General features: G+C 42.3%; 1 protein-coding gene and 1 long non-coding RNA gene across 2 annotated transcripts; one reads left to right on the forward strand and one right to left on the reverse strand.

Annotated features, from left to right (window-relative positions):
* The first annotated feature begins 20563 nt into the window (after positions 1 to 20563).
* LOC125923258 (uncharacterized) lies at positions 20564 to 91188 on the forward strand. The gene is made up of 3 exons (XR_007457974.1): positions 20564 to 20668; positions 74673 to 74826; positions 90955 to 91188. It is a non-coding gene; the product is annotated as an uncharacterized LOC125923258 (long non-coding RNA).
* Positions 79840 to 80177, reverse strand: LOC125923256 (ATP synthase membrane subunit K, mitochondrial-like). The gene has a single exon (XM_049631404.1). The coding sequence runs from the start codon at positions 80138 to 80140 to the stop codon at positions 79955 to 79957; it is 186 nt and encodes a 61-aa protein (XP_049487361.1). The 5' UTR covers positions 80141 to 80177; the 3' UTR covers positions 79840 to 79954.
* Positions 91189 to 144179: the final 52991 nt, after the last annotated feature.

Below are 144179 nucleotides of genomic sequence, written 5' to 3' on the forward strand. Positions count from 1 at the left end.
AAGTCAACATGAACTTTGATTTTAAGAGTCTGATTAGTGCCACCTTAGAGATTATTAATGGGTCCTATGGTATCTTGAAGGATAGGTAGTAAACTCAGTCTTGGAGTGTGGAAGAGGTTTTCATGAGGAAGAGACTTCTGAGCTAAGACCTCAAAGATTAGTAGACATTAGTCAGAAGAACATCAGGGTGGGTGGTAGTGACAAGGGCAGAGGGTCCAGGCAGAAAAAGCACCATTTATAGAGGACTGCAGAAGAGAGATAACTTGGAACTTCAGGAAACAGACAGAAGGTAGTTCTGTGTGGCTGAAGAACGGAGTTCTGGGTAGAGGTTAGTGAGAAGAACCAGAGGCATAGCAGATGCCAGACTGGGAAGGACTTCACTAAGTTGATGTAAAATTTAAGTGAGATAATGTGTGGAAAGTATATCACTAGCATCTTGTTCCAGAGTTTATCTTGTGTGATGAGGGGACGATATTCTGTAGTTTGGGGGCTCTGATTTTCACTGAAGGATGCTTGTACAAAGACAGTTGCCAGCTCATTGAGGAATAAGGACCAGGTGGTATTCATCTTTTTTATATGTCGAACTAAGTCTCGGGCTTTGTTGGATTGAAGCCTGAGTCCAGGATGTTTTCAGAGTGCCTTCCTTTAGATAGTCTCTCTGCTGGTGCCATTTACTTCTTATCCTTCTTAGGATTTGTTAGTGTGTGGATGTCTTGAGGAGCTGATAACAGCTGAGGTTACAGTAAATGAAACAGATGAAAAGCAATTGTTCGTAGAGAAAAATACTTGGCAAACGCACTCTGCTGTCAGATTGGAGACAGCTGGGACAGTGGGCATGGCCAACATTCCCCACAACCATTGCAGATGGGTGGGAGAGCAGGGGGGTGACAGGAGGGAGAAGGCAGGGGTGAAGAAGGGCTCCTGCCTTTTAGGTCCTCGTGATATGCTAAAGGAGACGCGTGCAAATATAACCCTTACATTAGAGCAGATTGTGGAAATGTCTCAAAGAGGCCTGAAAATATCAGATATAGAGAAATTACTTCCGACTGAGGGATCTGGGGAAATGCAGAGGTAGAATTTGGGCTGCAAGGAGGGATGTAAAATGCTTGGCACACAGAGCACTCATTCACTGGATGTTACACTTTTCGCTTCACTGTGTCTTCTGCTCTTATCCTCTCTGCTTAAGATCAAGCGATAGTCTATACCTAGAAGCTGCTCTGGAAGGATACTGTGTAGGGACAGCAGGTTTTTTGGCTGTGGTTCCCGGGTGCCTTGCAGGATTGTTGGGAGGATGAAGCGGGCCAGAAGAAACTCGACACACATGAGCTGAATACAAATGTGATTTGAATGAGTTACGTGCCAGGCTTTGGGATTTTTTTTTTTTTTTAATGGAGAAGGGAATTTAATCACCAAATATAGTCACCGAGAAAAATGCCATCCCCAAAGCTGTTCTTGATTTTGAATGCTAAATTGGTCTCGATCCGCCTATTACTATTTTGTATTTCCTTATTTTGGCAAAATATACATAGCATGAAATTTACCATTTTAACTATTTTTTTAAGTGTAAAATTCAGTGGCAATACTTGCATTCACTATGTTGTGCAACCATCACTGGTATCTATTTCCAAATCTCATTTGTTACCCCAAACAGAAACTCTGTAACCATGAAAGGAAGCAATAACTTAAAAAAAATTTATTTAATGTTTATTTATTTCTGAGACAGAGAGAGACAGAGCATGAGCGGGGGAGGGGCAGAAAGAGAGGGAGACACAGAATCCCAAGCAGGCTCCAGGCTCTGAGCTGTCAGCACAGAGCCCAATGCGGGGCTCAAACTCACAGATCGCAAGATCATGACCTGAGCCGAAGTCGAACGCTCGACCGACTGAGCCACCCAGTCATCCTAAGCCAGTTGTAATTTCTAACCTACTTTTTGTCTCTATGAATTTGCCTATTCTCTGTACCTCATGAAATGGAATAATACAGTATCTGTCCTTTTTGTGTTGGTTCATTTCATGTAGCATAATGTTTGCAAGGTTCATTTATGTTGTGATGTGTCAGTACTTCATATTTCTTTATGGCTGAATAATAATTCATTGCATGGACATACCACATTTTGCTTACTCATTCATCTGTTGACAGACCCTAGGGCTGTATCCATCTTTTGGTTATCGTGAATAATGCCGCTGTGAACATTCGTGTACAAGTACCCGTTTGAATTCTTGCTTTCAATCCCTTTGAGTATATACCAAGGAGTGGAGTGCCGGCTCACCTGCAAATTCTATATTTAGCTTTTTGAGGAGCTGCCAAAGTGTTCTGCACCACAGCTGCAGGATTTTAGGTTTCCACAGGCAATGCATAAAGGTTCCGATGTCTCCATATCCTCACCGACATTTGTTATTTTTTTTTAATCAAAAAATGTTTAAAGCATTTGAGAGTGAGAGAAGGAGAGGGAGAGCATTTTAAGCAGGCTCCACACTCCGTGCAGAGCCTGAGCCCATGACTCTGGGATCATGACCTGAGCCATAATCAAGAATCAGACGCTCGACCGACTGAGCCACCCAGGTGCCCCAACATTTGTTAGGTTTTTAAATTTTTTTTAAAATTTGAATTAAATTTTTTAAAAAAATAATAGCTATCCTAATTGGTATCGAGTAATACCTTGTTGTGATTTTGATTTGTATTTTCCTAACAGCTAGTGATATTGGGCATTTCAGGCCTTAAGATTTCACGCACGTTTTATCTCTTGCTTTCCAAACCATTACTACCATTCTGTGGATGTTGAAACCGAGGGCTCTTATGAATTGTGACTTGGCCAGTTTCACAGGTTTAAAAGGTGGAGCCAGAATGGAAATTCAGAACTTTTGACTTTGTCCCTTCTTATTTGGTAGATTGTTAAGCACTTTACAGCACAAGGTAATCTTTATGCTATTCTTTTTTTTTTTCTTAATTTTTTTTTTAATGTTTATTTATTTTTGAGACAGAGAGAGACAGTGCATGAACGGGGGAGGGTCAGAGAGAGAGGGAGACACAGAATCTGAAACAGGCTCCAGGCTCTGAGCTGTCAGCACAGAGCCCAACACGGGGCTCGAACTCACGGACCGCGAGATCATGACCTGAGCTGAAGTCGGCCGCTTAACCGACTGAGCCACCCAGGCACCCCTCTTTATGCTATTCTTACATGGCAAGGTGTAAGTCAAGGTTTTGGGCGAGCCTTTCTGGTTTTAAGCATGAATATTTGGGGCTCACTAAAAAGCAGTTAACCTTTTACCTGTTAAGAGTGGACAATAGCTCCTTCCACCCACACTTAGGGCCTGAAGAACACAGGTGACTGATCACTGAAAAGCTGAACCATTTATTAATCAGGAAGGTTCAGGGAGAATCTCTGCCTTGCATTCAGTGGTGATAGTTCCAGAGAGAAAATAGAAGGCAGAAGTGTGGTGGGAAAAGCAACAACAACAAAAAACAACAACAAGAAAAACCAGACTCCCATAATATTGGACCTGAATTCAGTTTCCTTTTTTCTGGGCTTAACCTCCCATTCCTAGAAAGCAAAATTCCTATTTGTACTCGGAAGGAAATAGGAGTCACGCAAAATGTTTGATTTTGATTTTGATTTTTGCAAAGGCTCAGCACACACCACCTAGTGGAGAGAATCTGAAAGCACAAGGCTGCATGTTTCCTCCCTTTGCTGGAAGTCCTCTTGACTTCCGTCTTCCTGAAAATGGGTTATGCCAAGGTGGCAGGAGTCAGTGCTAGCTTTCTGGTGACTTTCACTTATTTTTTTTTCTTCCAATTTTTATGTTTATGCCATCGGCTTCGCAGAAAGGACGAAGTCTCGAGTATGTGGAACTGCGATGTCTGTTTGTCTTTTCGATGGGATGGAAATCAAGGTTCCAATTGTTTTGAAGTCGTGGATCTGTCTGGCTCAGAGGCAGCAGAGTCCCATCACTCCTCTGCAGTGTGTGTGTGTGTGTGTGTGTGTGTGTGTGCTGGGAGAAACCCAGAAAAAGGGCAGGGAGAGGACCGTGCAGGGCTCAGGGTACAGAGCACCCAGGACAGATCCTGAGTCCTCACCGTAGATCACTTATAGGAGACAGCAGAGCCTTTACATGGCTCGGCCATGATCAAAGTTCAAAGTCCAGGGCAGAGCAGGAGTCCGGCCACAGCATTGTTGGCAACAGTCCAGGCCCTGCAGCCACAGAACACACACCCCATGATGCTGCCCGTCTCGTCCCAGCTTTGGGGAGCTCAGGACAATGCAGTTGCTTCTGAAGTCTGCATCCCAGAATCCAGATATGCCACAGGCAACTTGTGTTCTCATGATCATGTGTTCTCCAGTTGGCAGTCAGGCTTGGGTCCACATTAGCCTACTTTCAGGCAGTATTCACACAGCTGTCTGCTGATGGCTCTGTGCTTTTGAAATAGGGTGTGGATATAGCAGCATTTCTGATGATGAAGGTGTCTGGAGAGATTCCGCTCGTCTATTTTCTTCACGAGGCTCTCTCTCAACTTCCTTCATTTTCTGATTCAGTTCGCCCAGTGTTGGCTTAATCAGCTCCCAGCTATCAGGAGAATATTCTGGATTCTTGACCTTTTTCACATGCAGGCTGCTTGCATTGAACAGAGTGTGGAAACTCCTGGTCTGAGTCCTTCTCCCTCAGCCACCAGCAGCTTCTGACCCTGCATCAGTGGCCGTGGGCTTTGTAAAGGGCTTCCATTTGATGGCGTCACACCCAACCAACACCTTATCTCTCTTGATTAACCCAAGGATTTGAAACTCAGTTGACATCAGCTGAACCCCTTCACAGCTGCATCTCAACTAGGGTTTGGTCGGATAACAGGGAGATGGTGTGCTAGGGACAAGAGTCACGACAAAGCCCAGATCATCACAAAGCTGTGACTGAAACAACTCACAGATCTAAAATCTAGATAACATGCTTATGAATTTAAATAAATAACTGACCATGTTTGCACACGTCTGGCTTTTGCTAGGTTAATCACCTCTTTAGATGGCAGGAATGATGCCGTATTTTCTGTAGTATGGATGGAAAATGAAGGTGGTCCTAGTGAGTTCTCCATGGCTGATTTTAACCCCCTCTTCATAATTTTATTCTGTGCAGACACAAATAAACACAAGTTTTGGATTTAAGGATTTCAGGTTTGCCCCCACATGAGAACACTCTCTATGTGGGCAATCTTGTTTTGCTTTCCACGGTTGATGGTTTAGAAAAGCTCTTTTGAGCTCTGAAGCCCCCGCTGGCAGGGCCCCTTCTGGCCCAGCAAGTGCCATGTGCCCAGGGAGCCTCTGGCAACCCTCTCTCCCAGGTGTGAAGAAGAAGCTGTGTATTTGAGGGCCCTTGTGGTAGGGCTGAAAATGGTCCCCCAAAAGATTTCATATCTAATCCCTGGAACCTGTGCATGTTACCTTATGTGGATAAAAGGTCTTTGCAGATGTGGTTAAGGATCTCAAGATGGGGACATTAACCTGGATTGTCTGGATGGGCCCTAAATGCCATCACATGCCTCTTCATAAGAGGGAGGCAGAGAGACAGAAGACGCAGGCAGAAGGAGCTAAGGTGATGGGATCATGGAGACAGAGACCGGAGTGCCAGGCCCACAAGTCAAAAAATGCTGGGAGTCACCAGAAACCGGGAAGGACAAGGAATGCATGTCCCCTAGAGCTTCTAGGAGTGTGGCCCAGCTGACACTTTGACTTGGGCCTACTCATACTGATTTCAGACTGTCGCTTCTAACACGGTGAGAGAGTAAAAGTATCTAAGTGTTGTTTTAAGCTACCAAGTTTGTGGTAGTTGGTTACAGCGGCTTAGGAAAATAGTACAACACTGAAGCTTAGGTTTTATGAGCTTTGCACCCAACCTAACTGCTTTTATGTTTTAGTCTTTTGGGTTGGTGATAGGTGGAGTGAGATTGAAGAGGGTGGCAGAGTCCATGTTCAGAAAGGTATTCGGTCCTTCTGCGTGTCTGCTGAGAAAGCAGTCAGGTTATGGGGCCTCTGGGGACACTGAACCCCATCGGTCTCCCACTGGTGGCCATTTTGTCACAGCTCTGTTTCCTTTCATGCTTAGCGAGGAGAGCAGAAAGGCTTTGTGTTGTTTTGGTACAAGCTGCAAAGAAGGGTCTAGAAAGGAACAGTGAATTCTTCTGCACATTGGGTCTTGGGAGAAGTGGGGAATAGAATCCTACGAACTAAAACTAAACTGGCAGTTTTGAAGAGGGACTGGGAAAATCAGATCCTAAGTCCTTGGGGCCCAACATTAGAGAATGGAAAATCTAGAGCTACTGCTTACTCAGAGGTGGGGGCCGATGCCTCACCTGCATGGCACAACCATACACGGATTTCATTTCTACTAGTGAAGATGGAGGAGGAAAGCTATTAGCCAATAGCAGATTGCATTGTTGTTCTGGATTACTGTTTCTTGTCCTGTAAGACAAGTACACATCTCTGCCTATTGTCATAAGAGTTACTGTACCTGTCTTGGGAGGGTTATACTTCCCCACCTTACCAATACCAGGCTTAGCCATGCGGTTTGATTTGGCCAGTGTGATTGGAAAGGGCTGTGTCTACTGCCAGTTCCCATTAGAATCTTCAGGAACCATCAGAATGATTCTCCAGCTCTCCTGCTTCTCTCCTTCTGCTAAGGCGTAAGTACATCCCAGATGGGGACTGTTCCTTTCACTTAGAAGATGAGTGAACCCACAGCTGACCCTCCACTGACAGGTAGTGAGAACAATCTCTGTGATTCTTAGCCTTTGAGATTCTGGAGTTGGCTTGTTCCCACCTAACTCTACAATGAAGTTGATAAAGGAGGCATCTCTTAATGCTTCTCAGTTACCTTAAATGTTAAACAAAAATTTTTTTTTACATTTATTTATTGATTTTTGAGAGACAGAGACAGAGCACAAACGGGGGAGGGGCAGAGAGAGGGAGACACAGAATCCGAAGCAGGCTCCAGGCTCTGAGCTGTCAGCACAGAGCCCGACGCGGGGCCCGAACTCACAGACCTCGAGATCATGACCTGAGCCGAACTCGGACGCTCAACCGACAGAGCCACCCAGGCGCCCCTCAGTTACCTTAAATGTTAAGGCAAGAATTATAGTGGTGTCGTGAATGGTTTCAGAGCAAGGGGCATGTGTGGGGGCAGAGGGGCGGGATGGAGGAAGAAAGACAGGGATTTCGGTCAAGGGAGGTTCCTGGTAAAAGTGAACTTTTAGAGGGCTATGAAGGTGTTAGCTAAGTGGGGAAACTTCCTAGCAAAGAGTAGGAGACACAGCCCACAAAAGTAGAGGCGCGCACAATAGGGTGAGGTCTACAAAAGCGTGGATAGGATGGCTCCACTTGCCTGTGTCTCTTGGTGCGTATTTCTTGTGAAGGGATTTGGAGTTCATCCCCACGTCTCTGGGGAGCTAATAAAAGGTTTTAAACAGAAGCACTGGTATCATATTTAGATTGTAGGGCGGATAGAAGGGGTACTTTCTCAGGCAGCAGGATGCGTTCAAACCTGAAAGGCAACAGTGAGATCTACCCTCTGCTAGGTGCTCCCAGGTGTGTGGTTTGCAAAGGTGTGCGAGGGTGGCCACATCACTGCAGATGGGGGATTCCAATGTCCACGAACAAGCAGGTACAACAATACTCGTGTGGATTTTAGAAACAGAACAACATGAGATCTCGGTGTGTTTGAAGTGAGAGCCTTGTGATCCCCCCCTCCCGTGGCAGATGGGTTACACTCAGCTGAGTACCAGTAGCTGCTCCGGTGATCTTTATATGCTTGTGATTTTTACTCTCAGCTCTTGTTTAATATGCTCCTATAACGTGCCACTGGTTGGAGAAGGAAGTGTAAAGAGCTTACACTTTAAGATATAGCAAGTTAGGAGTGGAAACTGAAAACATTTCTGCCAGTTTCCTTCAAGTAGATCATGATCATCGGTTTGAGTTCTCTTCTGCCGATCAGATGTTTCAGTGGCTCATTGAATGTCTTTAGCCTAAAGTATAGGTTAAAAGGAGGAAATATAGTGATGCTTGTATTCTAGTTTTCTTCTTCATTAAATGGGAGCAAATGCTACTCATACCCAATGTACTATCGCAAAGAGGTGATCTCTTCTCTCATCTTGCCATTTAGAAATAAAACATGAAAACTTAAAACCCCTTTGTATATTAATGCAAAATGAATGAATTCAGAAGTTTAGAGGTGGTGATGGCAGTTTTTGACTAATTTTGATGACTTAACATAAGATTGATTTGAATACATATTTTGATATAAATTCAGTCTTCAAATCATGTGATATGGCACCAGTTAGCAATTTATTTTTGTCAAGAAAAATATATTTTATACATAATTTAAAATAAACAACATATCACTGATGAAATAAATTCACACGTGTCTTTGAATTAGAATACCTGGCACATATTATAACCTCAATCCATAGTTGTTAAATAAATGAGTATATATTGTTAAGACTGTATTTAAATAAACTGTATAATACATTCTTTGAAGACATACAGAGCTAAAATAATATTCTTTGTATATAAAACCACTTAAATATTGTAGATTAAGTAAAATGGTGAAATAGTTTTAATTTTAATCAAGTTTGAGTTTCCATTTTTAAAAAAAATTTTGTTTTAAGTTTATCTATTTTTGAGAGAGAGGGCACGAGGAAGAGAGGAGAGTGGGGGAAGGGCAGAGAGAGAGGGAGAAGAGAAAATCCCAAACAGGCTCACACTGCCAGCACAGAGCCTGATGCAGGGCTCAAATGAAGAACCATGAGATCATGATCTGAGCTCAAACCAAGAGTCAGACGCTTAAAGCACCCAGGTGCCCCAAGTTTCCATTTTATTTAAGGTACAGGGACACAGGCTGGCTGTCCCCCTGGGGGCACTACTTGCCTGGAGGATAATGTCACGGGCACTGGAACTGAATTCAGAAGTCAAGGAGATTGACAAACATTTCTCTACCGAGATTGCCTCATGAAATCCTATCTTAAATGTGAGAACACAAAAGCTAACAAGTTCATTGCCTTGTTCCCAACCACTGGGCTGGTTCGTGGAAGGGGGTCGGATCTGAACACAGGTGTCCCTAATTCACTTGCCTGCCCCACTGCCTCACGATCGGTTCTAAGTGGGCAACACGGAGAGACTGAAAAAGTGGTGAGTGGAGGAGGGACACAGTTTAGAGTGTTTGGGGGGATCCAGTGGGCAGGAGTTTGTGGCTGGGCCGGTGGAAGCTGCCGTGTGGGTTGTGGGGGATGGGAGCCAGTTAGGCTTGGACACCGGGTGCTTGTGATTCCGTGGGACGCTGATGTGGACGGGCCCAGCTGGCAGTTTTTCATGTCTGCCTGGAGTTTACGGGCGTTGGTCGGGCTCCTAAGAGGATTTTGAGCAAAAGGTGCGGGGGAAATACGGAAGACAGTGCTGACCTCCTTCTGAGATGTCAGGGACAGATAGCCCTGACAGAGGAACCTTGATGGCCTGGCTCAGGTTCACCGGGAAGAAGAGTCAGATGAGGGCCCTAGAGGTGCACGTGGGCCCATCGTAGTCTCCCCTCCCCACCAGCCCCCTGTATTACATTTAACGTGCGTTTCAGGCCAGCGTGGGAGGCACTATCTATACAACCCAGCACAGTCTTTTGAGGTTTTGTTAGAGGTGTTTTTTCCTAAGTCTATTTATTTTGAAAGAGAAAGAGTGTGTGCACGTGCTGGTGTTGGGGAGGGGCAGAGAGAGAATCCCAAGCAGGCTCCATGCTGTCAGCACAGAGCCCGATGCGGGGCTCGAACTTGCAAAACGGTGAGATCACGGCCTGAGCTGAAACTGAAACGGACTGAACCACCCAGGCACCCTGGTAGAGGTGCTATGTTAATACTGCACTAGGTCGTGGATCCTGAGGAACATCACAGTGCTGGAGCTTAGCTTTGCCGCCAGGAACTTGAAGAGAAACTGCAGTCCTTCCCTAGTTAACTCCTTCTGTGCTGAGCCAGCCTGGGATTCTGGCCGAGGCTGAGTCCTGGGGCCATGTGATGTTGAGGAATGTGACAGAAGACGGTGTCCGTACTCCAGGTCTACTTTGAGCCCGGGCTGGGAATATTACAGTGACGTCTATCACAACCAGCTTATGGCTTTGACTGGGGACACAGGAACGCATTCAGCAGTCACCTCTCCTTTCCTGAGCTGCCGAGTTGAACCTTGATAGGTAAGAGAGTGGTAAACGTGGGTGTGGGAAACATGGGCGGTGTGGGGGGTGGGTTTGGCATGGGTAACATCGTTTTTGAAAGGAGTAACCTTTCTAGAGAGTGCAGGGAAGAGGAAGAGGCATTGTTCTTTGCAGTGCCGGATAGAATGTGGCCTTGACTAAAGTAAGAAAGGTTGAAGGGAGACAGGTGTTGGGAGGAGGCCTTGTCCTGGTGAGGTCATGCGTGGTGCCCGGAAGCATAGGCCTTACCTGTTGGGTGCTGACTCCTGTAACTGCCGAGAGTGGGAACAGACCGCACAGCCCGGCCGCCAGCTGGCCTCCTCTACCTAGCCTCTTCATGATGGATAACCAGCCGAGTACATGTTTAGTCAGAGGCAGCACAGAATCTGTTTGGCCTTGGTGTGAAGGAGTTTGGGTAAATGGCAAGTATTCAGCTTACACAGTGAATGTGACTTGACCAAGAATTCTCAGAGATATTCGAGTCTCTCTAGGATTTGTCTCTTCGACGAGTGTCCTGTGCACCAGTCTTACCAGTGGGTAAGGCATGTCAGTTCCCAGTTTGGCATGTCGGGGGACCCAGTTCGTGGCTCTATTTTGTAAGAGTTTAAAACTCACTACTCGGTGTTCGTTTCTCAAGAAGAGAGGCTGGAATAGAGTAGCAATCCAATTTCTTGCCTGTAAACAAGGAAGGTCTCAATCTTAAAGGTTTGAATGTTGCCTCTTATGGGTTGACCTATGTGCCTCCAAATTCACATATTGAAGCCCAACCCCCAGGACTTCAGAATGTAACCTTTTTTGGAAATGGGACTGTGCAGCTATAATTAGTTGAGATGCAGGCATACTGAAGTAAGGTGGTCCCTTAATGAAAGGTGACCTTTTTCTTAAGTCCTTAATAGAAAGGAAATGTGGACACAGTCATGCACACAGGGAAGATGCCGTCTGAAAATGAAGATGGCCGTCTCCAAGCCAAAGAGTGAAGCCTAGAACAGATCCTTCCCTCAGCCCTCAGGAGGAATTAACCCTGCTGATAGGATGTCTAGTCTCCACAATTGTAGGGACTGACTTTTTGTTAAAGCCACCCAGTTTATGGGATTGTGTTAAGGGAGTCCTAGGAAACTAATACACCAACCATGTGGTCAGAAATAACGAACATGCATGTTGCAAAAGTAATTAACTTTCTAGAATCTGAAAAAGCCTTTCTCATCTTGATGAGGGTCAGGTTGCCTTTTGAGCGTCCCCTGGCCTTTGCCTTTAATTAGAGCTTCATCCCAAACAATCCGGGCTAACACCTCTGGTATGACTCAGAGTTATTATAATAGATAATAGAATATATTCAAATTATTTTTTCTTTTTCCACCCTTGCCATGTTTTCCTTTCCATGTTCACATGCTCACTTGACTGGCTTTAGCCTTGACCTTATGACCTGAGTTGGCCAGTGGAGTGTGGGTGGCTTTAAATGCCACTGCTTTGCTTGGGTTCACATTTTTGCACCCTGCTCTCTGTCACGAGCATCTAGAATGTCTACGGAGCTTCTCCATTGAGTTGGGTCCTGAAATGAGAAGGTGTGTGGAGTCCAGCCTGGCTGGAGGAAACTGAGCAGAGGGTAACAGAATTAGGAAACATGATATAGGGTTCATCTATTAATACGACAGAATCTGACGAATATCCCAATGAATTAGTAATAGCTCTCACCTGTGTGTCAGTTTCTGTGCTAAGAATTTCCATGTGCTCTATTTCACGTGGGTGGGATTTCCACACCTCTGTTGTATTTCTGTTCCCCTGCTGAGGAAATAGGCTCAGAGAGATTAAGTCAATTTCTTGAACTCCCAGGCTGGTAGTGGCAGAGTGCAATCCAGATTATGTTGACTCTAAAAGCAGTGCTCTTTCCTCCAGCCAAGATGTGTCCCTGTCATCAGTTATTTCCATTGTCCGTATATATTGCCAATAATTCCTATTCCTATAAGTAATAATTCTATTACCCTCTTTTTTTGGTCAAAAACCTACTAGATCTCACACTCCATCCTTATACACCCAGGACTGGAATTTGGTTCCTGGAGTCTGGCAGGATTATGGTCTCCATATGTTCTCAGTCTTCTCCCTTTTTCTTCCCACAGCTCTAACCTTCACATTCGCTTTAGGACTTCCACGGCACCCTTTCCCCCACAGTCTTAGGCATGACTCTGTCTTTTACCGTAAGAATGATTCTCAAACTTGGGCTGTATCCTAATCACCTGGAGGGCTCGTTAAACACAGATTTCTGGGCCCCAATCCTAGAGTTTTTGATTAAGTAGGTCTGGGGTAGGACCTTAGAATTTATTTTATGTGAGTTCTCTGGTGATGTTGATGTTATGGGTCCAGGGACAACACTTTGAGAATTGCCTGGGAGAAAATACTGGTGGTGAACAGAACTTGCTTAATGACTTTCTAAACTGCAAATTTCTACAGCTTCTTGACACATAAACTTCCTACCCTCCTTTCTGCCTGTAACATCCAGCAGGGGCTAGTTGCTTCCACCTGTGATCTGGGTCCCAATTCTGTCTACCTCCTCAGGGGCGATTCAGTTTTTCACTTTTTTCTCTTTTATTTTCAAAATGTGCTTCTCTGTTGTCTTTCCCTTCTGAATATGCATGTGTCTGAGTCTTTCTAATTTTATACGACTGCTTCTCCTCGACACACCTCCTCTCAAAAATATTTATAGCCTGATTTCTTAAAAGTGTTGATATGCTCATTATTACCACTTGTGGTGGCCAGAATTCTAACAATGTTTCCCCCAAGACTCCTGTCCCTTGGCTTCCTCATCAAACACCAATCTAGAGACTTTACAGATAGAATTAGGTTACTAGTCCGCTGAATTTAACATAGATTAACCTCGATTATCTTCGTGGACCCAGTGTGATCACTGGAGCCATGAAAAGCAGGAAAGGAAGGCAGGAGGGATGAACCAGGAGGAGAGGTCAGGGAGATTCAAAACGTGACCAGGAGTCGACCAGCTGTCCTTGGCTTTGAAGTTGGAGCGGAGGAATGGAGGCAGCCCCTGGAAGCCGAGGACAATCCCTGGCTGGCCGCCAGGAAGGAAATGGGAAACTCAGCCCAACAACCACATGGAACCCAATTCTGCCAACAACTTGAAAGAACAGATTTTCCCCGGAGCCTCCAGATAAGAGCCCGGCCAGCTCACACTTAGATTTAGCCTGGTGAGACCTGAAGCGTCCTCTTGGCTTTTGATTTACAAGCTATGGGATAAGAAGCTTATGTTGGTTCCAGTCACTAAATTTGTGGTAATTTGTTACAACAGCAGTAGGGCGCAATCTATCCCTTCCCTATCTTCCATTCATTTGTCTGCAGCTTGTTTTCAGCTTTCCCTCATCACCATTGAAACAATTATGATGAGGTTTGCAGTTATATTTTGTTGTTAAATCCTCTGGATGCTTTTCAGGCCCATCTAACTGGAAACCTCTGTAGCATCTGATGCTGCTTTACTATAACTCTCACCTCCTTTAAATTCTATGACCCCATCCTCCACATTTTTCTTTTGCTGCCCCTCATCATTTTCCTTCAACAGCTTCTTTTCCTTTGCTGTCATGGAAATAGTGAATTCCCAGGAGTTTTGTTTTTTTCTTATTTTAAGACCTTTCCTTGATTACTCCTCCTTTTTTCATGATTTCTACTATATAATGTTGAAAGAAGTCAGGGAGGAAGCACATTTCCCTATACCCTGGGATTTAGGGTCAAGGAGCCTGTGAATTAAACTACCAAAAGACAGATAAACTGGAGAAAAGGCACATAGTTTTTATTAGTGGGAGGTTAGACCATTGGTAGGGAAATGTCAAGGGATGACAGTACAAAAATAAAAAATGTTGAAAAATCACCTCACCACAATGAGATATCACCTCACATCTAGCCTGGGTGGCTCAGTTGGTTAAGCGTCCAACTCTTGGTTTCAGCTCGGGTCATGATCTCATGGCTCATTGGTTTGAGCCCTGCATCAGGCTCTGCACTGACAGTGTGGATCCTGCTTGGGATTCTCTGTCTCCCTCTCTCTCTGCCCCTCCCCTGCTCACGCTGTCTGTCTCAAAATAAACTTAAAAAAAAAAGACAAGAAGTAACAAGTGTTGGCGAAGAAAATTGTGGCCAAAAGGGAACTCTGTGCACTGTTGGTGGGAATGTAAATTGGTGCATCCACTATGGAAAACAGTATAGAGGTTCCTCGAAAAGTTAAAAATAGAGCTACCTGATGATCCAGCAAGTCTAGGTCTGGGTATTTATCTGCAGAAAACGAAAACACTAACTTGAAAAGATATGGGCGTTCTCACGTTCATTACAGCATTACTTACAACAGTCGAGGTATGGAAATGACCTACGTGTCCATCAATGGATTCATAAAGAGAACGTGGCATGTATACACACACACAAAACACACCCCACCGCACACTCCATCCCACACTGGAATATTATTCAGCCATAAGAAGAATGAAATCTAGCCAGTTGTGAAAACATGGATGAACCCGAGGGCATGATGCTAAGTGAAGGAAGTCAGACAGTCAAGACAAAGGCAGTATGATCTCACTTACATGTGGAGTGTTTACCGGACCAAAGCAACACCCCCAAGTTCATAGATACAGAGAACAAATTAGTGGTGGCCAGAAGCAAGGGATGTGAGGTGGGTGAAACGGGTGAAGGGAGTCAAAAGTACAAACTTGCAGTTATAAAAGAAGTCGTGGAGATGTAATGTACAGCATGGTGACTAGAATTAATGATCCCTTGTTGCATATTTGAAAGTGACTAAAAGCATAGATCTTAAAGTTCGTTTTTAAAAAAAATTTTTTTAATGTTTATTTACTTTTTTTTTTTTTTTTTTTGAGAGAGACAGAGACAGGATGTGAGTGGGTTGGAGCAGAGAGAGAGGGATACACAGAATCTCAAGCAGGCTCCGGGCTCCAAGCTGTCAGCACAGAGCCCGATGCGCGGCTCGAACTTACGAGCTGTGAGATCATGACCTGAGCCGAAGTTGGACGCTCACCCGACTGAGCCACTCAGGTGCCCCTTAAAAGTTCTTATCGCAAGAAAAATTCTATAACTATGTATGGGGACAGATGTTAACTAGACTTATGTAGGTGATCATTTTGTAACATATACAAACATCAAATCATCATATTGCACACCAGATACTAATATGATGTTGTATGTCCATTATACCTCAATAAAATAGAAGTAAGTGATAAAGTTGTTAATGACTAGTACGGTATTATGTTTGTGAGCTTTCGGTGTTGAATAAGAGAAATTACTTTCAAAAGAATAAATATCTAATGGTAGAATTTAATGGAAGGTAGTTTGAGACTACCAGCCCTATTTGCTAAATTAAATTATATCAATAAGGCAACTATCTTTCCATTTCCCCTTAAAATTGATGTTATTCTTGTTGCTCTTTTTCTTTCACTTCTTACAGGTATTCTCCTTTTCATCCTTCTTGTGGTTCCTCCAGGGCCTCAATAATCAGTAAGCTTCATCTCATAAATGAGCTCTGTTCTATTGAGAGTAACTGTTTGGAGGAAGGTGTTCTATATACTGCTTCCCAGATAAGTCAGAAATAAAGCCAAGATCAGTCAGTCATAACTACCATGGGCAGGCATAGTTGCTCGTGTATAATAAATTCACTCCTCCAAACTTAACCAAATATTTGTGATACCATTAATATTATTTGACTAGACTGTATATCTACGGTCGTTAAGTGACCAGAATTCAAAATTAAAGCAGGGATTAGAGATTTAAAAATCTTCGGTTGAGTTTTTTTCATTCAAAAAGTGAAACCTCAAAATAGTTCCTTTAAAAACCTTTTAATACCATCACAGTGAAAATATCCTTTTCTTGGAGGTGGCAAGTGTGGGATGCCCTGGACTTAAATCTGAATTCCAGCTAATTATAAGTTTAATTAACTGGATATAGTTAGAATTAGTTAGAAAAAGGCTGATTGTTTCATGTCTTGTGGCAAACGAAATGTATATTCATTAATTAACCTCAGACCATATTAGCAACTGGAGCTGCTAAGGCTTAACTGATTTATGTCAGCAATGGTTTTCCATATTTTAATGTACTGTTACTAGATACAGAAATGTCATGTGTAAAAAAATTTAAAAAAATTTTTTGCATGGAGGGTCATAGAAAAAAACTCAACCGAATGGGTAGACTTGGGGGCTTATGTACCTTTTAAAAAATGCTTATTTATTTATTTTGAGAGAGAAAGGAGGGGGGAGAGGGGAGAGATAGAGAGAGAGAAAATGAATATGAGTGGGGGAGGGGCAGAGAGCGAGGGGGAGAGAGAGAATCCCAAGCAGGCTCTGCATTGTCAGCGCAGAGCCCGATGTGGGCCTTGAACTCACAAACTGTGAGATCACGACCTGGGGCGAAATCAAGAGTCAGACCCTTAACCAGCTGAGCCACCCAGGTGCCCCACTTATGGGAAAGGAAAGGGGGTTTGGGCTTTGAAGGATGAAAAATCTAGGGGAAGTGGCAAGGAAATAAATGGAGGGAGACTGCTGAAGGTAAGGATCATTTTAGTAAGGTTCATGTGTGCAAACTCCTCTCCATCTCCAGTGATAAGAGCTGCTCTCCTCTTCTTGGTATGGAAGAGAGGTCCGCCTTCACAAGGGAAATTTATGCCCTGCTTTCAGACAGATAAGGAAGGACAGAGAACTCTGCCTGTATCTGTTGGTTCTCAGTGGCCTTCAGCTCAAAATGATCCTGATGCCAAAGTGGCATATTCTAGGGTGGCATATTCTGGTCCCCATTCAAAGTCCTTATAGTTCCAAGACTGTTAGTTCTCAATGAACTCTTGTCCTCCTCTTGGAAACACAGACACCTTAAGAAGAACTTGTCCTAAACTGAAGTCATCTTTCCTTTTACCTTTCCCAAATGAAATCTCCTTTTATAGTGTCTGTTATTTGTAAACAGCACCACTGTCTACCCCATATTAGCATCCACCCTATATTAGATTAAGATTGAATAACAGAAAACCCGAAATAACAGTGGATTAAAATAGATATTGGGCTCTCATGCAAAAGAAATGCAGAGCTAGGCCAATCAAGGGTGGTAGGCTAGCTTCTTAATTACCACACACCCAGGCAACTTCTATCTTTCTGTCTCCACATTACAGAACAGTTTCTGTCCTCAGGGTCACCTCATGGTCCAAGACTGCTGCCCGAGAACCTGCCATTGCATGGGAGCCTAGGCAGCAGGAAGGAGGAAATGAGGAATGTTAGCTAAATCTGTATGGGGGACTGAAACATATGAATATTAATGGCATATATTGTCACCCTGGATAAAACTGAAGTTCCATTACCACACAAGAATGGGAGAATGGATAATATGTAGCCAATGAGCAACCTCTGCAATTACCATTCTTCCACAGCCCAGACTGCCAAAGCCAGGACCTGGAGTTGTCTTTAGTTCCTCTTTCTTATTCACATGCAATCTGTCTTTGGCTTCTGCAGATTCATCTTTCTTCATTCTCACTTCCTTTATTCATAATTTCCTCATTCTAAGCTGCTGATGATATTGATATTAGTAATATTTATCGAACTCCTACCATATATCGGTATGCAAAGTGATTAAGGTGTGCTTTCTAATTTTATCCTCACGACAACTTGATTTGGTGCGTACTATTATTATATCAGTATGCCAGATTATAAAACAGAGGTTTAAGAGGTTAAGAAAGCCAGAGGGTCATAAGCATGCAGTTTTATAATTGTCTATTTCTCCACTTTCCCCGGTGGTCTCCAAGCTCCTTGAGGGAATGGCCCAGGTCTTAATTCGTCTTTGCTTCTCTAGGACCTGACAGAGTGCCCGGCTCTTAGTAAATGCTTGTTGAATTATTGAATGCATATCCAGAATAAAGTAGATTCTAAATAAATATGTATTTTGGGGCACCTGGGTGGCTCAGTCGGTTAAGCGTCGACTTCAGCTCAGGTCATGATCTCACAGTTGGTGAGTTCGAGCCCCGCATTGGGCTCTGTGCTGACAGCTTGGAGCCTGGAACCTGCTTTGGATTCTGTGTCTCCCTCTCTCTCTCCCCTCCCCTGCTCACACTCTGTCTCTCTCTCTCTCTCTCAAAAATAAATAAAAAACATTAATTAAAATTTAAATAAATATCTATTTCTCTATGATTAAATCATACTGACCTCAACATTTCTAAAATAAAAAAAATGTAGAAGAGAATGGGCACAAAGTCAGGTCTTTATCAAACAATATATATAACACTTAGGTCTCTGGTGCACTTGAGTGGGAAGAGATAGCTTAGCCTGACATTAAAGGTGTGTAGGTTTTAGGGGCACCTGGGTGGCTCAGTTGGTTAAGTGCCTGACATCCGCTCAGGTCATGATCTCGCCATTGGTGGGTTTGAGCCCTGCGCCGGGATCTGTGCTGACAGCTCAAAGCCTGGAGCCTGCTTCAGAATCTGTGTCTCCCTCCCTCTCTGTTCCTCCCTGACTTAGGCTCTGTCTCTGTCTCTTTCTCTCTCTCTCTCTCTCTATCAAAAATAAATAAACATTAAAAACATTTTTTAAAATGTGTATGGGTTTTGAAATTGGTTGGTATTATAGTTTTTAAAAATATTAAAAAAAAAGTTTATTTACTTTTGAGAAAGAGAGGCAGAGGGAGAGAGAGAATCCCAAACAGTCTCCTCACTGTTAGTACACAGCCTGACACGGGGCTTGATCTTATGAACCATGAGATCATGACCTGAGCAGAAATTAAGAGTCAGTTGCTTAACCGACTGAGACACCCAGGCGCCCCTGGATGGGATTGTGTTTTAATTACAGCTGTGACACTGATGTGTTTTATAACCTTTGGACTATTTTTTATTTAGCCTTTTTGAATTTTAGAATCTTGTCAGAAGTAGAACTAATAATGGCTGCCTTTCTGATTGGAAGGATTAAGTGAGATAAAATATAACACCAGTAGCCAGGGCGGGGTGCGCCTGGGTGGCTCCGTCAGTTAAGTGTCTGACTCTTGATCTTGCGGTTCGTGAGTTCGAGCTCTGAGTCGGGTTCTGCACTGACAGTGCAGATCCTACTTGGGATTTTCTCTCTACCACTCTTTCTGTGCCTCCTTCACACTCTCTTTGTCTTTCTCTCTCTCTCAAAATAAATAAATACGTTAAAAAATATATAACATGGATGCTCTGGTGTCATGCTTACCACCTGGAAGGAAACCAACCCACGTGATCCTATGTTTAATTGTATCTCCCCGTGCTCTCTTTATTTCTCTCTTTGCTAGATTCCTCTTCTCTTGTCCCTTTTCCATCCCAGACAGACATCATGTGGAATCTGGGTCTAAAAATGGGAGTTTGAATCTCAGCCCTGCTACTGACTGTGTTTGTTATTTTGTAAAACTGTATAAGCTGTTTTCATTTTCTTCTTCGAGTTATATTTTCTTGTTTCACCCCCAGCTTGTACCATAGCTCTATGGACAGAGTTTAGTCGGTAACGTTGATCTGTTCAGGAAATATCCTCTGGGCTCCTATGGCTGCTAGTCAAAAAGCCAGTTGCTAGAGGGAGGATTTCCATGATGGGGAGGGTAGGCGCATTCTGGGGTGAGCCAGCAGCTGCTGACCTGGCCCGTCAGGACCAGCTCAGAGCCATCTGCGTGGCCTGCTCTTGATTGGTTGGACACGGAAAGGAATGAAAACCAATCAAGAAAGATGACCTTTTGTGGAATTAAGCAATTTGCAAGCAGCTGCAGGGGTACTGGGACCCCAGTAAGAGCAAGCAGATTTGCCTGGCTTTTATGTTGGACTCACATCAAACTCGTTAATGTCAATAAGAAAGAAATTGAGCTTGTCTTTGTTGTGAGCCTAATGAAGCCATTGCTGGTTGAGCAAAATCTCTCCCTTTGACTTCCCTCTCTGCCTTTTTTCTGCTTCCTTTTATTTAATGTTCTTCTTGGCAGTGGCTCTTTCACTCGTTTCAAAAAGGAAGAGGAGATAGGGAAGAGGAAGAGAAGTTTAAAAACCAAGAGAAAGTTTCAAGTGAGGGTTTAGCCCTTTTCCATGGCGATATGCTTAGAGCCTCCCAAATCCGACTCTGGGAAAACTCTGCCCCAGACTGGTGGTGGTGAGGTGAAGGTGGGGCACGGTTATGTTGTGGGTTAGAATTCACACCACTGGACGGTGGGGTCCCCCCGCCCCTCTGTGGAACCCCTTCTCAATGGGATGTGTCTCATCTGGGAACACTGGTCAGTTAGACCTCTAATTGACTCCTAGGTGGTAAGTTAGGTTGTAGACAACACAAAGCCCATCTCAAACTGACCTAAGCAAAAGGGAGCCTTTGTTTGCTCATCTGTCTGAAACCTGCCAGGGTGAAGTTCATGTCCTTGGAAACATGTTCCTCTCCCTCTCTCACCTCTGCAGTCGGCTTCCTTGTCTGGCTTCATGTAACAGTTTCTGGCAACTGCAGAGTAATATCTACCCAAGTGTAAGTTCACCAGCTGGTACCATATTACTCCCATACTCTATCATAACCAATCATTCTTTATATTCAGTTTTCCTGCTCAAATTATTATGTGCTTTCTCTCTCGCGATTGGACCCTGATTGGTAAACAGTGCAAAAAATGTCCTCATACGTATCCCTTTATGGACCTGAAATTTTATTTGGGCATATATACCCCCAAACAGCCTTGCTAGAACACGGGGTAAGTGTTTGACTTACCTACATAGTTCCTGACTGCTCTTTTGAGTAGCTATACTGTCTGTACCTTCACTATATGGGTGTACTTGTACTTGTGTCCCACCTGACCATCAAGATTTGAAAACAGCTTTCAAGTTTTTGCTTGTCTAACAATGATGAGGCAGTACATTATTTTTCTAAATTGCGTGTCTCTGCTTATTAACATCTCTTTATATTCTTGTTGGCCTTTAGTTTCATCCTCTGTGAACTGCCTTTCCGTATGCTTTGCCCATTTCTTTCATCAGTGTTTATGACGTTTTCTTGTTGAATTGTAGACATTCTTTGTATATTCTGGCAAACATTCCCTTGTCAGTTTTTGACATTGCAGATATCTTCTCTCAATCCTTCCTCTGTCTGCAAACTTTGCCTGTGGTATACTTTATTGAAAAGAAATCCTCTTTTTGAGGTAATAAAAAAGTTGTTTAAGTGTTCTTTTTACCCCCAAAATATTCTGTCACGTATCCTCAGATGTATAGTTTTACTTTCACATTTAGGTTTTCTTTTTTCTTTTTTTTTTTTCTTTTTTTCTTTTTTTTTTTTTTTTTTTTTTTTTTAACATTTATTTATTTTTGAGACAGAGAGAGACAGAGCATGAACAGGGGAGGGTCAGAGAGAGGGAGACACAGAATCTGAAACAGGCTCCAGGCTCTGAGCTGTCAGCACAGAGCCCGACACGGGGCTCGAACTCACAGCCCTCACGGACCGCGAGATCATGACCTGAGCTGAAGTCGGCCGCTTAACCGACTGAGCCACCCAGGGGCCCCTCACATTTAGGTTTTAAATATGCTAAGTGTACTTTTGATTGTGGTGTTAGAAGTGACCCGTGTATTTTTTTCTAATTATTGAGCCAAAAAAATAATATTTTAAAGGAGAAGAGAATATGAATGTCAGCCTTTGTGAGTGACCAAAAAGTAGTTACGACAAAGTTTAAAGGAAAAATGAATTGTCAAGACTAATATACATAAAATAAGATAATGTATCATAAAATAATCTATTCCATATCATTATGGTAATTACAGAAATGCTGATTATGATAATTTTTGAGTGTTAGATTAAAGCATTAAACCCAGAGACCTCATGGTGATTGTCTAACTGTGGCTTTGAATGACATTATTCCACTTATGAGAAATTTCATCTTTCTATCCACTACCCAGTTTTTGTGAATAATTGTCTGGCTTGGTTGCCTTGAATCCATTTTTTTAATGCAATAGTATATCACTTTTACTTCTCCATTCTCAGGAACACAAACCTTCTCTATTCTCAGGACACATCATTTGAGTGGGATCTACCCTAGATCAGGAGTAGATTATGTAGCCCAGGATCAGTGGTCATGGCCCCCAAATTCCCTAGTTTAGTGACTGGTCACTGAGAACATATGACCTGTGTCTGGCCAATTGAGAAACTCTATTTCCATGTGACAGTGATTGCCTTGGTAATTTCATATTGATCCAATCATAGTTAATCCCAAGATACTAAATCATCACTTTAAAAGTTTTTCTTGGTCTTTAAACCAAGTACTATATAGTGTTTAGAAGGAAAAGGCCAGATGTGTGTGTGTGTATGTGTGTGTGTATGTGTGTGTGTGTGTGTGTGAAGCATGTGTATGTGCGTGTGAAGCAATATGGATATAAAGCAATATGGATAGAATTTAAAACTAGGTGCTGAGTGAAGAAAGACCTAGAACACAGTACTGTCTTTGTAAATACACGCACACAAAACAACAGTGTATTTTTGACTAGATTTCATTTAGATAGCAGATATATACCAAGTACAAGTAAAACCTTGGACTGCAAGTAACTTGTTCTGCAAGATGAGCAAACATTTCTAATACATTTTAACTTAATAAACGAGTGATGTCTTGCAATACGGGTAGTACGTGATGCTGAATGTCACATGATCACAACTGAGCCAATGGTTCTTCTCTTTCTCTTTCTCTCTCTCTCTCTCTCTCTCTCTCTCACTGAGGATTGTGGGTGATCATCAATGCAATGTCACATTTCATTGAAATCCTTTAAAGGAGGCAAAAGCAAGTGTTACTGGATAGGTTCCTTGTTAAAGTTGCATGAAAAGAGAAAGATTCCATTGAGCCAATAGATGGCAGTGACTCCGTTAGTGATAGTGAAAGTCATCCTACACAATAACCTTCCTCTCTCTTGCCTCCCTCACACCAGCCACGAAGGTTTTCAAAGGAAAGTGCAGGTTAACTTGTTTATTTTCTTTATATTTTGTATTTTCTTTATTGTTTTGTATTCTGTTACAGTATTGTAATCATTTTTATATGAGTATTTTTGGGTTGTGGAATGAACCATCTGAGTTCCCATTATTTCTTATGGGGAAATTCGTTTTGATATACAAGTGCTTTGGATTCCAAGCAAGTTCCTGGAATGAATTATGCTCGCAAACCAAGGTTTTACTGTACTTGAGAATGTTTGGTATGTGGGAGATGTCAATAAAAGTAAATATAAACTAAAAAGGGAAGGCTTTATAGACAATTTACAGTAGTGTGCCACGAACTGAAGAGTGTGGTTAAATTAACTTTTGGCACATAAATCAAAAATTTTGAAAAATTTTATTTTTATCATTGCAAATGTTTAGACAGTATATTCTCAGTGTTCAACAAGTAGTTTTTGATTTACCTAGTCTTTTGGGATGAGTGATATCTTTTTCTAAAAAATTTTTTAAGTGTTTATTTTTGAAAGAGAGAGAGAGAGAGAGAGAGAGAGAGAGAGATGGAGGGGGCAGGAGGGAGGGGACGAGAGAGAGGGAGATGCAGAATCTGAAGCAGGCTCCAGGCTCTGAGCTGTTAGCACAGAGCCCAAGGCGGGGCTTGAACTCACAGACTTGGGGCTCGAACTCTTGAACCGTAAGATCACAATCTGAGCAGAAGTCAGATGCTTAACTGAGCCACCTAGGCGCCCCATGGGATAAGTGGTATCTTTTCATTAGTTAAAGGACTAAAGGGAAAAATACCAAAACAGTAATATAGGTCATGATGAAAACAATAATAAATAAAAATTAAAATATAATTTAAATTTCATTTTAGAGGTGAAACTTTACGAAGATTTGCTCAAGAAGGACTGTAAGTAAAAAGTCTAAAAGAGAAGAAGGCAATGCTTTTTTTTTTTTAATGTTTTATTTTATTTTTGAGAAAGCTCACGCATGAGCATGAGTGTGGGAGGGGCAGAGAGAGAGGGAGACAGAGGACCTAAAGCGGGCTCTTCTTTGGTAGCACAGAACTGGGCTCAAACTCATGAACCTTGAGATCACGACCTGTGCTGAAGTCAGACCCTTAACCGTGGAGCCACCCAGCACCCTTGGCAATGCTTTTTGAGTAACAAGCCATGCTGTTTCATTTACTTAGAAATTAAGTAACATGACAGCGAGGTCAGGGAAATGTGTGCAGTGTCATAAGGTAGGTGGTTAAGATGAACCCTCTGTGACAAAAATAGTTTATAACCTTGATGATCTAACAGTTTACTATAGCAAACATTTTAACAAATACTCCTGTAACAAATATGTGTAGTACCAGAATTGTAAATCGGCAGTCCTTGGGATTGTTAAAGCTTTCAATATTGCAAGGAAGTTCTTTGCCATTCTTAGTAAACTTTCTTGGACAGAACTCAACGTTATGCTGACAAGATACACTCGAAGTCCATAGTTAACTTAAATTTTATGTGTTGGATGTGAATGTTCACTCCGCTTTTCCTCCAATCCAACAAGATGGAATGTCTGGTTAGATACTTTGTCTTCTCAAAGCTCCCATTCAGTCTTCCAGTTCTCTTCAAGGGCTCTCATTATACTGCTAATTAGGTTTTGTAGCCTTTGGCTTCAGTGACATTTTCTACTCAAGACTGAATTTAAAAATATAGGGCACCCCTGGAGGAGAAATGTTATCAGAGGTCTGTGATTTCCCTGGCGGGCACTAGGAGTGAAACTTTACCATGGCTGGAGGTATGAATCTGGAATTTTATATTTTAACCTGATGGGAACTAGGGAAATATGTTACCACACCAAGCCTAAGTGTTTTGAAGTCAAGGATTCTGTTCCCTTTTCTTTGTGTTTCCCCACATGAAATGCAGATTATAATAAATGCCATATACGTACTGAAATTGATTCTCCTGCTATCATTGAACTCAGCAGCAAAACCAGAGAATGTGAATAGTGAGTAAATAATGTTACAGATTATTGCCTAGATCCACACCTTGGATTTTCCATTTTCCTTGTTCATGCTGTTGTTGTCAGAAGTATTTCTGTATGCAGAGTGATGCTTTCTTAGGGGAGACTCCATGGTTAAAGCTCAGAGCATACGATTTTATTTTATTTTTTATTTTTATTTTTTCAACGTTTTTTATTTATTTTTGGGACAGAGAGAGACAGAGCATGAACGGGGGAGGGGCAGAGAGAGAGGGAGACACAGAATCGGAAACAGGCTCCAGGCTCCGAGCCATCAGCCCAGAGCCTGACGCGGGGCTCGAACTCACGGACCGCGAGATCGTGACCTGGCTGAAGTCGGATGCTTAACCGACTGCGCCACCCAGGCGCCCCGCATACGATTTATTTTAACAGCATAACCAACCTTCTAGGAATCCTATCCTTATATATTCCAAGTTGGTAGGCAAATGGTTACTTACCAGGGGAAAATATGAAACATTAATATGCCAATACCATCCATCTCTGAGTTTAGGAAAGCAAAATCTAAAATTACATACTATAATATGATTTTGATAAGAGATACCATTTAATTGACTTCTGTCATAGCTGTAAGAAAAAAATCATCTGGCAAGGGGCCCTGCTACACAGTTTTTTTGTTAAAGTTTGGATTTCTTTTCTTATGGGGGTTGCTTCAACTAGATGAGATGATTCTTTCACAAGAGGCATGTTGACATATAGGGACGACCTCCTGCTTTCAGCGTGGAAATTTGGAGAAAAAGTTATAGAACATTAACCCAAGATGAGGAAGGCCGTCACTTGATGTTTCATGCCAAGAATGGTTAATGGTTTCCTAAAGTCTACCCTCTCTGCTACCTGAGCCACTGTGTGGATGTAAGGTGACTCTGGTGTCATGGAAAGAACACGTGAACTCTGGACCAGGTACCGCTTCTCTTCTCTTGTATGAACGGTGTCTGGAGACACATAGGACGTTTGTGTTTACAGGTAGATGGCATATTCTCTCCTTGGGGGAGTCTTCGCATGTGCAGAGTGTGGGTATGTATATATATATGAGGATACAGCATAAAGAGATATGTGTGTGTGTATGTGTGTGTAGAGTAGTGGAGTGCTATCTATATACTATGACTCAAAGCGTGTCACTGGAAGTTTCACTCATCTGATCCACCTACATATTCCCCCTATCCCCCACTGACTCTGTCACTTTTCATGGTGCCCCAAATCCTGCCGGTTATTCATGGCTTTGAATTAATTAAGCGACAGAGGCCTCTGTCAGCACCCAAACATTTGGCGGTAATTAATATATTAAATAATTATCCATAGTAACTGGACTCTCAGTTTAGGTGGTTTGGCAGAAACAACCAGATCACCGAGGAGGGAAAACCAGAATAGGAAGTTTTGATGGTTAATGGTTGAGGGGGGAATCAGGGAAGGTCCCGAGTGTGTGTGTGTGGGGGTCCAGGTTTGGCAACGTGCCTCACTAAATATCTCAAAGGAGAATTTGGACAACTAAGGCTCATCAAAAGGTTTTGGGCCTGGAAAGCAGGGAAAAAAGGGAAAATACATCTCCAAAAGGTAAACAGAACCCTGAAGATCAGCTTTGCTTATAAGTTTTCTGAAGTCTGGCTCTCCCTTTCTTTCCCTTAATTGCACTTAAGGTCAAGTGCAAACATTTCAGGTGCCATAGAGAACCCACATGGGTCTCTGTTTAGCTGAATATGTTTTATGTCTACATATTCTTTTTTGTTATTAAAATTTTTTTGAGTTTATTTGTTTTTGCGAGAGAGACAGAGCACAAGTTGGGGAGGAGCAGAGAGAGAGGGAATGAGAGAATCCCAAGCAGACTCCGCACTGCCAGCATGGAGCCCGATGTGGGGCTCGAACTCACAACTGTGAGATCATGACCTGAACCGAAACCAAGAGCCAGACGCTCAACCGACTGAGCCACCCAGGCGCCCCTATGTCCACATATTCTTAAAAAATAGTCTCCTAGTCAGTATGGCTAGGAAGGTACATACATAAGACTCGAGAAGAGCTATGTGATGTGTGCTTATTTATTCCTAGAAGAAAGGGAGATGTGCTATCCTGAGACACAGGGCTCGTCATTAAAAAGTCTGACACTACAGTGTTTCAACAGTAAGTAATTCATCTTGAGTGAATGAAAGGAAACAGGAGACGAATTGCTGTATAATGGGGCGAGTCAGTTAAATAACATAAGTAAGGGGGTAAGTTCGCTAAAGAACCAGGTGAGTTTAGATAGGCAGAAGGGTGACCTACCTCAGAAATGTGCTGAGCTACTGGAATAATAGAACTATTTACCTAAACCGAGGAGCACAGATTGGCCATGGCATCGATCTTGAAATTCTTTTTGTCTGAGGAAAACAATCTCACTTCTGTACAGCAGGTGGCAGCATTGCTGGCCGCAATCCCTGCTCGGCTACGGTTGGCTGAGTTTGTGTGATGAATCTGCCAAGGCAGAAATGCTTGTTTGCATTACAGGAGACTGTAGCTCTTTAGAATTTCATTAAGAAGAGAAAGACTACTCTTATTGCTATTACAATCATTTTCCATTTTCCATGCGTCTCTAGAGCGGACAAATAAGGTAGCCGTGTTATAAGTTACTGCATGGTTAATTCAAAACCAGAGGTAAGAATTTGTTGAATTCTTGCCCACAGTGAAAATAGATGCATTGCTTTTAATTGTATTTGCAAATAATATTAGTGGCTACATCTTGGCAAGATCACAGTCTGAAAATACTCATTGTGTTGGCTAAAGCCTCACGTTCTTAATTTCCAGCTAGAGAAATTATTCTTGTTACCTGTTTTATTTTCTTGAGTCTATCTAGTGAACAATGCCTTATTAAATGGTAATAATTGACAAATTTCTACCATGCTCTGAGTTTCCGCAGAACATGTACATTCTTAGATTGTGAGCTCCTCGAGAGTAGTCATTGCATCTTAATTATGGTGTATTCCCAATATTGACAGAATACATAATCATGATATTAAATATTTACTGAGTGCTTACTCTATGCCAACCAATGTTCCAAATACTTATGTATTAATACAACTCCTTCTCATCAGGATGCTATGAGGAAGATGCTATTATCTCTATTGTATAGATGAGGAAACTGAGGCACAGAGAGATTAAAGTAACCTCTGGAAAATTTTCAGGATATGCTAGTCTTGGTTACTTTTTTTTTTTTTTAATTTTTTTTTTTTAACATTTATTTATTTTGGAGACAGAGAGAGAGAGAGAGAGAGGGAGAGAGAGACAGACAGAGCATGAGCAGGGGAGGGGCAGAGAGAGAGAGGGAGACACAGAAACCGAAGCAGACCCCAGGGTCTGAGCTGTCAGCACAGAGCCCAACGTGGGGCTCAAACCCATGAACCATGAGATCATGGCCTGAGCCGAAGTCGAATGCTCAAACAACTGAGCCACTCAGGCACCCCGGTTACTTTTTGGTTTCTCAATGGTGTTTTGGTGTGGTATTCCTCAGAATGCTAATTGTGTGAGGTCATTAAAAGTTAATGCAAGGCAGGGCAGCTGGGTGGCTCAGCCTGTTAAGCGTCTGACTTCAGCTCAGGTCATGATCTCAGTTTGTGGGTTCGAGCCCTGCTTTGGGTTCTTGCTCACAGCTCAGAGCCTGGAACCTGCTTCTGATTCTGTCTCTCCCTCTCTCTCTGCCCCTCCCCTGCTCATGCTCTGTCTCTCTCTCTCTGTCAAAAATAGATAAACATTAAAAAAAAAAAAAGGTTGATGCAAGGCAGCATTTCACATATTTAAAAAAGTGTATTGTGTCATTTATGCAAATACTGTCTGATTCGACTTATGTGAGGTATCTAGAGCCGTCAAATCCACAGGAATGGAAATAGAATAGTGGTTGCCAGAGGCTGAGGGAAGGAAGAGATGGGGAGTTGTTGAATAGATACAGAATTTTAGTTTTATAAGATGAAAAATTTCTGGATAATTGTTGTACATCAGTGTGAATATACTTAACACCACTAAACTGGTTAAGATGCTAAATTTTGTGTTACTTTTTTTACCACAATTAAAATTGGTTAAGATGCTAAATTTTGTGTTACTCTTTTTACCACAATTAAAAATTTAAAAAGAAACTTGTTAATGGTTAAGATGCTAAATTTTGTGTTACTCTTTTTACCACAATTAAAAATTAAAAAAGAAACTTGTCCAAAGAAACAAACAAACAAACAAACAAAAACACATTTTGCTATTATGTAGTGAGTTCAGTTTGTAGTTAATTAAAATTTTATTTGAGGGTCTTAAAAATTGAAATTATATTTGTTGGACCAGGAAGCAACATAGCACGCTTGATTGTATCTTTTTATGTTTCTAACAATGAATTAAAAAATTCCATCTGAAATGCCAAAAGCCCTTGATTAAGAGAGTTAATGATATGCAAACGTTTTTTTATTGTGGCAGAAACCGCGTAAAATCTGCCCATTGTAACCATTTTTATGTATACGTTCAGTAAAGTGTACTCACATCTTAGTGCAACAAATATCTACAACTATTTCCTCTAATGACTCTGCAACTCTACACCCATTCAACACTAATTCTGTCCCCTACCCTGCCCCAGCCTTAGGCAACTACTTTTCTATGTTCTGTTTCTATGATTCTGAGTATTATATGGTTCATATGAGCGGAATCAGACAGTGTTTGTACTACGGTGACTGGCTTATCTTGTAAAATGCAACAGGATTCCCTACTTTTTAGAAGCTGTGTAATATTCTGTCATCCGTATATACTACATTTCCTTTATCCGTTCATCTGGATGGGTTGCCTTCATCTCTTGCCTACTGTGAATAATGCTGAGATGTACATGGATGCGTAGATCTCTCTTTGAGATCCTACTCTGAGTATTTTTGGCTCTATACCGTGGAGTGAGATTGCTGGATCATCTGCTAATTTAGTTTTATCTTTTTGAGGAACCTCCATACTATTTTCCCTAATGGCTGCACCAACTTACATTCCCACCAACGGTGCACAAGGTTTTCAATTTTTCTGCATCCTTGTGAGCACCTGTTATTTTCTGTTCTTTTGATTTGTATTTCTCTTGTGGTTAGTGATGTTGAATGTTTTTGCATATGTATGCTGACCATTCTTACATCTTCTCTGGAGAATTGTCTGTTAAGTCCTTTGCCCGGTTTTTTAATTGGGTTAGTTTTTTGTTTTGTTTTATTTTGTAGTTGAGTGGTAAAAGTTCCTTATATATTCTGGATATTAGCCCCATCAGATATATGATTTGCAATTATTTTCTTTCATTCTTAGATTGCCTTCTTGCTCTGTTGATTGTTTCCTTTGCTCTGTAGAAGTTTAAGTTTCACGTAATCCCATTTTTCTCTTTTAGCTTTTGTTGCCTGTGCTTTTGGTATCGTGTCCAAGAAACCATTGCCAAATTTAGTGTCTTGAAGCTTCTCCCTAATGCTTTCATTTTGTTTTATCGTTTTAGGTCTTGTGTTTATACCTTTAATCCATTTTGAATTAAGGTAAGGGTCCAGACTTCATTCATTTGCATGTGCGTCTCTAGTTTTCTGAGTGCTATTTGTTGAAGAGACTGTCCTTTTCCCATCATCTAGTCTTGGCACCCTTGTTGCAAACCATTTGGCCATACACGCAAGGGTTTATTTTTGGGTTCTCTGTTCTATTCCACTGGTATATGGGTCTGTCTTTATGTCTGTGCCATTTTATCTTCATTACCATAGCTTTGTAGTATGTTTTGAAATCAGGAAGTGTGAGGCTTCCAATTTAATTCTTTTTGAGGACTGTTTTGGCTATTCAGGGCCCCTGAGATTTCTTATGGATTTTAGGATCGTCCTATTTCTGGAAAAAAAAATGTCCTATTGGGATTTTGATAGAGATTGCATTGAATCTGTAGTTTGCTTTGGGTAGTATGGGCATTTAGTAAACAGTTTCTAAATTATTAAGTATACCTCATTTGTAAAATTTTACCATAAATATGGTATAGTAGGAAGAATCTTAGACTTTGAGACTGAAAACTTGGATTTAAATAATTATTTTGCTTTGTGACCTCATGCAAATTACTGTAGATCTCTGAGCCATAGTTTTATCACCCTTGTAAAAATAATAATCCTTTGTGCCCTGTAGAATTATTAAATAGATTGAATTTGTTAATGACAAGAGAGAACTCAGGAGTATTGATAATCCTTTTTAAAAAAGTCTTTTTCATGTTTATTTATTTATTTATTTTGAGAGAGAAAGAGCGAGAGAGCATACCAGCGGGAGAGGGGCAGACAGGGAGGGAGAAAGAGAATCCCAGGCAGGCTCCATGCTGTCAGCATAGAGCCCGGTGAGGGGCTTGATCCCACAGACTGTGAGGTCATGACCTGAGGTGAAATCAAGAGTCGATGCCCAACTGACTGGGCCATCCAGGAGCCCCAGTGATGATAGTTGTGAAATTATGATCAATACTAGTAATGCCTTACATTTACATGGCAAATTATGTAGAAAAATCTATGCTTTATGTTAGAATAGACTATCCTAGCTTGTAAAGTCCTAGAAGGCAAGGAGTAGTTCTTCTTCAGTGTTTGTATGTGTGATGTAGAAACACAAGCAACAGATTTATGGTGCTGACAGCTGACAGTGATAGTTGAGATGGTCAGGGACAATATTCTCAAACAGCAAAGAACAGTTTTTCACTTGGGAATTAGATACACCTACAGTCTGACTCTCTTAAGTAACCCAACCTAAACTGGTATCAGGGGTAACCCCTTATTATAGGTATGGACTTTTACAAAGTAGAATTTCTTTCTCTTTTTCTTTCATTACTGTTTTGTTTATCCCACCACCTAGAGATCTAGCTCCTATCACTGTTAACATTCTAGAACACATTCTTTCCTGTTTTTTGGTTTTTTTTTTTTAAGAAAAAAATTTTGAGAGAGAGAGTATGTGAGTGTGAGTGGGGAGGGAGGCAGAGAGAGAGGGAGAGAGAGAACCCCAAGCAGGCTCCACACTGGCAGCATGGAGCCTGTTGAGGGGCTTGAATCCACAAACCATGAGATCATGACCTGAACCGAAATTAATAGTTGGACATTTAACTGATTGAGCTACCTAGGTGCCCCTCCTCCTCCTTATTTAAAAAAAAATTTTTTTTTAATGTTTATTTAATTTTGAGAGAGAGTGACAGAGCAGAGAGAGAGAGAGAGAGAGAGAGAGAATCTGAAGCAGGGTCTAGGCTCTGAGCTGTCAGCACAGAGCCTGATGCATGGCTTGAACCCAGGAAGGGTGAGATCTTGACCTGAGCCGAAGTCAGATGCCTAACCAACTGAGCCACCCAGGCGCCCCTCCTTCCTGTTTTTTTTAATGCATATTGCTTACAAAGCTGAACCTAAACTGTACATATAATTTTGCATCTTACCTTTTATAGTTAAAACCGTATTACAGTCATTTCCCCTTGTCTAAGTTTCCGTAAAATCGTATTAATGGCTGCATAATATTTTATCATTGGATTTATACTAATTGATTTAACCAATATCCTTTTTTAAAAAAAGTTTATTTTGAGAGAGAGAGAGAGAGAGAGGGAGAAGGAGAGGAAGGGGCAGAGAGAGATGGAGAGAGAGAGAGAGGGAGGGAGGGAGGGAGGGAGGGAGAAGGAGAGGAAGGGGCAGAGAGAGAAGGAGAGGGAGAATCCCAAGCAGGCTCTGTGCTGTTAGCACTGAGTCTGACATGGGGCTTGAACTCACAAATAGTGAGATCATGACCTGAGCTGAATCCAGGAGTTGGACGCTTAACCAACTGAGGCACCTAGGTGCTCCTAACCAATTTCCTAAATGTGGGACTTTTAACATTATTCAATTTTTCATATTAATACTAAGATTTTGTTGTCACCCCTGTGGAACCATTGATCCAGACCCAACTTTGTTTCTTCGTTAGGAGAATGAGCTCAACTCCCTGGATCTAAGGGTTATGGTTCCTATGGAAATTTTTAGTCAACGTGGACATGCCAAGGAGGCTGTGGCGGTCTCTCTGAGATTCAGTGGGGTCTTCAAGGAACCTCCAAAATGCTTACAGTTGTGTCGGTCCCTCAAGTTTCTTTTGTAAAGCTGGGAACAGCCTGATGTTGCCGCAACAACTTAACAAATGAGAATCCGCCTCAGAGTCAATAGTAATTATAGGAATTTATCACAATTGCCAATCAAGGTGTTCTGAAGAGACTCCTCTTTCTTGTTAAATTAGCTTTCACTGCACGCAAACAGTGAGTTATCTTTAGGAAATCAATTGCAGGGAAATTACAGCTTTCATGGAGTGATATAACCTTGCCAACTGTCTTGTTATACATAATTCCTCTACCAAGAAATTCAGCTGGGCTCATATGACTTATTTGGGAAGATCATATTTCAATGCAGGAAATGTGGAGAAGTCAGCTTCTAAAGGCCTGAAAAGAAGGTGGAGGCAAGGACCTTTGGAACATCCCCAAACCATTGTAGCCAATTGAACCATCACCACAGAAGAGATCAGTAGCCTGGGGCTTGCCCTCTCAAAAGATCTTGATCTGGAGGATTTAGGGGGAGCAGTTGGTCACTGGTGGTAGATGTTACTGGGTATGCTTTATGTACGTACGGTAGAGGAAACTTTAGTTGGAGGCTACTTTGGATTATTACTGAGCTCTTTAAAGAAGCAGTAATCTAGAAGGTTTTTCTGAAAATCCCTGGTAATACAGAATGATCAGGGATCATTTCCTGCAGCAGAGGAAGTCCATTTTAGCCTTTCAGGTCTGCTGCAGGTTTCCACATCAAATGTATGGCTCATTGATGCTATAACAAGATGGTAATTAATATGCAATTAACCCAGAATTACCAGGGAATTACCATGTGGTTTTAAAATGAACTTGACTAGGCAATTTTTATATTGATTGGCTGTACCCAGTGTATGTTTTCCTCCCAGAGCATTTGTGAATGTGTTACATGATACCGGCAGTCATGAAAATCAGACAAAATCTAGACTCTCACCTTAGCATGACCCACCTGGGCATGGCATGTGTATAAAATACATAGGTCTTGGGAGGTTATTAGTTGAAGGCAGAAGGGCCTCATTAAAAAAATTAAAAAAATTTTTAAATTTATTTTAGAGAGAGTATGTGTATAAGCAGGGGAAGGACAGAGGGAGGGAGGGAGGGAGGGAGAGAGAGAGAGAGAGAGAGAGAGAATGAATCCCAAGCAGGTTCCATGCTCAGCATGGAGCCCAACACAGGGCTAAATCCAACAACTCTGGGATCATGACTTGGACTGAAATCAGGAGTTGGATGCTCAACTGAATGAGCCACCCAGGCGCCCCCAGAAGGACTTCTTTTAAGTTATGTGTAAGTACTGTGTTAAACACTTCTTCCATAGGCTTTCTCATTTAGTCCTTGCCTCAACGTGGTGAAGTCAGACTGGATTGTTTCCATTTTACAGATCAGGAAACTGAAGCATTTACTCAATGTCACAAAGCTCGAAAATGGCAGAGGAGGAATTTGAATCCAGCCAGTGAACTCTTAGGTCCATCTTCAATGCCTCTGTCCTTGCTGTGTTTTCTAGCGAGGGCCCCTGAGGACCCTACACAACCAGTCGTGCATGAAAGCACACCTTCATTATCAGTCTGTTGGATATTGCCTGTCTTGAGAATATCAGAGACAATTTCTCTCTCCAGAAGCATGGTCTGTCTTTGGTAGATGGATAAATGATAAATGCAGGTTCCGGGGAGGGGCAGATTGCCAGGACTGTACTCCTATTTCTACAACAAAACATTTGTGTGATTTTGGTTAAGTCACTTAATATTTCTAGCCTCAGTGGCCTCATTTTCTCTCAAAAGAAAAAAATGCATCAATGAAGGCTATGACTTCTTCCAGAAACTGGGTTTTTACTTCTGTGGAATTAATCATTTTGGGTACACTCCTGCATTATCATAGAGTTTCAGGGCTCTCTAACATCATCCTGAAATTGGGAATTCAGACCGAGAGCCTGGTTAGAACCCATAATGACATTATTCGCAAAGGGTCACTAGGGATGGAGGAAGGTGCAAGGCAAGAGAAATGAAGCTTTGAGAGAAGGTGGCCAAGGAAGAAGGATCAGAAAGGGATAGTCAGGGAGAAAGAAGTAGGCACTACCATTTGTCAGGCTTCAGTCACAGTGGAAACTAAGGGAAAACTACTGAATGTCTTGCAAAGGGAAGATCCATTGAGGGGCACCTGGGTGGCTCTTGATTTCCCTTCAGGTCATGATCTCACAGTTCGTGAGTTCTAGCCCCCAGTTGGGCTCTGCACTGATAGCACAGAGCCTCCTTGGGATTGTTTCTCTCTTTCTCTCTCTGCCCCTCCCCCAATGACTCACTCTTTCTCAAAAATAAATAAATAATCATTCGAACGAAATCCATTGACTGTGGGACCTTAAAGGAAAATCTGGCTAAATGAAACCTAGGGTAGTTTTGTCGGCTTCTAACCAACTTTTGCAAGAGAATAACAATGAAATGCTAGGCTTTTCTACCTGGACAGGGGATATACAGGTTTTAGGCAGATTTCTGTGCTTTTCAGAGACAGGACACACAGGCACGTGCAGGATGGCTCTCTCTTTTTGCTCAGGTGGGACCACTGCTAGCACATCTGGTGCTTTGTGTGAGTTAAGAAAAAAAAAAAAAGACAAAACCACCCCTCCCACTGCTCCTGGGGAGTGTGGCCTGGGAGCAGAGCGTGTGTTTGTGAGAAAGGCATGCCTTCGTCTCTCCAGCTGTCCCCCTGCCAGGGGCATGACTGGGTGAGTGTGCCACATGCTGAAGGTCAGCTCCCCTCTCCTGCTTAGCCGGGCACCCGCCTTACCACTTTGGGAACCGAGGCCACGATACTGGAAGAATCTAACCCTTCAGCTAAATAAAGGGAGCAGTCCGTGTAGCTACAGGGTTAATTTCCCTCTCTCTGCGAGAGGGGCCTTCTACCTGCAGAGTGAAATTGAGATGTCTCTCCGATTCCGTGTCTCCTGTTTATAGGCTACGGCTTCTGATGTATGTCAGAGGTGCTGATACTTGTTGGTTCTACAGGTTGATAGACTGGAGAGATAGTGCAAGGGCATAAAATCAACCTGCCATTCCCAGTTTCTCTGCTTGATCTAGTTATGAGCTTAGCAGCCGAAATAGTTGATGGCCCGCTCCTGGTTGGAGAGGCTGTTGAAGGTGCCCTGTCCTGAGAAATAAGGCCCTTGCACGAATTCAGCCTGCAAATCAGAAGCAGGGCTGCAAACATCTGGAGTCAGTACCTTTCCTTTCAGAATGGGAAGGGTGAGAGCCTGGAGCTGCGGTCTTTGAATCGGAGCCCAAGGCTAAACACAATTTGATGGCTCTTCCCTTACCCTTGGTGTCCCCTGGCGCCCTGAGTCACAAATCTATAGAAGGCAGCAGCTCTTTACCCTGAAGGGGCCTCGGAGCATCTTCCAGTTGTTCTCTGCAAGCTTCTGTCATTGCTAGAAGCAAATGCTACCCTCTAGGCCCCCAGGGCTTAAAGGGACAGGGCCTCCAAGCATCTTGGAAACTGGTGGGGGCAAGGATGGGGGGCGCCTAGTCTGCAAAGAAACCAGGCAATAAGCATTTAAAAAGGGAATGTAATACCTTTTCTCTTGTTCTTATTTGTTATCCCACAAAAGATAAAACAACATAAAATAAAATGAAAAGAACAGGCAGATGTGACCCATAGCCCACCCCACCCCACCCCCATCTCTGCACAGCGACTGTTTTCCGTTTGCATATTGACTTCCAGCTCGTTCTTGTATCTGTATATTCACACTGTTGTAAATCAGAGTTGCAACTTATATTAGGTGAAGGAAGCCGAATTCTAAAAGCTTTCTCGTATTTCTTCTTTCTGTCTTCCCGTTTCTCAATTTTAATGGCTGGGTAATATTCATATATTAAAATGCCATACTTTCAAAGCCTTGCCCTTTAACCTTTGGTTCTTTTCTGTCTTTGCATCTTTCTTAACTTCATCCTGCACTGGACAAGGAATGTTTCTCATGTTTAGACTTTAGAAAACAGGCCAGGCAGGCCCATACTGATATATTGTAAACATAAGGGTCCTGCCCTCATGATTATACTTGCTATCACTTGTTATCGGTGGATTTATAGCAGAGAATTCTCTGTGGTTTAGAAGACCATTTCAGACATGTTCTCTCATGAGACCCTCACCACAGGCATACAGTAGATCTTTTTTTACTTTTATCAGTGAGGAAAGAACACCACATAAAAGTTAGTGGCAGCTCCAAGTGCTGAAAGTCAAACTTCTGACTCCTAGCGTGGTGAACTCCCATTCACCCTTCAGCACCCAGTTCACACATCATGGCTTCTCAGCAACTTTTGTCATCAGTGCCTTCCTAAATCTTATTCTCGTAGAATGAAAATTTTCCTCCACTGCTTTTTTTTTTTATTGTAGTAAAATGCATATGACATAAAATCGACCATCTTAACCATTTTTAAGGAAGTTCAGTGGCATTAAGTACATTCACACTGTGGTGCAACTGTTACGGCTATCCCTCTTCAGAACTTTTTCATCATCTCCTACAGAACTTCCGTGTCTAGTAAATACTGAACTCCCTTTACCGCTGCTCCCTGAAGCCCCTGGTAACCTCCATTATTCTTTCCATCTTTATGAATTTGCCTATCCTGGGTACCTCATGTGAGTGGAATCATATGATTTTGGTCCTTTTGTGTCTGGCTTGTTTTGCTCAGCATTATGTCATGGTTCATCGATGTTGTAGCATATACCAGAATTTCCTTCCTTTATAAGGCTGAATAATATTCCTGTGTGTGTGTGTGTGTGTGTGTGTGTGCGCGCGCGCGCGCGCGCATCATGTTGTGTTTATCCATTCATCTGTTGATGGAGACTTGGTTTGTTTCTGTCTCTCGGCTCTTATGAATAATGTTGCTGTGAGTATTGGTGTACAATATTTGAGTCTTCACTTTCATATGTGATAAATTTATGCTAAACTTTCTTAAGGGCCATTGAACAGCTTTCCATAGTGGCTGTACCTCTTACATTCCTACCGGCAGTGCATGAGAATTCTGACTTCTCACCAACAGTTGTTTTTGAGAGGAGCCATCCTAATGGGTGTGGAGTGGTACCTTCGTTGCCTTTTAAACATCTACTAAACATAGCTCTATTGTCCACTCCATCCCCTGGACCATCTCGTGTGCTTTGTGTGCCTGAGTCTTGCGGTGGACTGTGAGGTGCTTGAAGTTAGGGACCGTATATACACACCCAGTCCACAGTACAGTGCCTGGCAGGGTACAGGTACTCAGGGAATGCTTGTCGAGTTGAATTCTACCAGCTCACTGTTTTGGCATATTCTATTCTATTCTATTCTATTCTATTCTATATTATAACTATTCCCCTTCTAGAGTTGAAAATTACTTAGGTAATTTGCCAAAGTCATTATACTGGGCCGAATAATGACTCTCTAAAGATGTGCATGGCCTAATCTTTGGAAGTTGTGAACAGGTCACTTTACATGGCACAAGGGAATTTGCAGATGTGTCCAAAAGGAGGATGATTCTGGATTCTTTGAGTGGGCCCAATCTCACCACATGAATCCTTAAAGTGGAAGAGGGAAGCAGAAGGGGGGTCAGGTATGAATGAGGACTTGACTGCATCTTGCGGGCTTTGAAGATGGGGAAAGGAAACCAGGAGTTAAGAAATGTAGTGGCTTCTAGAAACTGTAAACAGTCCTTAGCCACAGCCAACAAGAAAACAGGGATCTGCATCCCACAAGCACAAAGAACTGAAATCTGCCAACACCTTGAATGAGCAAGGAAATGGATCCTCCCCTACAACTTCCGGGGAGGAACACAGCCTTGCCAATGCCTTCGTTTTAACCTGGTGAGTCTATAGGTATGACCTACAGAACCGTAAGATAATAAACTTGTGTTGTTTACACTGCTAAATTTGTGGTAATTTGTTTTGACAGCAATAGAAAGCTAATACAGTCACAAAGCTAGTAAAAGCCGAGATTGCACCTGAGGTCATATTAGAAAGCCCACATTCTCTCCATTACGTTTCATCATCTTAAAATGTTCCCTGGTCCACAGTTACCCTACACAAAGTTAAATTAGAAACTAGGAGATGCGGATTTTTTTTTCTTTTGGAGATAATCTTATTGTGTAAAAACAATAGATCTTATTCACAGAGAGTCAAATAATACATACAAATACACAGAAGAAAGTAAAAGCTCCCATAAATTCCATAACCTAAAAATCAGCACTAACATCATTTCCACAAACATCCTTCCAGAAAATCTGCTTTGCATGTATATATGATAAATATTTATATCTTTTTGTATGTTTCTGTAATTGCTTTTTTGACTGGACAATTTTTCATAGACATCTTTGTGTCAGTAAATATAGATCAACACTATCATTTTAGGTTGACTGAGTAATATTCTGTTGTATGGATGTTTCATAATTTACTTAAGCAATTCTTATAAATGGACACTTACGTTGTTTACGATATTTTAGCTCTTCAAAATGATACAGTGATTAATGCCTTTTTATCTTATCTTACTCATTTAAATATCCCATAAAGGTAATTCCTAGGAGTAGGGATTTTCAAAGAGTATACATGAATTACATTTTTATGTATTTTGAGAAAACTGCCCTCCAGGATGGTTTTATAACTTAAATTCTCGATAATACTGCATAAGCAACTCAGTGTTCCCATAAGCTCGTTAACAGGCTTTGTTAATCTTCTCAATCTTTGTCCACCCGATAAGCCAAAAATTAAATAGGTCATTATTCTTTTGGTTTTGACTTTTTGGTTACTATCACAATCGAATATATATATTTTAATGTTTATTGGTCACTTGTGTTTCTCCCTCTGTGGGCTGCCTGTGAGAAATTGATACGCCATGGTGTAAAAGTGTAGACGTTCAACAAACAGACCCGGGTCTGAATCAGTCTTTCACCATCTGCTAACGTTGCGATCTCGAGCAAGTTAATTAAATACTCTGAGCCTCAGTTTTTCCACCTGTCGAATGGGCATAACCTTATTTACCTGTTAAAGTTTCTGAGAGAGTTGAAGGAGATAATTTAGATAAATCTCTTAGTTTGTGACTGGTGTGTCGTAAAGTGTTCCATAACTATCACCAATTATCGGTGAGACCTCTTGCTTATTCTGTTTGATTTGCAAGAACTTACAAGCTTTGTAAATATTAAGGCTATTTATCCTTTTACAGGTATGTTGCAAAATGGCTTACGTGGGTATATATTAAACTGAGAAATGGGGGAAGAAAACACACCTATCAGTGATGTGCCTGGCTGGGGTGAGGGGTGGGTACACCATCATCACTTAAACCCTTAAACCGTCTCCAAACAACTGGTTATTGTTGCTCAACCCGGCCTCACAGACCCTTTCATTAGCATATTAGCTGCTTTAAATTCTTGTTTTTTAGGGGAGAGGAGCCCTGCTCCTGATGTCCCTTTCTTTCTGGTTGGCATTTCTGTCTCTAACAGGTGCATATCCGCCTCTGGGGCCCCTTTGCTATCTGGAGCTCTACTGAGCTTACAGGGGCCGGCCCAGGGTGGGAGAGGAGACATGCCCTGCCCCACCCCTGCAGAGACTTTTCCTGAGTTCCTCAGTTTTCTTCCTCATCAGTGACTGACTCTGGGGCCCAGTCACAGCCGCTGACAAAGGAGTGATTCGGTGATTCATGTTAACAACTATTAATAGGGCTCATTATTTCCCGGGAAACCGACAGGATGACGCTCCTCCTTGTCTTCTGTTTTCAGGGCTCAATTGATTCCTCCTCACCACATTAAGTGGCAGCCGTTTAAATCATATTGATGTCTGCAGTTCAAAGTGATGCCTCTGATGTCTTGCGTGTTAACAAATTAAATACGGAAGCTGGAATCCAGAACATGCCATTTGCCTCTTGTCAGGCACGTGGTGGGGCTCACTGCATGGAGTGGGTTTTTTGTTTTGAGGCATAAATGTGTGCATATAGCCCATTTGTGTGGAGTTTCCATAGATCTGTGTCTTTGTGTGACTTCTGTCTGGCTATGCATTTTTTTTATCAGTTACTGAAATTCTAAATTTCCTTCTTTTTCTTTATCATTAATTTTTTAAAAATTGTCTTTTTTTTTTAAAGTTTATTTATTTTGAGAGAGAGAAAGAGAGTGTGTGAGCAGGGGAGGGGCAGGGAGAGAAGGAGAGACAGAGAATCCCAAGCAGGCTTCATCATGGAGCCAGGCACGGGGCTCGAACTCAGGAACCGTGAGGTTATGACCTGAGCCAAAAATCAAGAGTCGATCGCTCAACTGACTGAGCCACCCAGGTGCCCTGTATCATGCATTTTTATTACATACCCTCAGTGCCTCAATGGAATGAATCGAGAGGATTTTACAAGGTCTGGCAGTCTGGTCTCTTCCAGAAGGATGTTGAACTTGTTTTAAGTATAGATGTATTAGGTTGGTGGAATGGACAGTCGGGTGAGTGAGAATGGGAAATTAAGATGGGGTTGGAAGGAGAAAACATAAGACCGAAGAAGACATAGAAAAAGATGGTGGCTAAAATGAAAGTCACCCAGTAGATAGAGCAGCGTGAAAAAGTGGCATACAGGACCATTGTGTTTTGCTGTTTTTTTTCTTTTCTTTTCTTTTCTTTTCTTTTCTTTTCTTTTCTTTTCTTTTCTTTTCTTTTCCTTTTCTCTTTTTGTCTTTACTTTTTTCTTTCTTTCTTTCTTTCTTTCTTTCTTTCTTTCTTTCTTTCTTTCTTTCTTTCTCAAAACCCAATAAAATCGTTGTCCTTTTATTTATTGTGGGCAGCATGCTTGCAAAAGGGGGCATTGGTGATCCATCCATTTTTTTTTTTTTTTTTCTCTTCTGACATGGTATTTCCTCACATTTCCCTTTGGGTCTAAGCCCTGTGACCTGGGCCGGAAGGTGGCGTGGATGCCCATGGTCCAGCACCTGGGTGTGTGTGGCTTTCTGTGTGTCTGCTGGAGGACACCCCCTTCCCGGGCAGTGTATTTCTGCGTGCATGCGTTTCTGAATATTTGCGGCTTGTCTAGGAGTAACCGATTTGCCAAGTGTAGCATAAAGCCGCAGAAGGAAGGAGAACTCTCCTAAGGACTGATGCATAATGGCTTCACCAGGTGGACTGGACTCAAAACCGCAAGGAGACGGAGCTTATGTGGTGATTGCTTCCCTTTGCATCCCTTAAGTGAGTTGGCAGCCCCAGCTGCTGTGAGTGGCACCCCCGATTGATTGATTTAACATTACAGCCTCCAAAAAATGTGGAGCAGCTGTAATTGTTGCTGGAGGTGGCTGTCAGCTTCATGCCAAGTGAGTGACTGGTACCTGAGAGACCCCTAGCGGGGCTCCTGCCAGCTCAGCACGAGAGGGCTCCCTTCTTGCTCCACCCACACTTCTGTTGCTGAGCAGAACCCCCAGGGACCAGTTTAAGCTCTCTGGAAGCTAATGTGCAGGCAACGCACACATGCACACACACACACGTGCAGGCATGCATCCACAAAGACATCATACCTTGGGGTCTCGTGGGGAAGGGCAGGGAGATTGAGACTTGGTTGCTCTGTATTTATTTGCTCAGAGTCACAGAACAGAGGGAAGGATATTCCACACAAAAGGAATAACACGTGGCCAAACATGAGTGTGTTTACCCCCAGATGACCGTATTTCCTCCTTTTGGGATGAATGGGACTGGAAGAGTCAAGGAAGGCAGGTACTTTGAGTCATGGCTGTGACCCTACTGTTGTCTCAGGAGGTAGCTACAGAGTAATATGAGTCCAAGGCCACTGACCCTTAAATTCCCTTAATCTGATTTCTGATATTTCATAACTTTGTCCCTTGGTATATAGGGTGTTGTGTACTTAAAAAAAAAGTTTTTATTTACTTTTGAGAGAGAGCATGAGCAGGGGAGGGGTGGGGGGGGCAGAGGATCTGAAGCAGGCTCTGTGCTGACAGTAGTGAGCCCCATGTGGGGTTGAAACTCACCAACCATGAGATCATGACCTGAGCCAAAGTCGGATGCTCAACCGCCCGAGCCACCCAGGTGTCCCCAGTTTCTTTTTAAAGAAATCATTTGCTTCTGACTGCAAATTGGTTTATCCGATAGGTCTTCTTCTGTGAACGTGCTTTGAGGGGGCGAGCAAGTGGGGGTGGTGGGCACAAGACTCTTTAGGAGATAACTAGCTTTGCTCTCTAGGGATATTGATGAAATAATTCATAATCTCATGGAAAGTGACTGCTGGGGACTTGGCTGTTCTCTTGGTGTGGTGGCTGAGGTGGTTGGGGTGGGCAGGGGATGGGAGAATGCTCATGGCGGGTGACCAAACACTAATGTTTCCTTCAGTCTGTTTCTTTAGATTTGTTTCTTCCATTGCATTGAAGAAACTGAGGGCTTAGGAAATGCTTCTGAAACGGTTCCTGCTGAACATGGCCACATGGCCCGAAGGGCAATGGCATTGATGAATGCCGTGTTCCCTCTCATACCCAGGCCAAACTCCAGGGAAATGGAGGCTACAGCTATTCCTCCTCTTCCCACTTTCCTCCAAACTCCTGATCTCCTCTCAAACCTTCTCCAGGGCAGGCTTCCCTATCTCAGTTGGTAGAAACTCTCTATTCTTCCAGGAGCTCAGGGCCAAAGCCTTTCACCCACTTCTTCAGGCGAACCTGGTGGTTCTGCCCTCAGCATATAGTCAGCATCGAAGATTTATCTTGCCTCCACTGCTGTGACCCTGGTTCAACTACTGTCGATGCCTGCCTGGCAAGTTCAACTGCAAGGGCTTCCCGGAAGCTCACTTGCTTTGTCCCCGTAGACTCGAGTCTGTTCTTAGCACAGTAGCTGGCGTGATCCATCTACGGCATAATCCTGATCATGCAACTCCTTTGACTCATAACCTGGCAATAGTTCCCTATTTCGAGGGAGAAACCAATGTCCTTAAAGAAGCCCCAGGGCCCTATATCATTTGACCCCTTAAATTCTCTCACCTCCTTTCCTCTGTTCTTTTTGCTCACGCTGCTCCAGCAATCCCGGTCTTATTATTCCTGGAACAGCCCTGAATGCTGCTACCCTGGGCCTTTGCTTGAGATGTCCCCTTTGCCTAGAAAACTCCTCTCTGTTGAGACCTGCTGGGCTAACTTCCTCAGCTCCTCAACTCTTCACTCAACTGTCATCTTCTCCATGAGCATTTTCCTGGCCATCTTATTTAAAATGGGATCTCCTGCTCTTTACTTCCCCTCCATGCTTTGTCTTTTCTTCTTTCTACAGAATATATTACCTTTTAATACACAGTATAAACTTAATTATTATGTTTATTTGTTTGTGTTTTTGTCTGTCCCTTTCACCAGAACACAAGTTCTTGAATCCCTGTTTTGGTCAGTGATGTATTTTCGGAATACTTAGCACAATGGCTGACACAGTGTAGCTGCTCAGTGTCGTTGTTGTTTATTTTTTGATTGATTTCCTCTCTTAGTTTGGTGCCTTGCCTTAAAAACTCTCCTCTGACTGCTTATTCTGACCTTCTAAACTAAATCTACCTTCCCAGGTAGTGCCTCAAGCTTCTTGATATTTTCAGGTTTTTCATCAATCCCTTTTATCAAAACTTACATATTCTGTATTCTGTTCTCTTAGGACTTCGCTTTTAAGTAGATAATGTAACTCATTAATCAATGCTAAGACGTTATTCATTTTTTTCCCTTTGAAGTGTTTACGGTACAATATAATTTAGTCCTAAAAACCAAATGTGCTACTCCCAGGAGTCACAACTCAGGTTTCTAGCACACTGGAGGGGCAGACATTTTTCATTGGTAGAGGAAAACATTTATATCTCAAATCAGGTAATAATAGAGGTAGTGCTGTTGAGGCTTGCCCTGTCTGCTTCGGAACAGCAGTCTAGAATCCTAGCCCCAGTCCATTCCCCAGATTCTACGTAGTAATTTCCTATCGTTACCGAAAAAACAAACATTGGCTGTGTGTCTATACACGTTATTTCATTTTAACCTTTGCAACATTTCTGTCTAGAGGATATCATCATTTTCATTTTATAGGTGGTGTCACTGAGGTCCAGAGCAGTCATGTAACTTGCCGAAGTTTGCACAGCCAGCGTGTGACCAAGACCACAACAAAGTTAGAGCCCATATCTTTTGAGGCCAAGTTTAATGCCTTTATAATAATAATAATAATAATAATAATAATAATAATAAAGTTTACTATTACTATTGTTTTTTTGAGAAGTTTTAGGTTTGCAGCAGAGTTGAGCAGAAGATACAGGGCTCCCAGAGTGGCTGGGTGGCTCAGTTGGTTAAGCGTCCGGCTTCAGCTCAGGTGATCATCTCATGGTTTGTTTGTTCAAGCCCCACATCCGGCTCTCTGCTGTCAGTGCAGAGCCTGCTTCCGATCCTCTGTCCCCCTCTCTCTGCCCCTCCCCTGCTCATGCTTGTTCTCTCAAAGAAACAAGTATAGAAAATACAAAAATATAGGGCTCCCTGACCCCATGCATGTGTGACCACCTCCACCCACAGTGGTACTTTTGTTACAATTGATGAACTTACCACCTGAAGTCCATAGTTTAGAGTCTACTCTTGGTGGTGTACCTTTCATGGGTTTGGACAAATGTATTAATGGCATATATTCATCATTACAATATCCTATAGAATAGTTTCACTGCCCTAAATATCCGCCGAGCTCTGCCTGTTCATCCCTCCTTTCCCCTCTCCACTGAAAGCCACTGATCTTTTTTATCTCCATTGTTTTGCCTTTTCCAGAAAAGAGAGTCCTGGAGTTGGAATCGTCAGTATGTAGCCTTTTCAGATTGGCTTCTTTCACTTAGTAACATGCATCGAGTGCTCTTTTTAACATAGCAGACTCCTCTTGGGTCCAAAAAAAATCACCCTCTGTTGCTCAGAGTATAAATGCATTTAAACATGCCTAATTTCGTCACTGTAATGCATTTGTATAATAGGTATTTATAAGATGCCTAATTATGGCTGATTGTGCACATGCAGTATGATTTCACTTATTCTGACTTCCCGCCTCCCAGCCCTCAACCTCTTGTGAAAATGGACCCCCTCCTAAGTGCATAGCAACAGGACTTGGAGCTCGTGGCCTCCTTGTAACTAATGAGGTATAAATGGTAAGACAAACAAGATGGGGAAGGAGAAGCCAGAAAGGAGGAGGAGAACGGAGACACGGTGACCTCTGATTATCCAAAGCTGTTTATTGAACACATTTTTTGTGCTCAGACCGCCCGCTGTCTCCAGTCGGCACGCCGCTTTACTCCTCCTAATTAAAGCCAGCGGGCTAGGATGCAGGAAAACAATTTTGAGGCAAGAGGGGCGGGGGGTAGGGAGCAAGTAATAGCTTTCTTTTCTCTTTTTAGGGAGACTCTGAGCTTTACTAAGTGAAGCTGGCCTGAAGGACATGCCTGGAAAATTAAAATCCAGGGTAGTCCAAGGCATCTTTGGAATTTTTCTGCATTCCACTTCTCCACGGCCCCTGGACCGTGGCTCAGTGTGGTATAAGACAGGGAGCCTTAAAGAAGGAAAAGTTAGCCTTTGTCAGGCTGGTGTTCTCAATCTGCATGAACCTCTCCTTGCCTTAATTATTACGGGAGGGCATAGCTGTTAACAAATGATGGCATTTGCCGTTTCTCTCCTTTCTTCAGTCTTACCACAAAAGTGATTCTCAAATTTCGGTGAACATCAGAATCACCCAGAGGGCTTATTAAAACACAGATGGCTGGGCCCCGCCTTAAAGTTTCTGATTCAGTAGAACCAGGGCGGGTCCCAAGAATACACATTTCTGGCAAGTTCCCTCTGGATGTCGAGGCTGCTGGTCTGAGGACCACACTTTTTGAAAAACACAGCTCTCAACCAGCTGTTCCCAAACTTTCTCATGTACTGACCTTCACACTCATGATCGCTGTATTTTTCTGATTTGCATTATCCCACAATATATGGAGCTGGACCATGCCAGCATGAGAGGTCATGTTTCCAGCTCAGGATGTCCTGAGTGAACATGATCCCACTGTCAGTGGGCAGTGACCCTTCCATCCATAAGGCCCTGGCAGAGGGGGTTAAGCTCCTTTTCAAGAAAGTTGGGCAAAGAAGAGGTTGGAGCTGAATTTCCCATCTTTTTAGGGAGGCCACATGGTATCATGGAAAAAGCATGCATGGCTTTAGAGTTTATCAAGCCTGGGTCTATTCAATTCTTAGCCCTTCCCTTGTAGTTGATAGACTTTGACTATGTTATTGAACTTGACTGAACTTCAGTCTCCTACCTGTAAAATGTACTTATTCAACAAATATTTATTAAGCACAGACCTTCTTTCTCGCTTCTGGGAATACAGTGGGGGAGGGCACCCCGCCCATGTCTCATGGAATTTATATTCTAGTGGGCGGGGGGCAGACTAGACACAAGTAAACCGGTAAATACGCATTATAACTTCAGCTAATGATATGAACAATAAAAAAAATGAAGTGGGGGAAACATAGCTTTTTGAGTGAACTGCTTTGTGGGTGAAATAAGATAACTGATATAAAGGGCCAGGCATGCCGATGGGACGCACTCAGCATGATGGGCTTTGGCCTTTGCTCTGAAAAGCTGGAGCAGTTAGTGGCCAGGTAGTGGCCAGTTCTCAGGATAGGCCTTTGCGGTGTCTATCAGACTCATGGGGGGGGGGGGGGGGGTGCTCCTTCCGGTGGGAGGAGCTTCCACATTAGTGGAAGGACATCACCTCTCTGTGCTTAGCTTAATACTCACCTAGGGGGGCGCCTGGGTGGCTCAGTCGGTTGAGCGTCCGACTTCGGCTCAGGTCATGATCTCGCGGTCTGTGAGTTCGAGCCCCGTGTGGGGCTCTGTGCTGACTGCTCAGAGCCTGGAGCCTGTTTCGGATTCTGTGTCTCCCTCTCTCTCTGACCCTCCCCTGTTCATGCCCTGTCTCTCTCTGTCTCAAAAATAAATAAACGTTAAAATTAAAAAAAAAAAATACTCACCTAGGGACAGCGAGCTCCACACACCAAAAGTACACATGAATTCGGGGACTTTTCTATCCTGCTTCTACTTCTACAAGGCCACCCCCTTCATCCCAAACATGGACCAAGATGGAGTACTTGGAGCCCCACACTCTGTCTTCCTCAGAGGGTGGGGTTCTTGAAAGATGCCAGAGGGAGGGACTAGCATCTTAGGACAAATAGGGCAAATCAGATTTGGGAGGGGGGAAGAGGCATGTTTCATATAGGATGACAATTTCTGTCTGGAAGACAAAGCTGTATCTATCATTTGGATTCCACTAAAACTTCTTGGCCCCTGGGAATACTCAATAGCGAGATCCTGTTTCCTCTCATTGGGGGCTGTGAGACTGTGTGTTTATCAGGAAGGGTAGCAGGGGAAAGGGTTCAGAACACACGACCCCAAAATGTGGAACCTTGGCACACTGGGATATCTCACCACGAGGGAATTTTTAGAAATGGCAGGTGCGGGAAGGAATTCCTGACTTTCCCCTGAAGCAGCTCATGAGACCCTTGTGTAAGAGGTGCCCACCCTGTACCAGGAGGAAAGGAGCATCCTTATCTCTGAAGATGGAGGGATGCTGACAGGACTCTGAAGGAATAGCTCTTCCCAAGTTTCTCCCAGTTTACTACTCTTGGCTTGTACCCTTTGTCTGATCACATTTTCTCCATGGCTCTCCACTCTTCATCTAACCTAGCAAAAAACCCCCCAAAATCTCAGGTTTACCCACTTTGTTGGGCCTTCATTTCCTTATGCAGGCTCTCATGTCCTGGAAAGCTTATATTAAATACATTGGGATGCTTTTCTCTTGTTAATCTTTTTGTAAATTTTTTTTAAACATTTATTTATTTTTGAGAGAGAGAGTGCAAGCTGGGGAGGGGCGGGGTTGGGGGGGACACAGAATCCGAAGCAGGATCCAGGCTCTGAGCTGTCAGCACAGGGCCAGACGTGGGACTCGATCTCACGAACGGCAAGATCATGATCTGAGCCGAAGTTGGCCGTTTAACCGACTGAGCCACCCAGGTGCCCCATTAATCTGTCCTTTGTTCCGGGGGGCCGGGTCAAAACTTAGAAGAGTAGAAGAAAAAGATATTTTCCTCTCTTACATGAAGATAAGAAGATCAAGAAAGATTACCGGATGCCTCTTAGAGACCTTTTATCGCTAATTCTGAGGATTCAAATACTCTGCCACCGAGGCATTCTCAGGCTGGCCACTGAGGCAGGGGTAATTCTGGGGGTCCTGGAAACCCTTTCTGCCCTGGGTCCCACCCTTCTCACCTGTTCTTCAGCGTGCTGCAGGCATACATAGGACCTTAAACTTCCATCCTTCTCCAGTGTCTAACACTCTTTTGGAAGAGACTTAAAAATATCTTACCATAATTCATATAATTTTAGGTTAATGGGTTTGTCTTTTCTCCCTGGGCTGTCTGTATCCCTTCTTGTTTCTAAGGTATAAATGACCCATAATTAGACTCTTATCTGAGAGCAAGTTTGTTTTAAACGTTTATTTATTTTGAGAGAGAGAGAGAACGAGTGAGCACGAGCAGGGGAGGAAGAGAGAGAATCCCAAGCAGGCTCCACAGTCAGCACGGAGCCTGACGCAGGGCTTGATCTCATGACCGCAAGATCATGACCTGAGCCAAAATCAAGAGTCGGATGCTTAACCAGTTGAGCCACCCAAGCACCCCAAGAGCAAGTTTTGATGGAGAGAAAGGCAAAAGCATAAGGGCCAGCTGAGGCCCTTTAGTAGGATGGGGTGGGGGGGGGGGGAAGGTAGGGAAAGTACTTCTGTACTTTGTATCCTGGTGTAGGGAAAGGGCATGGATTTTGCTTCAGATGGGCCCAAGGTTGAATTCTAGCACCTTCACTTACACTTTGGGCAAATTACTTAACCTTTCTTTGTCATCCATGAAGTGAAAATTAATAATAATAATAATAATAATAATAATAATAATACCTGTTTCCAAGGCTGGAGTAGGAGGATGGATAGTCCCTGGTCTCAAGTCTCTGCTCCATTAAGTACTTGCTACTTAGCATATCATTTAGAGGCTCCTTTGTACCAGTTCCCTTGCTGTTGACCAGCTCTGTACCTGCTTAGGGGAGACAGGTTTTTTGTTGCCTGGGCTTCCCGCTTTAGGGAAGAAAGACATAAGATACGGTAATTTACATTGAGGTTTGGGGCGCAATACGTCAAAATGCTACCTATGCCACGGGCATTGCATTTTCAAAGGGAGCATCCTGTGGAGAAGGTGAAGCTTGACTACCCGCTTCTCTGGTTCTCATCCCCGGATCCCAGAAAGTGGGTACATGCACCATCTTTGCGATTGCCATGCTCATTGAGGGGAGGGACTTCTCTACCAGTGAGGGCAGACAAACAAGACCCTTTCAGGCCTCAGCGTGGTTCTGTTAGTTTCTGCCCACAACCTGGGGCGGTGGTGGTAGTGTGTGTATATATATAATTGTGTATATTGTATATTTTTTATATTTGTATACATGTGTGTAATATTTGGTGGTGTTATTTGTCTCCAAGACAGGCTGTGAGAAACGCCACACTAGTGGTAGAAATGAGGAAGTAGGGCCACAGGGGGTGTGGTTGGCAATGGAAGGAAGGAAAGGCTCCCGAAAAAGAATGGGCTGTACCTGGAGGAAGCAGGCAGGAAGGGCATTTGGGGCAGAGGGAGGAGCCTGAGCATGCCCCCGTGTGATGGAGGGTGCACTGGGGCCTGCAAGGAGCTGCTGGCCTCTCGCCCTGGGGTCCCATCCCCACCCCATTCAGTTCAGGGCCTTCCAGACCACTGAGCCGAGAGCAATTCATTTGTCTTGAAGGACAAACTCAGTGCCCTTCCTTTACTCTGATGCTGTGTTCTTTAGGTGTCGGTTCCCAAACAGCCAGGGGATGGGGACGCTGTCTGTCCACACTTGCCTTTTTGAGAGGCAGATGTAACCTTTTTGGTCCCTGGGCGGCTAACCTCTGTGATGGTTTTGCCCATTTGCTATAAATGACGATCTCTACCGCTTGGTTAATTATGTGATTACAGCACCCAGTGACAAGGAGAAAATTAAAAATCCATGCTGCATTTTCTATAACACTTTACAGCTCTATGCAAAAGAGGGCAAATGCAATTTAGCTGAGCTGTGGTGAACAAGAGCTGTTTCCTCTCCTTTCAGTCCCTCCCTCGTCTTCCCCGGAGAGAAGCTGTGTTAGCAGTTGACTAATGCAGGGAAGAGAGCAGGTGTGGAAGAAAACATAAATTACCATTATCCCTGACAATTCTGGACGGCGCCACCCGCAGAGAGGGCGCTCAGCCAGACTTTCCCCCCTAATTTCAATAAAGGCCAGGAAGTTGTGGTCTTTCAGTGAGTGCATTAGTGTAGAGCACAGATCCAGCCCGGGTTCCACGTTTGATCTTTATTTCTTTATGTTCACCTGTTGTGATCATGCCTCTTTGGAAACATCCAAGGCACTCAGATGGGAACTCAGTGCTCCAGCCCTTGGAGCCAAGAGTTTGCCGGAGTCTTCCTCCTGGTTCTGGTGTCTGAACGTGGGGGCAGGGCTCACTCTCTCGGCTTTAGGTTCCTCACTTATAAAATGGAGAGTTTTAAGATACATTTTTTTTTTTTCTCGCATTATCTTACGTCTCAGAAATCAGGATGCCCTTATGATGGACAGTGTTTGAGCATGTGTCCCAGTTAACTGATTTTTTTTTTTTTTTTTTTTTTGGTGTTCCATAAAATAGTAGTGGGTCTTAGAATTGGCATTTTAGGCCTGATAACAGAGGATACCATGCAGGTTTGTTGTAGGGATTTAAAGAGGAAATATCTGTCATCTGTGTGGCTCTGTATAATATTGTTAGACTCCGGAGACATGGATTCTAATTCTGGCATTCTGTGTCACTGACACAAGTTATTCAAACTTGACACTCTCACCTGGAAAATGGGATTATCCCCCAGATCTCCTTAAGAGCTATCATAAGACAGGGTGCCTGGGTGGCTCAGTCGGTTAAGCATCCAACTCTTGATTTTTGGTCAGGCCATGATCTCATGGTTCGTGAGATCGAACCCCGTGTCTGGCTTTGCGCTGAGGGTGGTACCTACTTGGGATTCTCTCTCTCCCTCTCCGTCTGCCCCTCCCCTGCCTGCGTGTGTGCTCTCTTAAAACAAAAAGGAAGAAAGAAGAAAAGAAAAAAGAAGAACAAAAAAAGAATGATCCTAAGGCAGTCTTGGACTGAGGAGCTAAATGAGGAAGAGAGGTCAATATTATCTACACCGTCTCTGCTTCTTCAACACATGTTTGTGGATGCAAAGATTCACAGAGGATACAAAGGTGAAGAAAAGTGGGTCACAGAGATGGTTTATGATACACGGTCACAATAATATTAATATAATTAATATACACACATATGTATAATGCACAGTTATACATTAATTATAAATAGTAATACATACTATTATCACAATATTAATATTACTACAAGATGAAGGGGATAGATGTGGTAATTGAGGTATAAAAAGCACTGTGGATAGAAGAAGAGACGATTTCAGCAGACAAGTTCAGGAAACATAACATTGGTTTGGAGTCGAATTATGCTTTCAAAAATGCAGAAATGAAGGAAATGGTCAATGGAACATGTTAACAAGCAGTAAGTTGTGCTCACGAGAGGACATGGTATCCAGTCTGACTCCAGGGTGTTTGGGGCGTTGAGGGGCCAAGCAGGGGATGGGCGGGGGGTACTGCTCACACAGCACCACTTCCTTCCTCCCAGCACTTTGAAGTCAGCTCTGACGTCTTTCCTTCTGTTTCCTCTGCCTCCCTCATGTGACCCAAGAATACCTTTTGTCAGTGTATGTCCCCACGTATCAGGACTCGATTCACCTCTCTCCGTCTCTTTTGCTCCTGCTCGGGTCCAAGCCACCATCGCCTCTCACTTCAATTTCGCGAGAACTTCCAATGGGCATCTCCCTGCTTCGTCTCTTGCCCCAGATCAATCCCTTGTCCTCCGAGTAGCCAAATGGACCCACTTTGCCTACAAGACCGATGTGGTCCAGGCACTCTGCCCCCTCCTACCCTCACCTCATACCCCTCTCTCCCCCATGTACCTGAAGCTCTACCATTCCTGGTCTTATGGTTCCACCAGGACTTTGTCTTGGTTAGTTCCTATGTTTGACACATTCGTCCCCTGGAGGGTCACGTGGCTTGCTGCCTCTGATTCAGATCTCAGCTTAAATGTCACTTGCTCAGATGCCCTTCCTAACCACCCACCCTGAAACATCTCCCCTGCCATTCTCTGTGATTCAGATGCCTTTTCCTTCAAAGCACTCATCGCCGTTTGAAATTTTGGTTTGTTTCCTTAATTTGTTTCCTTTTTACTGGTCTATAGAATTGGGAGTCTTGACTGGTATTATTTTTCCAGTATCTCCCATACCCTGAGCAGTGCCTGACACGTAAAAGCTATTTATTGACTATGTGAGCAAGACTGCAACAACAGGGCGAGGCTAGGTTTTGCTGTGCTTGGGTGCCATGCTCCAGAGTCTGCGCTTTACTCAGTAATCCAGGGGAGAGGTATTGAACGTGCATAGGAGTGGGAGAGGGGCAGACGGAGAGGGAGAAAGAGAATCTTAAGCAGGTTCCATGAGCCTGGCTCATGACCTGAGCCAGACTCAAGTGTCGGATGCTCAGCCGACCAAGCCACCCAGGCAGCCTTTGGCTTCTTTCTTTAGCTTTGTGCATAAGAAATAGCACTTGGAGGCTCATATCAGCGTGCTGTGTTGGTCATGAAACCATTAGAGCATTTATCGCTTTCCAGTGTCCTTGCTCCCTCCCTGTGTCACTACCCTGTGAACTCTTGGAGGCTGGGGATGCATTCTTATTTCTCTCTTGGTCTCAGAGTCCGGCACAATGTAGGGCACAGAGCAAGCACTTTGTGTGCATTTGCAGAGTAAATAGATGTAAGAAGCAAACACTTTCAAGTATTTTCAGAAGGCATTATACTGAGTCGTTTCAGGTTGGCCTGTCGGCAAAAGCCCTTCTCTTGCAGAAACCTTGGAATAAAGCCTTTGATAATCTGGGGAGGCTGAGGTAGAGACAAAGGGGTGATGAGTGAAAAGTTGGTGAGTTTTTCTTCTGGTTTCTTCTCTAGACTTTGACCTACTATTACAGAGCTTTTCGGGTCGTAAATGAAGAGACGTTTAGATCATTTCCCGGAGTGCTGAGAAGATATCTATGGTCATAATTCAGTATGTTTTATTTGGGGGAATGAGAAATTCTGTTTTCCTTTCATTTGTAGTTGCTAAGCTCTAAAGATTGCCAATTAGCCCTTGCCCTCCCTGGATGCCTTGGTGCATTTTTAAAATTCGTGGTTCTTGAAAAAACAAAGCAAACAACCCTATTATTTTCCTGCACCTTTCTATCTTTATTATAGCACTCTTCTAGTCTGCCTTATATTACAGTCATTTGCTGGTGTGTCTTTCTTCTGTGCTAGATTGGAAACTATGTCAGGCAGGCACATGTACATTCATCTCTTGGCATGGTGCCAGGTACACAGAAGGAGCTTAATTGATGCAGGTTGTGTTGTATTGGTTGTAATTGCGCATTAAGACCCCGAGAAGGGACTGTTTCGTTTTTTTCTGTTTCCTCGGGAACTTGGAGTTAATACCAGATTCTCCCCTCTTTCTGATTGAGTTGAAAACATTTGTACACTGCCTTCAGTTGATTCCCAAAGATTATCTATCTATCTATCTATCTATCAATCATCTATCTATCATTTATCTATCTATCTGTTCTGAAAATAGAGCCGTCTGTCCTGCAATAGACTGCTTTTTAGAAGCTGGGCAGTATCCTTGGGATAAGGCCTCCACTGGTATCTTCTGAGATGTTTGCCTTACTTTGCGACTTCAGGGATGTGGGGCAGGAGGTGTTTTCCGAGTCACTGTCAGTGAGGACTTCCGTGGAGTTTTCCTGAGAGGAGACTATGTGTGGAGTAGAGGGTAGAATCAGACCTTAACGTGATTCTTCTTTGAAGAATAAGTAGTGACAGAGGCTATCTGTAGCCTTGGGTTAAACTCAAGTCATATGGATGGATGTACAACCTAGCCCTGGCATAGGTACTCAGAACCCCCAGGAGATGGTGATTCAAATGGGATTTCTGGAGCCACTACCACTAGCACACTTATCCCCAAAGGTCTGATCATCTGGACTCCGTCAGGGCTTGGTCAGGCGGTGTCCTTTTTGTTTCCCTTCACTCGAGAGGAAAGTAGCAAACTGAGAGTAGAAAGACCACCTTCCAAACAGTAGCTTAGAGGGACCTGTGGAAGCCTGGGAAGATGCTGGTGGCAAAAGGTGGTCTTGGCTGCCTTTCTTGCGATCAGGCTGGAACTCGGGATTTAGTCTATACCTCCAGAAAAACCCTCAGGTTCCTTTACTCCACGAGTCCCAGTTTCTTTTTGGGATTTGGTTTTAAGTTTATGTTTCACAGAGCTAATTAAAGAATCATAGTGTTGATGTGTGGTTGGTGCCAGGGGCGGGGGGTGGGGGGTGGAAGAGAAAGCTGGAGCCTCAGGGAAATGCATCAGAGTGACAGGAGGAAACAGACGGTGCACTTAAAAGAGTCACAAAGGTGGTCCTGGCAGTTAAAAGAAACCCCTGTGAGCCAGCCGCAAGCCAGAGATCTTCAATGATAGCTCAGGAGGGAGATTTTCAAATAGCAGTCCATCGGGTGGCTGATAGTTATGGATATCCAGAGAAAGCCACGGCACTAGATATAACCGGCCACAGCATGGAGTATCCTACAGAATGGCACCTTTAAGAACGAACAAGTTTCTGATTCTGTCGAGATAAAGTAACATAAAAGAATTTTTAAGTAAGTGGTCATATCAATGATAGAGAAAGAGATTACAGTCACATGAATTAAATCAATTCTGGAGACAGAAGGGAGATTACTTCCATCAGATTATTTAGTCTGGGTTGAACAGGCTCAATACTCAGAAGACGTACCAGGTAGTGATTTCTTGGTTTCTAGATGGTTTGCTAACCTGGATTGCCAAAGGTGAGGGCATTGGCCACAAAGCTCCCATTACAGTGATGAAACCCGTCTTATTCTTCTTGCCAATGAAGCCTCTCTTAGAGCCTGGGAAAGGTTAGGGACAGCTTGGCACAGAGGCAACAGAATGGCTATCACACCCTATGGCTATAGTTCCCTGGAAGAGGTTGGAGAGCCCTTGGGGCAGACTAACAGGCAGCTATGAGAATTGCCCAGGGAGATGGTTGTGGGATTGTGGCTGTGGATTAAGGGGGTGGACAGTCTCAGCGTGAGCCAGCACTGGAACTCATTAGCTGTGTGGGGACACGCGATCCATGTTTATGCCTTGGATTCTGCACCTGTCAAGTAGGGATGATAAAGTTACCTCCTGCATGGGCTTTTTTCTGGAGGAAAAAAAAATAACATTAAGTATAATAATAGAGTAGGTGGCCACAAACTATAGCTTGTGGGCCAAAACCAGCCTGCCACCTGTTTTTGTAAATAAAGTTTTATTGGAACTCAGCCATACCCATTCATTTCATATTGTCTGTGGCTGCTTTCATACCACAATGGCAGAGCTGAGGAATTGTGACAGACACCATAGATCCCACAAAACCTAACATATTTATGGCCCTTCCCAAGAAAGTTTTCCTGACCTCTGTTAGGGGCTTCCAAAGGCAAGCATACAAATCAGGAGGAATGAGGCCACTAAACAAATGAGAAAGAGAATTTGCAAAGTGTCTTAAAGTTGGCAGATAAGAAGACTGGGGGACATATGTGGGGTGGTGAGGTTTGACTCCTAGCCCTCATTTTTTCATAAACACATGTGTCAGTTGTATTAAGAACACGGCCCTGCTGTGTTTTCCCCACCGCAGCACATATCTGGTGCCCAGAGTTACACTGCCTGTCTGTCTGAGCTCCCAGTTTTATCCTCCACTGGGCAAGTGTGTCCACTGTTGGAGGCCTTCCTTGCTGTCCTCAGGCTTCTTACCCGTCTTTCCCTGATCATGGAATACAGTTGTATGTTGGGATCTTCCCAAGGATGGTAGGGAAGGAGATGCCAGAACAGCAGAGAGGGAATTGCCATTTTGTTTAATGCGAAGGAATTTTTGTTTATTGGGTTCAAATTAGCATGTTTCTGTGAACATCTCTCAGGCAGAAGGGACCCTGCTGCCTCCTAAAAAATCAGGGTACTTTCTGTGATCACGGATTTGGGCTCACTCTTGGGAATGCTCAGAAAATGCTTCAAATCTGAAGCCTTGGGGACAGGACAGGCTTTTGTGGTATAATTGGAAGAATTCATATAAACCAACTTTACCCAAGACATCCTGTTCCCTGTCAGGGGCTGAATGAAGCCCGAGGGTTGATACTTCACAGGTTTTGAAGTGTCCTTAGGAAGGAGAGCGGTGTTTTGCTGGTGTTTATAATACCCTGTTCCCCGGGGGAGCTGTCTCCTAAACCAGCAAACACATTTGAAAGATTAGGGTCTTAAGATCACAAAAGGACAGGGCCAGTAACGTTGTAGAAATCATCCAACCACCTCCTCTTTGTGAGACGGAAAGAGAGGGCCAGAAATGAGAGGACGCCTACCCAAAGCCTTACTGTCAGTCACAAATCAATGTTCTGACATTAAAGAAGGTTAAGACAAAAGGTCTGGTTCAGTGGGACTCCAGACCTTTAGGGGGCCTTGAAGGTTTTATTAGGAGATTTATGACTGATTTTCTATATTTACCTATGCTAACGTCAAATAGGTTAACTAAAATGCTGGGTTTCATTATTTTAGTTAGAAATAGATTGACCTGGTTTGTTAATGCTGGTTTTTGCATGTAACTGGAAAGCTCTGATTGACATTTCCTATGTATTATATGTAAAATCAGAGCTTATTATTGCATAGATATGTAATATATAGTATATGATATATTTATCATAAAGCTGGAGAACTGTATCTATCCATAAACATTTTCTAAGTATGGCATCTATAAGGGGATGACTACTAAAAGGAGTTTCTGGTGGAGAAATAATTTGGAACTGCTGATCTAGACAAGTGGTCAAGAAACAATAGTGGGCAGGCCAAACTAGTCTTTGTAAATAAAAATTTATTAGCACTCGGACACACTCATTGTATTGTCCTGTGAGGAAACTAACCTGGGAGGGAGGGTGACCTGCCCCAGGCCATTTGGCCATACCTGAAAGAGTCAGACCTGAAACCGTGTTTTTAGTTTCCCTCTTTGTGCCTGGTTACCCCACACCGCGTGGTCCCTCATGCACCTGCTCAAGGCTCTGCTTCTCCAGTTACCAGCCATTCATATCAAGAGGAAATGGGTCCTATGTAGAGGAAGATTTTGAAAAGGGAAAAGGAGGCAAAGACCTGGAACATGGGCGACTCTTGGTGCCAGGGAGGTCATGGTGGGAGAAGTTGGGCAGGTTCACAGGAAGAGGGAATTTACCATGAGGCGTGGCCATCTTTTTCCACTCGATGTTTAAAATTTTTTTGCTGTTGGAAGCTGAGTTGCCCATTCATTGTTGAACCAGCATTTACAGGGCAGGGATGATGATACATCAGACCCTGATCATGTCTTTACAAGTATACGTCATCAGTCCCTATGACAAACATCTGGAGGAAGTGTTATTTTTATTCCTATTTTAAAGATGAGGGTATTATGCTAAGTGAAGTAAGTCAGTTAGAGAAAGACAGATATTATATGTTTTCACTCATATGTGGAATTTGAGAAACTTGACAGAAGACCGCAGGGGAAGGGAAGGAAAAATAAGTTACAGAGAGGGAGGCAAACCTTAAGAGACTCTTAAATACAGAGAACAAACTGAAGGTTGATAGGAGTGAGAGGTTGGAGGGGCAGGGAAAATGGGTGATGGGCATTGAGGGGGGCACTTGTTGGGATGAGCACTGGGTGTTGAAGTGATGAATCACAGGACTCTGCTCCTGAAGCCAAGCCTACACTCTATCTGAGGTAACTTGACAATAAATTATTAAAAAAAAAAAAAAGATCATGAGACAAAGGCACAGAGATGTTACATAACATGCCCACTATTGCAAAGCTGGAATGTGGTAGAACAGGGGTTTGAACGTGTGAAGATAAACTGTAGGACTAGCCCCATCTAAATAGCCCTTTTTATATGTTTTTGCTTCTTTTCTGGTGCTGGGCCTGCCATGGTGGGGAGAGGCTCTCTCCTTCTTTTGGAAAGAAAGCCGACTTTACATGTATATTAACTATAATTTCATTCTCTGTGACTCAACACAGAGAGCCTTTTTGTGTCTTCTTACAGGATAAGGCTGCTCATCCTTTAAACACTGCACAAAGAAGAACCAACTAATAATATTAACAATGTTTACCTCCTGGTTTACAAGGCCCTTCTCCATATAATTTACCCCAGGAGACCAGGATGCTCAAAGACAGAGAAAGAATAAGATTAGTTTCCAGGGAAGGAAGTTCTGTAACTGAATCCAAATTGTAACTTCAAAATAACAAACAAATCCAAACGGACTTATCTTGGAAACTGTCTTTCACATGATTAGAAATGAAATGATCTTTTGAAAAATAAGAATTTACAGTTTCTTAAAAACTTTTTTATAAATCATTATAGATTCATATGAAGTTGCAACAAAAGAAAAGAAAAGAAGATCTACAGAGAAGATCCATTTTCCCCTAATGGTACCATCTTGCGTAGCTAAAATAATAGTATAAAGTCACAACCAGGAAATTGACATTGGTGCAGTTCACAAAGCTTATGCCAGTTTCACTAGTTTTGCATACATACACTCATTTGTGTATGTATGCATGTACAGTTTTACGTATACAATTTTGTCACATGTGTTACATTTGTATAACCACCACTGTGATCAAGATATAAAATTGTACCGGGGCACCTGGGTGGCTCAGTCTGTTAAGCGTCCCAACTTCAGCTCCGGTCATGATCCCATGGTTCGTGAGTTTGAACCCCGCTTCGGACTCTGTGCTGACAGCTGAGAGCCCGGAGCCTGCTTTGGATTCTGTGTCTCCCTCTCTCTCCGCCCCTTCCATCCTCGCACCCTGTCTCTCCCTCTCTCAAAAATAAAAAACATTTAGAAAAAAAAGATATGAAATTGTGCCATCACCACCAGAACCCCCTGAGCTACATCTAATAGCCACATCCATGCCCTTCCCATGCATCCTCCCTAACCCCTGGCAACCACTCCTTTATAATACTGTCATTTTAAGGCTGCTAGTGAATTCAATCATGTAGTATTTAGCCTTTTGAGATTGATTTCCTTTTCACTCAGCATAATGCCCTTGAGACCCATTGAAATTATTGCACATATGAATAGTTCTTTCCTTCTTATTGCCATGTAGTATTTCCATGATGAAGATATGCCACTGTTTAACTATTTAGCTGTTGAAGAACATTTTGGTTGTTTCCAGTTTTTGACTGCTCTAAATGAAGCTTCTATGAACATTCATGTACAGGTTGTTTTTTTTTTTTTAATATAAGTTTTCATTTCTCTGGGATAAATGCTCAAGAGTACAATGTTAGGTCATAGAGTTAAGTAATGCTTAGCCTATAAGAAGCTGCCATTTTTTTTCCAGAGTGGTTGAGCCATTTTATAGTCCCACCAGCATTGTATGAGTGATCCCATTTCTCTGCATCTTTACCAGCATTTGGTATTATCGTTATTTTTCATTTTAACAGTTCTGATAGCTTTGTAGTGATACATTATTGCAGTTTAATTTGTATTTCCCTAATGGCTAGTGATATTGAACATGTTTTCATGTACATATTTGCATCTATATATCCTTCGCTGTCTATTTATGCACTATGCCCATTTTTTCTAATAGGATTATTTGTTATTGTTGAGTTTTGAGAGTTTTTTAAAATATATTTTAGATATGAGGCCTTTGTTGAATATGTACTTTGCACATTTTTTCCTCCTCTGTAGCTTATCTTGTCATCCTCCTTCTGGGCTTTTATTCCCCCCTGAGTAAAGTTTTTAATTTTAATGAGGTTCAATTTGTCAATTTTTCCTTTTATGGATTATGCTTTTGGTGCCAAGTGAAATGATCTTAACAGGAGGTGGGAGTTGGCTGGGAGTGTAGGAATGGAAAGAACATGGGGGATACTCACAAGCACTAAAAGGCTAAGTGTCCCTTTCGCTTCTCCCTACACGAAGTGGGGCCTTATGCCTTGTTTTAGCATCAAGCCATTGGGGGAGTGCACGGTGAGCCCTCTGCATGTCAACAGGGTACAGGAAAGGAGACAGAGGCAGGGTGTCAGTTGTGTGGGCACAGAATAAAACCCTCAGGAGCCAAGAGCTAGCTCTGAGAATTAATGGACTGCTTTCTTCCAGCCTATTCAAATAATCCAGCTCATTTCATGTGAGATAAATTACAGGACCTTGCCACCCTGGCTCCCAGGGGATGACATTTCTGTGATTCATGGCATTCGTCCCCTGGGAGCCTGAGGCGGGGAGAGGGCCTGCCTTACTGACTGATGAGCTGTGGCCCGCTGACCTCGCCTCAAGGCCTCCGCTCAAAGAGCAGGGAGGTGGACAAATTCAAATGAAGCCACTACCCGCAGGACAGGCTGGGAGCATGCCAATGAAAAGGGGCCCTCTTAAGGACCACTGTCAGGTTAGAACCCCTCATCACTGTTGGGCATCCTCAGGGACGCGGCATGGCTTGAGCAAATGCTCCAAACAGACTGGGTTTAGCTTTGTTGTGCTTGGCCTTTGTCACTGTTGGCGGTGGTGGTGGCTGGAGCTGTCATGTACATGTTGCTGTGGGGGTTGTTTTGCAAGGCAGAAGAGAATGCTGGATGTAAGCTAGATATAGTGGGGTTTGCCACAAATGGAGTCTAGAACACGATCTTGTGCAGACAGAGGATTCTACACGTGCCTCTGTATGGGCTGTGTATGTGGTCCTTTGAATGATGGAGATTCATGGGAATCCACCGTAAAGCGGGGCCCCTTCTCCTCCCTTTAGACCTACCCACGACAGCTGGTTTTCCTGCCGCCAGATCACAACTCCGACTTTGCTGGTAACTCTTGGGTAGTGTAAACCCCAACAATGACTTGCAATAACAAACAGCCTGATTTCAGAAAGTAGAATGTGTACTGCCTGGTAGTAACCAGTAAGTCCACTCTGCCTCCCAGTGGAGACGTTTCCCAGCTGGGTTCGGGCAGGAGGCCTGCAGCAAAGGAAGAGAGGTGTGTGGTCCGCTTCTCCTCCATTTCCTGCTTCTGTCTGCTTACCGGTTATATCTGACCCCTCTGGGTTCGAGACGAGAGGGCAGGTGGAGGGACCAGGGGAGCAGAATTTTATTTAACGGGCACTGTTGGAAGCTGGCTTCAAGTTCTCTAAGCTTGGCAGATATCTAACATGGAAGCTTCCTCTCCTCGGCTACTCCGCTTGGTCCTTTTGGAGAATTTGGACCACCTTCTAGTTGCCGGTGGTCTCTTACCTGCTTGCTTCTTGCAGCCAGAGATACCTGTGCTCTGGCTGGTCACTTACTCCCTTCATGGCCCCTGGGAATTGGGCAGTACCTTCGGCTAGCATCTCTCTAGTACACACACTCCCATCCTTCTTGGCTTTTTTCCTCTTTCTCTGTTGGATAACAACAGCAGACATCTACTGAGCTCTCACTGTGTGTAAGGCACTGACTTAAGACCTTTACATGCTTCATTTCCTCACAAGTCAGAGAGGCATGTAGGATGATTATTTTGCTATTGAGGGAACTAATACTTGGAGAAAGATACTATAGTTTGTGTCATATCATGGAGCTGGTAACTAGCAAAATTAAAAAAAAAAGTTGAATTCAAGTCTGCCTGACTCTTTTGTTTTCAATTTTTAACATTTTTATTCATTTTTGAGAGACAGAGAGCAGGGGAGGGACAGAGAGAGAGGGAGACACAGAACCCAAAGCAGGCTCCAGGCTCTGAGCTGTTAGCACAGAGCCGGATGCAGGTTCAAACCCACAAACTGTGAGATCATGACCTGAGCTGAAGTTGGACGCTTAACCGACTGAGCCACCCAGGCGCCCCAAGTCTCCCTGACTCTCAATCTCTACATTGTTCTTCCTTGAGTTTAGGTTTGCTTTGTTTGGAAGAAAAATCTCAAGCCATCCTTTGTTCTTAGCTATTTCCCTATATTTTGATGGAGGAAATTCACTGATTCATTTGAAACACTGAGAAAACTTTACCCCTCAAAATATCAGGTCTTCACCCATACCTCTATCACCCGGAGGCGTGCTTTCTTCGCCCCCTTTGGGCCACTTAATTACATTCTCTCTTCTTTAGGAGGAAAGCTGACATGTAATTATTTTCATGATTAACACTCTTGTGCAGCTAATTGTAATTATGCCTTATAATCACAGTTATGATCGTCAATCACTCATTCCTGCCTCACTTGAATGTTTTTCTTTATCCCAGCTTCACCAAGCTGATGGAGCTAATGCATCTGCTTCTTTGCTCCTCCCTGCCCCCACCCATAAATACACAGACTTCTAAATCATGCCTGGCCATTATTTGGTCTTCTGTATTGTTCTCACCTTTGTTCTTGCCCCATTTCACTGGCCATTGCCCATTTGCCTCTTGCTTTTGGCTTGGCGTGTTTTAATTGCTTCCTATGGACCCCATTGGTGAGGGAGGGATCCCACCCCAGGGTATGGCCAAATACATGAAACCTGACATTGGCCAGATGAGCTCAACAGCAGCTGATTAGTCACATACGCTCCCTGCCCCGAGGAGACGGACACCATGCAGGGCCACATCCAGGGGCTGTGGGTGGCAACCTTTGTAGTGTCAAGAGGTCGGAGTGACCATAGAAGGAAGTGATTGGCTTGTTGCAGTAGTACTGTGGGCTGGCAGGGGACTGACACTTGCTAATCTGGGCTAAGCGGGTGCCCACCATAAGGAGAGTCCTTTGGCTAAGCTTCATCCACGGGAGCACAGCGGGGACTACAACATGCTGAGGGCCATTCAAGAATGTCACAGATGTTAGGCCTAGTTGTAGGGCCTTAGGACACACTGCTCTCACCTTGAAGTGGGAAGAAGAGGTGTAAGCATGGGCCTTGGAGGTGGACTGTGCAGGTTTGAGCTTTTGGATCATGAGAAAGTTACATGACACTTACTGTGCCTTGATTTTCCCATCTGCAAATGGGAATAATGTGCACCTTCTTCATCAGGTTGTTATGAATATGTATGTATTTTTTAAAATTTATTTATTTTGACGGGGGGTGGGGTGGGGTGGGGGAGGGGCCGAGAGAGAGAATCCCGAGCAGCTTCCGCACTGTCAGCTCAGAGCCCAGTGCAGGGCTTGAACCCATGAACAGTGAGATCATGACCTGAGCCAAAATCAAGAGCCGGTTGCTCAACTGTCTGAGCCACCCGGGGCACACCGTCATTGTTGTGAATATTAATGCTGTCCTGCCTTGTCTCCGGAGCATTTAGCTCAGCATCCAGCCCACTGTAGTGCTCAGAACCTTCATCCAGTCTTCTGAGCCAGTCTTCTCTGGTTTTGATCTTTGAGTGAGTTCCCTAAGGCCCAGGAGGCAAGTACACTTTCTCTATTTCTTAAGATGCTTGAAGGAAATGATGCGGCCTCCTCTGGTTCTAGATTGCAGAAGCCAAATTCTGGTGGCCGGCTACACGGTCCTCCGTAAAGAAGAACCAAGTGTGGTCTGGAGGCCTCCTGCATCTCGTCCTCTCACCTTCCTTCCTCTGAGTCTGAGGCCATTCGATTATTTAAATCATAAGCACCACACACCTTTCACTTTTCCTCAGATGTGCTTAGTCCTGAGCTCCAGCCTCAACAAGCTTAGCGGCCTCAGATCTATATTGCGCTTCATGAGTTTCAAGCACATGGAATTGAACAATCAGGCAGCCCGGATGCTCTCCTTTTCTTCAGGCATAAGTGCCTTCTTCGGGGATGCTCTCTGTCGTTTCTGCCTATCAAAAGCTCTGAATTCATTAATCCATTCTATTCAAGCCCCAGGTGGTAGCTTCCCATGAAACTCTTCTTTGCCTTCTCAGTAGGACGTGACTTGGCCTTTTCTAAATTCTTTTATTTATGGTCTGTTCTAGTCTTGGACACTTAACCATCATCACTGCGTCTTGGGCTGCTGATTGGCTTTTTCTAAATGCCGACCTCCTCGTCTACCTAAGATGTGAGTCTGGCACATGGTGGGCCCTGGGTGGACTGTTGCTGATTAACCTTCCAAAAACATTGTGTGTGCTCCAGAGGCCTGGTGGGATAGTGGACGTGGTCCTGGAGGAAGCAGAAGAATGGGGCCCAAGATTGCTGGCAGACATCTCCTGGCTCCTATTTTTGGCCCAGCTGCTGATGCTCGGCTTGGCTCTTGCCATCTGGTGGAGAGAAGCTGATTCTGGGCTTGGTCTTAATTTATGACCTCAAATCTGAGTCACACAAACAAGGGCCCTGGTCCTGGAGAGTTTAGTAGCAGGTTTGCTATAAATTGTCCCCTGGAAAATCCGAGAGGAGTAAAAGAAACTAACGTGCACCGAATGCCTTCTATATGCGTCCTGTGATAGTCATTACCACTCTATAAATTGCATCTCTCTGTTACAGGTGTGGTACCGAGGTGGTGCAAGTAGATTCTCTAGGGAGCAGGCTCTGAGATGGAGACTGGCATGTGGGAAGTTTGTTAGGGGAGTTCCTGGGTTTAACGCCCGTGAAGCAAGGAAGGGAGCAGGCATCAGGTAGAGGGAGAAGCTGGGTCGTGGTATAGTCACAGCAAAGGCTTTGGTCATCCCAGACAAGTTTCTAAGCTTCCTTGAACCCATGGCCTTCATCTCTGAAAATCACTTCTCATAGTGGCAAGGCTCCAATGCCATGTTTTACTCTGACACCTGTCTCCTGACCTTGGCTGAGTAGACCAGGGGTAGATTGTGGACCCAAGCTCAGCCCATCAACTGTTCTTTCCTGAGACTAATACACGGGATGCCAGTTGTTTGGAGTGGTGGCAGCCATTTTATGCCATCTGTGTGGAGACGTTGAGAAAGTCAGTCTGGACAGCATGTTAACTATAGCAAATAATACTATTTGTATATTTGAAAGTTGCTAAGAGAATAGATCTTAAAAGTTCTCATTACAAGAGGAAATATATTCGAAACTATGTGGGGTGATGGATGTTAACTAGGCTTGTTGTGATCATTTCGCACTATACACAAATATCGACTCACTATGTTGTACACCTGAAACTAAGATAATGTTATATGCAGATTACATCTCAAAAAATAAATAAAATTTAAAAAAAAGGAAAGAGAGGTAAAGATTCCCGATTTTATCAGTAACAAGAGGAATGGAGATTAGACTGAGACACCGATTTTCACTTGTGAGAATGACAACTATTTAAAAGAATAACAGAATGTGGGATTGGTAATGGCATTGAGAAATAGTACACAATTTGATTACAAAATGGATTACAAAATGATTACAAAATTCTGGAGAACAATTTTATACTATGTAACTAAAGTCTGAGGTTAGAACTTCGACTTGTAGAAATCTCGTTAAAAAAAAACAACAAAACCAGTCTGTAAAGAGACACAGACATCATAACTTGTAACGCATGAGGTCAGAAAGAGATGAAGTGACAGAATGCCTGGATTCCTGAGGACTTTGTATTTCTTGGTCGTCTTTGTTCCCGAGGCTGACTGCACTTCCTGTCTTTGGATTCCGTAAAACAGCCTGGTGTTCTTTTATTTCGCACCTCCCTTTCCTCGAATCAAAGATGGCTTCTGTTACTTGCAAAGACAAGAGCATTGATTAAGACTACAGATGACGACATTGAGGTTCAGAGAGGTCAAGGAACTTATCCAAAATTACATAGCAATTTAGTCACAGAACAAGGATTGAAACTCAGATTTTTTTCCCCAACAGAAGTTATTTTTTTCTATTATGCAGTGTTACAAATTTAGAATTAACTAAAATCAAGTTCAAGTTTTGGGGTTATTTTATTTATTTACATTTGTTTTATCTTTTAATGTTTTAAAGTAAATTCACTTTCATCATTTTAGTAGATTTGATCAATATAACAAACTTGGGTACAGGTAGAGTAGATATTATAATCTTCATTTTGCAGATAAGGAAACTGAACCCTGGGTCTGGGCCAAAGTCAGAGAGAGAGAGAGGGAGAGGGGCTGAATTTTGGAGATGAATCTAACATGTCCAGTTTTGGCCTCAACATTCTCTTCTCTTCTCTGGGTGAGTGGAGTGGCTCAAAAGGGGCAGAAGCCAAAAGGCCCTGTTAGTTGTTGGCTTCTGTGGTGGGAGAGTTAGGTGGAACTTTCTAGCTGAAGAATCATGAGATGCTGAGATCTGGAAGAAGTCATGTTCTGAATCTTGTGACGATCAAGGACATCTGGATTTTGTAGATCCAAGTAATTGAAGGAGAGGTTAGAGCAAAAATGAGGCAACTCTTAGGTGTGTGTGGCTTACTGTCCACTGTCTTACTGTTTGCGATGCTCATTATGATCAGCCTAAAGAACCAGAGGCAGGGGGATAGTATCATGTGATATGAGATTGGCTGGTTCTGTGTAATTTTCCCCTTTCAGTAGTGAATTCTTTTCCAGAATGAAGCCAGGTATAAATAAATAATAAACACAATGAAAGAAGGAGTTCCTCAGGCGAATATGAAGTTTAATAAAGTCACTCTCACTTCTTTGACTCTGAGCTATTTTATCTTTGGAGTTTTGAAAATAGATCTAGTATAGACTGTGGATACTTTGAAACTCAGTAAGTCATAAGTTTTAAGATAGGAATGGAAATGCAGTTTTCTTTCTGAAAATTTTCTACTAGTGTAGCTCATTTGCTACCTCGTCCCGATAGACATTTGGCAGTTGAGTGCCAGAGTTCTGTTCATGGTACTCCAGCTGGTGCACGAGTGTGCTCTTTGTCACTGGCTAACAAATTCCTACATGTGTTTCTCGGTTGGAGATGCTGGTGAGCAGAGTAACCATTGTTAACTGGGTAGTCTGGATCATTCTATTGTAATATTTCCATGTCCACTCTCTATTCTTCAGCTGACTTGATGACAACAGCACACGGGAGAGCACTGGTTGTCTGAAAGTCGATGGATTTTCCTGGAGGTGTACGATGGAATTTGATATCTATCTCTATCTCTATCTCTATCTCTATCTCTATCTCTATCTCTATCTCTATATCCATAGAGAGAGAGACAGAAGGTAGATATGCATTTTTAAGAGATACAGAAGAGAGGAGATTGTGTGTGTTGTCCACCTTAAAGTATAACAGCCAGTTACGAACGCGGGTTTATTGGGGAATAGCAGAGGGCTTGCAGTTAGGGACATGCAAGCTATGGCAAACCATAGCTCGTCTGGAGATCACAAAAGAGGATTGTTACTTTATAGAAAAGAGGAGGAAGTTAGGAGGAAAGACTTTGAAGGGAAGTCCATTGGAGGAGAGCCAGAGCCCTGGCTGGTGATGGTTTCTTATTGGCTGAGTTGTGGTATTTTCTTATTGGCTGAACTTGTTGCTGGACAAGGAAGTAAAGTAGGACTCTTCTCATTGGCTCTGCAACTGACAAAGAGTGGTAGTGTATGAGAGCTTCCCTTTCTGGGTTCCAGACCCCATTTAAAATAAGGTTTCTTTTATCCACTTTCACAGTGTGCATGTCAGAGTGTGTGTATACCTGTAAATGTGTGTGTGGGTTTATGGGAAGAGGTGAGGAACACGTGGGTATGGTGGATATAGGGCGGTAAAATGCCTGCTTTAAATTATCCCATTATTTTCAAGTAAACAAGGACAATTAAAAAATTACTCCTGTGGTTCTGGATTTCACTGAAACTTGGATTCAGTGCCTGCTTCGCCTCACCTCACTTCCATCAGAGAGCACAGGGGGCAGGACCGTAGCCTCAGAAGGATTCTATAACCTATTCTTAAGAAGATAGAGTCCTCTTTAGATGAATAAACGAAGAGCAGTCTTCTAATTCTGAAGTGACTGTTTTACAGGAGAATATTTGTTCTGGGTGCTTACGTGAACCACAAGTATTAATCTGGGCTCTTCCTTTCATTGGGATGCTTCACATTCTACGTGGTTTCCTGCTGTGGCATGTGTGACTGTTGAAAGTACTCAGTGTCCTGCTCCTCCTCCTTGACAAGTCCACTCAACAACAGTGGCACTGACTTTCTCTCTCCCTGGATCTACTGTCCCAGTGTCCTCACTAGGACAGGCTTCCTTCCTACCAGAAATGTCATCTTGTGCTTTACTGGCCTGGTTTAGTTGGATCAGAATTTATAAGTTCGACTTAGAAGGCACATTAAGGGCTTATTTTTTACAAATGTGAAAGTGCAGACTCAGAAAAGTGAAGCCATTTGGCTCACAGAACACTTACGGGCAGAGGGGAAATTAGGATCCGGGGCAACATGCCTCCCAAACGTAGGGCTATTTCCATTGTGGTGATTCCATGGTGTTTACTGATTAATTGTTTAGAGCCTGGTATTTATCAAACACATAAGCCATTCACAGAATTTTTCAACTCATACTCAATATTCTTCCATATGCTGTTCTAGGAGGTTAGGGATAGAGGATGATTTTACATAGGAATATTGAACGCTTAAGAAACTTAAGTAGCAATGCTTAAGTCAGTGACTTGGATGCGTGGTTTTCAAGCAAACACTTTGGGGAATGCCCTGTTTGGGTTCCTGTTTTGGAATTCCAACACCTTATATGCATCCGGTAGATTTGGGGCTAATAGGCACATACCAAATTTGCTCTTGCAGCCTCCTACAAGTTTCCACTGAGTTGATAAGTTAGAAAGTGAGCCTGCTAAACAGCCATTCACTGGTTGATGCTACTTACTGTGTTGAGTGTTTGGGTGTTTGGGTATGTGGAAAAGAGCGCTTTTGCAAAAATGATTAAAGGAAATTGCTGGCATAGAGGAGAAAATTCTGATCTAATAAAAATCCCTGATCTTCAGAATTTAGAAATTTTGCCATAGTTTGTCAAGAGATTTATGGAAAGTTTTTCTCTTTAGGAGACTTTAGAAAGAAGATCATCATCTTTGTTGTTAGCTTAAGAGCTGAACTTCTTGTAAGTAGAAAAATAAAAGGATAATTTTCATACTGGGTTCCAGTAACACAATAGATTTTCTTGCCATGATACTGATTAATGTGATGGACTCATTTACACTGACACTTAAGATATTTTCAAATGTTCGATTTCTTTAATAAGCTTTATTCCTTGCCTCTCTGTGAGTACTTATTTTTTTTTCACTCCTGATTGCCCATCTTTTAAACCAATTTCCAATTCATAATATAATCAGCCATCAAATTCCACAAGGCTGTCAATATCAAGGGGCTGTTTTCAATCTTGAAACCGTACAGGACAAGGGACCTCTACTGGTGCTCTCCATATCTTTTGGGAGCCTCGTTACTCTGTACCTATTGACCAAAGGCACCATGCTAGGAAGAAGGCTTAATATCTCAAACTCACTGCAATGAAAAAAAAAAAAAAAGATTTTTTAATGTGGAGGTGACATTACTCAACCCTTCCCTTCTACCTAGGTAAGCACTATTCAGCAAATACTCTATGTTAAGCCGACCCACAATGAAAAAATCGATTGAGTATATCTACATTTTCTACCTTTGATGAAGATTTTCTGCAAAATTATACAGGTATAGAAAAGAGAGTTCTTATAGCACAATTCCACCACCCAGATATTTTTAATAGTAACATTAAATTCATCTTTCTGTTCATGTCCACTGTATGTGCAGATAGAGAGGAGTAAGATCATCAAATAAAATCAGATCAATAAGTTGCTTTTGGCACAGTGTATTAACTTTGGTTTTATATTAAGTCAACAGAAAAAAAAAGAAACAAGTGAATTTATAGGAAGTGCTGAACTCACATAAATGTTTCCCTACCTCCAGAGTGTTTAGTTTTTAAAAGATCTTTCTAAGGTTATGAGAAAAGACTAGGAAAAAATTAAGAAATGGAAATCCTTGTGTGTGTTTTATAACTCTGTGCTTCCATTTTTGACAGTATCGAGTGACTCCTTGCTAAGAAGATGGAGAAAATTAGCACCTGAATAGCTCTCCCCCCTCTCCCCTTCCCTCCCCACACCCTTACTCCTATTTTTACTGTGTCAGTGTTTATAGCATCCACATTCTGTTCTGTAACCATCATTTCCACAGTTATTGAGTTCAGGTCCTATTTTTACAAACTTTCAAATCCTAAAGTTTGTAACACATTTCTCAATGACACCCACCCCCCAACCCCTGATCCCCATGGGCCACACATCAGATTTTGCTCTCCTGGAGCCAACCTTGTCTAGCTCCCTCCCTGTCTCCTGCTTCCTGCTTCCCTTCACTCCTCTCCTGGGTTAGAGTTAGTGTTGCCTGGACCAGAAGACATCTTCGTTCTTGGTTTATTCCATGTATTTTGGGGAATATCTACTTGACTAACCTTCTGAGAACATCTTATTTCATGACAGCTAATTCCTTAAAAATATTTGTGGGTGGATGCATTTGGTAAAATCTGAAGGTTGACAACAAATACAGGCACAGATTTTAAAACACTGAAATAATTGAGGAGTTGAAACATCCTTCTATTTTAAAAAATCTTTTATTTTCTTTAAGACATGTTCTTTATATGTAATTTAGAAAATATAGATAAACAAGAAGGACACAATAAGCCTTTCTCACAATCCCACTACCCAGAGATAAGAGTAGTTAATTTTTAGTAATTTGTTATTTTGTATTCTTACAATCTCTCTATTCACAGAAAAATACCTGTTTATCTTTAAAAATAGAGATATGATTGGGGTGCCTGGGTGGCTCAGTCGGTTGGGTGTCCGACTTCAGCTCAGGTCATGATCTCACAGCTCGTGAGTTCGAGCCCCGTGTCAGGCTCTGTGCTGACAGCTCAGAGCCTGGAGCCTGTTTCGGATTCTGTGTCTCCCTCTCTCTCTCTACCCTCCTCTGCTCATGCTCTCTCTGTCTTAAAAAATAAACATTAAAAAAATTTTTAATATGAAATTTATTGTCAAATTGGTTTCCATCCAACACCCAGTACTCATCCCAACAGGTGCTCTCCTCAATGCCCATCACCCACTTTCCCCTCCCTCCCATCCCCCATCAACCCTCAGTTTATTTTCAGTTTTTAAGGGTCTCTTATGGTTTGGGTCCTTCCCTCTCTGTAACTTTTTTTTTTTTCCCCTTCCCCTCCTCCATGGTCTTCTGTTAAGTTTCTCAGGATCCACATGAGAGTGAAAACACGTGGTATTTGTCTTTCTCTGCCTGACTTACTTCACTTAGCATAACACTCTCCAGTTCCATCCACATTGCTACAAAGGGCCAGATTTCATTCTTTCTCATTGCCAAGTAGTACTCCATTGTGTATATAAACCACATCTTCTTTATCCATTCATCAGTTGATGGACATTTAGGCTCTTTCCATAATTTGGCTATTGTTGAAAGTGCTGCTATAAACATTGGGGTACAAGTGCCTCTATGCATTAGCACTCCTGTATCCATTGGGTAAATTCCTAGCAGTGCTATTGCTGGGTCCTAGGGTAGATCTATTTTTAATTTTTTGAGGAATCTCCATGCTGTTTTCCAGAGTGGCTGCACCAGTTTGCACTCCCACCAACAGTGCAAGAGGGTTCCCGTTTCTCCACATCCTCTCCAGCATCTATGGTCTCCTGATTTGTTCATTTTAGCCACTCTGGCTGGCATGAGGTGATATCTCAGTGTGGTTTTGATTTGTATTTCCCTCATGAGGAATGATGTTGAGCATCTTTTCATGTGCCTGTTGGCCATCTGGATGTCTTCTTTGGAGAAGTGTCTGTTCATGTCTTCTGCCCATTTCTTCACTGGATTATTTGTTTTTTGGGTGTGGAGTTTGGTGAGTTCTTTATGTATTTTGGATACTAGCCTTTTGTCCAATATGTCATTTGCAAATATCTTTTCCCATTCTGTCGGTTGCCTTTTAGTTTTGTTGATGGTTTCCTTTGCAGTGCAGAAGTTTTAATAAACATTAAAAAAATTTTTTTAAATAAAAAAATAGAGATATTACTATACTGTAATATAATTTGTAACCTGATGTATTTTTTGGTGACATGATTTTTTAAACTCAACATTGTTTAAAAAAATTTTTTTAATGTTTATTTGTTTTGGGGGGGGGGCAGAGCATGAGTGGGGGAGGGGCAGAGAGAGAGGGAGACACAGAATCCGAAGCAGCTGCCAGGCTCTGAGAGAGAGAGAGAGACAGACAGACAGAGACAGATACAGAGAGAGAGAGAGAGAGAGAGAGAGAGAGAAAGGGGCAGAGAGAGAGGGAGACACAGAATCTAAAGCAGGCTCCAGGCTCTGAGCTGTCAGCACAGAGCCCGATGAGGGGCTTGAACTCATGAACTGCAAGATCATGACCTGAGCTGAAGTTGGAGGCTCAACCAACTGGACCACCCAGGTGCCCCTACGGCCTTAGGATTTAGATTGGAATTTATGCCATTGGCTTTTGTGGGTCTCCAGCTTACTGATGGCAGATCGAGGCATTTAGCCTCCATATATAGCCTCCATAGCCTCCAGTGAGCCAATTCCTTCCTCTCTCTCTCTCTCTCTCTCTACATATATATAATGTATACAAGCAATTGAGTGACACATGCAGATGGAACATAAATCAAAACAACATAAGTGTATGTTGAATAATCTGTATTCTGTTCATGCCCCCATTACCTAGTTTCCATCTGCTGCAAATATAAACATATATTTTTATCTCCCCAACACCTCACATTTTATACAAAAGGTAGCATACCATATACAGTCTTCTAGACCTGGTTTTTGTCACAAAAAAGTCTTCCCATAAAAATGTAGAGAGAGCTTCTTTATTCTATGATCTACTACATAGTGTTATATGAATGTGCCACAAATTACTTAAACAGCCCCCCTTGAAGGACCCCTGGGTTATTCCAACTTGTTATTATAGACAATTCTGGGAAAAAATTATACACAAACCCTTCAGTACATATGCAGATACATCTAGGAGCAATTCCCAGAAACAAGGTTGCTGAGTCAAAGGGTAAATGCGTGTGTCATTTTGATGGTTCCTGCCAGTTGCCCTCCAGAGTGACTGAGCAAATATATACTGCCTTTACCATGGTATCAAAATATGTTTCCCCAAACTTTTGATATTAGAGTATGTTCTCAAATTTTGGAATTTTTTTTATGCCACTTTCTTAGGATGAATGAAGTGAGTATACTTCCATATGTTTAAGGTCACTTGTGTTATCTTTTCAGTGAATTACTGAAGTCCTTTGCCATTTTCATCTGGATTGTCCGTTGCTTTAATGTTTAGGTGCTCATTAAGGTAGTTAATTATCTTTATTAAACAACTAAAAAAAATGCAAAAACACTCCTAAATATAAAATCATCCTAAGTGACAATACCCTGAATTTCTGATGTATACATTTTAGACCTATCTCTATGTATAGATACACTTATTTTTATAATACAGCATCGTATCAGACATATGATCAAGCCATCTGCTTTTTAACATATCATGAACATTTTACCATTGCAATCGAAAGATTTCCACACCGAGGAGGCATGGGACGCTTGGAGCTGGAGGGATGAAACAAGTTCAAATCCACAAGAAATGGAAACGTTTCAGACACCAAGGAGATCAAGAATAAACACCAAGATTGGAGTGTCAGAAATGGGAGCAATGACAGGGGCTTGAAGGTGTGATAAGATTTCAAAGAGGAGATTCGGGCAAGTACAGGTTAGACCAGGTAAGGGAGAGGGGAGACCCTCAGTTGGATAGTCACCTTAAGGTGTGGGTTACTTAGCACTGGGACCAGTGATATGCAGACTCTCGCCTGGATCAGGGTATCCCAGAGGAAGAGGCAGGGATGAGGTGGGCTTCGTCTGGGTCAAGTATTCCAATTGTGTCTTACATATTTAGAGAATAATTTCACCAGAACTATACTGCTACTTACAAAGACAAGATAAAGATTCGTTAAGTTGCATATATTATGTGGGGAAAATAGAGTTTATCTCCTGGTGCCTTTCATCAGAAGAGACATAAGACATAGGATTCAAATTCACACGGTGAGTTGTAATTTTTCCACTGGTTCTTGTAGTTCATCAAAGGAGAGTCCTTCTAGTCTGGGGCACTTGCTCTCCTTCTGCTCTGGAGTAGTCTCTTCTCCACCACACATTCATTTTATATTCCTAATGATTTTCAAAGCTCCCTCTGGTCCCTGGACCTGTAGCATCAGCATCACTTGGGACCTTGTTAAAAATGCCAATTTTGGGGGGTGGTTGGGTGGCTCAGTCAGTTAAGCATCCGACTTCAGTTCAGGTCAGGATCTCATGGTCCATGAGTTCGAGCCCTGTGTCGTGCTTTGTGCTGACAGCTCAGAGCCTGGAGCCTACTTCAGATTCTGTGTCCCCCTCTCTCTGACCCTCCCCTGTTCATGCTCTTTCTCTGCCTCAAAAATAAATAAACATTTAAAAAAAGTTTAAAAAATGCCGATTTTCAAGCTCCACCCCAGAACTTCTGCATAAGAAAGTAGTAGGTGGAGATCATCAATCTGGGTATTAACAAGCTTGCCAGATGAGTGTGATGTAAACTAAAGCTTGATGACTGCTGGTTTAGAACAATAGTCTCTCAAAGTTTCTCTTAGGAGGAACTGCAGTGAAGTGTTTAATGGAAGCTGTAGAAAGGTCCTTTGCACTTTATCTTCTGGCAATCCTACATGGCAGGTATGTTTACTCTCCTTTTGTACCTGAAGAAACAGGTCCAGAATATTCTAGTTTTGCAGAATTGGAACTGAGATTTCAACTGAGGGATGTGGCCTTTCAGAGAAGGAGGGGTGTGTGTGTGTGTGTGTGTGTGTGTGTGTGTGTGTGTGTATTGGGGCCACAGGGAAGGGAGAAAGGAAAATAAATTGTGTAGTCATTGTTAAGGTCCTGGCCTCCACCTCACACCGTATACAAAAAGTAACTCCAAAGGAATCTAAAATTGTAAAACTCTTAGAAGAAAATGTAACGGGAAACCTTTGTAACCTTGGATTAGGCTCTGTTTTCTCAGACATAGGACTAAAAAAACTAGCAACAACAATGAAAATAGATACATTGGTCTTCATCAAAATTAAAAAGTTTTGTGCTTAAAAAATTTAAAAAAATGAGGCGCACCTGGGTGGCTCAGTCGGTTAAGCGTCCGACTTTGGCTCAGGTCATGATCTCACGGTCTGTGAGTTCAAGCCCCGTGTTGGGCTCTGTGCTGACAGATCAGAGCCTGGAGCCTGCTTCAGATTCTGTGTCTCCCTCTCTCCTGACCCTCCCTCACTTGCACTCTGTCTCTTCCTGTCTCTAAAAAATGAATAAACATTAAAAAAAAATTAAAAAAAAATTTAGAAAAATGAAAAGAAAAAAAGGAAAAGGAGAATCATCTTATAGAATGGGAGAAAATATCTGCAAATTATATACCTGATAAGGAATTTGTATCTAGAATATATAAAGAGTTCTTACTACTCAACAATAAAAACCAAAGAACCCAATTAAAAATGGGTAAAGAAGGAGAACAGTATGGAGATTCATCAAAAAATTAAACATAGAAATGCCATATGATCCAGTACTTACACCATCCAGTATTTACCACTCTCCCCCCAAATGGAAATACTAATCTAGAAAGGTACATAAGCCTATGATTATTGCAGCATTATTTATAATCGCCAAGATAGGGAAACAGTCATCAAGAGATGAATGGATAAAGAAGATGTGGTATAAATGCACAATGGGGTATTTCTCAGCTATTTTTAGAATGAGACCTTGCCATTTGTGACAATATCATTGGACCTAGAGGGTGTCAGACTAAGTGGAATAAGTCAGAGAAAGACAAATACCATTATGATTTCACTCATATGTGGAATCTAAAAACCAAAACAAATGAACAAAAAACCCCAAACTACTAAAAGCAGAAACAGACCCACAAATACAGAGAAGAAACTAATGGTTGCCGCAGGGGAGGGGTGGGGATAGGCAAAATAGGGAAGGGGAGTGGGAGATATAATCTTCCAGTCATGGGAATAAAAGGCACAGCATATAGTCCTTGGTATTGCAATAGCATTGTATGGTGACAGATGGTGGCTATACTTGTGGAGAGCACAGCATAATGTGTAGAGTTGTCCAATCACTATGTTGTACGCCTGAAACTAATGTAACATTGTGTGTTAACTATACTTCAATGAAATACAGTGGGCAAAGGATTTGCATGGATATTTCTCCAGAGAAGGTATACAAATGGCCAACAAGCACTTAAAAGGGTGCTCAACGTCTTTAGTCATTAGAGGAATATGATCAAACCTATAATGAGATACCACTTCACACCCAGTGGCATGGCTAGAATACAGGTGGCGGATAAGAGCAAGTGTTGGTGAAGGTGTGCAGAAATTGGAGCCCTCATATACTGCTGGTGAGAATGCACAATGGTGCAGCCACTTTGGAAAATAGTTTGACAGTGTTTCAAAATGTTAAACGGAGAGTTACCACGTGAACTGGCAATTTTATTTGTAGGCATATGCCAAAGGCATATGTCCACGCAAAAACTTGTACACAGATGTTCATAGCACACTATTCATAGTAGCCAAAAAGTGGAAACAATCCAAATGCGTGTCAAATGAATGGGTACATAATATGTGTGTATCCATAAAATGGAATATTATTTATCAATAAAAGGGAATGAAATACCAACATATGCTATAACACGGATGAACTTTGAAAACATTATGGCCACATATTGTGTGATTCCATTTATATGAAATGTCCAGAATATGTAAGCGCAAAGAAAGCAGATTAATGGTTCCCAGGGGCTTGCAGGAGGGAGAAATGGAGAGTAACTGCTGTGAGTATGGACTTTCTTTGTAGGGTGATGAGAATGTTCTAAAATTAAATGGTGATGATGGTTGCATGACTCTGAATGTACTAATGACCACTGAATTGTATACTTTCAAAAGATGAATTTTATGGTATGTGAATTATAGCTCCGGAAAGCTGTGACAAAAAAATTAGTTAACATCTTGGGGTGTAAAAGGGCAGAGCAGGAGTGGTTTCTTCATCAAGCTGTGCTTACCTCTCTAGAGAAACCCCCCAGGAACCACTGAGAAGACAGGTGACTTGGAGACACTGAGCTCTGTCAATAAATTCCATTATATTGCTTGGAGACCCCTGCCCTGAAATATCCTGAAGACATTACAGTAGCAAATTCAGAAAACTAACTCCAAACCTGGATTGGGAGACATCATCAGGAAGGAAGGCATTCATGTCACTGAGCCCCTTCTGACATGATAGAGAGAATGGAGAACTGGTACAGATGGAAAGACTGGGGAGAGATGCCATCACACAAAGAATCCAGTTTCGTTATTGTGGGCGTCTTTGCTCATTATTCTGATGAAAGGTGTGAGCCTGTGCCTTCAGTGCAAATGAAGATCGACATGGAGTATCTGCTGGAAGGTAGCAGTGTCCCAGCTGGCTGTCGCAGCCTGTGGAACCTGGAGTTAGCCTTAATCAGCAGCAAGCACAGTCAACCACGCTCTCTGTGGCTTGTTCCAGGTCACCCCGAAGAGGCCACCAGCTGGTGTTTTGGGAATTGAGCTGATGAGATATTATTATCTGCCAGTCTTCATTTTCAAAACATAAAAAGAGATTCAAATGAATGCAGAGAACCTTGTTTTTAGCTCTCAGCAGAAGTGTGCATGAGGGATGGGAAACGGATAAACGTTTAAAGTGTGGAGGATATGAGAACAGAAATGCTCATAGGAGATCTGCTTGTGATACTAGGAAGCAGGAGGGTGTCCTACCTCCCCTTTTCTCTCCTGTCCACTCCCAATATCCTGGTTTAGGGTCTCCTCCCCTCCTATTTTGTCTTTGAAATTTCCCTTGACAAGTTTCTCTGACTTCTACTTTAACCATGATTTCCAGTTTTGAAGCTGTTGTTTCCTTGCTGAAAAAATCTATGGTAAGTTAGAAAAAAAATTTTTTTTAAGTTTATTTATTTTGAGGGAGACAGAGCACAAGTGGCGGAGAGGCTGAGAGAGGGGAGCAGAGAGGGAGAGGAAGAAGAAGAAGAAGAAGAAGAAGAAAAAAAAAAAAAGAGAGAGAGAGAGAGAGAGAGAGAGAATTCCAAGCAGGCTCCATACTGTCAGCCCAGAGCCCAAAGCGGGGCTTGAGCTCATGAACTGTGAGATCATGACATGAGCTGAAATCCAAGAGTTGGATGCTTAAGTGACTGAGCCACCCAGGCGCCCCCATGGTAGACTTTTTTAGATCACAGGATGAAGTACAATGTCTTCACATAGGATTCAAGTCCCCCATCGGGTCACAATATACTCATCCACTTTCACTTTCCTGTCATACCTCCGAAGTCCCTGGTGTATTTCAAGCATTTAGGGAGTATCCGTATCTTCTTTTCTTCACCTTGGATATTCTTACTCATCCTTGAAGGCTCAGTTGAAAAGTATCTCCTCTAAGAAGCCTTTTCTGATTCCTCCAAGCAGGAATAAATACTCCATGGCGTTCCCACAAGGCTACACCCCTTTTCCCAGCACAGAATACTTAGGTGGGTCAGCCAGTTATCTACACTGGGCTACACACTCTAAGAATAGGCTCTTAGTCTATTAGTATGTGTTCTTAGTCGCTAGTGCAATGTCTTCTCCATTCCAGTCTCTGTCTGTCTGTCTGTCTCTCTCTCTATTTTTTTTCTTTCCAGTTTCATAATTTATTGTACAAATTGAGTACCACATGATGTGTTGACATTAGCTTCTCCAGGCATGGGAACTTAACAGATGAGGTACACTTTAAAATCTGTTTATGTTGCTTTCACAGCTGGTGTTTTTTTAGACCTTAACTTGAAGTACAAGACCATCAAAGCGATGCCTCCATATGTGGCCAGTACACAATTCATTCTACCTGTGAGGGTGTAAGAGCGGAAGTGTTTTTTCATACCAGTGAATTGGAATTGGGCATCAGTTTCTGGACCTTCCATGATTTCCATCTTGCAAAAGACACCAATTCCGCTGGTTGTGTCCTTCAGCCTATGTGTCTGTCTCTCTCTTTTAATGAAGGCGATGGGCAGTGGGACCAGATAGGCAAATAAAATATAGGCTAAGATGAAATTCAAACTGGGGAAAGGTTGTGCTAAAAATTGGAAACTGCATCGTGTACGGTTTCTTTGTAAATGAAGGGCAGCAAAAATGAAGGCTCCAAGAATGAAGGTGGTGAGAAATGCCAGAATTGTCTGGGGACTTAGTGATTTGAAAATGGTGTCCTTACCAGGAAATTAAACTGAGCTCATTATCTCATTAACGTTTGACTGGAGAGGGAATATTCAGCTGAAATTGTATTATCTTTCCAATATGACAAGTTGATAACAACCTGGGATTTTGAAAGACATTTTGTTTTCTTAGCAAGAAATTCCACCAATACAAATGAGTATCCATGGAGAGGGATTCCATTTTAGAAAGATCCTTAAAGGCAAGAACCATGCATGTCTAAATTGCTTTGTGTGCATGATAAATCCCAATGGTTCACAAAGGTATCTTTACACTAAGATTAAATCTCACCATCAACATATTGGAGTGGTTAAAAATTTTAACTGTTATACAAGATAATTGTGCTTGACCAATCTTTTCCCTTCTCCCTAGAGATCCTTTGCCATGCAGATGACAATCCCAGCATGCTTATTAGAAGCCACCATTTTTAATGTCCTTCAATTTCCAACGGATATTACAAATTCTATGTTTGATTAGATTGTTTACATACAGCCTTGTTTTTCAAAGATGGAAGGAGAGATAGCGAGTTTCTTAAATTTGCTTGTTGGTCGGACAAACATCTACCTTACAAAGTAGAGGGGAACTGTGTTCTCGGAAGAAATTATTTTATTTCTAAAAGTAGGAGGAATGTGATATAGTGGAAAAACAATGGGAAGTCCTTTTTGAAGTCAGGGACAAGGGTTTTAATTCCAATTATTCCACAAGTTTATTTTCAATTCTCTGTAAAGTAGGTAGAGGACATGCACCATAAGGGGTCTAGGGAGAAGGGGGCTACCAAATGGTATCAAAACAGCAGAGCACTTGATGTTTTGCCTGGTCGCAAAGACTCCCATATCTTAGCCTGGGCAAAGCAGGTGGCAGCATGTGCTAAGCAAATATTCTGGGGGAATGACTTTAACTGATGTCCTTCAGACAAACTTCTGTCTCTGTTGCTCCTCTTAAAGCTTTCAGTTAATCCTCAGTGGTAAGGAGTTTAGTACTTTTAAACTCTAATGGCTACAATCACTGTTTGCAGGGTATCTATAAACGCTTTATTTGGGTATGACAGCAAAAGTCTGAGGAAACACCCAGTGAGGTCACCGTTTTGAATAGTAGGCTTCTACACCTGTATGAAGGCAAGCTGAGGGAGAGTTGTCAGGCTGGCCCCAAATTCTCTTTGTGGAATTCTTTTGAATCTGCTTTATCTCATAAAGCAATGAGCACTTATGCTTGGGAAACTAAAATCGCACCCTTTTTACCTACTATAGGTTTTCCTCTGTATTTTCCATAGCGAGATCGATATGAAGCCCACACAATAAAGAGGTCACACTCATAGTTTAAGGAGCATAGAAAACTATAAATTCTCTCTGGAATCTCTACGTGACGTTCAAGGTCTGCACTTGGAACTACAGGAGCTTGGGGCTAGAGGTTGCCTGGGAAGGCTGGGACACAGCTCTTCAGGGCTGTGGAAGGAAGGGGTGGGGAAAGCAGTTAGTCAACATCTGCAAATAACTTTGCACAAAGATGAAATGGTAGCAACATCTGAATGAATGTTACAGGTGGCTGAATTAATTAACTCCAAATCCCAACACCCCCAAACATCCGGTGCTGGGATTAGGGAATCAGAGCTAGTTTACTAGTGAATCCCAAATCTCAGACATTATTTGGATTCAAATTGGAACTGTTGCAGAGGGATCCAGGTGGGAAAAAGATTAGGGAAATAGGGTGGTTGGATTTTTGCTTTCTCCTCTGGGAAAAACGATCGACTCTTTTACTTCTTCTCCTTTTGCTTCCTCTCCTTTTGCTTCCTCATACGTCTGTCTCATGCTCTTTCTTCTTTACGTCTCTTCTACTGGCCATCCTTCTTCTTTTCCTTCTTCCCTCTACCCACCCATCTCTCTGCCTCCCTAGCATGGGATGCCTGTTCTCATCTCTTTTCACTCCCGTCAGCCACCCTTCACCACTGCTCTGCCTCCTCTCTCTTTCCGCTTTCCCCCTTCCTCTGTTTGTGGTTTAGTTTTGCTTCAAGGCACGAGTGTATACTGCTTCATGAGTGTCTCTCCATTCTGGAACATCTGATTCAACTAAAGTGAAAAAAGTATGCCAGGATGAAGGTGAACGGCCATCAAGAATGGCAGCGTGCAGTAAAGGAGGTGGTTTCGAGTCTGTGTTAATGTGAAATGGTGAACACCCACGGCTGAACACATCATTGGCAGATGGAGTTTTGGGTTCATGAGGACCAGGCATCTTATCATCACATCAAAGAACATTGGGTACCCTCAGCTTCTATGGCAATGTTTTTTTTTTGTTTCTTTTTTAATGTTTATTTATTTGAGAGCGAGCATACACGGTGGAGGGGCAGAGGGAGAGAGAGAGGGAGAGAGAGAATCCCAGGCAGGTTCTGCACTGTCAGTGCAGAGCCTGACTCGGGGCTTGAACCCGTGAACTGTGAGATCATGACCTGAGCCAAAATCAAGGACGCTTAATTGACTGAGCCACCCAGGCATCCCTATGGCAATGTTTTTGATGGAAAAAAAAAAAAAAAAAAAAAAAGAGACTTAAGGGGAAATTAAGTCAGGGGAATCTATTCTATGTAGAGATTTTAGAAATAGGGGTGAGATGGAGTTGATGAGAAAAGAGATTTTGGTTCCAGTAGAGTCTGCTATTCCTCCCAATTTATCTTCAGGCCTTGTGTCCCTGGGGAGGGGCATTTGCTACATGAACAGTGGCAATTATATTGTAACGAACTGGGCTATGGAGTCAGGCCGACTAAAGTTTGAATTTTCTCTCAGCCATTCATTGACTATTTGACCTTAGATTTCCCAAGCTTTGAAAGGAGGGGTGATGAAACCTGCCTGGAGATAACACCTTGTGAAATGCTTGGAACAAGGTGTGTGTTCACTAAGTGATAGCTGCTGCTATTATCATTCCCAGTGGGAAAAAGGCCTATGTAAATGCTTGGGTTGTGCTTCAAAGACCCTGCTACTGACATGATCCCTTGGAGCTTTCACATTCTTTTAGAAAGAATGGTAGAGTTTTATGTGTCAGTGGAGCAGCTAAGCATGATACCTTAGACCAGGGTCAGCAAACTTTTCCCGTAAAGAGCCAGATAGTAAATATCTCAGGCTTGGCGGGCCGCAGACTCTGTTCCAGCTGTTCAGCTCCGCCGTTGTACCATGGAAGCAGCCGTAGACAGTCTGTGAATGAACGAGCGTGGCAGGGTTCCAACACCACTTCATTTGTGGCTGCTGAAATTAGGATTTCATGTACTTTTCCTGGGCCATGAAATATAATTTTTCATTTGATTTTTTTTTCTCTTAACCACGGAAAACCACAAAAACCATTCTTAGCGAGGGGGCCATGCAAAAACAGGGAGCTGGCTAGATTTTTTTTTTTTTAATGTTTATTTTTGAGAGAGAGAGACAGACAGAGCTTGAGCGGGGGAGGGGCAGAGAGAGAGAGGGAGACACAGAATCCGAAGCAGGCTCCAGGCTCTGAGCTGTCAGCACAGAGCCCGATGCGGGCTCGAACTCACGAACTACGAGATCCTGACCTGAGCCGAAGTTGGACGACCTACCAACTGAGCCACCCAGGCACCCCGGGAGCACTCTAGATTTGACTTGAGGGCTGGCTGCACATTGCTGACCCTAGTGTTAGAGCCATGAGATTCTAGGACATCAGTTTGCTTCCTTCCTTTGGGCCACAGATGGGGACTCAGAAGCACAGAGACATTCTTTGCTAGGGTTGGAGTCTCTCTTGGCTAAGCAGCAGAGCTGAGACTAGGGTGTAGATCTTTTAATGACAGGTCTCCTGACGTTTGGTCCTTGCTGGAGTTTTGCTGACTTCTGCTGCTTCTTTGCTCTAAAACTTCCCTTAGTCTTCATACTGTGATATCCTTTGTTTCTCTCAGAATACTTTCCAATCATCTTGCGTATTGATTGCTACAGAGATGCCATCACTTAGCACGGGAGGCAGAGTCAGATGCCTCAGGGACTGGGAACTTGACAGGCTTTGTCCTAGGCCATATGGGAAATGTGGCACATTGGAGAGCTCACGCCACATCTGTGAGAGAAAATCCTATTCAGCCTCGATGACTGTGGCCTTCAAGAGTGAGTCCAGGGGCGCCTGGGTGGCTCAGTCGGTTAAGTGTCCGACTTCAGCTCGGGTCATGATCTCATGGTCCGTGAGTTCGAGCCCTGCGTCGGGCTCTGGGCTGATGGCTCAGAGCCTGGAGCCTGCTTCCGATTCTGTGTCTCCCTCTCTCTCTGCCCCCCCCCCCCCCGTTCATGCTCTGTCTCTCTCTGTCTCAAAAATAAATAAACGTTAAAAAAAAAAATAAATAAATAAATAAAATAAATAAAATAAAAAAATAAAAGAAGAGTGAGTCCAGGGACTTTGAGACTTTTCAGGAGATGCTAGAAATCTGGATTTTTATGTGAAATTTCAAGATGTCAGCACGATGTGTAAAAAGCCCATGGTGGGGGCACCTGGGTGACTCAGTCGGTTAAGCCTCCGACTCTTGATTCTGGTTCAGGTCATGATCTCTTGGTTCAGAGGATCGAGCCCCATGGCAGGCTGTGGGCTGACACCGTCAAGTCTACTTGGGATCCTCTCTCTCCCCCTCTCTCTCTGCCTCTCCCCTGCTCGTGCGTGCGCTTGCTGTGTCAAAATAATTCAATGTTATAAAAAGAAAAAGCCCGTGATGACCAGGCAAAGCATGACTAAAAAGCTACAGCCAGCCTTCAGGGGATCAGTTTGTAATCTTTATTTGAGACTGTCATTTCTTCACGGCACAACAGAAACATGAAGTATAAATATTTTGAAAAGGCTTTCTTGTTTCATTTAGAAATATATTGGTTAAAGTGTCTTCTTCATGAAAAAGATGACAAGTAAAAATAGTTATTGGAAAGATGACAGCAGTGAACACTGGTGTAGGACAAGCAGGTGGCCTTCCCTTCCCTTTTGACCTGTGTGACGATTGCTTGAAAACAGACCTGCCGGGCAACTCTGGAATTCTGGAGGTGGACTGAGCAGAAGTTGCCAAGCACCTCAGGGATGCGCCACAGATTCTCAATTTTTAAGGCTGTGACTTGCTTGCTTGTGAAACCTTGTATTGCTTTTCCTTCTTCACCAACAAAGCACCAACAATCATGGCAGTTGTTCTGTTTATTGAAGAACGGAGGTTCTCCAGTGACTCGCTTTCCCTCATTTCACTGATACCTAAGGTAGTACGCTTCTCTCTGAGGTGCCGCCTCACCGTGGAGGGTTTGATCTGAAGCGGGGGCAGGGGCAGTAGCCGATTATGGGATGGTGTCACTGGGGGAGAGCGGAGGGTCCTCGCGACAGTGAGAAAGTGGCTGTACAAAACTCAGCTCAGTCACAGGTTCCCGGGTTTGGGTGCTCAGGATAAGCCAGACTGGCCACATGGCAATCATCTGGGAGCCCACAGATTCCTGGACCTCATCCTTAGACTCTGACCAGTGAATCTGGGATCATATGGGGATGTGTACTTAAAAAAATCCACCCAGATGCTTCTGATGCTCAGCCAGGTTTAAGAACCATTAACTAACAGTAGGATCAGGAATACTCTTAAAATTCCCAGAGAAACCCCCTTGGGGGAGTGTGGAGCCCAAGCTAGGGAACACCATGTGAGGGGTGATGTATATTGCTATGGAAGTAATAGACACCACAAAAATTGGCAATTGAGATACAAACAAAACATACGTTCTGTAGATGGAGGAAAGTCTCCATCAAGGAAAACCAACGCTAGAGGGTTCTTGGCCACGAATAGGCAACAGATTAATCTGGGGAACCGTAGTCTGGAAGCACATACCTCCTGTGCCCATCCAAGACTTCTCAGTCATATTTTCCAATAGTTAAGTCTGGGAGTATCTGTAGAGTCAGGATTGTGGCACTTATGAGTTTGTGGGGTCTTTGAAAGAGCAATTCTTAACATTTTTCTGTCCAGGGTATACTTGAGCAGGATCACATTTTCCACCCAGCCTTTCTGTTCTCATCTGTCACTTTAAAAAAAAAAATAACTGTTACTTTCTAAAATGTTATACATACATTAAATGCTTACTTCCCACAATGTGGAAATCACTTCTCCCACTTGGCAGGGAGTTTGGCAGATAGGTACCAACCATGGCTATGGTCAATCCTTCCCCTCCCTGTAGCAAACACTGCGCCTCATATTGAGAGGTGGAGTCCACTCTTCTGTCTGCACTGGATTTGGGGTGGACTTTGACCCAATAGCACGCTCTAGAAGCGATCTGGTGCCTGTAGGCAGCCTCCAACTCTGCCCTTTGGAAACCTGCCGCCATATAGAAGGTTTGCCTGTCGTGAGCCCCTCAGGCTGTGAAGAGTTACCACATGGAGAGGTCATACCTAGAAAGAGTGATTTTCAGTGTTGGGAGTTCAGTCCTCCATGGTGTTCCTACATGTTTTGACAGCTTTTGTCTTGGACTGTCTTTTCAAGGATGTTTGGCTAACAAAGATCCTGGGAGGACAGAGATAGGGTCTTCCTCCTGGGCCAAGGGCAGATTTGTTTCCTGACCAGGGTAAATAGCGATAATGTTTCCTCCCTCGGAGACAAAGTTGGCCATGTTTGTTAGCAGCCCCCTTGTAAGATTTGGAGTTTGCTAAGCCCAGGGTTCCTCAGCTGCGGCGCAGAGCTACTCTGTGAGCGGCAGTTACCTGAGTCACTCCACGTTGCTGCCAGGGGACAGACAGCAGGGGGACCCTGACGCAGACCTGAAGCTTCTGCTGCGCCTGGCACCACGAGTAAGAAGGCCCTCTCTGTTGCTCACATGGGACTTCCGCCGGCATCTCTGAAAGTGCGACAGACTAACTTGTTAGCTTGCACGTGGGGTAAATCGCAGATTCTTCACGGTTCTTGATGCCCGGCCAGCCCCTAGCTGTAGAGGGCAGTTCAGATGCTGTGGGCACGTGAACCGAGGCAGCAGGCATCCGAGTGCCAACCTTCTTGGGCCCTTCGGCCCCAGCAGATGCCACATGAAGCAGAAGAGCCGAGCCCAGCCCACGGTGCAGCATCATAAAAAATAACGTATTGTTGTTTTAAGCTGAGTGTGGGAACGGTTTGAGGCATGGTGTGACTGAAAAGAGGGAACACAGCTGTCATCATCTTCTGAGAGCAGCCCAATGGTTCCCATAGAACTTTCTGCTCATTACTCATAAATCCCCACATACCTGGCATCTTACTTTAATATTCAAATAGACGTGCCGGTGTCTTAAATATCTATATTTCAAGATTGAACATAATGGCTCAACGATGGCCACGGGCCCCCTTTGATGACAGGATAAAATTTAAGGTTCTATCTTCTGCCTCTGATCTATTAGACGTTATTGTCCATAACTTCCCTGCCAGAAGTTTTCCTTCAGTTTTTGTTTTTTATTAAAAAATTTTATTTTATTTTTTTATTAATTTTTAGAGAGACACAGTGTGAGCAGGGGAGGGGCAGAGAGAGAGAGAGAGGGAGACACAGAATCTGAAGCAGGCTCCAGGTTCCGAGCTGTCAGCACAGAGGCTGATGCAGGGCTCAAACCCACGAGCGAGATCATGACCTGAGTCAAAGTCGGACGCCTAACTGACTGAGCCACTCAGGCACCCCTGGGTTTTTTTTTGTTTTTGGCTCTGAACTCTAACTTCTACTGTATCTTTGGGTAAGCATGCCCTTTCTCTGTCACTACTAAGTCAGACCCACCCCTCTACCTCATACTCCTGTTGATTTTCCCTTCTGCATTCTTGCGGCTGTTAGGATTAGTGCTATGTAGATTCTTCTTCTTCTTTTTTTTTTTTTTTAATTTTTTATGTTTATTTTTGAGAGACAGAGCACAGAGAGAACAGAGACAGAGAGACTGAGACAGAGGGGCAGAGAGAGACGGAGACACAGAATTCAAAGCAGGCTCTAGGCTCTGAGCTGACAGCACAGAGCCTGATGCAGGGCTCGAAGCCACGGACCATGAAATCATGACCTGAGCTGAAGTCGAATGCTTAGCCTACTGAGCCACTCAGGCACCCCATCGCTATGTAGATTATTAATCACATGCTGATGTATGTTGTATTCTTAAAAAGTGGCTTCTTATATACAAAAGCAAATATATTCATTATAAAACGAATTCAAAGCAACAGCTCTTCAGATGGAACAAAGCCCTCATCTCACCTCCTATGTCCAACCTCTTTAACTTCCGGCTACTACGTTTTCTGACCTTTTCATACACACCGTGCACACATAGGCACACATTGACATGTGATCATTTTTGAGAATGAAAGGTCGTAAATAATTTTTTAATTATGTAATAAACTTTATTTTTATGTGAAATTACTGGATGCAGATGTCACTGACACCATTCTCAATACTAGAATTAGCCTAACAAGTGTTGAGTTGGGGAGTATTATTAAGTTTGAAGAACGAAAAAAGACTTCAATCAAAGTAATTCTTTTTTTATTTTTTTAAGTTTACTTATTTATTTTGAGAGGGGGAAGGGGCAGAAAGAGAGAGAGGGAGAGATTGCGAATCCCAAAAGGGCTTCGTGCTGAGCATGAAGGCCATCGTGGGGCTCAAACTCATGAACCGTGAGATTATGACTTGAGCGGAGATCAAGAGGTGAGCGCTTAACTGACTGAGCCACCTGGGTGCCCCAAAGTAATTCTTATATATGCCAAAAACTCATATGTCAATCTGACATGCTTTGGCCAAGAATTAAGTAAGAGCCATGCAGTGGATGTTTTGGGGTAAAAGAGTATGTGTTTTGAATGCTTTTTGATATTCGTTGGTCAATTGCAAAATTTATACTTGTTTATCCTTATTCCTGCAGTGTAAGACAGGGTGTGTTTTCCCCCACCCTGCCAAGATTAGATATGTGTCTATAAACTTTTATACATACATACATATACATATATATATATATGTATATATGCATATATACATATATATTTGGGGATACAAGTTCAATACTACTTAGTTAACAGCCTAGTGGCTTATGCTATACAAAGAGCATTCACAAATATGACCACCTCTGATCTTTACAACAATGCCAGGAATAGGAAGGGTCTCACTTTATAGAAGAGAAGATCGAAACTCAGAGAAGTCAAATAGCCCAGGCAGTTTGCACAGTTTGCAAGAGAGCTCAGAAAGGGTCTCAGGTCCTCTGTGCCTTCTCCTGTGCTCTCACGCACCCCTCCAGAAGTTTCCCCTAGAGAGGACGGTATGGGAGCCGGGTAACCCAGCACTCCCTATATGAGAGGGGGGTGTGGAGTTGGAGAACCCAGTCTCGCTCAGCAGCTGCTGGCCCCTCTGATGAGATTCGAGATGCTCTCTGGAGCTTTCTTATTTGGACTGCCTGTGTGCCCACTAATATTTCACTGGCTTGTAAAGGCCACAGATTTTGATTTCCCTCTTTTAATGAAGAGTAATATTAAGGACACATTGAAGAAAATGTGAAAGATCAGCCACTTTCTTCATTAATCACAGGAGATTCTGTGACCTCAAGGTAGATGGGAAAATTGAGGGAGAACAACAGCGAGCAAGAGAGGGAGGAGGTTTGGTGTGTGTGCATTTCAGTTACTGACTGGACGGTCAGCGGCTGCCCTCCCCTAAGCTTCCAGCCAGCGTTTACAGAGTGATGGAGAGAGCCCCGCCCCTCTGGCATGCCAGCAAGCCTTGCTAATGTAATGGAAATGATAATTATTCCCAGTCCCAGGCATTTCATTTCCTCTGGACTGCAGGGGTATTAAAGCTGATTAAATACATATGCTTTGGGTAGACAGCTCCTCCAGTCACATATGGAGTGATCAGTCGTCTTTGTGCTCGACAGAAGGGGGAGACACCAAGACCACAGGAGCCAGGCCAAGGTGGAGCTGGGGTTAGGACATAGGGATTGAGGGAGTCCAAGTCCTTTGTTACAGGCAAGGCAGAGGCACAGCCCAAAGACTTTAAATTCCCTGTATCATTATACAGATTAAAAAAAAATCCTCAAAAATGTTTATTAAAGTTAAAATTCAAGGGGGCACCTGGGTGGCTCAGTCGGTTAAGCGTCCCACTTTGACTCAGGTCATGATCTCACAGTTCGTGAGTTTGAGCCCCTCGCTGGGCTCTATGCTGACGGCTCAGAGCCTGGAGCCTGCTTCAGATTGTGCGTCCCCCTCTCTCTCTGCCCCTCCGCTGCTTGTGCGCGCTCCCTCTCTCTCAAAAGTAAATAAACATTAAAACAAAATTAAAAAATAAATGTTAAAATTCAACTTTAGTCTTAATAGAATTAGCAATTTCCCTCTCCTTAAAAAATATACATTTGACAAATATGAATAATTTATACCTATTTGTCTAAAATTTGCAATTTAGGTCCAAATGCGTATGTGTGTGTTTTGGATTATAGATTGGAAGGACTAGTACATTTTACAGTGGGTGGGCAATGACTCACATGTCCTCAGGATTCAGTTTTTAAAAAATGTATCTCTTAAAATGTCCGCAACATTTCTCAAAGCCAAGAAGGGATGTTTGTCTCATTCGGATTCCTGTGTTTGTTTAATTCATCACAGCTTGATTTTCCACACCGTTGGCATTAGGAAATAGGAAGAGGCTACTCTAAACAGGCTTTTGAATAGTTGATGCTGGATCTCGAGATGAAACTTTTGGACACCCCACTTCTTCCTGCTCAGCGTCAACCCGTCCCTCCAGGTAGCAATGCAGTAAGAGCTCACAGCTTCATGGGCATAGAGGGCATAGTGGCTCCACATAGGCTGGCAAGATGGGTGTTTGGGCACTGGTTGCTCTGGTTATTCTTTGGGGCTATAGAGAGATTTTGTTTGGGCACATTGTACTTGTTTTAGAACAAGGAAAGTTCCTCCCCACTCCATATACCAGAATATCTACGAGGAGGGAATTCATATAACTGGATACACAAATGTTTTAAAAAATATTTTTAATATTTTATTTATTTTATTAAAAATTTTTTTAATGTTTATTTTTGAGGGACAGAGATAGAGTGTGAGCGGGGGACGGGAAGAGAAAGAGGGAGACACAGAATCCGAAGCAGGCTCCAGGCTCTGAGCTGTCAGCACAGAGCCGGATGCGGGGCTCGAACTCACAAACCTCGAGATCATGACCTGAGCTGAAGTTGGATGCTTAACCGACTGAGGCACCCAGGCGCCCCCCTTTTTATTTTTTTAATTTTTTTTTTATTATTTTTATTTTTTTAATTTTTTTTTAATGTTTATTATTGAGAGATAGAGAGAGACAGAGCATGAGCATGGGAGGGACAGAGAGAGGGGGAGACACAGAATCTGAAGCAGGCTCCAGGCTCTGAGCTATCAGCACAGAGCCTGATGCGGGGCTTGAACTCACAAACTGTGAGATCGTGACCTGAGCCAAAGTCAGACGCCTAACCGACTGAGCTACCCATGCGCCCCAAAAGCGCCTCTCTTTTTAATATGTTAAATATTAAGTTTAAAAAATGCACATTTTTGCCATTATCAGAACTTTTATTTAATTCTTAAAAAGACACTTGTGTTGTTTGTTGTGTTCTAATTTTAAAAAGACTGAGAAAAAAGTTAATATCACCCCAATCCTGTCATTCAGAAATAACCAATGTTAATATTTTAACGTATTTACTTTTCTTCATTCATGACTTTGGGTAGTTTTGCCATCATAAGCATTTATCCTCCATGAAAAGACCTGGAGGAAACTTAAATGCATATCACTAAGTGAAATAAGAATTTACCTTGATTTTCTTATTGTATAGGTGTTTTCCCACATCTTAAAACTATTTTAAAATGTAATTTCAATAGTTTCACACAAAATTAGTTTTTAAAATATTTATTTTTCTTGATTGTAAAAGTACGAACTATTCTTATTAGAAAGTTTGGAAAATTGAAAACATAAGGAATGTAAATCATAAAAGAGCCCATCAGATGATAAACAGTACTTTTGATGTATTTCTCTTTCAATTTCCTCCCCCTCTTCCCTCCTGCCTCCTTTTATACAAATTTATATGTTATACATAAACACATATGCACACACCCTATGTGTGGACGTGTCAAAGTTTGAAAAAAATGAACTGGATGCTTTTCAATCCTTTTTAAAAACCTACTTGTTTGAATTTTTCCAATGGCATTACCAAATTTTTGAAAACCAAAATTTAATGGCTATATAATATTTCACTGTATGGATGTAATTTACCTAACTAATTTTATATTGTTGATATAGATGGGTTGTAACTTTTCATTATTGTAAATATAGAAGTAAATTTCATTCATATATAAAAACTTGTGAGCCCATCATGGCAGCCTTTCTTAGGACATTTTCTTAGAAGGAGGGTAGTATTGGGGTACCTGGCTGGCTCAGCTGGTTAAGCATCTGACTCTTGGTTTTGGCTCAGGTCATGACCTCATGGTTCATGTGAGGTTTATGCTGACAGTGCAGAGCCTGCTTGGATTCTCTCTCTCCCCTCTCTCTGCCCCTACCCTGCTCATGCTATCTCTGTCTCTCTCAAAATAAATCAATAAACTTAAAAAAAAAAGAGTATAGTAGAGCTGAAGGAAACACAGTGAGGTTTCTGTCATATACTGCAGGTGTCTTTCTAGAAGCTTCTCCACACCTTCCTGGAGGACTCCAGCAGGCTTGTCACACTGCATTCAGCCCCATGATGTCACTTGCCTATCCCACTGCTGCTCATCTCGTGAGCAGAGAAAAGACCAGCTATTATTATTTTTTTTATTAAAATTAATTTTTTAACAATTTTTATTGAAGTATAATTGACATAGGATATTATAGTAATTTTATGTGTATCCCACATGTGATTTGACATTTGTATACATTGCAAACTGATCACCACGGTAAGTCTGGTTACCATTTGTTGTCATTCAAAGTTAATACAAAGTTAATAGAGTACTATTGACTATATTTCTCATGCTGTACATGACATTCCTGTGACTTATTTATAACTGGATGCTTACACCTTTTGACCACCTTCACTCATTATGCCTGTGGCCCCAACCCCAGACCCCGCCAAATACCCCTTATCTCTGGCAACCACCACTCTTCTCTGTATCTGTGCATCTAGGTCTTGTTTTATTTTCTTGGTTTTGTTTTGTGTTTTAGATTCAACTTATAAGTGAAATCATGGGATATTTGTCTTTCTCTGTCTGACTTATTCACTTAGCATAATACCTTCAAGATCCATCCGTGTTGTAAATGGCAAGATTTTGTTCCTTCTTATCATTGAGTAGCATTCCATTTCATACACACACACACACACACACACACACACACACACAGATACACACGGTATCTTTACCCATTCATCTATCAGTGGACACTTAAGTTGCTCTTATATCTTGGCTGTTGTAAAGAATGCTACAAGGAACATAGAGGTGCATATATCTTTCTGAATTAGGTTTTCGTTTTCTTCAGATAGATATTCCAAAAGTAGAATTGCTCCCGTTTTTAATAGATGAAGAAATGATGGTCCAGGTAACTTCACCAAAGATCACAGGGACAAACAAACAGTTAAGAGGGGGTAGCTAAGAGATCTGATTCTTAACTCAGTGCTAGATCCTTAAAACAAAGAGAAGTAAACATAGTTTGTGATGTCCCAGAGGCAATGGGACGATAAAAAGCAATGAGAGAGATACAAATCAACAGGTCTTCTGGCACTTTCGCCGGTCATTTGGAGACTCTAAGGGGAGGGACCAAAATAGCTGTTGCTCTGGTATGTAATTGCCTTAGTCTGTCTAGGGAAAAAAGCGTGAGAGCTCTAATTTGCAGAAGTCACAAACTAAAGTGCTTTGAAATGTACTTAAAAAAAAAAAAATCAAAGTGCTGAGACAGCTTTGTTCCCCAATAACCACAATAGAAATTTGGGATAGTTATAGTTTTAATCAGATGTTTAGGGAATCCATGTGGTTATTCTCTTGGTAGCTGTATTTTTCCTTTTTGATAAAGAAGGCACCAAAGTTCCTCAGGATGAATGTTTCTGACCTAGATTAAACTAATAAAAAGCAACATGCAAGCTGTTAACTGTTTGATGGCTCACTGTAGTGGAAAGGAAGAACCAGAATCCCGAAAACTGGACACCGATCACTCAATTTAGCACAGACACCGGTTTATTCTATTCTGCAGCTGCCCCCCCTGGTCCTGCTCACATCTGGATCAATTTCCTGAGTCCTGGCAGCCTGAGCTGGTGTTTCACTGAGGGATATTTACTCCCACACAGCTGTTCAGCAGTAGAAGCAGAAAATCAACTCGGATACAATTAATACCATGTTGTAATAAGGAGACGTCACCACAAGAAACAGTTGCTGAATTGATTCTGATGATGCCGAGGAGGATAACTATAATGATAATGGTGATTAATATCACCATTACTGGGTGCAGACTCAAAGAAGGAGCATATTTTTATACTGCCTTTGTTTATGCGGTTGCAATCTTTCCCCACATAGATCATCGACAACAAGACATTCCATATAATTCAGGTAGATGATGGGATGACACCCAAATGCCAGTGTGATTTTTTTTTTCCCTGATAGAGATAACCTTGTATGAGATTGCCAAAGTTCTCATACACAGAATCTTGGAACAGGAACGTCCAGGTGGCTAAGACCAAGTGAGAGGGCCCGGGAGACTCTGATTGTTCAGTATTCCCCCCGCCCCCTGCCCCGTCTTGGGGGAGCCCTGTGAGAACAGTTTAACTGGACAGTGTATCTCCATTGCCTGTGGGACTTCCTCCGTGCGTACTGTCACTGCACGGGGAGGGCAGCTCTTCACGTAGGCCTGTCTTGAGAGCCGCAGACCATTTAGCCACTGCAGGTTCAGCATGCTGTTAGTCCCCGGTCATGTGACAACCTAAAATATTCCAGATTGCCCTCCCCATATAGAGATCCATTGGCCTGGGTAATGGAGGTCACTCAACTTTATTCAGTTCAATTGGGTTTTAAGGTTGAAAAGAACAGCTAAGATATGTGCATCCAATTTTCCTTATTTCACTGGTGAACTGTAGGAATTTGTGACCCTTTACGACTCTCTCTCAAAACTGATGCCTGAAATCCCACCCCTGGAGATTAAATTACATACGGGAACATAAAAGCACTCACTGTGGCATCTTATTATCTGGGTTCAAATTCTGGTTTCTCCCCTTTTCAGCTGGCGTGATTGTGGACACATCACTGACCCTGGTGTTACAGTGGCGTCATGATTAAAATGGGGACAGAGTAGGGGCACCTGAGTGGCTCAGTCGAGTGTCTGACTTTGGCTCGGGTCATGATCTCACGGTTTGTGGGTTCAAGCCCCGCGTCAGGCTCTGTGCTGACGGCTCAGAGCCTGGAGCCTGCTTCAGATTCTGTGTCTCCCTCTGTCTCTGACCCTCCCTGACTCGTGCTCTGTCTCTCAAAAATAAATAAACATTAAAAAAAAAACTAAAAAAAAAAAAAAGCTGCATGCTCTACTGACTGAGCCAGCCAAGTGTCCCCCTCACAGGATTGTTTGGATGGTTAATAAAGTAATACATGTGAGAGACTGACATAAGATGAACACCCCATAAACTTTGCTTTGTGCATATGTGGTCTGCATTCAGTAAGAGCTGGACTTGAGTCACATAGGAACAGTGGCTGTGGGAGGTAGCCAGCTTTTGTGACCCGGGGCGGCCGGCGGGGAGGTCCTGGCTGGAAGAGAACAGCAGGGAAGACAGCTTCCTCCTGCCTGCGACACCTCAGATGTTAGCTATGCGTACTGTTATGCCCACCATTTTATTGACATCTCGTAGATCACAAGTGCCCTGAGAGGAGAAACGAAGCTTGCTAGAACCTTCCTCCAGGTGGGCGGCAGTCTTAGAACCCACAGAGGTGTGTCTGTCTCAGGGATCTCTCATAGGCCAGTGGGCCTCAGACTTGACTGCAAAGGGAATATTACAAATACAGATTCCTGCTACCCACCTTCCTGAACTCCAGTGGTTTCAAGTGAATATCCTGAATTTTCCTATGAATTCTCTAGGTGATTCTGAAGTAGCTGTCTAATTTGAGAAACAATGATCCAGACGATGTTTTCATTTTTAAAGATGAGAGGACACGAGCCCACCGTCAGCCAGCATGTCGGTGGCAGCGTGGGGCCCGGGAGCCAGGCGGCCTGGTAGCTTCCTGCAGGCTCGTCTCTAACAGCTCGGATCATATCCAGGAGGCGCGGGAAGCGAATGTCTCTCAACTCTGCCTCGCGAGGTCTCTTTTTCTCCTGTTCTCTGGCCTTGGGGCCTTTCAGCTTTTTCATTTAAGCTTTCAGCTCTCTAATTTGACCATCAGAAGCAAATACGGGAAGACCATTTTGTGAGCATTTCTTAAAAGGATCTGGAGACATTTGCTGCAATGAGTCGTGAGTGGCATTTTGCCCACCTGGAGAGAATCGAAGAAGGATACAAGGCCAGGGATGGGAGGCCGGGGCCACTGCAGGTGCTGCTGGAGGGGCTCGTGGGGCCCCGCCTCCTGCCACCAGCCACCACCACCTGTTACGACCTTCTGTCTGCAGGGCAGTCAGAGAAACGTTCTGGTATTGGGACCACACTCACCACCAGGTCACCAAATGTGCTTTTATATTATTTTTAAATGAACTCACCAGTGAGAAGATACGCTTCCTTCCCAAAATCCCCTGCCAGCAAGCCCGCTCTGAACACTGCCTGTACATGCCAATCCATATTTCTAGGCCGTGCAACTACTCATTTACTGGCTTCTGTGCAGAGGCAGCTGGATATCAGCCTCCCTTCTTAATAACATAATGTTAATGATAATAATATGTCCCATTTTTTTTTACAGTGTGTCAAATACAATGCCAAAGGCACGCTATGTGTAATTTCTCATTTTTCCCACACACAAACCCTGGGGGATAACTAGTATTATTGCCATTTTATGAATGTAATGCTGACGTTTAGTGACGTTAAGTCAGTTGTCCAAGGTTACGCTGCAAGGAAGTGGTCCCGAGGAAGGGCCGTGGCAAGGTAAGACCCCCCACTGGCCCCTGACTGCCAGGCCCACATTCCTCACCACTCACTGTGTTCTGCATCTCGCAAAAACTCAGTCTGCCCGCTCCTGCCTGGGACAGGCATGCCTTGTGTGGGGTGGGGCTGGAATGACCGGTTTGATGCTTGGGGTCTATCACTGTTCCTCCTGTTGGTGACGTCTCTCCCATATTTGACTGCAACCAGCAGCAGGGCCCCCTTTGTTAGAAAGGGCGATAATAGAGGGGAGAAAAGAGCAGCCAGTGAGGCATCTGGGAAGGTAAGAGGATGCCATTTGCTTGGACCCAGTTGACAAGAGAATAGAAAGTCTTAGTTTCCCACTGAGTTTTGCTTGACTTTAACCCTTAGGTGAAGGGGCTCAGAGAACACTGGAATGTTGGGGGCGGGGAGGGGATGGAGATGGAAGGATGATGTGAACTTTGGGAGATTAGACATGTTTTGGTGCTTTCTCATGTTTCTTGGTGATATCCAGCTCCCAAATGGACAGCGGGCCACAGACACCAATTCCCTCCTCCCGTCCAGTGGGTCACTTCTCCCAAGAGTCGGTCCCCTTGAGGGTCAGTCCCACTGTTTTTTCACTCATCAGAGCTCCCTGTGCCTTGAAAGGACCTGGCTCTGCCCTGTGATAAATACCAAGAACCTGGGGCCATCTGTCTTGTTTTGGCCTTATTCCCACGGTGGTAACTCCTTTCTAATCCTATTCTTTTCTGGTCATCGGCACCAGCTTGTCAGCCACCATCCTTCCCATGGTCTCCTCAGTGAAGGAGGGAGACAGATGGATTCTAAAGTGGCTGGATAGCTAGACTCAGGACGGACATGTCCTTCCTCCCTGTTCCGTGCCTCAACCTCCCGACAGGTGGGTGTAAGGAAGCTCACGTCTTCCTTTGTGAGCAAGGTCTTGAAGGATTTCTCTCCCTTGGCCATCCTGCCAAATTCAGCCATAACCCAACACAGGAGGTCATAAACAGAACTGAGCAATATATTTATCAGCTGTGATCCGTGTAGCCTGGGAACACAGTGTGACAGAACAGCAGCCTCACAGCTGGTGTCCCGCGTCTACCCTTGCCTCGCCAGAGGGTATTTTGCACAAAATTAACAGAGTGAACGGGTCATAGCACATCTGTGTTCTAAACCGGCCAAGGATTCCCTTCTCGCTCAGAGTAAAATCCAAGCTTCTTAGCACGGCTTATCCTTCACAATACGTTTGGGCCCACTGGTACTTCTCTCTTAGCCCCTGTCTCCCCCCCACTCCCCCCACAGCAGCTACATCAGCCTCTTTGCTGTTACTTAAGAAGCAGAGATGATCCCTACCTGAGGGCTCCGTGTTTACTCCTTCTGGTCCCTGGATTGCTCCTTTCCAACTGTCCATATTGATTGTTCCCTCACTCTCTTCAAGTATTCTACTTCAAGATATCATCAGTGAGATCATTCGTGATTACCCTAGATAAAATAACACCAAATTCCTATGACTTTTCACATCCTTAATTATTATTAGGTTTTGATAGCACTCACAGTCAGATCTGTTCTACATTTGTTTAGTTATTCTCTGAACGTACCCTACTAGTTTGTAAGCTTAGTAAGCACAGCGACATTGTCTATTTCTATCACAAGTGAATAGGGGTTGGCACATAGTAGATGCTCAATCAGTTTTTTTTTGAATGAATGAATGAATGTACAAGGTGCCCTAAAGCAAGTGTCTTGAGGAAAGCAGATGTGACTAGATAAGTTAGTAATCACTAAATTCCCAACGTTCTCCCTGTATCAGAGCTTACATATCTCTTAACCCTTCCATACCTATCTCAATGGAACATTGTAAAAAATGGCCATAATTCCTTTCCCTGTCTGTATACATGCACTTGCAATGTGACCTTGTAACTTCTTTTAAAAAGGGAGTCCCAACTCTTGGACTAAACTTGTGACTTGCTTTGGCCAATGGACACTAATTAACAGACATAAAACACTCAGACTTGAAGTTTGCATGACGAAGCCCTGTTGCCCTTGAGACCCTGAACCCTCATGTGAACAAAGACATGACTAGCCTGAAGCCTAATGAGAGGCATGTGGTCCTGTTGCTCCAGAGCCCCAGCTGGCAGTGAGCCCCACCCTTAGAAGCTGAGTCACTGGGTGCTCTTGGGTGGCTCAGTCAGTTAAGCGTCCGACTTTGGATCAGGTCATGATCTCGCAGTTTGTGAGTTCGAGCCCTGTGTTGGGCTCTCTGCAGACGGCTCGGAGCCTAGAGCCTGCCTCAGATTTTGCCTCTCCCTCTTTCTCTGCTCCTCCCCTGCTCATGTTGTATCTCTGTCTCTCTCCCTCAAACATAAGTAAACATTAAAAAAAAAAAAAAAAAAGCTGACTCCCTGACTTCAGACATGAGTGTGCTGAGCTGAGGTTAGCTGAGCCCATACCACAGTTGCTGCTCGGCTGAACCAGTCCAAATTTCATGATCTAAATGGCCACCGAGTTTGGAGTGGTTTGTTTCATGGCAAAAGCTAGCTTCTGAAATAGAGACGAGCAGAGTTAAATAGTGATGGGAAGTAGCAGAGGCTAGTGTAAGATTTAACAATTACCATAGCCATGTCTAGCCCAAGGGGTATTGTCACTGCTGGGCCATGGGGCAAATATACTTGGCCTTGAATGAGGCTTCTTCAGTGAAGAGAACTAGGGCTTTTTACTTCCCCTGGTGTCCTTTCCCTTTGAAAATGGAGAGGCAGATGTGTAACACAGGTGCATCCGTATGGCTTTGGGACCTAAGCAAGGCAGATCATAGTAGCAAGAGAATGATATAATTTTTTTCTAGGAAGTTGGGGATAAAGATGATAGAGTTCTTCTCTCTGAGAAGTTACAGCAGGGAACAGGAGCGTCCGCCAAGGAGGGCCACTATTTTGTCCCTGGCGTTGCCCCTCTCAGGAGTAATCTCCTCACAGGGGCCCCAGGAGAAGAAGAAAGATTGGAAATCAAAGCCTGCTGTAGTCGTGGAGGTCACTTGTGAAATCCAGCAATGTAGGAAACAATGACCTTATTTCACTGCTGTGAGCCAATTTTGTGACCTTGAGTGAGCCTTTTTGTATCTGGGAACTTCAGATTATTTATCACACAACATGAATATCTGGCTACCCATCACAGTTTCTGGATGGGTGTTCTAGAACTTGTCATGAGGCTGGGATGTGTTGGTTCAGAGCTTTTCCTGTGGAAACGGTGTTGGTTAGGAGCAGTTTGGAGTGTGCCCTAGTCAATGAGTGTGTTTGGGTTGGGGTGGGAGCTATCTCTTGTTTGGAACCCAGCTGGTGGGCCTGGGGGAGGGGTGGATATTTATGGCATCACATGGAGCCAGACTGTAGGGGTCTGTTAATGATTAAACTGTGTAATATGTTGAAGGCTATGACATACCTTTGAAATACACGTTTGTTGGCATGTGATGGAATTGATAAAACTTCCCTGATGTGTTTAAGTGCATAAGTTCTCTGTATCATGCTATGAGTACACTTACACACGAAAAGGAAAAGTATTGCATCATTTCATTCTGAGGATGAAACGTTTGAACCAACTGATGGATGACCCAGCTGTATAGTGACTGAGGGATAATCTAGGAAGGAAAACCATGGGATACCGCTTCCTGGAAAGTCAGCTGTACAGTGAGGTGAATAAGCTGTAAGAATGCATCCACTCACTCACCAGAACCTTTTCGCTGCATTCACTCCTGGGAGCATTCATTGGGGAAATGGCTGTTTTGTTATAACTTCTCAATAATTCCAGAAACTTCTTCCAGAAGTAGTTAAGAATGTATCTGGTGGGGGGGCAGGGCACCTGGTGGCTCAGTCAGTTAAGCATCTGACTTCAGCTCAGTTTCGTGATCTCACAGTTTGTAAGTTCGAGTCCCTCATAGGTTTCTCTGTTGTCAGTGCAGAGCCCGCTTTGGATCCTCTCTCTTTCTGTGTGCCTTTTCCCTGCTTCCCACCCCCCTCTCAAAATCAACAAACATTAAAAAAAAAAAAGTGTTTGGCACATAGTAAATGCTCAATTAATGATTGATGCTTTTTTTTTTTTAAGGAATGTATCTCAGCTCTGGGAGAAACAATTTTTTTCATTCAATAACTACTTACTGAATGTTTTTGATGTGCTGGGCACTGTTCTAGCACAAGGTACATCAGGAAATAAATCTCACAAAGATCCCCTCCCGGGGGTGGGGTGTGTGTGTGTGGAAACTGACAATAAGTAGTAAGATAATAAAGTAGGTAAATATAAAAAGCTTGTCGAAAGGAGAAATGCGCTATGGGGAAAAAAGCCTAAAGTACAGATGAAAAGTATATCGGGAGAGCCGGAGGGCAGGTAGTTAAGTTAAAAATGTGGTCGGGGTGGCCGTCATTGAGAAGGTGAGGTCTGAGCAAGGGCTGAAGGAGGTGAGGCCCAAATGTCACCATGAACAGATGGCAGGTTTGTTTGTTCTTTTTATCTCCTCCAAAGAGTCTAGTCCAATACTTTATACATAGCAGTGGCTTAATAAACTACTCTTGATATAAATTAAATTAAATATAAACAAATATTTCATCTGCATGGGGTGGGGTGGCTTTTCCCAGAAAAGGAGATAGATTTTATTTTTTTAAGAGAGAGCGAGCAAGAGAGAGTGTATGTGCTTGTGAGAATGGGGGAGGGGCGGGGGGGGTGGAGAGAGAATCTTAAGCAGGCTCCATGGTCAGGGATCAGCCCGGAGCCCAACACAGGGCTTGATCCCATGACCCTGGGATCAGGACCTGAACTGAAATCAAGGGTTGGTCGCTCAACTGACTGAGCCACCCAGGCACCCCGATTTTTATCGTTGATCTGTCTCTGTTTTCTTCACTCCTTCACTCTCCTCGCTCTCTTCAACCCATTGCAATCTGGATTCTGTCTTGATCATGCCAATGAAAAGCTGCCAGTGTGGCCTTGGCTAAAGTATGGCTATGGAGGGAATAGGAGAGTTGCTGTGATTTGTCTGTTCAGCAGCCAAGCCTTAGCTAGTGCTGCCACGAGAGTGTGTATAGACCCTTCCCTGTTCCGGCTGAGGCACCCTGGGACTGCCAGGACACCCCTCCCCTCTCTCCTCCTGCTCTAAAATTCCTGGCAGAGAGCGAGACGAAGCTCACTCCCCTTGACTGTCAGAGGGGTAAGATGTTAACTTCCTTTATTCAAGGGGGAAATGGGCTTGACTGACAGATGAGAGAGAGAGCTGCTCATTTACCCACCAAAAGATATTATATGGCTTTAAGCAGTGTTCAGGAGCATGAGAAGGTAATAAACTATGTGTGTAAGCTCAGTTCTCAGGGGAGGGAGAGCCGCTGCAACACCAACACTCCAATTGTTTCTTTCTTGCTTTCTTTAGGCCCTCTGTGCATGCCATGCTTAATAAAGGTAATAAAAAGGTAAGATCATAAAGAAGAAAGAGGCCTATCAAGGAAAGAAGGCTCTTTATTTGCTCTCCTGTCATGGTATTTTTCCCATTCTCCCCCCATTTCAGCCCAAAATGGGGTGTGTGTGTGTGTGTGTGTGTGTGTATGACTGGCTGAACAGCAGGCAGGTTAACTGAGCAGCAAATGAGGGCCAGATGGATTATCTGATGAATTCGTGATGTCCCCAGCGTTGTCATGGGGGATATCGATGATGGAAGCCCGCTCGCCTACCTCAAGGGATGAATAGTTCTCCACAACCAGAGCTGCTCCTTGCTCTTTGAGTGCTACATGGGTGGCAGCAAACGGGTCACAGCTCTTGGGCTCCGGTTGCTGTACTGGGTCACCTTAGACGGGTGCCCTACAGTTTATTTGCCTCCTCCATTTCGTTGACGACACAGCTGGGTACACTGTAGGTGCCAGGTAAAGCCTCATTTATAAGTTAATTCGTCTCCCCTGTGCCTTTGATGGCCCGTTTTACTATTGTAAAATAGTAGAATACACTAAAAATATCCTCCCTATTCCTTCTTCCACCTCTACATGAAAATACTTCATCAGCGTGTTTGTCACTGCAAGGAGATGAAGTCTGTGGAGCTTATTAACTCCTTACGGTAGAGTTTTTTCAAAGTTTAGTTGTTTATTCTGAGACAGAGCATGGGAGGGGCAGAGATAGAGACGGAGAGAGACAGAATCCCAAGCAGGCTCCACACTGCCAGCGCAGAGCCTGATGCAGGGCTTTAACCCATAAACCATGAGCCAAAGACAAGAGTCAGATACTTAACTGACTGAGTCACCCAGGCTCCCTATCGTAGAGTTTTTGTAAATAAACCCTAGAGAGTATTACCTTTCCTTTCCTGGAAGCTTCCAGGTATTAGGAAGTCCCGGGAAGAGCCCTGGCAGGACCAGATAATCATGTGACTGTCTCATATTCAGTAACAATGACTGACATATGTCCAATACAATGCATCCAGGACCTGTGCTAGGTGCTTATGTGTATTAATTCATTTAATCCTCACAACATGATGTGGGTTAAGTGCTACTATTATCCCCATATTATAGATGAGAAAATGGAGCTGCAGAGAGATTAAATAGCTAAATTTCCCACGACTTCCAGCTTACAAGCAGCAGAACCTGGATTTGAACCCTGGCCGTAGGGCTCTAGAAATTTCTTTGTAGCCACCAAGCTACAATGGCTCTTCAGCAGCAGTTAGTATAGGATGAGCCTTTGATAGGAATCCTAAGCTTTGGGGGGTGGTAAAGGAAATGCTACAATTGCTTCCAGATGACTGTTACTTATTTAGAGTTTGTCACCTTTCACTTTCACTGCTTTCACTGCTGCTTAAAAAGAAATATCTTTTTAAGTTTAAATTTAATAAGAACTCATAAATTACAGGGGCAGTTATTCATCTTGACAGACAATATAAATAGCCATAGAAATTCCTTCCCATTCATTTACTCAGCTGAGTGATGCAGGTCACTGTATTTACTGTGGGCTACGGACAATGGAGATTATACTGAAGTCACAATTTCTGTCTCCCCGGAAATTTTCCATCCCTAGGAGAAACAAGAATATGCACAGCAGTCCTGAAAGATGTGGTTTCTGTGATAAGTGGTATGCATACAAGGGGGTGACACAGACACTGCTTACTGGAAACTGAGCTTCTGATGGAGCTGGGGGTGTAAGGGAAATACCAGGGGTGGGGTGGGGGGGGGCCTGAACCTGCCCCCTGAGATTGGGTGGATTTTGATAGGAGCAGAGAAGCCACAAAGCAATACTAGCCCAGTGTGTTAGTTAGGCAGTATTAGCTCATGGGCTATGAGAGACGTTTCTGGAGCTAGACTGCTTGGGTTCAAATCCTGGTTCTATTACTTTTAGCTTTAAGTATGAGAAATGTAGCAATTTCTCATATATTAGGAGGTAGAAGGAGGGAAAGTTTTGCTCAGGAACAGATGGAGTAGCCTAAATAGATAAGAGGAGGGGCACCTAGTTGGCTCAGTCAGTTAAGGGGCCTCATTCTTGATTTCAGCTCAGGTCATGATCTCACCGGTTGGTGATTGAGGGCCACGTCTGGCTCTGCACTGACAGCCTGGAGCCTGCTTGGGATTCTCTCTCTCCTTCTCTCTCCGCCCCTTACCCCCTCTCTCTCCCTCAAAATTAAATAAACATTAAAAATAGGTAAGAGGAGGATGACTTATTTAGATGTAAGGTAACCCTGAGCAGTGGTGGTAAGGGCAGAGAAAGGGACATCATCCTCAGATCTCTGGGACTGAGGGGAAAGAATGGTCTCCAGAACCTGCAAGCACACGGCAGAGGAAGCCACCTCTTAGGAACCTGTGTGCCAGGCAGAGCTGGCCTAAAGAAACCCCCAGGCAGGGGAAGGAGCCAGGACTGCAACCGCCTTCTCTCCGCCCCGCCCCCTGGACCGCCTACCTGGCCCTGCCCCTCTCTCCCTATTGGCCGAGTCCAACAGAAGCCTGTATCCTTGGGAACTTGTTGCCATCCATTCCCCCTGTGCCCCCACCCCCAAGTCCTGCTCCCAGATGCGAGCTGGTGCAGGAAGGTGCCGTGTGGATCTGGAGGGGCAGCCAGAAGCTATGTGGCACCGAGTGGAAACACCAAAGTGTTTCCAAAGGGAAAGGCTTGCTGGTGCCCAGTCTTGCCAGTTCTTGAGAACTCCGCGTAGGAATTTAGAATTGGTTCTGAACGCGGTGGCAACCATGAGAGTTTCTGAGCACCAGGGTGATGTAATGAGAGAGCAGGCCAACATTGGTGTCTGAAGTAGACCACAAGGCCGAAAGACGGAATAGATGCTGGCAGGAGGAGTGCTGGGTTAGACCTCAGGCTTCCCCACACCATCCCCTTTCTGTGGTGTTCTGGGCTTTCCTGAGGCACCAGCTGTAGCGCCTTGAACTCGCCTGTGTCCACAGGCCGTAGCTCTTGTCTACACCTCCCGGCAGGGCCTTTCCCAGAGGAAACTTCCTAGGTTGACTCCCTCTCTCCTTCCCGGCCTGTGGTTTTAAGACCAGCTCTAATCACTGTAGCCTCGTTGGCTCCTGACTTTTCAGAAAGCGCCGGATCCGAAGTGGCTCCCTGAACTACAATCTTGGACCTGTCAGGGAGCCAGGGCACAGAACACTCTGCTGTGGAAAGAAAGTTAATGTGCCTCATTATAGCCTGATGCAGAGATTCCCTCTGACAGACACATGTGGTAATGGCTTGGAATGAACACACTCCTACGAACAATTGGAAAAGAGACTTCGCATTGTTCTTTGGGCCCATAATTCATTTGCTGTAAAAATGACTGCGTTGGCTGTAGTACACATTTCCTCTCTGAACAATGCCTTTATTGGATCAACTTAAACATACAAGGAATAAAGCACTTTCTGAAAGAAACAACCCTATGCCTGCCTGTATGTGGGCTTAAAAAATCAAGATGTCCCTGTAGCCAAGGCTTTAAGGGATGTTTCTCTATTTCCTGACAGTTGTACGTATGTCTGCCTGGCCGGAAAGAACTTGACCCTGTCTTTTCTGTAATTTTTGTGTGGCAAAGGACGGCAGGGCTAAGTGGCAATGGAAACTCAGCAGCAGCAACCTCTGGGAACAGATGGATTTGTTCCTGCCCCTGCAGAGTGGGCTCTGGAGGCAGATTCCCACCCAGGAGATGGCTCTCAGCCTGGGCATTTTAGTTCTTTTTCCTTCCAGGTGCTTAGTTCTAAGCCTCTAAACCCCAAACCCGGGTGGTACTGCTTCCTTAGAAAAGCCATTACATGGCAAGACATTACTTTTCTTTCTAGAAAGTCACCCATTCGTGCTCCTCTTATCCAAACTGTAGGCTATTCAGAAGTCTGGCTGATTGCAAAGAGGCTTGATTTGGGGGTGGGAGGAGCAAATGGACCTTATTTTCTGATGAACACAGATGAAGTTGCAATTTGCCATTTTCAATCCACAGCATTAGGAGACATCAGCAAAGGTCACTGCACTAACCATATTTTATAAGAGAAATCTGAGATCCCTTCATAGACCAGTCTGCAGGGGCAGTTTTCTGCCCTTTTCCACAGTGCCCCTTGCTTATAGGCTGATCTCAGATGAATTTGGATTGGGCTTCAATTTTGCTTTTAGATGCACATAAAATAATTGCTTTTGAAACAATACCCTCATGATTAAAAAACCAGTGCAGCTAAAAATATTTAAATCAGGAAGCATCCCAAATAAAAGACTTGGCAAAACACATCAGATATGACAAAAATTTTGCTGGCAGAATGTAAAATAAATATCAAAAGACTAAGCTACACAGAAGGCACCGTGAAATGCTAGAGGGTTGCTCGGTACCATTTGGCCCAAGATGTTTATATATCTCCATGTAATTGCAGCTAATCATATAAATTCTTTGTTTCAGTTTGAAATCTGTTCAGGTTGACACCTCCACTCTTGTGTTGATTATTTTTCTCCCATCTTCTGATCTCCTTCTGCCTTTTTTTTTAAGGATAAATTATCGCCAGAGTATGAGTTTGCAAAGCAGAGATTTGATTCTATTTTTTTTCCTTTTCCCTGTTTTTCTATGTTTATCTCCAGCAGTGCTTGATCCACCTCAGATTCTCTCAAATCCTTATTTTAATTTTCACCTGTCATACTGATCTCCTCCCTTCCCTCCTCCTTCTTTTCCTCCCTCTCCTCCCCGCCCCCCACCCCTTTTTTCTTATTTTCCTCCCTAGGTTTTCTCCATTGTACAGGGCAGCTCTGAGCTATACAGTCTCATGTATCATGGATGGATTGTTCTGCGTGGTGGGCTGGGTCACGGCTAGATTTCACGACATTAATTTCCCCACTTGGAAGAGAACGCTTTCTCTTTTTGTTAGTGCTTTCCCAGACCAATTAACCAGATTCAAGTTGGCCAAAAGAAAGTGTGAACAATGGTTATGGTTACTATCCTCTCGCTGCCCGCAACAGGGAAGCTGTGCACACGGGTTGTGAAGTGTGCGCCTGGATGGAGGTGATCCATGACAGTGTAGGATCTAAACTGCTAAGGTCTGAACGCTTGTGTGAAATTGTAACCCCCAAGGCGATGGCATTAGGTGGTGGGGACTTTGGGATGTGTTAGGTCACGAAGGCAGACCCCCTTATGACTGGGATTCGTGCCCTCATAAGAAGAGGTCCCAGAGAATTTGCTTGTCCCTTGCCCTGTGACAGCACGGTGAGAAGACGGCCATCAGTATGGAAGCCTGCCCTCATCAGAGACCAAATCTGCCATGCCTTGATCTGAGCTCCCCAGGCTCCAGATTGTGAGAAATAAAATTCTGTTGTTTATAAGGGGCCCCTGGGTGGCTCAGTCGGTTAAGCGTCTGACTTCGGCTCTGGTCATGATCTCACGGTTCATGAGTTCAAGCCCCACATCGGGCTCTGTGCTGACAGCTCAGAGCCTGGAGCCTGCTTGGGATTCTGTGTCTCCCTCTCTCTCTCTGCCCCTCCCCCACGTGCTCTCTCTCTCTTTCAAACATAAATAAACATTAAAAAAAATTTCTGTTGCGTATAAGCCACCCAGTTGCTGGTGTTTTTGTTATGGCAGCCTGCAGGGACTAAGACGTAAAGGGGGTAGTGTTGTGGAGACAGGCAAGGCAGGAATGGGATGATGCTGGATAGAACAGAGGGGTTGTCTCACTGTGTCCTTTCTGCATGGGCGTCCCCGGAAACCGAGTCAGGGGTAACTGTGGCACCTGGCTGAGTTCTCCTGCCCCTCAGAGCTCATGGCCCACGACTTCCTTGGAGCTTCAATGTAGTTCTTAACTGGGTGTGACCCCAAGGTTGACAGCGAGGGATTTTTGCATACCTAGATCCCAGAAAGCCCACTGGGATCCAGGGATAGCATCATTTCAGAATATTTTCCTTTAGCAACGTTTCAATGTATTCAACACCCTCCCGCATTAACACCCTAATGTTTAAACAATAGGACATCGATTTCCATCTAGAATTTCGTTAGGTTCCTGCTTCCTGTGATTTCAAGTGGCACCTTTTCTGGCTGCTCAGCTAATGATGTTCTTTCCATTCCAAACTCCCCTATATGATACCTGGTCTCCAGGAGGGTGGGCGCTGCTTCTCGTTCTCTTTGGATGCCCAGCACTTAGCAAGAAACATGCCACAGAGTTGTAACTCAAAAAGTACTTTCCAGCATTTACCATGTGTTTGTTGATGGTGCAACTAGTTTTTTGTTTTTTTGTTTTTTTTTTTTAACCACTTAAATATGTTTTGCTTTCCAACCAGATTGTAGTGACTCCAGGGCATTTCATCACATCACCACCACAGAGTGAGGTAGGGGCTCGTTACAGACTTGTTTTGATGATGATTACATGCCACAAATATTTTATCGAATCCCTTCCCTGTGCCAGACAGTGTGGTAGGTACATAGAATGAAAGCACGGAAAATAAAGAACCCTGCCCCCTGGGAAGTCATAATATAGCATGATAGTAATAACATAGCCCTGGGCTCTGGCTGAAAGATGAACCTTAGTCAAATAACTCTTGAATAGCTACATTGTTTTGCAGATCCAATTTCAGAAGTACCTGGTCATTGTTATCTGATCACCTGATGTGTTTAATGCAAGGCTGGGATTGAAGTAATTGTTTTTGAGGTGCCTAAGTATTTGAGCCAGGAATTCTGTGCATTATTTCCCACTTAGTAACTTCCTCAATGTGATGCAAAGCAGCCATCCATGCAGGCTCTGTGCTGGGCACTGGGCAGAGAGAGAGAATGTATTGGCTACATCACAAGGTTTCAAGGACCCACAGCTGGGACTCATCCCAACACTGCTTACCCCCCGCTATGAGGCAGACTCTGCTAAGTCCAAGAACAGAGACAAAAACCAAGCGTTATTGTAATGATTAATTTTGACTGCAGTGATTCTGGCAGACTTCACAAACAAATTGACATTTGAGTTGGCCCTTGATATTGAATTTTGACAAGCAGACACTGGAGGAAAGACCAACTCAGACAAGTGAAAACAGGATAAACAAAGACACACAAGTGTGAAAGTTTCTGTCCTAAATGTGCAGTGGGGGGCATCATAGTTGGGTGTGGCTTAAATACAGATTTTTCAAGGGCTGTGAATGACCCAAGCCAGGGCAGGGTTGTGCTAACATTCTCAGGGGCAAATCAGGCCTTTGGCCAACTTTTGTTTGGCCTAGCACAAGATTTTAATTTTTTTTTTGAGTTGCTGCCAACATTTAAAAATTGGGAGATTTCACCTACACATTCAGATTTCAGGCTTTTCTTGAAAACAGCCTCGCAATACTGTGCCTGCATTTCCTCAGGATAACTGGCTGGAATTGAATAATGGCTGCTCTTTTTGGAAAAGCTGGTGGAGTTCTTCACCTCGACACCCTCCCTGGCTAACTGGCCCCAGTCAAATGGCACAGGCAGGTATTTGAGTTGTCCCCTTTGACCTAAGAGCTTTACTGACTGCTGTTTGCTGTTTCAGGGAGCTTTATGTGGTGGGTCCCATAGACACACATCTGGATGGCTCTTGGGAACCGGCTGACTCTTCACGGAAGGCAAAGTGCCAGGAAGTCATCCCAGATGCTGTTGTGAGGAATCTGGTTCATCTAATTAGATCCTAGGCTGGTACACCTGGTAGATTTTTAAAGGCAGGGAATAATGACCCTCACAGTTCAAAAGATCTCTTTCCATGGCAACCCACCATGCTTTTGTCAGTTTGAGAGCTTGTTAGCGGGTCTGGTTTATCTTTTCCTGATAAGTGAGTTTCCTTTTCTTCTGGAATGTAGACGGGCAGGATGCCAACAAGAATCGAAATCCATTTTCAGAACAAAGGAGGAAAGGTATATATGTTCCCCCCCACCTTCCTTTGTTCAGCTGTAATGTCAGTCAGATGTTCATACTTCTTGGCCCTCTGTGAGCTAACTTTTCCTTTCCCTTTTTCTCATGGAGGGGTGTGCTTTGATTGCACTGGTGCCCATGTACCTGGGCTGGACTTGGGATGTGAAGTCATATCAAGCCCCCAAATGCAAACACATGGTGGTAATATACACACAAAAATGCAGGTGTTTGTGTTCTCCACGCCCACAGAGACCTGTGAGCTCTTGCTCGTACACAAACACATTCTGTGTCTGATGCCTATTAAGAGTGAGAGGTGCCTTACCGACATAACCTTCTTTTCAGAAGAATAAAATAGAAGGTTACTGAGTCGAGGAGCTAATCTGTCTAATTAGATGCCTCTGAGCGAAATGCATACAATTTGCATGAATTATCTTAACATGCAAAGAATAGGACACAGGAAGGAAAAACTCAAGGAAATTTGCATTTTGGTGGGGGGAGGGGGAGACTCCGTGGCTATAATCCAGGAGGTCCTTTCTTTTATGTTTTGGTACTACACTCAAGAGGATCTGCCGTGTGCTGCCTGATGTCAGCAAAGGCAGTCCTTGTATCCTTGGCTTTGCGAACAGTTCCTCCAAATCTTGTGTGCGGATTGCGGGTGAAGCGGCCGTCAAGCTTGGTCGTGCCGTGATGTGGAAGTTTCATTTAGGCAGCGCTGGGGGACAGGGATCATGGGTTTCAGTCCTGGTCTATCGCCGGTTGGAAGGACAATTGCTTCTTGGCCTCTAGGTGGCACTGTTGTATCTATTGTAAGGAGCATGCATCTTGGTTAGCCGTTTCACCGCTCTTTAAGATGGAGGAGAAGAAAGCAAACAAAAAATAACAAAATACACCTCCCCCTGCTGGCCCCCCATCTCCCAACATCACAATCCACTCTACCTAGGCACACTTCCTCCGTCCTGCCCAAGGACATTGTATGTTGTTTAACCTCAAAGGAAATTAGTGGTTCTCTTACTTCCTTTGCTAGCATGACGGTATCAAGCCCAGGGATCATTGTAGAGCTTAGCTGCCCAGGACAGTAGTTGCCTTTCCCCCTTTTGCTACCCCTGCCCCAACCCTCGCATCTTCCCTTCCATGCTGTTGCTGACATTCGTGCTGTGTCAGGACGTAGTGGTTCCTTGGACCCTGGGGAGGCACTGGTTAGGAGTGGAGTCAGGGCTGAAGGAGCAGTTTGGCAGTGGTATGACCAGGAAGATGGCAAACTGGCTGAAATGTGAACGGGAGTGGGAGGGAAGCCAGGTGCTGCTTCTCCCATTCCATTCCTTCTGGCAGTCTGGAAAACCTGCTTCCTCCTGGGCTGACGGGTTTGTGCCAAGTGTGAGAGTACCATTCTGACATATAGTTAGAGGTGGTGAGGTTGAAGTGAGGGGAGAAGAGCTCACTTGCTAAGATTGCCTCAGTTTCCCCAGTGCTGAGATGGGACGTCCTACTGACCCAATAGGCTAAGCTTTGAGAGCAATATTATGGGTATTTGTAAATAATAATAATAATAATAATAATGAAAATAATAGTTTCTGGAGATAAGAGTTAATTCTTAAAATGTCATAGCATGTAATGAACAAAAGGAAGAGATACAGGGAAAATAGGTAACATTTGGGCAGCACTAAAAAGTTTGTAAGGACTTTTTCTTCTCTGCTGTTAATAATCTCATTTCCTCCTCACAGCGTTGTTTTCCCTAATTCACCCAGGATGACACGGGGTTCACTCTGTGACTTTGCTCAAGGTCACAGAGTTAGGGTGGTTGTCTAAACCTAAGTTCTTCCCTCACCAGGTGTTGTTCTTATTATTTTCCTGAACAAATTCCTCAGTTGGGAAGCAATATTTAAGTCTAACTGATCAATGTTTGCTTACTTGCCACCCAAGAATCAAATCAAAATATTCTGCTTAGGGGCAACCTAATAAAAGCAGCCCTAGTCTAGTTTGTTTGTTTGTTTGTTTGTTTGTTTGTTTTTAAGTGACAGTTCTGACTTTACTAAGTTGGCTTGAGAAGCTATAACCTTAGGGCTTATTCTGTGTTCACTTTCAGTTTTGCTGTGGGTTTGTTTTTTTGTTTATCGTTGTATCTGTTTGAGCCTCAGTGGTACCCTCTGTTAAATAGGTTGAACAAACTTTGTCCAGGCCTTGAACACCTAGGGAAAATAAATTAATGTTTTATGAGCCACTCAAGGGTCTTTGAATTGAAAGATTCCAGACAAGCGTTAGTTTTTACCATTGTTTTAATGGCAATTTATTGAGCCCAAACCTTTGGGAATCATGTAAGAATATATGATTTCCTCTGCCTGATTACATCTTTGAGTTTTGTAAAAGTTTATAATGGATGAAATAGTACTTAACAGCTTCATAAACCAAACTGTTACGCACGTTTAAATGGTCTTCACTCTTATTATCTTAACTAATGAATTTTACCAGGCATCTCTGTTATAGCTGTATGATTTATAAAGATTATATTTACTTTTTCTCCTTATAAGAACCTAATGAGACCAAATTGGTTGCATGTAATCAGACACTGGCCTTTTTCATCTCTTCGGGTTTTATTTACGAAAGCTTATTAGAGCAAACGTACTGGGTAATATGCAGCGATAGCTAGGTTTTGCCTAATGATCCCAAACAGCCAACACAGAAGGCAGATAATGAAATGACAGGCTGATTACAAATGCAAGGAGAAAAGTAAATGCGCTCAGGGCCCATTTCGAAAATCCTTACCTAGGCAGAGCACCCATTAACATGTTTTCAACCTAAGAACATCGGCTTGTACAGAGAGCTGGATTAAGACTGTAATGCATGTCTCAGAAAATGAGGGCTGAGTTCTTTGTTTCCCAAGAGTGTAGGGTTGGGTTCAAGTACTCTGTGTAGGCGGGTGTGACGAATGGAGACTTCTGTGGCACCGAAGATTAGATGACTCCCCCATTCATGAAGAGAAACTGTAGGAGTTCACTTCACAACTGAAATCAAGAATTTGAACCCACATAGGTATTTTCCTCTTAAAGCCAGCACAAAATACAACCCGGATCGATATTACCCAGGTTAGAATTTGGTACATGTTGATCCTCCCACAAAGACGTAAGCACATGACGACATTGCTGGACTGAGTGCCTGACATCAGCGCTGTCTCATGAGTCGATATCCTCTTTGGTTGTCCTTAACCCAGAGCGTCCTTTTACCTTCCGTGTTAGGATGTTCCTTCCATTTTATTAAGACAAACATTTGCTACACTTCCAGAAGTAGAATGTTGAACTGATTGTTTTTTTTTTTTAAATGTTTATTTACTTATTTTGAGAGAGAGCCCACGCTCGAGCGGGGAAGGGACAGACAGAGAGGGAGAGAGAGAGGATCCCAAGCAGGCTCCTCACTGACAGCACTGTATCTCATGAACCCAACTGTGAAATCATGACCTGAGCCAAGATTAAGAGTCTGTCGCTTACCCGACTGCGCTACCCAAGAGCCCTGAACTAAATTTTTCTAATATGACTTGAAAGACCCTTAGGGATGAGGGACAGCTTTGTTTTCCCAGAAGTCAAGCTTAAATGTTTTCAGTCCTCTGTAATGTTCTACTCTGTAATGACTTGGCCATTCATAAGACCTTCCCAAACCATGTGGGAAGCCATTTATATATTTATTTCCTCCCCGTACCACCTGCTGGTGCAATGCATTTGGTCAGTTTATTACCCTTTGGGTGAATAACTTCCCCTGTAGAGTTTTAAAATACTCATACTACTATTTTGAGATTTGGAAAATAAGTCTGTTTTCACCTTACTTGTAGCATGGAAGATTTTGTAGTTTGAGACAATGTTCCCTCTCTAGTGTTCACATTTCCAGGTGACTGATACCTCAAGACCTTGGACCTCCAGTTGGTTTGTGAAACTTTGTCTTCAAGCTATCCCATTGGGAGAGCAGTTATTTGGGTTATTTACTTATTTATTCAGGCCTTTCCTGTCTATGTTTGTTTCCTTCACCTAGACTACATGAAACTAGTCTAGAATAATGTATAGTGAAGGGCAAAAGCAATTACGGAATCAGAGAATGTTAGAGGTCACCCTTACTGTAAGCTGAAGAAAGTCAGGCTTAAAGAAGTAAGGTCACATTATTAGTTGAAGAGAGACCGGGATAACATGCAGTCAAATTGGTCTCATTAGGTTCTTATAAGGAGAAAGGGCAAATATAATATTTATAAATCATATAGCTATAACAGATATGTGTGGAAGAATTCCTTAGTTGAGCTAATAAGAGCAAAGACCTCTTAAACATGCATAACAGGTCTGGATTAGAACTGGACTCTCAGACCAACATTCTTTCCAAAGTCTTGCTTAAAGCCAAATGGACAACTCTTGTTTTTTTTGTTATCCACATGTGGTCAACAGTTCATGGTCAAAATCATCAAGAGTAAAATTGTAAAGTAGGCTATGCTTGTCTCCGGTACTTTTCCATTCCCTATCATGTCTTCCGTTCTGTTGAAGGTGTTCCTGGTCATGCTTGCCAAACACCCAGGGTCTTGGTGTTACTTCCTGTCTGCCTCAGGCCACCATTCACCAGTGTGACCTTGCTAGGCTGTCCTTTTTGTAAGCCATTTCTGCTGCTTGCTCCTTCCCTCAGTTCCACCAACTTGCTACGGGGTTCCTGCGTCAACACTTCCCATCCTGGTACCATACTGTGGCCTTGAGACCCTGAGGGTAGCACCTGAATCAGATATCTGATTCCCAGCTGGAATACCCAGGACTCCAAATCTGTATATTTTCCTCTCTTTTCCTATCACGACAATAATAGAAAGAGTGAATATTGTGGCACTCTGGAAATCATGACTGCCTTCCACCATCTGTTGCTTTTAGGTATTCGCTTGGGTTGCAGCTGGTCTTCCATATATGATTCTGAACCCATCTTTTGCATGGAGGCTACAACTCTGTCATTTTGATCCTCCTCCCTCTTCAGTTCTTTCCTCCCAGAGGGCACGCACGGGGTTGAAAATGACCTTCAGTGCGACTAGATGTAGAACTCCGCCAGGATTAGCATGAGGGCAGCAGGCAGAGGACGGAAAGGCAAGAGCACTCAAGGGAGATGTATGCGGAGAACAGAGAGTAGGAAAGCACCATGGAGAGCAGCTCTTCCTCTTACACCTTACCGTGGATTGTTCCTTTATTATCACGTCTCTCCTCCCACAGTTTGTGGCTCATGTCTTCCTCATTTTGTTTTGTTTTATAACTTGTATTGATATATTTCATTAATTTTTAAAAATTTTTTTAATGTTTTATTTATTTTTGAGACAGAGAGAGACAGAGCATGAATGGGGGAGGGTCAGAGAGAGAGGGAGACACAGAATCTGAAGCAGGCTCCAGGCTCTGAGCTGTCAGCACAGAGCCCAATGTGGGGCTCAAACCCACGGACCGTGAGATCATGACCTGAGCCGAAGTCGGACGCTTAACTGAGCCACCCAGGCGCCCCCTTTTTTTTTTTAATTTTTTTTAATGTTTTATTTATTTTTGAGACAGAGAGAGACAGAGCATGAACGGGGGAGGGTCAGAGAGAGAGGGAGACACAGAATCCGAAGCAGGCTCCAGGCTCTGAGCTGTCAGCACAGAGCCCGGATATATTTTATTAATTTTTAAAGTTTATTTATTTGAGAGGGAGAGAGGGGGAGAGAGAGAATCCCAAGCAGGCTCCGCACTGCCAGCGCAGAGCCCGATGCAGGGCTCAGATCCATGTACCATGAGATCATGCGTGACCTGATCCGAAATCAAGACTTGGATGCTTAACTGACTGAACCACCCAGGCGCCCCGTGTTTTGTTTTATAGCTTGCCGTCTGTTTTCGGGGTTTCTCCTGTTCTGCTTCCTGCAACTGCTCCCTTGGACGCATTTCTTCTTGAGCTGGTGAGCAGTGTTTCTGTGTCACCCTGTCCCAGAGACATTTCCCCTGGTGAACTCTAATTCTCCACCAACAGTAGCTGGCTTTAGATGTTCTTCCCATTTGCCTAGGCTGTTTGGGATTCTGGCTGGAAAGCAAACATTTACTCCTTTCACATTCAGAGTACAGAAGATAGTATTTCGGGGCTTGGTGTCTGCTCTTTCCAGTGGAAGCATTTGAGCCTAAAAGAAGTTATTCCCCAAACTTCTTATCTCCACATTTATGAGAATCTTGTAATAACAATGCTAGAGGCTTTCATCTATATATTCCTTTGAAGATTGTAAGTATATCTCAGGGCTTGCCTTATGCAGCTGTTCAACCCGCCTGCCTGGGTAAAGACCCCAAGAACCTGACGCTTCTACCCCACTTGTAATTGTAAACTCGTGAGTAGGGATGCCGTTAATTCCTCCTTTCCAAATTTCATTCCCTTGTTGAAGAATGCTCTGCACACAACGGGCGCTCAATTTTCTGGATGGGCTTGTAATTCTCAGCCCTTAACTCAAAAGTGCCCCATACAGATTTACTGTAATTTAAGAAAATCCAATGCATAAAACTAGAATTTACAGCAACATATATTATTTGTATTACAAATGGGTTTATCGCAGGACTTCTTTAACAGCCAACTGCTTCAGTGTGTTCAAGTTATTTTTGTCTTATAAGGCAATTTAATTTACATAGAAAAAACCAGATGAATTTGACAAAGAGTCATATTGATTGCACAAAATAAAAACACTTGATTCTTAGTCGGTGACTCATGGCCTGGTGGCATCTCATCTGATCATACAGTTATGTCATATATAAAGGTGACTTTATTTGTTATTATTATGAACCACAAGCTCTCAGTTTATGAAAATGGAAAGTATTAAGGAGAGGTAGTGTCGTGGGAAGGGGAAGCATCCTCCCAGGTTTCAGCCCAGAGCCTAAAATCTCTCCTGTGGTAGATAACTTGAAAGGAATTGGAGATACACGTGCACATGCACATGTGCATACACGTGAGCGTACACACACACACACACACACACACACACACACACACAATCTCTACTGTTTCAGGTAGGGAAGAAGTTACGCATGGCACTGGCCTAGAATGATCCAGCTTTGCTTCTGGGCCTTCCTCAACCCTGCTCTGACCCACCCTAAGCTCCAGGAGACCCCATCTGTGCCCCGGTGGGTGACTTTCCCTGTGACCAGGTCATGTGCCTTCGTTCCCCAGGGCAGGGCACGGTGAGGAAGACGGCAGGGAAGAAGCAGACACCGGTGTCCCTGAGCTGGCCCCGCTCCCAGTTCAGTCCAGCCACTGTGGGAACACTCCACCGCTGGCTTTCCCCTGATGGAAACAGCCCTCCTCTCCGCTCCTTCTCTCTCTCCTCCTCTTGAAAGCCAATTTCCTGCTTCAATCTTATTCTTATGAATAGAAACACGGAGCTTGCATGGAGAATGAGAAACTACTGTATCATAGGAAGCAATCACACAGAACACAAAAAGCCATTCAAAGTAATTAAACTACTCCCATCCCCTTTTCTATATTTCTTTTCAGCTCCGCACTGATGGGCTGTTTATCTTTGCCACCACAACAGCGGCGGCGGCGGCGCAGGAAACGGCAAGCCATTTTCTGCACCGGCTCCCGCCGAGAGGGCAGAATTAAGACAAACACTTTCATTCTTGGCTGCCAAAGCATTTTAGCTCCCGAAATGCAAGGGAAGCAACGCCATCACCCCAGTGAGGAAATAAATAAATAAGGGCCGCGTGGTGAGGGAAGCTGCTGGGCGATTTTGCACTTGTCAGAGGAAAGGGGGTGGGGCCGGCGGGGGTGGGGGTGGGAGCGACGGGGAGCTCATTATCTCCCAGGCCCTGGAAGCTTTTGTTCTCTTCAGCTGTGCTAAGGAGGCTGCAGCTCTGCTCCCAGCTGTGCAGAAGCTTGCAAGCATCTAAGAGTGGCGGAGACGGCAAGGAAGTCTGCAGTACGCATTGCCCCGGGGAGCCGCCAGCTGGGCAGGAAAGTGGAAACCCTGGGCTCTGACCGAGCAGGATTGAGTTAACAGAGCCCCCGTGTGAATACCTGCATAGCTGCTCTTTTCCAGTGCAGATGCAAGGAGAGAGAGAGAGAGAGCAAGCCGGGGAGCTGAGAGGTTTGCCTGCGGGCTTTAGTATCCTTTCCACCTGCTCCACCCGCCCCAGAGTGGCGATGGCAGCTGCTTCGGAGAGTGGGCACCTTGGATAGTGTCACATCTGTCGGGGCTTAAAGTTGGGAGATAAAAGGGGAAAACTCAGAGTGACTCAGTAGCATCTACTGTACTCTTCCACCAGCCCAGCATCACAAATAGATCTGGAATGTATTTGTTCTCTTGAGAAAATCAAGGTTTCTTTGGAATAGATGCTGTGGGGACACTGGTGAGAGATGTTCAAGAAGTTTGCCCAAGAAAGGGCTCTGAGGGCGCCTGGGTGGCTCAGTCGGTGAAGCGTCCGACTTTGGCTCAGGTCATAATCTCACAGTTCGTGGATTTGAACCCCACTTTAGGTTCTGTGCTGACAGCTCAGAGCCTGGAGCCTGCTTTGGAGTCTGCTCTCTCTCTGCTCCTCCCCCTTTCATGCTCTGTCTTTCTCTGTCTCTCAAAAATAAGTAAAAGTTGAAAAAAAAAAAAACCCAAAACAAAAAGAAAGAGCTTCTGACCTGCCAAGAAGTCAGTCACTCAGCCAACAGCACTAGATGGGAACTGAGAGGTGTCACAAAGGGCCCACACAGAAAAGCTCTTCGCAGCGGGTTCTTTGTGGAGTGGGCTGGGCTGCCTCACAGCATAACCCTTGGGGCAGACCCTCCGCTGCCCCTACCCTAAGGACCAGCCCTGCTACTGCCCTTTCTGGGTTTCAGGGAACTTCGTATCCAATAGATAACCTGGCCTAGATTGAAAATTTTGCAGAGTATATTTCCCCCAAATGCGAAATCACACCGTGCGGGCCATCTCGAGTCTATTTGAGAAGGAAGGGACCTGTCTTCCATTCCCGGGGACACCCCCCTCACCACCGTTGTAGTAGGCTTAACTTCCTGCTTGAGAAAGATGTCAATTTCAGCGCAGCCCAGGGGCCCCCGTTGCACTCCCTCCTGGTCCCACTGACCCTGTGTAGTAAAGCTGCCTGTTAGGTTTAATCTGGGGAGCTGGCACCTCGCCCATTCCCCACTGACAGACCTGCAGTATTCAGCACTTGTTTTTGCATCTGTCATTATCTTTTGTATGCGAGGAAGTTTAATGTGCAATAAATGTAAATGGGCAATGTATATTCTCTGTTTTATTAACTCTCATTTGAGCCCGTTGTTGCCAGCGACTGCTCTGCTGTGCCAGGATTCATCAGCAAGACATGCGGTGTTTGGTTTCCTTTGCTTGCCCCTTCTCCTTTCTGAGAGCTGCTTTTATCCAGGGTCTATTTATGCCAAGGCCCCTGTGTCTTCCTCTGGTTCTCAGGGTGGTGGCTACACCCACACTTCAGATGGCAAAGTCTTTCTAGGATAGTTTATTCCATCCCCAGATTTGGGGAGAGGGAGGTGGAGAGGAAGGCCTCTTGTATAGCCATTATCCATCTTATCTGTGAATATTTCCGCAAAAAAATTTCCTGAATTTCAGTAAAATCAAATGTTGCTACCCAGACAGGAACATTAAATCCTTTCCCTGCATTTAAACATTTTTAGAAGGACCCAGTCTTGCAATGATTTCATTCACTTTGCATAAGTGTTCAATATACTAAATGAAAATGATAATTCAATTTATTCTCACAGTAGGGATCCTTGTAAGGTATAAGAGAGGTGGGGCAATGCCTACTGAAAATTAAATTGAGTCTTTGGGGGTAATGGCAAAACATCTCAGGATTCTTGACTCTCTTGGGCACGTGTATTGACATTTGAAAGTCACTGGGGCTAATATGCCTCTTGAAATACCTTGTGACTTAGTGGGGCTTCAAGTAAGGGGGACAAATTTCGATTCTGACTTTTGGGTGAGAATTGGGAGTAGGACACCAGTGGAAACTGTATTCTTACGGTATTTTCTGAGTCTTAGCTAGTGACTATTCCTGGTTTGAGGATGAGAGAGTATCAACAGTAGCATGTCAGACTGGGTGGGTCAGGGGAAGCCTCATGAGAGAGAGAGAGAGAGAGAGAACGTCTGTCAAAATCATAGGGTACTCAGAGAATCACAGCCACACAGTACAGAGGTCTTCCTTTGTGCATTTGGCTGTGTCTTAAATTAAGGGACTTTCAGGGGCACCTGGGTGGCTCAGTTAGTTAAGCATTCGACTCTTGATTTGGGCTCAGGTCATGAGCTCACGGTTCGTGAGAAAACAATACAGGTTTATTGAGACATAATTCATACAGCATACAATTTGCCTAACTGAAGTGCAAAATTCAATGGTTGTTAATATATTCACAGAGTTGGGCAATCATCACCACATCAATTTTGGGATGTTTCCATCACTTCCAAAAAGAAACCCCATATCCATTAGCGGTTACTTCCCAGTCCCTGGCAATTGCCAATCAAATTTCTGTCTCTAAATTTGCCTGATGTACATTTCATGTAAATGGAATCACGTAATAGGCAGCCTTTTGTGACTGACTTCTTTCACTTAGCCTAATGTCTTCAAGGTTTATCCATGTTGTAGCATGTATCAGTAGTTCATTCTTTCTGTTGCCAAATGATATTCCATTGTACGACATACCACATTTTGGGGTGCCTAGGTGGCTCAGTCGGTTAAGCATCTGACTTTGACTCAGGTCATGATCTTACGGTTCATGAGTTCTATCTCACAGTTCGTGAGTTTGGGCCCCGTGCGGGGCTCTGTGTTGGGCTCTGTGCTGACAGCTTAGAGCCTGGAGCCTGCTTCAGATTCTGTATCTCCCTCTCTCCCTGTCCCGCCGTCCCCCGCCCCCCCCCCCACTCATGCTCTATCTCTCTCTGTCTCTCAAAAATAAATAAATGTTGAAACAATGTTTTTTAATTAAAAAAAAAGAAAACCACATTTTATTTATCCATTCATCAGTTGATGGACATTTGGGTTGTTTCCAGTCTTTGGCTGTTGTAAATAATGCTGCTATGAACAATTGCATACTGGTTTTTATGTGGGCACATCTTTCATTTCTTTAGGGCACATACCGAGAAGTGAGATTGCCTTTGTCATACCATGACTCTACACTTACCAGGTTGAGAAAGTGCCAGGCTGTTTTCTGAAGTGACTGCACCATATATGTTCTCACTAGCAGTTTAAGAGAGTTTCAATATCTTCATATACTCACTAATGCTTGTCATTGTCTGTCTTTTTTTGTTGTAGTTATTATAGTGGGAAGGGGTAATATTCCAGTGTGGTTTGGATTTACATTTCTCTTATGACTAATGATGTTGAGCATCTTTTCATGTGCGATTTGCTATTTGTTCATCTTCTTTTGAGATGTATCTATTTAGATTCTTTGTCCATGTTAAAATTGGGTCACTTATCTTTTTATTATTGAGTTTGAAGAGTGCTTTATGTAATTAGGATTCAAATCTCTTCTAGATGATATTTGCAAATATTTTCTCCCACTATGAAGTTTGATTTTTCACTTTGTTAATATCCTTTGTAGCACAAGACCTTTTAATGTTGATGAAGTCCAGTCTGTTCATGTTTTCCTTTGTTGGTTGTGCTTTTGGTGATGTATTCCAGAAATGACATTTAAGTATAATAAATAAAGACCCCCACAGGTACAGCAGGAGTACATTGGGTTAGATGTATTTGTGGCAGGAAGGACAAGGCAACTACTTGGAGAACAAAGCTTATCCACTTTATCCAGTAGGTCAGTTTTCACCTGTTTAGAAAGATTTTATCTGTAGAATGCTTCTATGGTCAAACATATTTTAAATTCACACAAGTATTTTTTTCCATATGCTATGTCTTCATTTGAGGAGAGAGGGAAGTATTACCAATACTGTTTTATATATTTGAAGGTAACACAATGGAGTACTATGTGGCAATGAGAAAGAATGAAATATGGCCCTTTGTAGCAACGTGGATGGAACTGGAGAGTGTTGTGCTAAGTGATGGAAGCCATATAGAGAAGGACAGATACCATATGCTTTCACTCTTATGTGGATCCTGAGAAACTTAACAGGAACCCATGGGGGAGGGGAAGAAAAAAAAAGAGGTTAGAGTGGGAGAGAGCCAAAGCATAAGAGACTCTTAAAAAATGAGAACAAACTGAGGGCTGATGGGGGTGGGAGGGAGGGGAGGATAGGTGATGGGTGTTAAGGAGGGCACCTTTTGGGATGAGCACTGGGTGTTGTATGGAAACCAATTTGACAATAAATTTCATATATTGAAAAAAAAATGAAGGCATAGTCTACCAAATCAACTTTGATGTAAACAGGAATTCCTGTATATAATTTAAAGTTCCCCCCCTTTTTAGTGTCATAATATTATTGCCCATGAAGATGCTGATCTCCCACTGTTCAAACTGTCCTTTGTGGAAAGCTCAGTGATTAGGCTTAGCCCCTGTTTCTTGGTGACTTTAAATCTCAAATGCTTCATGATTTGTAGAAGTGGGTCAAACCAGATTAGGTCAAGACGTGTGCAAATTAAATAGGAAAATTAAAATGAAAAATAAAACAAATCAAACAAACACTCGAGGGATTTGATTTAATAAGCTTGAGAGTTACTTGTTTTGTTTGTGTCAATGATGCCGTGAGGCAGGGCAGTTGAACGAGGTTATTTTAGATCCTTGGTACTTGAGTGACATAGATGCTATTCAGTAACAGTTTTCAAAGACGAAATGCAATTTCTTTTAAATAAAAAAGGAATCAAGAGCTTTTTAGAGTGTAGTGGTTATGATCTCCAGGTGCTGAATGGACATGCGGAAGCCTACGCTGTCAAAAATGGAGTCCTTCATGCAGAAATTGTGTGACTGTGGCCTGTGTTATTCTGGGCTGTCAAGTGAAACAGAACCAATAGGAAGGATGGTGTGAGTTTTATTACGAGCAATTGGTTCATGCAATTATGTAGGCTGAGAAGTCCCAAGATCTGGAAGGGGCAAGCTGGGGACCCAGGAGAATGGATGGAGTCATTGCATCGAAGTCCAAGGGCCTGAGAACCAGGATAGTCGAGGTGGAAGTTCCATTCTGAGTCCAAGGCCAAAGACTAGAGAAGACCTCAGTCCTAGCTTGAAGACAGTAAGGCAAAGAGAGAGACTTCTCTCTTCCTTGGCCCTTTTGTTCTGTCCTGAACCGTTTAACTGAATATCTGGGCAAGCTGACACATTAACCGTCATGAGAGCATGGTGGGGTTCTTAGCTCTGTGTGTATCCTCTACAGTCTCTATTAAAGTCCCACGGAAATAATTTCTTAAAGCCGTACCTGGTGCACAATGGGGTGAGGTGATCCCACAAATTGTGATCTTGCAAACAACCTAAAGAAAGAACTGTTTCAAAGAGACAGTGTAAATTTTCATCTGCTTTGCTTTCCCTATTCTGCCAGTGTCTCAGACCGTTCCTTATTATAGATTCACATAATTTGGGGAAGGTTGAAACAGTGCCCAGGATTCAGGATAGTATATGGATCTACTAATCCTTTCAATGGGCAATTGGACTCTCCTTCTGTACACATTTGGGAGACAAGTTTCTCATGGTGGCAGTTGCTACTGGTCCTGAATTTAATTATTATAAACTCTTGCATTAGTAAGTGTGAATGTAGCTCTACTGGGCCAAGAATACAGCCTTCAATCTGTGCCTGGGCTTAAAAATCACCAGCACCTTCAGAAGAGAAGGACTCTTCATATCACTAGTGTTGCCATTTTGGAAATGTCAATGATAGCCGAGTGTGTCCCATGGAACGCTCTGACTCTGGGATATGAAGTGGGAAAAATGCCATTAGCTTTGTAGGCCTTTCTGTTTAACACGCATGCTGTTTCTGTCTTCATGTCTGTATCTCAGGAATATTTTCAGCTCTTTTGGCAACTGAACGCACCTTCCACTGACTACAGGATATTAACAGGTTACGTAAACAGAGAACCAGTGAAATGGATTGAAAACAGAAAAATTTAGTCAAACAGCCATTTAGAATCTCAGGGAGGGGGTTGGAGAGGCAGTGGACAGCAGGGAACAGGCAACACAATATCAGGTAATCAGTTTTTTCATTTATTCCCCCCAGAGAATTTATTGGATGTGTGAGCAGGTATCTATGAAGCCAGCTGACATGGTCAATTCAGTCAATTAGCACTGGCTTCTTTTCAGGCTTGTTCTCAGAGGTGCATATAAATTATGCAGGGTTGGCTACAGGCTTTTGGGCAGGTAAAACCTTTGCAAGAAAGCAGTCTCTTTCCCTCTCAAAATGTGCTATATTTGCAACGCCTAAGGCTGTGTAGTTCTCTGTCATGGTAGGGTTGGAAGGGAGATGAAATTCTTTCTAGTTTGAAAACCCCAAACCAACACAATTTGGAGCCAAAAGAGAATGGTCCAGTGATCATGAATCCAGCTGTTAGCCTCTTTCAACTGGCAGAAACTTGAAATATGAGTAAAAGGGCTGAAGAATATACACATTTTCTTACATGTTTTTAAAACAAAAATTTATGGGGCGCCTGGGTGGCTCAGTCAGTTAAGTGTCTGACTTCGGCTCAGGTCATGATCTCGAGCCCCGCATCAGACTCTGTGCTGACAGCTCAGAGCCTGGAACCTGCTTCAGATTCTAGTCTCCCTCTCTTTCTGCCCCTCCCCCGCTCCCTTCCCCCTCCCCCCGCCCCTGCCAAGTAGACACATGGAAAAGGATAGTTAGGCCAGATAATAGACCCGTGATTATATGGGAACTTGATAAACATTAAAAACGTTTAAAAAAATTTATGATTTGTGACTATCTCTCAATGTATCTCCTTTAATCAGATGTCAACTCACCCTCCTTTGAACTTCCTTGAAATGTTGTGTTGTTTATTATTATCGTTATTACTTTTACTTCTTCAATCAGCTGGTATAGTTATTTGGGCACTTATTTCATTTTGCTTCATCTACCTTTTTGTATTCAGGAATTTTCATATTTATCTTCATATATTTTCCAGCCCACTAGCACAATGAATCATGCATATGTTTTGCAAATAAATGCATGAATGAATGTATACACAATTCAATTTGAATTGTACTAGATGGCACATAGAACAAGAATCACTGAGCTTCATGAAGAGATAGTATACTCTAAAATGCTGGTGGTTGAATCTGAACGTCAACAATAACTTTTTTTTTTTGAAACAAAAAGAGACTTTCTCCGTGGTACATAGAGGGGTATGGCTCCAGAAAATGCTGGACTAATAATTCATTACCTCCAGACTTATGTAATGTGAGAAAAAATTCAAAATTTTAGCACTTTTGTTTTAAACCAATTGGTTTGGCAAATGTCTCCTTTATTGCATGTGTTAAATTCTGTCTTGTAAACATGCTACGTATGTAAAAGGTCTGTAAACTGTGTATGTCTAGTTTAAAGAAGGATAATAGAATACACATCTATACATCTACCATCCAAGTCAAGAAATAAACTACCTTAGAGATCTCTTACACTTTCCCTTTGAACCCACCCCACATTCCTCCTTCCCCTTTATAGGCAGCTGCCGAATGTTGAATGAATCATTCTCTGGTATTTTTTTGTACTTCCAATTTATTTTCTTTATACTTTTCATTACAATATCTATGCATAGACAGTAAACAAGACATTGTTTAGTGTTTTCTAAATTATATATAATGTAAGATTTAATATCCTAAAGATATCAATTATTCCCAGGTTGAAGCAAATGTGGTTCCTGGGTTGAACTAAATTTGCATAGATTCAGTAAATTTCAATGAAAGTCTCAGTAAGTATTTCCATGGAGCTTGAAAGTAACACTCTAAAATTCATACGGAGTAGCCAAAGTCAAAAATAACCAAGGTGCTCCTGAAAAAGTAGAAAAAGGTGTGAGGGATGGGAGCCTTTTCCTAACTGATATCAAAATTTATTATTAGGCTGGATCAATTAAGACAGCGTGGCACTGGGGCAGAGATTGACAAGTAGACACATGGAAAACGATAGGCCAGAAATAGACCCATGATTATATGGGAATTATAACGGAAGCTGCACTAAGAACTATGAGGAAGAGAAATGAACTCTCTAGCAAACCATTAACCATATGGACAAAAATAAAATTGGATCTTTGCTTCAAATCATACACAGTGATACATGCCTATTGAATTAAAGATGAATGTGAAAGTTAAGAAAGTAAAAACTATAAAGATTTGAGAAGAAAATATAAGAGAATATCTTTATCGGCTATGGCTATGAATGACTTGTTTTACATTTAATAAAAAAGTACAAACATAAAAGAAAAGGTTGATAAATTCAATTCACTAAAAATAAGAACTTGGTTCATCAAAAAAATGCCATAAAGGGACAAACCGTAAACTGAGAAAATATATTTGCAACAAATGTAACCAAGAAAGATTTAGTATCCTGAACATATAAAGACCTCCTATGAATCATTAAGCAAAAGGAAAACAAGTAAATTTTTAAATGGGCAAAAGTTATGAATATAAGTTTCAGAGAAGAGGGAACCTATAACCTATAAACATATGAAAAGATGCTCAACTTCATTAGTATTCAGTGAAATGCAAATTAAAATCACAATGAGACTTCATTTCATATTTACCAGATTGGCAAAAGTTAATAAATGTTCTCTACCAAACATTTGTGAAAATGTGGAGAAGAAACAGGACAGAACTGGCTCTCTTATCCAATTCTAGTGGGTCAAAACAGAATGCCGCTACCTAATAAATTTAAAAACATCATATTGTTTTACCTTATTAATAGAAAAAAAAAGATGGTGGGGAAGGTGGTGGGTCCCTGGAATTCTCACTAGATGTTCTGAAAAGTTGAATGGCACCGAGGAGGAAGAGAGGAAGAGTGGGTTCGTTCTTTGTTGGGAGAGGTCTCAGTGGCTTTGTAGAAGCTTGGCATTTTTGCATGGATCAATTTGTTAGGAAAATAGGTGAAATTTAATCAATCTTAAAAACCTTTGGTGCTAAGAATGGATTTATGTAATGAAAGCAATCACAACATAGATCTGCCATCCACACACCTTTATGGGAGCTGTACTTGTGGCCTTAGGATTGTATCAAGTTGGAAGTGGGAGGCATGTCAGAGGTTGTCATGCCTCAAAGTTGTGATCACCTATTTCAAATGATTGGGGAGTTGCAGGTCCTAAGCTATGGGTTACAGATTGGGGGGTAAAAGTTAGGAGCCAACTTTTCAGTACACTGTCTGAGTTAGAATTCTAGCTATTGCAAGGGACTTTAAAACATAGCGATTTGACTATATTTCTAGTGGGGGGAACAAAAAAATTGCAAAAAAAATGTTAAACAGATCATAATTCTTATATTATTCATAATAATTTTGGTTACTCTGCACCGTTGTGTTACTCTTGTGTATATTGTCGAGTGAGTAAAAGAAACATGTGTGTACTCCAATTCTATCATTCCTGGTTGTCATTGAGAACTGTACTTCTTCATGTCGGAGAGAGGAAATACACATGTCAATTCGAAGTTCCTAAGTAAAAACTTTGAAGTCTGAGTTTGAAGTGGTATTGAAATGAGTATAAACTCATGATGTATTTTGTGTTAAAAGTTTTTCTTGGTTCTGTCCCTGGGAGTGGCCTAAAAGAAATGATCAATTTAATAGCAATGTGCAGATGGAAGCACCGTTTCTCATCAGAAGGAACTGGAAACCCTTGGAAAGATGGCTGGGAGAGGAAATGCACAAGATTGACGTGGGAAGCCTTGTTTGAGCAGATAGCAAGGCAGCTATTAAAACCCCTAGAGTTTTGTCAAAAAGTTTCAGGAAGCAACTTGAGTTTGGCCAAATAGGAAATAAATGGACATCCATGAGGATGACTGCAGTGAAATTAAATATACATATAATTGAACCCATGAGTTTACAATGAGTTTATCACGATCCTGAGAAAACAAACATAATTGTTCATCATGGTAGGATGCTTGTGAATCTACTTATCATTTAGGAAACTGGTGTATCCAGGGAGCGGATCAAGGCTGCTGTTTCCATGATCTATATAATTGGATAATTGAATAGTTGATATAGGGAATTAATCTTTATAGAAGTATAAATAAATGACGCTAATAAATGAAAGAAGGGGTGATGTAATTAGAATATCACCATTTGGCAAGCTGTGATGAATTACTGGATCTAGGCATCGAACATCAGTGGCTGTTAAATTATAAAATTAAAATTAAAAAAATTAGTGAGAAAGAACCAGGCATTACGTTCCTAATGGAAGGGCTCACTGCTGCATATGAAGTCGTCTTGCTGAGAAATCAAACCTGGATCCGTTCTGTCCTCCAGGTCCACCCAGCGGTACAAGAACCTCAGAGAAGGAAGGAGCACTTTCAACAATACCGTGGGGCTGTTATCAGTGGAATCCAGGTTATTGGAAACTGTACAAGACAAACGATCTGGTCTCCTTCACAAATAACTTACAAGAAAACAAGAGAGAGAAAGAGGGGACATTTATAAATTAAAAGAGACTGAAGAGCCAAGTGATGTATCAGCCAATTGGAAAGAGTGAGTCTCATTTGGATCCTGATTTAAATAAGCGGACCATAAAAGCGGAACACAAGCACCAGCTTTGCTGTGGCTAACTGGAACTATTTTCTCAAACATAAGTTTACTTTTTCTCTTTAAGCCTTAGTTTCTTCATCTATGTAATGGGGATAATAAACATGCCTCCCTCATAGAGCTTTTCATTCATAGCTGGAATGAAATGATGTTTGTGAAGCATTTCACACAATGCCTAATACATTGTAAGGACTCAATAAATGTTTGTTGGGATTTTTTTTTTTTTGGTGCTATTTAGTATTTTTATGATTATTACCATGAAATGTGGTGTTAGAAGCTTGGGTAATAAGGCTAGTATCAGACTACCATATTCAAAACCCAGAAAATTACCAAAACATAGGAAAGCCAAAATGAAAAGCCACCCAGGTTGGCACTGGGCATAGTTGGTATATGAAGAAGATAGAAATAGTTTGCAAGAAAAGCAAGACTGAGGAATACCTTTATCCAGAGTTTCGGAATTACCTATAGCATTCCAAGTGATCGAAAAGTCTGGCATGGCTTTGCCAAGAGCAGAGAAGACAACTACCAAGGAGTAAACATGACTTACAGCATAGCATGCTTGTGGTTAAAGTTGAGATTTGTTCAAGGCCTTGCCTCAGGACTGTGTTAGAGTGAGGACACAAATCTAGGTTTCTTGGCTGCCGGGTTCAGGGCTCTGTGTCCACGACCCTCACCACCGTATATATGTTTCACTGAAGGTGAAATGACAAAGGAAGTAGAAGCGGAACTACGGAGGGCATATTATGATCTTTGCAATATGGCCAGAAATACTCCTGGAATGGGAAAACATACTGACAGACCTGAAAAGAGGAAAATAGATAGTCTTGTATTTTTTGCCATCCTACATTTATGCCTTTGAATGTTTCCTGACTATAAGACCAGTTGAAAGTTGCCAGATGAGACTCTATAAATCTAATTGATGCAATAAGAAGGAAAGAGTACATACTTTTAACCTGAAAATAGACTTGTGAATTAATAATATTATTATAACCATATTTCAAATGAGGAAACTGGGGATTAGAAAAATTAAGTATCTGCCAAGGTCACATAACCAGAAAGGGCAGAGCCAGGACTCAAACCCAGCCATGCTTTTAATATGACACCATTACTGACATAAGGCATAATCTTCAAAAAAGGGAACAGGTCTGGCATGGACATGGCTCTTACTAGTTAAATGAAACTAGATGTTTCTCTTTTCCTTCCTTTGATTAATGTGGCTTTAAACCCTGCAATGAAACCATTAAGAGGAAAGTAAGATTTCAGTTTTTCAGTTTTAAGTTCTTCATGTACCTGTTACTGCTTAATTTCAAGGCCCTACACGTTGCCAGTAGTTTGATCACATCCATCCAGTTTGCTCTTGTACTCCCTGTTGGTGTTTCCATTTAGTTTTTTTACAATCATGATGGAGTTGAGAAATCTCATTGAAGACACTACCAGTAATAAAATCAATTTTTCTTTTATAATTTGTTGTGGTTATCATGGAAATCGTATCTTCTTCAGACTGTAGAAAATTATCTTTTCTGATGCTCTTGGGTGGCTCAGTCGGTTGAGCATCTGACTCTTGATTTCCACTCGGGTCATGATCCCAGGGTTGTGGGATCGAGCCCATGATGAGTGTGGAGCCTGCTTGAGATTCTCTCTTTCTCTCTCTCTCTCTCTCTCTCTCTCTCTCTGTTTCTGTTTCTGTTTCTGTTTCTCTCTCTGCCCCTCCCACTTGTGCTCACTCTCTTTCTAAAATTGAAAGAAAAGAAAAAAAAATCCTCTCTTCTGGTTGTTTTAATAAAACATTATATTTAGGGATGCCAGTTTGTATTCAAAACTTGAATTTGAGCTACATTTGAATCAGGGAGCTGGAAGAAATGAGCCAAGAATAACTAGAGTTCAGGAATACAGAAAAAATCTTACTGTGGCTACTAGGCCTTAGTCTCAAGACAGGTCATTTTATTTCCACCCATGGCAGAGAATGACTGCGGGCAGACTATAGCTGTAATATCTCTCAATACATTTCTTCTCATTGTCTTTATCTTAGAAAGTCATCTCAAAACGTGAAAAGATTTTTTAGCTTTCCTTTGGGCTGTCTGTATCACCAAATTCCCCAGTGTGTGAGAGAGAAAACTCTAGAATCATAGAGTGGGAATTAGAGAATATTGCTTAAGTGAAAGAAAAGCCCTTCTAATGCCTTTGTTTTTGATAGCTCATGCATCACTTTTTAAACATGTGATTTTGTGTCACTTAATTTTGTATGTATTAATGCTATCAAATAAGCCATCTTTTCTACTAAAGATTTCTAGGAATTGACCTAGACTGGATTCTCAACCACTGGTGCCTCTGCATCATTAAGATTTCTCATGGATGGTTCAGAAATAATTTAAAACTATTAAACAATGTCATATTGTCATCAAGTTTACAAAAACAACCTACTGATGTGAATGAAATGGACTTTAATGCTATCATGATGATGAAATACCTTTAACTCCTAAAGAGATATTAACATCATTTCTGCTTACAAATCACTGTAGAACTTTTTACAAAATAACATTACTCACAGAATTTCAAATTGCCATAGAAATTACAAGTATCATTGAATCCTGTGGGCTAAAATGACCCAGTGTCAGAACTGCTTACACTATGGTCTGGACTAGCTAGAGACTTTCTCTTGTTCTGGACTCCAGTAAAAAGTTCTATCCTTGGTAAATGACATAGAGCCACACACCCCATGTGTCATGTGTTGATTTCAAAATGCTCATTCAAATACTCATCCTCTTGTAGTGGTAGGGGATGAAGGGAGAGAAATTTATCTTTCACTTCAGAGGATATCCAGTCTAGATACTGGACTTCCAGAAAGTTCACTGAATTAGATCATCTTGGAGTTTATTGCCCATCCTATGACACAGTTATGTCTTACCAGGGCATTTAGGGTACCTGTTATTTCTTGTTTACCAGCTTCTATCCACATGATGACTTCAATAAAGTGGACCCACATGGTGTTCTATGAAATGGTGAGATAATCAAAGTCTCTGTGAACAAAATTATGACAAAAGTTTGGATAGTTGAGCAAAAGAGTGAAATTATCCTCCTGACCAAAAACTGAAAGTAAACCACTTCAAATGATTTTTTGCTTCATGCTTTAGAAAATAAAGACTTTCCAGATCAATGCTGTATACCAGGTGTTTCAGAATGTGTTGATTTGCTCCAGTAAAGAGATCACATCTGGAGCAGCAGATTCATTTCATGATTCAGTTTATGATAATTTACTGTCCTTCTTCAAGACCCATCTGCCTTTTGCACAAACCAAACCAGGGAGTGAAATGGGATGCTAAGAATCATCACCCCTGAATCTTTCAAGTTTTTGTTAGTGGCACTAGTCTCTCCCCAGGGATAAGTTACTGGTTCTGGTTTACTATTGTAGTAGGGAGATGGGGCTCTATGGGCCTCTCTTTAGGTGCTTCCAATACCCTAGTCCTTACATAGTGGGCCAGGGGACCAGTGTGGGTGTTTTGGTAGTTGCTGAGCATATCTATTTCAACTATATGTTTCACTATTCTGGGGGAAATATCCATGGGATGAACTAGACCCATTATAAAATAGACTGGGGCCAAAATTTATTATCAAACCCACTTAAACTCTGGTAGATCTTAGTACATTCTTTGATTATAAAAATGAGCTCAGAGCTAGTATCCAATTATCCCTGGAAGGTCCGATTGTTTCCCTTCCTTTTGGACATCGTCATTGCAGTAAGTGGTGACAGGTTCCTTTGAGGAGGATTAGACAGATGACTTAAAAAATGTAAATGTCACAAAATTGAGAGGGCCTTCCTTAGTGGTACAGAGTTTTCTCTTTACTCCTAGACCAATATGATATAATCAACTCTGGAATTAGATGAGACCCCCAAATCTGACCTCTATATGCCTCCTATAGGGACAGCTTTGGAGTGTAGGCTATTTATTCTGGCTCTAGAAACCTTATGACCAGTTATCCACTGCCAAGAATATTTTGTATTTGTGTAACCACTCTGGTTACCACCAAGACTTGCTCAATATATGTGAAACTTTATTATGAGCAATTGGATCATGGAGGCTAAATAGTCCCACAACCTGATGCTTGAAAGCTAGAAACCCAGGAAAAATAGTGGTATAATGCCAGTTTGAGCCCAAAGGCCTGAGAACCAAGGGAGCTGGTATAAATTCCAGCCAGAAGGCAGGAAAAGCCTGATGTCCCAGCTCAGCCAGGCAGGCAGAAAATAACAAATCTTTCATTTCTTTGCTTTTTGTTCAATTCAGGCCCTCAATGGGTTGAGTGGTGCCAATCCACATTGAAGAAGGTGATCTCCTTTACTGAGTCCACTGATTCAAATGATAATCTCATCTGAAAACTCCCTTACAGACACATCCAGAAATAATATTTAATTTGAACATACCATGGACCAGTCATATTGAAACATAAAATTAACATTACATTTCCTGTAATAAATTCATTCTCATATTTTTATCTCCTCCCTTTCTATCATATCCAGGAATTTCTAGCATGTCAATGTTTTTCACATAGCCTCTGCTAAGTCTATATTTCAGTCAACTGAAACATATGTATGATAGGGATGGAAAACAAGCAATATTGTCACCTATTTTTCAAGTAACTTCTATAGGTGATACTGTATTAGGGGATTTGAACAAGGCATTATCAACCTCATCAGACAGAGAGAAATCACTGCTTTTACTAGTAACAGGGCCCATCAACCCTTGGAATTTAGAGAAAATGAAATTATCAAATCCTGTCATTCAAATTTTCAGTGTTCTACTCTTTCCAAGTTTTTCACATAAGAGATGTGTTGATCTGGAATTTAACCAATGGATTATCTAGCATCTGTGAAATCAAAATGTGAGTTGATTATAGCTGATGCCAGGCCTGTGGCCAGAAGACATGATATACAATTTAGGACATAGAAGCTATAGGTTTTTGACTATGCCTTAAACTGAGAATTTAAAATTTTGATTGTATCATTTTCTTCATCCCTCCCTCTCCTATTCCCTTCTTTCCTTCCTCCTATCCTTCCTTCCTTCTTCCTTCCTTCCTTCCTTCCTTCCTTCCTTCCTTCCTTCCTTTCCTTGCTCAGTCCCCATATTTCCCATGCTATCCATCATGGTCTTTAGGAGCTACTCTTTAGTCCTTTAAAATTTTGACTTCACTAAGCACTTCATTCAGGTGCACACAGTTAATAATTTAAGTAATTGCTTTTGTCATTGCATGCCATAGAATGCCAATATCTCATCCTCCAAGACTAAACAGATATCCACTATTTTCAAAAACCTACCAGTTTAGGTAATTACAGATTCTCATTTCCTTGAGGGCTTATTGCCTGCAAATTTTTCTGTTATAAATTACTTTATAAAATCAGGTTTCTTAGTGTAGAAAATAGAATCCATTCTAGATAGTACAAGCACAAAGTGATTTAATAAATATATTAGTTAACTTATAGAATTCCCTAGATAGGCAGAAAATGAGGCTTGACTATTGCACAATTTGGAAGTATTTGGGGTGATTGAATGAGTCTGGTGGCCCAATTCTCAGCTTCCGCACCAATATTCCCCATCCTCCATTCCTGCTTTATAATTCTAGATTTTTATCTCACTAAAAATATCATATAAGTGTGTGTGTGTACATATATATATATATATATATATATATATATATATATGAGACGCACATACTATGTTATTATTTTGCTTATTGCCCAACTCTATGCACTAAAGTGAGAGTGGGAAATTTTATTCGTTTTCTTCACTGTTGTATACTCAGTGCCTAGAAAAATGGCTCACAGTAGATACTCAATAAATATTTGTTGAAATAATTAATAAATAGTCCTTGCTTTTGTGGAGTTTATGTTGAGCAGGTGAGAAAGGCATTAAACATACATAATCTCCCAAATAAAATGTAAATTGGAATTTGTTGTTAAGTTGTGCTAAATTGTTCTATTGTTAGTTTGGTTGAGGAAGGAATTATTTTTTCCCAGAATCCCTTTCTCTGTAGGTTGTGGGACCACAAAGACATGGTCACATGGAGACAACAGCCATACACCTCTTCACAAGATCCCCTTCACAGTCTCATTTTGGCAGTTTAATTTATACAGTTTATTGGATTATGTCATGATAACTATATTTGGAGTAGAAAAGGTGAAGAAAAGTACAAGTGGGCAGATTTTGAGTCTTACTTTGGACATATTAAGTTTGGGGTACTTCTGAGACATTCAATAGGAGATGCTTTTTAAGCACTTGGGGTCTAGAGCACAGTCTTCAAGTCTGAGCTCTAGGTACAACGTTAGGAGACATTTGCATATATGGAGTCCAGTGGAGATGATCACACTTTATGTATGGAAATTCAAATATAGCAATTAAAGCAGAAACCAAAGAGCAAAGATAAAAAAAGAGTGCAGTGCTTTAAATAGTGTGGGATTTTCTTGCTGCCATTTCATTCAGTGAGTACATGGCCTGGATTGAGTGGGATTTAGGAGATACTCATCAGCTGTTTCTTCATTCAGTGAGTTCCAGTGTGAGTATTTCACTGAGTTGAATGTGATTCTAATATTTAAAAATACTGAACATAGTTTCCACACAATATAACACCTAAATACAAGCCAACTCTTGCTGGAGATCAACTAAAGAATCAGCAATCTTCCAAAACCTGGGTCAAAAAAAAATCATCTGTGTTGAATTTCTTAAGAGATAAGCATGTCAGTCTCAAATATGGCAATTCTTGTGGGATTTTTTGGGGGCAAATTTTGACAAGTTGCTCTTTTACTTGACAGGCTGATATTAGATATTAATCCTCATGTAAAAGGGAAATTTCACTGTAGCTGAGTGGATGAGATTATATAGGAAAAGAGAATATTGGGAGAAAAGAGAAAATCATTGAGAAACTGTAAAAATTTTTGGCCAGAGTGAGGAGACTAAGTCTAAGAGGTAGGAAAAGTAAAATGGTAGAGAGCCAGAATAAGAAGTGTTGTGCCTTAGAAGCAAAAAAAAAAAAAAAAAAAAAAAAAAGGATGAGTAGAAACTTATTCTTATGAAGGATGGAGTAGAAACGTATTCTTTAGTAAATTAATTTTTAGATACTCTGGGGAGAGTATTTCTTCAAATTAAAAAAAATGAGCACCTTCATTAAAAAAGATTTTATTGCATAGTTGGCCTCTCATGAAGTAAGATCTTTAAGAAGCAAGTAAAAAAAAAGAAGGGAATAATATAAACTGAAATTAAAATTTAAATGGGCACATTTAAAGAAGTTCTCTGTAGGGCTTTTTATAGAACCTGTGTAACTTTCCTCTGTGGCCCTGTTTCTTTGAGGACATATGCATACTTTTACTACAGGAGAAAAAGTGCTTTGTTCCAGTGATAAAGCGAGGGAGTTGAACTCAAGATTCCCAGATCTAACCTGTAAGACTGAGAATGGAGTGATCCCAGATAGATAGAACATCTGGCTTCTGGCAGAAGCAAAACCAAATAATGCCTGGAGGGCTATATTCTCAGTTTAGACTCCCAGGTTTTCCACAGGTTAAAATCAACCAACATGAGTTCATAAACCATCCTGAAGGGAGACATGATAGATTTAGTTCTTCAAGGATTTCAGATAATGGACGTATTATCTATATGGATATAAAATAAATATGTGTTTTAGTTTTCTATTGTTATTGTAACATATCACCACAAATTTAGTGGGTTAAAACAACACAAATTTATTGTCTTATCGTTCTGGACTTCAGAAATCTAAAATCAAGGTGTTGGATAAAATGTGTTCCTTTTAGAGGCTTCAGAGGTGAAAAATTTCTTTGCCTTTTCCAGCTTCTAGAGACTGCCTGCATTCCTTGGCTCACAGCCTCTTCCTTCATCTTCAGTGTGCATCCCTCCAATTTCTGGTTCCATTGTTCCATCTCCTTTATTTGCTTTTGTTCTCTTGCTTTCCTCTTATAAGAACTCTTATGATTTCATTGACCCCACCCAGATAATCCTGAATAAACTCCCCTTCTCAAGATCCTTATTCACATCTGCAAAGTCCCTTTTGCCACATAAGATAACATATTTACAGATTTTGGGGATTAGAAAAAGGACATCATTGTGTATGTGAAGTGTGTGTTATTCTGTCTGCCACACTATGCATGAATGCTTAAAGAATGTTTAAAGAATAGAGTTACAAAAAAGAAAAGCACTAAGGCAATACATAAGAATAACCATAGATTTGAAAAGAAGTAACTAAAAATTTTCAAGTAAAATGTGCTTGTCAGTTAAAAAACAGAAAACTTAAAGCATAGGCCAAACAACAGAATAGATGCAGCTGAAGAGAGAATTAGTGAACTAGAAGATAAAACTGAAGAGTATTTTGGGATGGCATCCAGAAAACTAAAATGGAAAATATGAAAGAGGGGTTAATAGATATGGACAATAGAATGAGAATGTCTAATATGCTTCTAATAGAAGCCCTGGGAAGAGAAAATAAAAACAGTGGAGGAGAGGCAATATTTGAAAATGATGTTTGAGAATTTTTCAAAACTGATGAAAGATATGAAGTCACAGATCCAGAAACAATGTTTACTAGGCAGAATAAAGTGAAAAGAAACCTATCTCTAATTAAGAGATTGAGCAACAGTAGAACATCAGAGACAAAGAGCTCTAAAAAGTAACCAGGCAAGAAAGGCAGATTACCCCTGCCCACCTAAGAGAACAGGCTTTTTTTAACAGAAAAAAATGAGAGGTAGAATAATTACATATAATATTATTATTACATGTACTGAATTTAGAGAGAAAAAATGTTCATCTAGAATTGCGTCTATCTCAAGAGCAGAGTAATATAAAGGCATTTACATATAAGTCAATGTTGACTACAGACTGAGAGTGTTAATCACAAATAGAACAGAAGAAACTTCTGAAAGATATATTTCAGGAAGAAGAACAGTTATTTTAGGACAAAGTTATGAGATGCAAAATGGAATTGGGAAAACAATTTAAACATGTAGATAAATAAACAGTGTTTATTGTAGTGATAATGAGTAGCTTGTTATGGCCAAAAAAGACACAATTAAAATATTGGAGATAAAAAGCTTATAAACCAGAATTGAGGTGACCAGAGTTTAAGTTTTCTAAGAGTTCTTGATCACAGTAAGGGGAAATCTTTTTAACTTTAGATTGTTATATATAAATGCTAAATTTCAATAGTTACCTCTAAACAATAGACATAGGGTGTGTAATTTTCAGACAAGTAGTGAATAATTAGAATAAGAAAACAAACAAAAGTTTTATAAGAAAAGAAATGAAGAGCATAAATCAAAAACAAAAATTAAGATAAAAACAGGTTCACAATAAATTTAAAAGGACCACCCTTGATTAAAATACAGAGTTTGTCAATGAGGCCAGCATTATCCTGATATTGAAACTAAACAAGGATGTAACAACAAAAAAAGAAAATTATAGGCCAATATCTCTGATAAACATAGATGCAAAAATTTTCAACAAAAAATAGCAAACTTAATTTAGCAATACATTAAAAGGATCACACACCATGATTGAGTGGGATTTATTCAAGGGATGCAAGGATGATTCAACATCTGCAAATCAATCAATATGTTACATCACATTAATAAAATCAAGGATGAAAATCATATTATCACCACAATAAATGCAGGAAAAGCATTAGACAATAGTCAGCATCCATTTATGATAAAAACTCTCACTAAAGTGGTTATAGAAGGAGTGTACCTCAACATAATAAAGGCCATATATGACAAGCCCACAACTAATGTCATACTCAGAAGCTTTCAGCTTTTCACCATTGAGATCAGGAATAAGACAAGGATGCCTACTCTATCTTATTCAACATAGTGTTGGAAATCTCAGGCAGAATAATTAGTCAAGACGAAGAAATATGATGATGAATATTAACCAGACTTATTTGGTGATTATTTTGCAATATGTACACATAATGAATCATGATGTTGTACATATGAAACAAATGTAACTTTATGTGTCAATTATATAACAATAAAAAGCTACCCAATGAATAAATAGCCAAAGGGTCTGAATAGATGTTTTTCCAAAGAAGATATACAACTTGCCAATAAGCACGTGAAAAGATGCTCAACATCATTAGGAAATGCAAATCCAAAATCACGATGAGATATTATTTTACAAGCACAAGGATGGCTATAATAAAAAAGACAGACAATGACAAACACCATAGAGGGTGTGGAGAAATTGTAACTCTCATTCATAGCTGGTGGGCCATAAAATGGTGTAGCTGATTGAAAACTAGTCTGGAAGATAGAGTAACCATTTGGCCCAACAATTCTGCTCCTAGGTATATACTTAAGAGAAGTAACGACAGATGTGCACACAAAAACTTATACATGAATCATCGTAACAACACTATTCATAACAATCAAAAAGTTGGAACAACTCAGATAAACAAAAGTGGTGCATTCACACAAGAGTGTGTATTTAGTCATAGAAAGGAATGAGGTACTGATATACCTCACAGATGAACCTTGAAAATATTCCGTTAAGTGAAATAAACCAGTCCCCAAATACCATGTATTGTATGATTCCGTCTATATGAAATGTTTAGAATAGGCAAATACATAGAGGCAGAACATTGGTTATTGTGTGCTAGGGCCAAGGAGTAAGGGTTTATCACGAGGAAATGGGGAGTGATTGCAAATGGGTTTTTTGTTAGTTTGCTTTGTGGTGGACGAAAATGTATTAAAATTAGATTCTGGTGATGATTGTACAACCCTGTGAATATGTGAAGAAATATTGAATTACATCTTTTTTTTTTGAATTACATCTCTTAAATGGGTGAGTTGTATAGCATATGAATTATGTATCAGTAAAGCTGTTAAAAATGATCCAAAACAAAATAAAACGAAAACAAAACTACAGTTTGTCAAATTGGATTAAGAACAATAACAAATGCAGCTTTCTGGCCTTTTAAAGACAACCTAAAACATAAAGACACAGGTTGAAAATATAGCAAAGGAAAATGATAAATAAATCCAAATCAAAAGCAAATGAAACTTACTTTGGTCAATAAAAGTGACTTTTGGATAAAAAAGCATGACAAGAAATAATGGAGGTTATTACATGATGATAAGAAGTTTAATTTATCAGGAAAATATAGCATTTCTGAACTTGCTTCTCATAATATTGTGAACAATATAGTAAGCAAAACCTGATAGAACTTCAGGGAGAAATTGAGAAATGTACCTCCAGAATAGGAAATTTTGATATGTTTTTTTCCTTTATTGGTGGATGAAACAGATAAAAGAATTGGTGAAGAAATAAACTATTTCTACACTGTCATCAACTTGCTTGGTATATTGGACATATGTAAACCTCTGCTCTCAATCAGTAGAAGGCACATATTCTTCCTAAGCACACATGAAATGTTCATAAAAATTGCCATGTGTTAAGTCACAAAGCAAGTTTCAGCAAATTTCAGTGACTCATTATCAAAGAGATCACATTCCCTGATCAATTTTATTAAATTCATGGCAAAAAATGGAAGTAATCCTATATTTTATTTTATTTATTGAAACCTTTTTTTGCATGGTATAGCATTAACTGTTTTAACCATGTTAAAAGTGTGCAACTCAGTGGCTTATGCTACATTCATAGGGTTGTGTGAATCACCACCACTATCTATTCCCAGAACGTTTGATCATCACCGAAAGAAACTCCTTATCTATTAACAATTATTCTTCACCCCCCACCATTGCTCCAACCCTGGTAACTATTAGTTTGTTTTCTGTCTCTATGGATTTGTCTGTTCTGGACATTCACGTAAATGGGATGATACAATATGTTGTCTTTTGTGCCTCACTTCTGTCACTTAGCTTAATATTTTCAAAATTTATCTAGTTTGTAGTGCATATCAATATGTCATTCTTTTGTTGCCAGATAATATCCCATTGTATGAGTATACCATATTTTATTTATCCGTTCATCAGCTGATGAACATTTGGGTCATTCCCACTTTTTAGTTATTATATATAATGCTTCTGTGAACATCCATATATTAGTTTAAATATGGACACATGTTTTCACTTCTTTAGGGTAAATATCTAAAAGTAAAATTTCTGGGTCATATGATAATGATACGTTTACATTTTCTGATAAACTACCAAATTGTTATCCAAAGTGGCTGCATCATTTTTTATTCCCACCAGTAATGTATGAAGGTTCTGGTTTGTCTATATCCTTACCAACACCTGTTATTCTCTATTAAAGAAAATAAATTATAGCCATCCTAGTGAGTGTGACCTGATTTAATATTTCATTGTGATTTTCATTTTCATTTTCTTAATGACTGATATTAACATCTTTTCACGTGCTTATTAGCCATTAATATATCTTCTTGTGAGAACTGTCTATTCAAGGCCTTTGTCCATTTTTGTAACTGGGTTGTTTGTCTTTTTGTTGTTGAGTTGTAAGAGTTCTTTATATACTTTGGAAACTAGACCCTTATCAGATATATAATTTGCAAATACTTTTCTCCCATTCTGTAGGGTGTCTTTTGACTCTCTTGATAGTGTCCTTTGATACATAACAGTTTTTCGTTTGGAAGTCTTATTTAGTTAAGTTTTTTTCTTTTGTTTCTTGTGCTTTTGGTGTCATATCCAAGAATCTATTGCCAAATCCAAAGTCATGAAGATTCACTGTTATATTTTCTTTCAAGAGTTTTATAGCTTTAGCTCTTAACATTTAGGTCTTTGATTCATTTTGGGTTAATTTCTGCATATGGTGTGAGGTCAGGTCCAGCTTCATTCTTTTGCTTATGGTTATTCAGCTGTCCTAACATCATTTGTTCAAAAGACTGTACTTTCCCTTTCCTTGGCAATCTTGTTGAAAATCCGTTGATCATATGTGTATGGGTTTAATCCCTATATTTTTGAAGAAAGTCTTCTAAATAACTCACAGGTCATAAAATAAACATTGATGGAAAATCAAAATATTTAAATCTGAAAAATAGTAAAAACCTGATGTTTTAATACTGTGGGAATCCTGCTTCAAGCAAGGACAAACTAGCTTGTTTCATATCAACCCTCCTACAAAGAACAACTAAAAAAGTGAAAAAAAAAGAAAATTAATCTGTTTGAAAGTAGTGGAGGGCTATGAAGACAGTTAGGGCTTGTTAGCATAAGACCTCAGATAGAAGGAAAGCCTGGGGGAGTGAGTCACCCATGACATCATTGTCCTCCTCAAGGCATTTGCCGCCTCAAAAACAATGGCTGAAAGGTTGAGCTGAAAAGCAAGAGAGAGATAGAAAGAAGATACAGGAGAGGCATAGAAAATAGATGGGAAATATGGAAGGTAAAACCTTCTAACATACATGACATTGAAGTCCCAGAAAGAGAAAGAAAATGGACAGAAGCAATCTTTAAGGAGATAACAGCCACAAATTTTCCAGAAATTACAGGCATCAGGCCACAAATGCAAGCAGGATACATGCAAAGAAAATCACACCTGTTGACACATCACACTCAAACTGCTGAAAACAAGAGATGAAGATAAAGTCATAAAAGAGCCAGGGAAAAATGGTATATTACTTTCTAAGAAGCAACAATAAGACTAAAAAGCAGCATTAGATATAAAAGGGGGCACTTTATAAAGATCAAAGGGTCAGCCTATTAGAAATATATACTAATGCTAAATTGGTATTAGTACAGAACCAAAAGGATAAATAAGCAAGCTCATACTTATAGTGAGAGATCTTAACACACTTTCCCCAACAACTGATAAACCAAGTAGAAAAATAAAATATCAACAAGTCTATTGAATTCAATAGATTATTAATAAACTGATGTAATTTACATTTGTAGCACACAGCACAACAATGTTTTCCCATTACTCTATTTTTCAATGGTATTGGACTATTTACAAAATTTACCTAGACACCAATAATAAAATAGCTGGAAAAGTTCTCAAATATTTTCATGTTATAAAATCAACTTCTAAGAATTCTTGGGTCAAGCAAGAATCACAATAAAAATTAGAAAATATTCTTAAGTTGAAGAGAATGTAACTATGAGATAGAAAAATGTGTAATGTAGAGGTAAAATTACATTTAAAGGAAAAATATAGGCTTTACTATACATACTGAAATAAAAAAGAAAGGCTAAAACCAATGATGTGTGTCTTTATGTCAAGAAATTAGAAAAAATTGCAAATTAAGCCCAAAGGAAGTAGGATAAAATAAAAAGGGCAGAGGGGTGCCTGAGTGGCTCAGTTGGTTAAGTGTCTGACTTCAGCTCAGGTCATGATCTCACGGTTTATGAGTTTGAGCCCCACATCAGGCTCTGTGCTGACAGCTCAGAGCCTGGAGCCCACTTCGAATTCAGTCTCTGTCTCTCTGCCCCTCCCCTACTCACTCTCTGCCTCTCCCTCAAATATAAAACATAAGAAAAAAATTTTTTTTTTTTTTTAAATTTTTTTTTTTTTTCAACGTTTTTTATTTTTGGGACAGAGAGAGACAGAGCATGAACGGGGGAGGGGCAGAGAGAGAGGGAGACACAGAATCGGAAACAGGCTCCAGGCTCCGAGCCATCAGCCCAGAGCCCGACGCGGGGCTCGAACTCACGGACCGCGAGATCGTGACCTGGCTGAAGTCGGACGCTTAACCGACTGCGCCACCCAGGCGCCCCAAGAAAAAATTTTTTAAAAAAGGGCAGAAATTAACAAAATTAGTAAAACCGTACGCATGAGTGCATCCTTAAATTCAAATTCAAAAATTGTTTCCTTTAAAACATTAATAGGCTTATATGCTTCTGGGAGGGTCAATATAGGATAAAAAAGGAGAAAATAAAAAAAAAATATCAAGAATTAAAAAAATGACATTGTTACATTTTTGACAGACATTTAAAAAGAGAAGATGTTATAAATAATTCTATATGAAT

Source organism: Panthera uncia, chromosome B1, assembly GCF_023721935.1.
Source record: "Panthera uncia isolate 11264 chromosome B1, Puncia_PCG_1.0, whole genome shotgun sequence".
In the NCBI taxonomy this organism is placed as follows: Eukaryota; Metazoa; Chordata; class Mammalia; order Carnivora; family Felidae; genus Panthera; species Panthera uncia.

What these genes read in the sequence shown, in the direction of transcription:
- LOC125923256 (XM_049631404.1), bottom strand. Translation starts at nt 80,140, where the DNA reads ATGGAAATCATGGAAGGTCCAGAAACTGATGCCCAATTCCAATTCACT.